Raw genomic sequence first — 113,694 nt, 5'->3', positions numbered from 1 at the left:
TATGTTTAAAATAACACAGACAGCAAAGAATCTTCTTCTAATCTACATTATAGAACTATGAAAAAAATACAGTTACACAAAAGTGTTCCACTGTAAAGATGGTGTAGTTTGTTTTGTTGCAACCTGAAGTGTGAAATAAACTTCAGTGGAATTTGAAAACAAAATATGTGTATAGATTTATTATATCTGGTTGAACGATGTGTGTGCCCAGTTGATTCTTTTTTTTGGGGGGGGGGGGGGGGGGGGGGTCGTGGGGGGGGGGGGGGGGGGGGGGTTTTCCAAAGGGGGGCCCAGAAGAAAATCTTTGGGAACCACTGCATAAATGATTGCCAGAGAAATAAGAGAACATTTAGAATAAGTCTGTGGATGGAAGAAACAAAAATGAGAAAAAATAAAAGAGGAAAAAAGAGCATCTCAGATTTGTGGCTCTCTACCTGTTGCTTTGGTTCTGAAGCAACTCTTAATATTTATGAAGCCTTTAACAGTTTGTTTTTTTTGTATCATAGCATTTATTAGCATCTAGCCATGCTGTGGGGGGGGGGAGCATGACTCAGGTACGGAGTAACTGTTGTTTAATAACATCTGCTTTAAAGTTATTATCATTCATAGGGGTGTGCACAGAACAGACCGTCTGATGCTGATGTTTAACGATCTTCCACAGTCCATGAGTAGCATTGCTACATTGGTTTCAATTAAATAAACAGCAATTTCAAATGCACTAATGAAAACCCCAGGAATCCAGAATATCTCTCATTTCATTGGGTATATATGACAATGTGCAGATGAAGTAAGATTTACATTTACAATATATGAAAAAAACACATCTCTATTATCTTACTTCAAGTGCATATTACGTAATAATTTGAATTCTATTCAGTTTATTTCTATAGTTCACAACACATGTCACCTCAAGGCACTTTAAAGTTCACCATTTTTCATATTCACATTTTCACATTAAAAACTCTCATTCCACTGAGAGACCCTCCTATTTCCTGTTCAGATTAAGAACAAATACAGTTATTTTCAGAAGATTTGATATATTTTCAGGTCATTTTTTTCAGTCCAAGATAAACACAGAAAATGCAGCTTAAAGGAATAGTACACCCAAAACATGATTAGCCTTCATTTTCTACTCACCCCCATGCTGAACAACACTCTGGAGTACTTTTTTGATATCTCAAATGCATCTGGAGATCTGGGAGGCTTCTTGCTGTCTGCTGACATTCAAATAATGGAGGTCTATGGTGCCCGAGACAGAAAGGTCCATAAAAGTCCACAAAAAACGTGTCAATATTCCTCCATACTGCTCGTCCAATGTATTCCAAGTGTCCTGAGTGGGTAGCATCCAGAATTTACTCGAAACAAAGTCATTTAGAATGTTTTTAGAGCATAAACAGTAGTGTATAGGATTTCCTGAAAGCGCGCGCCAGTTATTAATAGTCTCTAGATAATATTAAATTGAATTACTTTTTTCATTTAGTGAAGGAATAATAATGAACACAGTCAGATAACGTTAACGTTAGCCTTGGAGGTCCACTGGTTGCCGTGGTCCTCTCAACTTCTGAATTTTTTTTTTAACTATGCATTAAATCGGAAGATGGGCCATATAGTGAAGCTTAAAGTATAATTGACCCTTGTTGGGCCCCTGTTGGTCCATGTTGGGCCCCTTTTGGCCCCTGTTGATCCATGTTGGGCCCCTGTTGGTCCATGTTGGGCCCCTTTTGGCCCCTGTTGGTCCATGTTGGGCCCCTGTTGTCTCCTGTTGTCCCCTGTTGGTCCATGTTAAGCCCCTGTTGTCACCTGTTGGTCCATGTTCAGCCCCTTTTGTCCCCTGTTGGCCCCTGTTGGTCCATGTTCAGCCCCTGTTGTCCCCTGTTGGTCCCTGTTGGCCCCTGTTGGTCCATGTTCAGCCCCTGTTGTCCCCTGTTGGTCCCTGTTGGCCCCTGTTGGTCCATGTTCAGCCTAACCTGACAACAGCCAGATGCATGTCTCGCTCCGCCTAGCTCCACTCACATACATCTGGGACACCGCCATAGGAATTGCCTTTACTGAAGGCTGGGCCTTATCAAAACTCCTTGCACATGATTGGATAAGCCACTTGTCTGTCATCTTTATTGACGTGCTATTTCAACCACTCACACAGCGCGTTCAGGACGCTACGGAAGCCGGCAGACCAAACCAGATGAAAGTGCGCATTCAGCGTCTGCTCTGCCGATAATGCAAGCGTAGAAGAAGAAATGTGCTGTTTACCTGTGCAAAGAAAGAAACAACGAAAGAAAAATGTCTGAGGACTTCAGTGTTGAGGAAGAGCATGAGTTCTTTGCCGAGCTGAATGCGCACTTTCATCCGGTTTGGTCTGCCGCGGTTTCCGTAGCGTCGTGAACGCGCTTTCAGGAAATCCTATACACTACTGTTTATGCTCTATAAACATTCTAAATGACTTCGTTTCGAGTAAATTCTGGATGCTACCCACTCAGGACACTTGGAATACATTGGACGAGCAGTATGGAGGAATATTGACACGTTTTTTGCGGACTTTTATGGACCTTTCTGCCTCGGGCGCCATAGACCTCCATTATTTGAATGTCAGCAGACAGCAAGAAGCCTCCCAGATCTCCAGATGCATTTGAAATATCAAAAAAAATACTCCAGAGTGTTGTTCAGCATGGGGGTGAGTAGAAAATGAAGGCTAATCATGTTTTGGGTGTACTATTCCTTTAATCTACATGCCCCATTTTAACCGAATAAAACTTTATTAATGTTATTTTTACGAATTGTCATAATTTGGCCTTATGTTTGCTCTAAAATGGAAAATATAACAGAGAAAATATAACCTTTGTGTTGTAGTTGTCATAAGAGTCACGTAGATGTGATCAGAGAGTCCCTGAAAGGAACCATTACAGCAAAAACAATAATTATATCCATGAGATGCTTTAAGTGGAATTTTTTCTAACTTAATCAAAGAGTTTAATTTTAACCGTCGCTTGGCGCCTGGTAGACGCCAGTAAAGACGTTATGCTGTTAACTAACTGGTTGGTGAAGGAGGTGTTTAGTTACCTGGATGGTTAGCTGTTCCTTCACCAGGGCAACGCTCTATGGAGGCGGTTAGACCTTTGAAGTTCTACTCTTTAGACATAGTTTGACCCAAAGAGCAGTCCACCTTTCCTCACTTTTTAAATAAATATAACTAGAACTCAGAAAATACTTCAAATGCATGACCTAGGTTACTTTTATAGCTGAAGATTTTACTCAAAATTCTTGTTTAAAACTTTTTCTAATGGGATTATGATAAATATTTGACATTCAATTCTTTTCTGTTTATTTCTACAGCTCCAATTCACATCATGTCATCACAGAACTCAATGGGAAAGGAAAGGATTCTGATTTCAACCGTTGCGTATATTAGCTGCGACATATGAATCAAGATGCTATGACTGAAAACATTTGATTGACAGATGACCGTTGATATATGATTGGATGAATTTAGGTGTTCAGGCTGATGTAGAACTAACTGGCCTGCAGAAGATAACGAAAAAAACACAGATTTTAACACAGGATTTTTTTTTTTTATAGAAATTTTGTTAATTTTGGAACAATATGGTCTGATAAAGAAAACGTTTATATATATGTTTAAGCCAGAATGATTTGACATTTGAATATGATTTCCCTGTGACTTTAAGGCTGGAGTTTACCTTCCACAGAGACACACAAACATGGAGGATTTTATTCAACTGTGGGTTTTAACAACATTTTATGTTCTGTGTTATCGTGAAAGAAAATTACAATTTAACAAGACTTTTTTTTATCTTAATAGTGATTTTTAACTGACTGTTTTACATCAATAATTGATTCTATTGTTTGAATTGTGTAAATAAAGTGTTGTTAAAAGTCAAAAAAGTATTTTTTTTATGTAACATATTAGCTACTTTCTCTGAACATATGCTAAGGAAAACATTTTAACCCTTTATAGGGCACTCAGTGAAATACTTTGAAAATCAACATTTCCATCCAATAGTGTCATTGGAATCCAGGAAAGACCTTATTACCTTTGGAACATTCAAACTATCTGGATATTTTGGTGGTTAATATTAATGTCAATGTAATAACAAGAAAAGCCAATTTGCCCGAATATATTAAGAAAAATAACGAAAGTGCTTCCATAGAAATTCATGAAAAACACTCTGAGCGAAAGAAACACATTTTGTTTTGGTCCAACATAAACTTAGAGGCATTAATGCAGATAGTGGCACCGACAGTTTTTAGTTTATAAACCTAAATATAATTGTTAACTAGGCTTATTAAATTTTTAACTTTTCAATTAGCTTTTTCCCCCTTTTTTTCTGACTTTTAACCTTTTTTCTTCACCTTTGAACTTTTTAATGAACTGTTTACTTTTTTCTTCACTTTTTAACTTTTTTTCCAACTTAATTTCCACTAGGTAATATATTCAAGGGCTCATCTAATTGGTCAAATGCTAAAATCAGATGTGCAGCCATGTAGCAGGATCTTTGCTGAATGGCTGGATATAGATCTTGTGCTTCTAGACCTCGCTGAGGGATGGGGGGGCTCCATTTGAAAGGCCAGGGATCTGAAACGCTAACTTGGTCTATAAAGGGTGCAGTTTAACGCTATTCGGGTAAACTCGGTCAAATTCGGGGGAAATGGGCGTGGCTAAGCCTCGTGCGTCGCAGTCGATGGTTACAATCGGATGATCCCTCGGTGGGCGGAGCCTCAGATGAGGAAATGGTGCTGTTGGCTGGCCGCCTCCGCGCCCGGTGTCACCCGGTCCTCCTCTAATCCATTCCCTCTGCCTTCAGCCCCGCTTAGAGCAGCGGTTCACAGCAGCAGCCTCCGGTCCTTCTGGAAATCCTCCAGCTGCTCAGCGCCTTCTAACGCAGCTACTCTTCTGCGGTCCGCTTGGTGGAGACATCTGGAGATTAAGGTTGGAGAGAAAGACGCGCAGGATGGAAACGCAGATCCATGTTCCTGCCGGTTCTCCGGTTATCAGGAAGATCCCGCTGTTCGTGGATGAACGCAACGTGATGGAGGGAGCGATGGAGCTGCTCAGAGAGCTGAGGCCGGCATGGCAGCCCCACAGCGTCAGAACCAAGGTAACGGCATAGCTAGCATGCTAACTGATGCTAGGCTAGGCTAAGATTGATAGCTCAGGAGCATCACCGGCGAAATGCAACCATGGGGCGGCTATGGCAGGCCGGTTTGACATTCATTAGCTTGACTGGATATATATTCCACAGTCTCAAATGCATTTCTTCTTATCTGAAATATAAGTTTAGGAGATCTGAAAATCAGAATGTGTATTTAAATAAGACTAATGCCATTCCAGATATCTGAAAGTAACGACCCAAAACATATGAATGGGGAAAGGTGACGTCATTTTTCCTAGTAAGAATTACATTTCAGATAAGAGGAATACTATTAAAGATATCTGAAATACAAACAAATATATCAAAACAGCCACTTAATATTGGTAAATATTTATAGATATGTGAAATGTAGATCTTACTAGTACACATTTGATTCCAGAGTACTTAAAATTGAATTTCTAGTGGTTGAAATGTAATTAGTGATATCTAGAATATAATTCTGACTAAAAGTATTGTAATTGGGACTAGTTAGAATGTTGACTAGGTAGAATGCTTTAGCGCTATCTATAATAGAAATGTGACTAGGTAGAATGCTTTAGTGCTATCTATAATAGAAATGTGACTAGGTAGAATGCTTTAGTGCTATCTATAATAGAAATGTGACTAGGTAGAATGCTTTAGTGCTATCTATAATAGAAATGTGACTAGGTAGAATGCTTTAGTGCTATCTATAATAGAAATGTGACTAGGTAGAATGCTTTAGTGCTATCTATAATAGAAATGTGACTAGGTAGAATGCTTTAGCGCTATCTATAATAGAAATGTGACTAGGTAGAATGCTTTAGTGCTATCTATAATAGAAATGTGACTAGGTAGAATGCTTTAGTGCTATCTATAATAGAAATGTGACTAGGTAGAATGCTTTAGTGCTATCTATAATAGAAATGTGACTAGGTAGAATGCTTTAGTGCTATCTATCTACAATAGAAATGTGACTAGGTAGAATGCTTTAGTGCTATCTATAATAGAAATGTGACTAGGTAGAATGCTTTAGTGCTATCTATAATAGAAATGTGACTAGGTAGAATGCTTTAGTGCTATCTATAATAGAAATGTGACTAGGTAGAATGCTTTAGTGCTATCTATAATAGAAATGTGACTAGGTAGAATGCTTTAGTGCTATCTATAATAGAAATGTGACTAGGTAGAATGCTTTAGTGCTATCTATAATAGAAATGTGACTAGGTAGAATGCTTTAGTGCTATCTATAATAGAAATGTGACTAGGTAGAATGCTTTAGTGCTATCTATAATAGAAATGTGACTAGGTAGAATGCTTTAGTGCTATCTATAATAGAAATGGGACTAGGTAGAATGCTTTAGTGCTATCTATAATAGAAATGGGACTAGGTAGAATGCTTTAGGGCTATCTATAATAGAAATGGGACTAGGTAGAATGCTGTAGTGCTATCTATAATAGAAATGGGACTAGGTAGAATGCTTTAGTGCTATCTATATCAAAAATGGGACTAGGTAGAATGCTTTAGTGCTATCTATAATAGAAATGGGACTAGGTAGAATTCTTTAGTGCTATCTATACTAGAAATGTGACTAGGTAGAATGCTTTAGTGCTATCTATAATAGAAATAGGACTAGGTAGAATGCTTTAGTGCTATCTATAATAGAAATGGGACTAGGTAGAATGCTTTAGTGCTATCTATAATAGAAATAGGACTAGGTAGAATGCTTTAGTGCTATCTATAATAGAAATGGGACTAGGTAGAATGCTTTAGTGCTATCTATACTAGAAATGTGACTAGGTAGAATTCTTTAGTGCTATCTATACTAGAAATGTGACTAGGTAGAATGCTTTAGTGCTATCTATAATAGAAATGGGACTAGGTAGAATTCTTTAGTGCTATCTATACTAGAAATGTGACTAGGTAGAATGCTTTAGTGCTATCTATAATAGAAATGGGACTAGGTAGAATTCTTTAGTGCTATCTATACTAGAAATGTGACTAGGTAGAATGCTTTAGTGCTATCTATAATAGAAATGGGACTAGGTAGAATTCTTTAGTGCTATCTATACTAGAAATGTGACTAGGTAGAATGCTTTAGTGCTATCTATAATAGAAATAGGACTAGGTAGAATGCTTTAGTGCTATCTATAATAGAAATGGGACTAGGTAGAATGCTTTAGTGCTATCTATAATAGAAATGGGACTAGGTAGAATGCTTTAGTGCTATCTATAATAGAAATGGGACTAGGTAGAATGCTGTAGTGCTATCTATAATAGAAATGGGACTAGGTAGAATGCTTTAGTGCTATCTATAATAGAAATGTGGCTGGGTAGAATGCTGTAGTGCTATCTATAATAGAAATGGGACTAGGTAGAATGCTTTAGTGCTATCTATAACAGAAATGGGACTAGGTAGAATGCTTTAGTGCTATCTATAATAGAAATGTGACCAGGTAGAATGCTTTAGTGCTATCTATCTATAATAGAAATGGGACTAGGTAGAATGCTTTAGTGCTATCTATATCAGAAATGGGACTAGGTAGAATGCTTTAGTGCTATCTATAATAGAAATGTGGCTGGGTAGAATGCTGTAGTGCTATCTATAATAGAAATGGGACTAGGTAGAATGCTTTAGTGCTATCTATAACAGAAATGGGACTAGGTAGAATGCTTTAGTGCTATCTATAATAGAAATGTGACCAGGTAGAATGCTTTAGTGCTATCTATCTATAATAGAAATGGGACTAGGTAGAATGCTTTAGTGCTATCTATAATAGAAATGGGACTAGGTAGAATGCTTTAGTGCTATCTATAATAGAAATTGGACTAGGTAGAATGCTGTAGTGCTATCTATACTAGAAATGTGACTAGGTAGAATGCTGTAGTGCTATCTATAATAGAAATAGGACTAGGTAGAATGCTTTAGTGCTATCTATAATAGAAATGGGACTAGGTAGAATTCTTTAGTGCTATCTATAATAGAAATGTGACTAGGTAGAATGCTGTAGTGCTATCTATACTAGAAATGTGACTAGGTAGAATGCTGTAGTGCTATCTATAATAGAAATAGGACTAGGTAGAATGCTTTAGTGCTATCTATAATAGAAATGGGACTAGGTAGAATGCTTTAGTGCTATCTATAATAGAAATGGGACTAGGTAGAATGCTTTAGTGCTATCTATAATAGAAATGGGACTAGGTAGAATGCTTTAGTGCTATCTATAATAGAAATGGGACTAGGTAGAATGCTTTAGTGCTATCTATAATAGAAATGGGACTAGGTAGAATGCTTTAGTGCTATCTATAATAGAAATGGGACTAGGTAGAATGCTTTAGTGCTATCTATAATAGAAATGTGACTAGGTAGAATGCTTTAGTGCTATCTATAATAGAAATAGGACTAGGTAGAATGCTTTAGTGCTATCTATAATAGAAATGGGACTAGGTAGAATGCTTTAGTGCTATCTATAATAGAAATGGGACTAGGTAGAATGCTTTAGGGCTATCTATAATAGAAATAGGACTAGGTAGAATGCTTTAGTGCTATCTATAATAGAAATGGGACTAGGTAGAATGCTTTAGTGGTATCTATAATAGAAATGGGACTAGGTAGAATGCTTTAGTGCTATCTATAATAGAAATGGGACTAGGTAGAATGCTTTAGTGCTATCTATAATAGAAATGGGACTAGGTAGAATGCTTTAGTGCTATCTATAATAGAAATGGGACTAGGTAGAATGCTTTAGTGCTATCTATAATAGAAATGGGACTAGGTAGAATGCTTTAGTGCTATCTATAATAGAAATGGGACTAGGTAGAATGCTTTAGTGCTATCTATAATAGAAATGGGACTAGGTAGAATGCTGTAGTGCTATCTATAATAGAAATGGGACTAGGTAGAATGCTTTAGTGCTATCTATAATAGAAATGGGACTAGGTAGAATGCTGTAGTGCTATCTATAATAGAAATGGGACTAGGTAGAATGCTGTAGTGCTATCTATAATAGAAATGGGACTAGGTAGAATGCTTTAGTGCTATCTATAATAGAAATGGGACTAGGTAGAATGCTTTAGTGCTATCTATAATAGAAATGGGACTAGGTAGAATGCTTTAGTGCTATCTATAATAGAAATGGGACTAGGTAGAATGCTTTAGTGCTATCTATAATAGAAATGGGACTAGGTAGAATGCTTTAGTGCTATCTATAATAGAAATGGGACTAGGTAGAATGCTTTAGTGCTATCTATAATAGAAATGGGACTAGGTAGAATGCTTTAGTGCTATCTATAATAGAAATGGGACTAGGTAGAATGCCTAGATATCTGTAGTTATATTCATTTTTGATATCTGCAATAGTAATTATGACTAGCAGTAACTCTATTATAGAGATCTGAAATTAGAATTCATCCTCGTCAGAGTTCAGTTTTAGATGGGAAGAATTTTATTTTAGATGAACATGAATGGGAAATGTGAAGTCATTTGTACCAGTAAGAATTACATTTTAGATATCTGAAATCTCTATTTCGACTAGGAAGAAATGTATTTGAGACATCTGGAAGATATATTCAGTCAAGCTAATAATTGTCAAAAGAGCCACTTAAACTTCATAAAGATTTCTAGGTATTTGAAAGTTTATTCTTACTATTACAGTTATATTTTTGGCAGTCTGAAATTTAAATTTTTCTCGCAAAAATGTAATTTAGGATATCTATACGTACATTTCTGGTTAGTAGGAATGTAGTTTTGACCAGGAAGAATCTTATTTTGGAGATCAACAAGTGGAACGATAGAGAGGACAGCACTTCTAATAAATGTCAAAACGGCCTGCCATACTGGGTTGGTTAGACGCTCTTCTCATTCATTAATCATAGTGGCTCAGGTGTCTCATTTAGTTTCACATTTCTGGGAGCTGAAAATGAAATAAACAAAATATTCTTATTTAGTCACATGAATTGAGACTAAATCTGTTAATTAGTTTATTAAAGATCTTTTATTAATACCCTTTTAAATCTGAACTCTGCAGCTTTGTTAACCAATACAATTGATGGTGTTAAAAAGTAAAATTAGTTCTGCTAAAATATATCAAAAAGCAGCAAATGTAATTTTTATTTACTCACCTCTACCTTTGGCACATTTATGCCATTCTTCTATGTGAATTGGTCAGAGTGGATGTAAAATATGAACTTTGATCATTTTTAGGACGTTTTACAGATTAATTAGAGCTTAATTAGATCTAACTATGGGTCATAATAACAGTCTATCTTTATTTAAACCCTCTGATCAGTTTCATTTACAGAAGATTTGATTCCTGCTGAAAAGCAGCATCTGACCTCTGATAACCTTTAGTCACCATGACGACGATGTGTTTTCTATTCAGTTTATTTCTATAGCTCCAATTCACATCATGTCATCTCAGCTCACTTTCCAGTTCACCAGATCATCCAGTCAGATTGATTCAAAGTTTTCTATCTAAGGAAAACCAGCTGATTGCATCGACTCATTGACTCTTCAGCAATCCCTCACACTAAGCATGCTTGTAGCGACAGTGGAGAGGAAAAACTCCCTTTGAACAGGAAGAAACCTCCAGCAGAACCAGGCTCAGTGTGAGCGGCCATCTGCCTGCTAACTCCCTTTTTAACTATGGGCCATAATAACAGCCCATCTTTAATTGATCAGTTAGAAGATTTTATTCCTGTTTTGGTTTCTAACCTCTGTAAATGATTGGGTTAGTGAGTATGAGATATAATGGGGTAGTAATTACTGAACTTCTGGTCTAATTTATAAGATGTTTCCTGTTAAACAAAAGAAAATTGATCATATTAAAGCTACAGGTGTTAAATTCTGCTGGTTTATATGTCTCCAGGTTTCAGGGTTTGATTGCTTCACAGTACAGCTACGGCTACGTTTGGGGAAATACTAGATTAGATAGTCGCTTATTTCATTTGTTAACTTTAGTTAGATGTTCAAAAAGTCTTGATTAAATGTAGCATTTTAACGATCATTGTCTCGTCTTCATATGGTGAAAAATGAACCGTGGTTTGGTGAATTAAAGACATTGGTTTTATTATAATTGGTGTCGTCTCTAAGTTGGTCAGCTCAGATTGTAGCTGGGAACAAAATAAATGACGAAAATAAGGTGATTTTACCTAACCTACCTCCAGCTGGAGGAAATCAGTGTTGGTCTGGAGTAGTTGATGTCTGTCGGTTAGCTGTGGTGAAGCCTGGAGTCGCCAAGCGTGACGGTAGAACCGTGCTGGACGCCATGGCAGCAGACTCAAACGGATGCTGTTGAACAGTTTAAACTGACGGCTGATGAAGAAGTGGCAAAGAAAAAACAGACGCTTAAATGCAACTTTAGCTACAAGGTTTTTTTTTTTTTTTTTACAAATTTATGCACCATTAACTCACTATATAACATCGTAAGAACTAGTTACAGTCAAGCACTGATTAAAAACAAGCAAAAATGTGTGCTTTGCTTTTCTATTCATTGGCTGCGTTCAAACTTTCTATTGTTTTTTTCTCTGAGATTTTTTCAGTATTATATGAAAAGGTCGAGTCGCATGGAAACGTTTTCCAATCTGATCTGGGCCCCAATCGGATGTAGTGTTAAAGGAGAAGTCCGGTCAGCCAGGAATAACCAATGGATCATTATTTATACCTAAAACTAACATGTTTGTGTTCAATTAATGAATTTAGCCTTAATCAGTCAAAAAATAATAGTGATAATTTTCATGGCGATCATTGAGTCTGGGAGCGGCCATTTTAGCCCAAATATAGTAGCCCCTCCCTCCTGCCATCTTCCAGCAGTGACGTCACGGTGCGGTAAGCCTAGCGCCATTCTCCCCGCTTTACAAGCAATAGCAATGGGAACTACTAGACACATCTGCAATCAACAACAATTATTGAAGATTTCCAGAGGACTTCACCATTGAAATTCACCAGAGCTATAGTGAAACTGACAATGCCCACGTGCATGGCAGCTGGATGCTGGAATACATCGGGTAAAAGTGAAAAAAAGAGTTATTCCACCTTTCTGATTCCTGATCCTCCACGGACGGGTTGGTCGTTGGATCGCCAACTTGAAGAGGGAGGATTTGCCATCGAACTTCTGGCCAGAGAAAAAACCCGTAATATGTAGCCAACATTTGGAAGAAGAATGTTTTCAAGATGACTTGGATAATAGCGCGTTGTGACAAACACCAGATACAGCACTGGGACTTGATCAACAGCCGATACCGCACCGTGACGTCACTAACCAGTAGGTGGCAGTAGTGTTCTTTGACAAACATGGATGCCTCCAGTAAAGCACATTCACATGGAAATTACTCTGAATTAAAAACACTGATCATTTATTGAACAGGATGGAAGAATTTCACATTTTAAGGACTTTCAGAAGATTGGATTCTGAATATTTAGCAATTTTTCCTTTAAAAAATAGAGTCCTACTTGAAATAAAAAAAAAAAAAAAAAGAAAAGTGCCATCTAGAAATAAAACTCTCAAAAAGGAAGAATTTGTGATTTTCTCTGTTTTTGTTATTTCAAATTATTATTTTTTCCTAAATTACTGTAACTTTCGCTCCATTCCCAGGAAGCTGTTAGCTCCTTCTTCTTTTTGGTTCATCGTAGCTTTTTAATGGTGTGTTGCTGTTTTTCATCCATCATGGCGGATAGAAGCCATTAGGACTCAGGCTGGACGCCATGAGGCCAAGTTGTTCCGTAGGATGAGTCTCGGGTCAAAGTTCGAGTTTCTAACAGATGAACCTCCATCAGTACATCAGGTTGTTTCTGAAAGTTCTTTAAAATGACTCTGAAAATGAAACTGAAACATTCTGATATTAGAACATTTTATTCATACTGCTGAGTACTTCAATACTTTAACTTCAGTACATTATTGAGTGAGTAACTTTTACTTGTACTTGAGTTAGATTTAACTTTAAGTATCAATACTTTAAGTCAAGTTCTACTATTGAGTACTTGTTCACCGCTGGATCCTGGTGTAATGGTGAACCTCCTTGATTTGAGCGTTAAAGAAGAAGTGAGTTGTCCTAGTGAGCTCAGCTCTGCCTGCAGATAACATTTACAGCTCCTTTCAAACACAGCTGGCATGTTTACCTAACGTTAGCTTATCTCTCCCTCCATCTGATGCCACGCCCGCTCACACTGACCTCCACCTGGCTGCTGCTGCTGATGATGTCACACTGTTTACCTGGTGACAGGCAGAGCTCATCATATGCTGGTAAAGATTCGCCGTCATCCACAACATGGTGACATCCTGAGAGTTTAAAATAACGGCGCCTTGTTTTTGTTGTGGTAAAGGATTCATCCTTCATCTCAGAGGTTTCTGAGCTAACAGCAGGTTAGCACAGGGGTGGGCAAACTTTTTGACTTGCGCCCCAGAATGGGTTCTAAAATTTGACAGAAGGGCCGGGCCAGGAGCATTTGGACAAGCAATGTCATTTATTAAACCTGGGGATTGAAATGTATAAAAAAAACAGACAATTGAAGGTGCAAATTTAAAGAAATCAACATTTAGTGGAAAAAAAATCAATGGAATCACTTTCAACATTCAGAACATATTATTACCCAACGAAAGGAAGGGGTCTTTAAAATGAGAGCGATGTGCGGCATGTTAATTAAGCTACTGTACCGCTGCTGTGCATAAATGCGCAAGTTACCATTTTTTTCATAACACAGTAGAAAAACTCACATTTCAGTGGGAACAGTGTTGTTGTTCTCCTTTTTTTGCCAGTGCATTAAAGTCTGGAGTTAGTTTCGTTGTGGCAATTCTGCGCCTCCGACAGAAATAGTATAGGCAGGATGATAATCTGGATGAACTGACTGCAATTATTAAGTTTTCAGGTGGACTTTCTCACTTAAAAACATATTAAAACTACTTTATTCCCACTGATCACAGCAAATATAGCTGCAAGATTTAGATTATTTAGATGAAAAACACCTGCCAGCCGCCGCGGTGAAGAGGAGGAGACCCGCCCAGAGGCTGCTGTTGAATTAAGTTTTCAGGTAGAAAAATAGAGCGAGAGCAAAACTGAGTATGTTTGTGCTTTATTCATGTATTTATTACAAAGTATTAATCAAACCCCTCAAAGTCCTGATCCTCTGTTTCTGAATTAAACAGCTGCGCTAAATCAGACATGCCAATTTCCCCTTCTTCGCTGTCAGAGTCACTTTCCGTGCAGCGCGGCTCCTCAGAAATAATGCCTGCTTTTGCGAAAGCTTGAACAACAGAGCCAGCAGACACGTTAGTCCAAGCATCTACAATCCATCCGCAAACGGTGGCGTAACTTGCCCGGCGCTGCCTTCCACTTATCCTAAAACTGTGGTCTCTGTCTGTCATCCATCGCTCCCACGCCGCTCGCAGCCTTACTTTGAAAGACCTGTCGAGCGGTTGAAGTTCCTTTATCAGACCCCCGGGATAACGGCGAGCACAGCATCCATTTGATTCACCATGTTTTTCTCATCAGCTGTGAGATGAGCACGCATGGAGTCACAGATTAACAGCGATGGTGATGCGTGGAAAAAACCACCTGGTCTCCTCACATACACCTGCCTCAGCCACGCTTTCATCATCTCCTCATCCATCCAGCCTTTTTCATTTGCCTTAATATCATATGTCATCAGAGCGCTGTGTCTGTCTCGCTGTCAGCTCCCAGATCAGCTTCTCTGATTGGTTGATGCGGCGCTTCCAGCAGCAAAACTTCAATTTTTCCATCTCGAGCAGCAGCAGCGCGTTGGCGGCGCATCAAGCGCGTCAGATGCTTAAACGCTCCCGACACGCAGCGCCTGCTGCTCAAAACGCGCTGCGGGACCTTTTGCTGCGCCTATACACGCGTCAACCATTGACTTTGCATGTAAACTCACTGCTTCTGCGGCGCCTGCTGCATCCGGTTCACACCGATGTCGAGCGGTTGAATAACAGCAAGCACAGCATTAATTTGTTTCACCATGTTTTTCACATCAGCTGTGAGATGGGTACGCATGGAGTCACATATTAACAGCGATGGTGATGAGTGGAAAAAAAACACCTGGTCTCCTCACATTCACCTCCCTCAGCCACTCTTTCATCATCTCCTCAATGAGTAGAGGTGAGTATTGGCATGAGTGTTGCGATTCGATACATGTCGCGATACTTGGGTCACGATACGATATTATCACGATATTGCAGTATAACTATATATTGCCATATTTTCCCCAGCTATCAAAATCAAATGATGAGATAAAACAGCAAGTGCTGTATATTTTCATCAGAAAATATTGATTAGGTATTATTATCCATGTTGTTTGGGGTTTTCTTCCACTGTGACTGCCTCAAATACAGATTTGGTGCTGCACGCACAGTTAAAGGGCTCCACAGTGCTTTCTGCCAGAGTGGTGGTGCAGAGGTAGCCCATTTTCCCATCTATGTTTTATGTAACCTTTTTTTTTTTTTTTATCGATACTAAGAAGTGAAAGATCAATATTATATTGGGCAGCCGAATATCACGATATATCGCCAAAACGATTATTTCCCACACCCCTATCAATGAGGTGGTCTCAAAAGTCGCAGTTACAACACACATAGGGCGCACCGCACATTTTGAGGGGAAAAAAAGACGTTTATGTGCGCCTTATAGTCGTGAAAATACTGTAATTTGGACAAGATCGGCGGGCCGGATTAAAAAGCCTAACGGGCCGTAGTTTGCCCATGTCTGATCTAGACCTTAAAGAATTGATTCTTACCTGCTGGATCTGGACACTAGAACTCGGTTTGCGTAGCATTGATGCTAAAGACTGTGAGGTTTGCATATTTTTGCCGACGTTAATTTTAGATTTCCAGAACTTTTAACACAATAATCGATTAATACCTCAAACAACTTTGTTAAATTGATCAATTTAAGTCATTTATTCAGCTTTTATTTGCTTTTTGTTCTTCTAGAAGGTGTGTTCCATGTTTAAAATTGGGAAAACCAAATTTTTTTATAGCTCTGTTTACATTACCCTTAATGAAACCGTGCTGAGATCAGTCAAACCTGTGAAAGTTTGAATATTTGAGTGAAGTTTCCAGGGGAAAACCGGCCGTACCATTTCTGATATTTTTAGCAAAGGGAATCTAACGTAGATCCGCACGCTCTGCCAGCTGAACGCCTGCTGGCAGCCAGACCCTGCTGATGAAGCTTGATCATCCTAGCAGAGTTTTTCCCCACTGAGAGCTGAAACAGGAACCTGCCTGGTGATTAGGAGTTTCAGAACATGCTGCCACTTTGACTGCTTCTTAAAGATCAGAAATGTTGGCAGATTTTAGCTTTGCTGCATTTATTGTTGGAAAAAAAACATTTTTCTGAGCGATAACGTCCCTGATCCAAACTTTCCTTTCTTCCACCTGTAGGCACAGTTTATGCTGTCAGAGATCCCAGACATGGCTTGTTCTAGATGTCCACTAAGCTGATCAACCAGCGTCCATGAATTGATTGGTGACTGTTTGCTGAGTGGAAGGGATCAGCCTGACTGTGGATGCCTGTCCTCCGTCTGTGTGGGCAGGAATGTCAGATATGTGTGAGTGAGTGTCTGAGCTCACAGCGTCCTGGTTGTTATTTATTAGCCAGAGAGCAGCAGGTTAATAATGAGAACGCCAAAGGTTCCTTAGAGTCGTAGGGAAATTATATTTAAATGTCAAATCATTCTGGCTTAAACATGTATATAAATGTTCTCTTTATTACATTTGATAAATTTAAATAAGATTTCTGTTTAAAAAAAAAATCCTGTCTTAAAATCTGTTTTTTTTCCCCGTTATCTTCTGCAGGCCAGTTAGTTCTACGTCAGCCTGAACATCTAGATTCTGCCAATTATAGATCAACGGTCATCTGTCTTTTCTAGATGTTGGAGCTTGGCCTGTTTTCCAGTGTAGCCCTGTTTCTCTGACTGTGTCTAACTGGATGTGCTATCTTCATCCTCTGACATGGGAGCTGGCTCGGAGCTTGTCTGCCTGGCTGTGTGTTTCCTGGACGGGGCCGCCTGTGGAGCTGGTTGTCTTTTGTATCTATGCTTCTTTTTCTATGTCTGCTTCTGTCTCCTTGAACCCCAGTGGGCCTCAGCAGATGGCCGCTCACACTGAGCCTGTTTCTGCTGGAGGTTTCTTCCTGTTCAAAGGGAGTTTTTCCTCTCCACTGTCGCTACAAGCATGCTTAGTGTGAGGGATTGCTGAAGAGTCAATGAGTCGATGCAATCAGCTGGTTTTCCTTAGATAGAAAAACTTCCGTCCTCTCCGTCAGTCATCTAATGGAGGCCTGACTGATGAGAAAAGGAGCCATCTTGTCAGCTCATTGTTTGAATTTAACCAACTAAAGCTCAGCATCATCGTGTCTGGAGCGTCGCAGTGCTCAGTGTTTCTCATTATCATCCACGCGCGTCGGCTACCGTTCCTTCATCCTGTCTGTTGAACTGCTGCTAGTTTTCCTCACATGCCTGGAAAATGTCTAGAGCTGCTACCACAGATGGTGTGGTAGCAGCTCTACCATGTGTGAAACACTGGAGCTGTTAACCTCCTGTACGTCTCTTCCAGTCCTTCACTGACGGTACCACCAACAAGCTGGTGGGCTGCTATGTGGACGACAGTCCAGACGACGTGGTTCTGGTCCGAGTCTACGGGAACAAGACGGAGCTGATCGTGGACAGAGATAACGAGCTGAAAAGCTTTCAGGTAGGGATGACGCGTTGCTTCCTCCGCTGCATCCATCTGGTTTTTCTCTCCAGTCTTCCTCTGACCTTTGACCTTCCAGGTGCTCCACGCTAATGGCTGCGCTCCACTCCTCTACTGCACCTTTCAAAATGGAATCTGCTACGAGTTCATGCAGGGGGACGCTCTGGGGCCGCAGGATGTCAGGGACCCGACCCTGATCCGGTGAGGACCACAACATGGCCGCCATCTGCAACTCTTTTCTAGCTGATAAGTTGGAGATGAAACACGTCAGACGTGGTTTATTTCGACTAAAATCTGCTCTCCTCTCAGGTTAATAGCCAGGGAAATGGCTCGGATCCACGCCATCCACGCTCACAACGGCTGCATCCCCAAACCTAACCTCTGGATCAAGATGCGGCACTACTTCTCCCTGGTGGCCACCGAGTTCACCGACCAAGCCTCCAACCTCAGGTACGGTTCAGCTATCAGCATGCAAATGTTTCCTGAAGCGTCGTCTGATTTCTCTGTAAAATAAGTGATGGAAAAGGAGCAGCAGGTGGTGGAGAGGAGCCGTCTGCAGCTTTAGAGTTTATTTTCAAAAACCACTGATATTTACGCAATACCTTCTGATCATTCATGGTTTTTACTGGGTATTTATTGGCTTACTGGTTTGCTTTGGATGTTCCTTTGCTCTGAGCAGCTGACGGCACAAGTGAACGGATCTACCTGAGGTCGATCAGTCAGTCTAGTTAGCGAAGTGCTCGGTAAACCTCTCCGCTAAGAAACCAGGATGGCTTTGAAACGATCTAGGAAGCTCCAGAATGTTGCTGCTGGAAAAGTTTCCAAACCATCAACGATAAAAATGAGAGGTTTGAGAAAGGCTTTAGGGGCGTGTCCATCTCCTACTGACAGAATCAACGTCACGTCAGAGCAGAATAAACACACCCACACTGGGAATTCAATTCTATTCAGTTTATTTCTATAGCTCCAATTCACTTCATGTCATCTCAGGTCACTTTCCAGTTCACCAGATCATCCAGTCAGATTGATTCAAAGTTTTCTATCTAAGGAAAACCAGCTGATTGCATCGAATCATTGACTCTTCAGCAATCCCTCAGACTAAGCATGCTTGTGGCGACAGTGGAGAGGAAAAACTCCCTTTGAACAGGAAGAAACCTCCAGCAGAACCAGGCTCAGTGTGAGCGGCCATCTGCTGAGGCCGACTGGGGTTCAAGGAGAAAGAAGCAGACATAGAAAAAGAAGCATAGATACAAAAGGCAACTGTCAACCAGCTCCACAGGCGGCACCGTCCAGGAAACACACAGCCAGGCAGACGAGCTCCGAGCCAGCTCCCATATCAGAGGATGAAGAGAGCACATCCAGTTAGTCACAGTCAGAGAAACAGGACTACACTGAACCACCTTTGTTAAACAATATTGTAGAAAATGCAGCAAAGAAGACCTGATCTGAAGGAAAGGAAAGAGAAGGATGAGCGACAGGAGACCGATTAACCCTCCTCCATGTTGGAAGGTTAAGAGGTTAAGAAAAGGTTAAGAAAAGTTAGACGCTCCAGGAACATTTTAGCATAGATGTTTAGATTCAGCTTTTGGCTTTAGACTCAGATGTTTGGAAACTAAGGAACCGGAGGAAGATCATCTGCTGTCAAAGTTCTTCTCACAAACCAGCAGAAGGAAGATCAGCCTGATGTTCTTTCTACTCTCAGTCAGACCTTCATTATAGTTCTAGTAAAAACATTTCCTGATTAGTGTTTTAGCAGCTCCATGTTAGAACCCCGATGCTATGATAGGAAGTTTGTTTTCTTCTATCAATGGCCAGAAAAGCAACAAATAGATTCATAATGTCCTCAAAGAGCTCTGCCTTCCAACTACTGCACTCTGCACTCGTTACATCAGAAAGGGAGGTAGAGATGAGGGTGCTGGCCTGGAGGCCCTCCCACCTCAGAGAGGTTCACTGATCACAGCAGCAGAGTCCAGGAAACACGTTTTCTTTTTCAATCGTCTCCGATGGTTTCTGAAGTCGAAGAAGCTTCTGCAAACGGGGAGTATTTTAGAAAAGCCGACTGTGGGAACTAGAGCCCAAACAATTAATCAGATTAATCAGTTATTGAAACAATAATCAACTAATTTAGTAATGGATTAATCATTAAATGAAGTGTAGAGATACGGTGATGGCCAGGAACGGACTATGGACACAGAAACTGCTTACCCAAAACACACTAACTGGAGAGACATTGGAAGTTAAGTGTCATTGCGGAAAAATCTGCAAGAACTTAAGAGGGCTGAAGATCCATCAGAGCCGAACCGTCTGTGAAAAAGGGGGGGCACAGGTGCAGCGCACAGTGGTAACACTTGGTGAGACGCAGGAGAACTCTAGTCTGGACAAACCCCACAGTACTGGAGATCTCTTAGCACCTGAGTTACCTCAAGACCTCAGGAGGGACGAACCTCATTCCAACCCAGTGAGCCAACCACATCCTGCGAGGGAACGAATACAATGGCCCAAGATGAGTGATAACCAGGAATGGAACCAACTAGATCAAGACCTCGACAAGATTCTAGAAGCCACACTGGCTGGGACAGCCGAGCAGAAAGTTAACACTCTCACAACATTAACCTACAACTTGGCAAGGGAGCGGTTTGGAGTAGAGGAGAAGAAAGTGGGAAGTCAGTCTGTACAGCAGCCTAGCAGAAGGGAAAGAGAAATCAAGCGTATGAGGAGAGAAATCAAGTCACTCTCCAAACAATTCAAAAATGCCCCAACAGAGGAAAGGGAAGGCATCAAGGACCTAACAAGTCAAATCCGGGATCGTTTAAGCAGACTCAGAAGAGCAGAGAGCTTACGAAAGAAAAGGAGGGACAGAGAGAAGAAGCGGGCACAGTTCATTAAAGACCCTTTCCAATTCACTAGAGCACTTCTAGGTGAGGCAAAATCTGGAAAGCTGACCAGCCCGAGAGAGGAAGTGGAGGCATTCCTGGACGAGACCCACAGTGACAGCTTCAGGAATCAGAACCTGGAAGGTAACCCACCCATCAGCAGCGTAGAGGCCCCCAAAAAGGAACTCAATATCAATTAACCAACATGGAAAGAAGTCCAGGAGGTAGTGAAGAAGGCCAGATCAGGTTCTGCCCCCGGCCCAAGCGGCATACCCTATAAAGCATATAAAAAGTGCCCAATGCTTCTTCGGAGGATGTGGAGGTTGTTCCGAAGAATTTGGAGAAAGGGTACCATTCCATCGTGCTGGAAGAGGGCAGAAGGATTTTTCATACCAAAGGAAGAGAACTCCTTAACCATTGAGCAATTTCGAACAATATCACTGTTAAGCGTGGAAGGTAAAATCTTCTTCTCTGTATTGGCCAAGAGGATGACCTCTTATATGATCGAGAACAAGTATATCAACACAGCTATCCAGAAAGGCGGAATTCCAGGCTTTTCTGGTTGTCTGGAGCACACAGGTGTTCTCACTCAGATGATTCGTGAGGCCAAGTCCAGAAACGGCAACCTTACAGTAGTCTGGCTGGATTTGGCCAATGCCTATGGATCTATCCCTCATGCCTTAATCCATACAGCACTAGATCACTACCACATCCCTCAACACATCAAGGGAATGATCACCAGCTACTTCGGTGGAATCCAGGTGCGATTCAAGGCAGCCCATTTTACAACTCGTTGGCAGAGCCTAGAAAAGGGAATTGTGACTGGCTGCACAATCTCCCCAATCCTTTTTGTCATGGGAATGAATTTGCTGATAACAGCTGCAGCAAAGGAGGCAAAGGGCCCAAAGATGGAGTCAGGCATCCAACAACCTTCAATAAGGGGTTATATGGATGACCTTACAGTGACAACCAGAACCCATGTGGAGGCGAGATGGGTGCTAACAGCACTGGACCAAATGGCAACATGGGCTAGACTGAAGTTCAAGCCAAAGAAATCCAGAAGCATGGTGATCAGAAATGGGAAGGTGACCAACAAGTTTAGGCTGTATGTGCAAGAGGAAGTGATCCCGTCGGTGGAGGAAAACCCAATCAAGTGTCTCGGAAAGTGGTTTGACAACTCACTGGCCGACCGAAACAACATGGTCAATACAGAGAAGCAGACAGAGGAATGGTTGAGGAGTATCGAAAAGTCAGGACTTCCAGGGAAATTTAAAGCGTGGCTCTATCAACACGGGCTGCTGCCAAGGCTCACATGGTTACTGACTGTGTATGAAGCCCCAATGACAAGCGTGGAAGGGATGGAGAGGAAAGTCAATAAGTATCTCCGGAAGTGGCTGGGGATTCCTCCAAGCTTCACGTCAGTAGGCCTGTACATAAGATCAGGACAACTTCAACTTCCTCTGACATCCGTGGTGGAGGAGTTTAAAGTTGCCAAGTGCAGAGTCGTCATGACCTACAGAGACTCCCCCGATGACCAAGTCAGACAAGCAGGGATCGTCACGAGATCCGGCCGCAAGTGGGGAGCTGAGGCAACGGTCACACAGACGGAAAGCATGCTGAAGATCCGTGACATCATAGGGGCACCATGCACAGGAAGACAGGGTCTTGGAACATCCCATTTCCAACAGTGGAGCAAGGCAGGAACTAGGGAAAGAAAAGTGATGATTCAGGAGGAGGTTAGAAGTTTGGAGGAGGAAGGGCGAAGGTCAAAGGCTGTGGCACTATCTTCCCAAGGAGCCTGGACCAAGTGGGACCTCCCCAAGCGTAAGATCACTTGGGCAGAGCTTTGGAGGCTGGAGCCGTTTCGTATCTCCTTCTTGCTGCGATCAGTGTATGACACACTCCCGACCCCAGCAAATTTGCACAGGTGGGGGCTATCTGAGAGCCCCCTGTGCAAGCTCTGCGGGGAGAAAGGGACCATGGCGCATATCCTGTCTGGGTGTAAAATTGCACTTGCCCAAGGAAGATACAGGTGGCGCCATGACAAGGTGCTCATGACACTTGCCAACACCCTAGAGCAGGAGAGGAAGAAGAAACGGCAGAAACATCCAAAGGCAACATCAATCCAGTTCGTAAGGGAAGGGGAAAAGCCACCAACTGCAGTTACAGCAAAATCTAGTCTACTGCAAAAGGCCCAATCCTGGGAAATGAAGGTTGACCTGGGCGGAAGGTTGAAGTTCCCACAGTTTGTCCAGACATCCCTGAGGCCAGATGTGGTACTGTGGTCAGAAGAAGCGAAGAAGATCATGCTTATTGAACTGACTGTCCCATGGGAAGAGGGGTGTGAACAGGCCTTTGAAAGGAAAAGTGCAAAGTATCAAGACCTTCTGCATGAGTGCAGAGAGAAGGGATGGCAGTCATGGTTGTTCCCAGTCGAGGTCGGTTGTCGAGGGTTCCCGGCCCAGTCTGTATGGAGAATGTTCACAGCCATTGGATTGGGAGGGAGGGAAAGAAAGGTTGCAGCTCGCAGGATGGGGGAGGCAGCGGAAAAAGCCTCATGCTGGTTATGGAGTAGGAGGGAGGAGGTTAGCTGGAAGCCAGGAGGAGGAGATGGGCAGTGACTTGGCCACCACTGCCGACCCACCACCGGGAGGCTGTAGTGGTTCAGGGTCGAAACAGCCAGTGAACGGTGGATGCCACCTGATGACATTGATTCCTCCTGGCCAAGGCTACATTCACTCAGGGTGAATGAAAGAGAAGCATCTTCGGATGTATATGTATTACTAAAACCTGCCTTTAGCTGACAGAGCGACCCAATTAGAGCAGGAATTACACCAAAACACTGAACGTCTGACACGTACAGTTAGTTAACAGAACGTTGGAGCAGCAGAGGAGTAGAAACGGGACTGAAAGTATTTAACCAGCTATAAAAGCTTCATCCTTTAGTTCAGCTTCCAGATAGACCTCCCTCCCTACCTACCAGGGGGGGTCCATGTAGATCACTCTGAGGTTTGGTCCTGGTTAAACTACCCTGCTTCCTGAAAGCTTTCCAGCAGATGGATCAGGACTCTACAAAGTTTTAGCTATTTATTCTGACCAGAGAAAGTTAAAGTTAGCATGATGTTTGAAAATAAACACGATCAGAAGGAATTAAATTCTCTTTATGTCCCGTTTAAAAGAAATCTGGCTGATAAGGTCTTTATAGTCTGGATCATCAGTCACAACATGTCCTAACGTTTTATTTTATTACCATTTTTATTTGCTCATGGTTTTTCACTTTGAACAAAATGCATAACATTTACATAAGTTCTCTGATAACTTATCTCGGCACTAAGTGTCTGATTGGAAGTTATCTGTTCGTCCACGTTGGCGTCAAACATGTGGAGACGTGTTTTTACAGCTCAGTCACTCTGGTTTTGATCTGTGAAACAATTCTGTGAACAAAAATAACCAAAAAGTGGGTTTGATCTTCCAGAAAATGTCTTCTTTTCTGTTGAATCTGTTTTCAGGGACTGAATCTGTGGATGATTATTTGGTAATGGATGGTGATGAAGCTTTTTTTTTCATTTCATAGATATCAATGAGGATTATCAGAGTAACGTGATGAATATAAATACGTGGCAGTCTTCAGATTTTTAGGTGTAAAATATTTTTAATAATTTCATTTGTCAAAAAGGGACAAATTGCTCAAAGACTCAGGATGTGAAGCTCTTTCTGCGCTGCATGAGCTGATGAGGCGGCCTGCAGGATGTGATGGACGTGAAGCTAACAGGAGTCTTATGTAATGCAGCAGGAACAGCTGAGCGGATCAGATGTTTGCTGAGCTCCTCCCACTGAGCAGCTCCCTTTCTGTTCCCCCTGAGGCGCTGTGTGCAGGACAAGTTTCCCACTGGTGGGAAGCCTTCCTCTATGCTGTGGAAAGATGGCTTTAGAAAACATCACCCTTAGTGTGAGTGGAGGTCTGGTCGATCCAGCGTGTTTGAAGCACAGAGTTTGAAGTCCAGCCTTGCTTCCTGTTTCTTTTATTTCCCCCCCACCTGTAGACCTGACCTGGATTAGGCTCCATAAGCCCATTAGACTCAGCAGAGGGGTCTCTGCTCGGCATCCTGACCAACACAGAGGTTTAACTCTGCTCCACACATGGCCTGAAGCTCCTTTGGTTTGGGTTGGAAAGTGGCAGCTGGCCTGAACGTGAAAGTTTCTACAGGTCATTAAAAATCAGTAAATTATATAGTTTTAAATTAAGGCCTTAATTGGCATTAAAATTCACCGTGGCATTTAAAATGCTTTATTTAAAAAAAAAGTTTCTAAAAACTATTTTGTCAGATATATTATATTGCGATATATTTGAGTGGAACTGCTCCCATTTGATTCTAAAGCTTTGTGTTCGGTAAAGAAGATCAAGGTGAAGAAAAGCTACAGAATATGGAAAACATGGCTGCAGCCTGTCGATGGTAAAGATGAGCCCTGGCTGCTAACGCTAGCCCTGGGTTCTTATTGATGGCATTAAAAACATTTCTAAGAGCATTTATAAGCATTCAATTAGAGTTAGTCCTTCCTGAATCAACCCTGAGATCACCTTGGTAACACAGAAAGGACAGAGGTCAGAATCTGTTAGTTCAATCTCTAACGTTCTGCTCTCTCTGCTTTTTCTCATAGTAGCTTCATCTGGTCTGTTCCTGTTTGGCTGTGACTCCATCCTGGAGAGAAATATCAGCTGTGCTGCTGCCATCAACACCTTTGTTTCTAGATGTTGGAGCTTGGTCTGTTTTCCAGTGTAGTCCTGTTTCTCTGACTGTGACTAACTGGATGTGCTCTCTTCATCCTCTGACATGGGAGCTGGCTCGGAGCTCGTCTGCCTGGCTGTGTGTTTCCTGGACGGGGCCGCCTGTGGAGCTGGTTGACAGTTGCCTTTTCTATCTATGCTTCTTTTTCTATGTCTGCTTCTGTCTCCTTGAACCCCAGTCGGCCTCAGCAGATGGCCGCTCACACTGAGCCTGGTTCTGCTGGAGGTTTCTTCCTGTTCAAAGGGAGTTTTTCCTCTCCACTGTCGCTACAAGCATGCTTAGTGTGAGGGATTGCTGAAGAGTCAATGAGTCGATGCAATCAGCTGGTTTTCCTTACATAGAAAACTTTGAATCAATCTGACTGGATGATCTGGTTGATGTGGATCTATAAAGTGACCTGAGATGACATGATGTGAATTGGAGCTATAGAAATGAAGTGAATAGAATGCATACAGCTGCAAGCGATAGATGAAAGCAATAAGGACTCTTCAAAGCGAGCAGCAGTTAGTAACGGACTCTGCTGCAGCTGGGTTCCACCCACAGGACTGAAGCCCAGCTGAGCTTCAGCCTCTTGTTCCCACCGCTTCTCGGCTCTCAGAGTTTCGCGCCGCACTGCTCTGAAAACAAGATGTTTCTCTCACTGATACGTGCGGTGACCTTTCCTCCGTTTCTCCTCCTTCTCTGCTCAGGATCCAGCAGGAGGTTCCCAGCAAGGCGGTGCTGGAGCAGGAGATGGTGTGGATGAAGGAACATCTCTCCATGCTGGGTTCCCCCGTGGTGCTCTGCCACAACGACCTGCTCTGCAAGAACATTATACATAACAGCAAAGAGGGTAGGTGACCCTCCTTCCCCTCACCTCGCCACGCAGGCTGCTGTATGCTAAACACTCAAAGGGAAATAAAACTACTGAAGTTTTAAAGTATGGTTCGTTGAAAGATGATTATTGGTTGTTTTCTGTTGCTGGTTTCCCGCCCATTTGATGACATCACAGTAGAGCTGCGGCTGCATGATGTCATTTCTGTGTAATCAGGGAGGCTGTACATTATTAACGAGCATTAGGATGAAGTTATTAAAGGAAAAGTCCGTTCATCATATTCCTAGAACTAATACGTTCACAGATTTAATCAATTTAGCGTTAATCGCAAAAAAAATATATATATATATTTTTCATCACGATCACTGAGTCTGGCAGATGTGGGAAAAAAAAGACATTAGGGGGTGAAGAAGCTTTAAAACTTCTAGGCAGGATTTAATGGAATCTTCTATGTAAATGGAATCAACAAAACAACCAAAAAAGTATTTTAAAATTCTTTATTTTCTCTTTAAATATAACTTTTAGGTTTGGCCTAACAAATAAAAACTAATGTTCTATTAAATAAATGGTTGAATAGTTTTACCGTACAGACTGGACCAGAAGGGACCTCCTGGAGGAAACGGTGATAGCCGATCGTTTTCCAGGACGGAGAGGAACTGATGCTCAGAGACCAGAGAATCACTCACATGTCACCAAATTTTCAAATATTTATAAGATACTTTAAAGCTTAAAAGCTTAATTCTGGATGATTTAAGTGTTTTAAAGCATGGGGAGGGGTTAAGATAAAAACTACCGTCATAAAGTGATGTTTTATCTTCAGACTGACTGAATGTCTGAGGGATTAAATTATTGATCTTATCCAGTAATGATTCAGACACCAGGCAGCAATGAAAATGTTTTGGTTTTTTAATGCATTTCATCTTAATTCAGGAGTTCCACGGGTCGTTAAAATCTTTAAGTCATTAAGTTATTATTTTTTAAATGAAGGCCTTGATTGGCATTAAAATTCATTAAATGTGATTATTCCTGGCATTTAAAATGCTTTAATTTTAAAGAATAAGTTTGTAGAAAACTATTTCATCAGATCTATCAGATCTAACTGGCTTGGTGTGTTTGCGTGAAACTGCTTCCGATTGATCGTAAAGCCTTTTATTCCGAAAAGAAGCTCGAGGCGGAGAAACAGCTGGAGAACAGGAAAATGCTAATTTCAAAAAAAGTGGCTGGAAAAACGAGGATTTTTAAAATAATTTCTAAAAACATTTAAAATTCAGGGTTTATTTTTTCTCCTTCTTGTTTAATGACTGAAAAAAGACTGTTGTGGTCTTTCAGGTCACGTTCGCTTCATAGACTACGAATATTCCAGCTACAACTATCAGGCCTTCGACATCGGAAACCACTTCAACGAGTTTGCAGGTGAGTGATTTGTTTGTAATGTGGTTTAAGGCTTTAGGATTATTGCCCAGCTGTTGGCGTCTGTGTGCGATCAGGCATGGCTGAGCTGGACTACGGCCTCTACCCCAGCCAGGAGATGCAGATGGACTGGCTGAAGGAGTACCTGCAGGCGTACAAGCTGTTCACCAAGAAGACGGAGGAGGTCAGCCAGCGGGAGCTGGAGACGCTCTACGTTCAGGTCAACAAGTTTGCTCTGGTGAGAACAAACCGCCTCTTTCCCCCCCAGATTAACGCGCCGTCACCATCTGATGTCTCATGTTTCTCCCTGAAGGCTTCTCACTTCTTCTGGGGCTTCTGGGCTCTGATCCAGGCCAAATACTCCTCCATCCACTTCGACTTCCTTGGGTACGTTCTAATGGTTTTAAATAAACATGTTATGTGGCTGAAAATGACAGAGTGTAGCTTTAAGTTTCCCAGTTTCACCGTATTATGAATCCTACAGAAGAGGATTAGGGCCACTAGGAAATAAATGAAAAAGTTCAATATTTTTTTTTAATATGGGAAAGAGATTTCTCTCTATATTCTATAAATATTGGAATGATTCCCTCCATCCTACTGATGCTGCAGCTGATCAACCTGAACGCTGATTAGTTTATTCAGTAGAAACAGCATGAAGGGAAACCTGGATCTCCATGAACAGCCCAGGTGTGGCGACATGCTGCCACCTAAAGGTCTGAAGTGAGAAAGTCAGTGATAGAAAGAAAGGCCTGTTTTTATAAAGACACTCAGTCATTCACTCACACACTGATGGTGGGGAGCTACGTTATAGCCACGGCTGCCCTGCGGATCACTGACAGGCTGCCGTACGCCGGCGCCACCATCTGACCACCATGAGGGTGAAGATGGCCGCTCACACTGAGCCTGGTTCTGCTGGAGGTTTCTTCCTGTTCAAAGGGAGTTTTTCCTCTCCACTGTCACTACAAGCATGCTTAGTGTGAGGGATTGCTGAAGAGTCAATGAGTCGATGCAATCAGCTGGTTTTCCTTAGATAGAAAACTTTGAATCAATCTGACTGGATGATCTGGTTGATGTGGATCTATAAAGTGACCTGAGATGACATGATGTGAATTGGAGCTGTAGAAATAAACTGAATAGAACTGAAAGCCAGAGCTTGAACTGAATACTCCTCCATGTGACGCCACGTCAGGCCGGTTATGGCGCTGCAGCTGTAACAGTAGGTAGTTTGTTAGAAGGTGTTTTATGATGGACTGACCTTCAGCTCCTCTGATTGGATCGTTTCGCCGCCATAACTGAGCATCTTTGTCTCTTCCAGGTACGCCGTGCTGCGCTTCAACCAGTACTTCAAGATCAAACCTTCAGTGATGGCTCTTCAGATCCCCGAGTGAGAGGAGGTCAGGGCTGTGGCGGCTGAAGGCCCGGAGACGTTCCGCCACCCAGCCGCCGCCGCCGCCGTACCCCCGCTCTGTCCGTCTGCCGGGCCGCCTTCCTTCATAAAAGCGTGATTACTCCTATTCCTGCAAACGTACCTGGACTCGCCCGGCACCTGCAGCTCGCTATGATCCCATTGGTTCAGGCTCAGCAGGGGTCACTGACTCCACCCCTCCATGAAGCGGGGCGGCAGAGACAGACTTTAGCTTTAGGAGCGTTTGGCCAAGAATTCCCTACATGTGAACCATCCCGTCACCGTAGCAACCTGTGAGGAGGAGGAGGAGCTAAATGTTTGGTCTAGTTTTTATGGCGGGCCTCTTCACCCCCTCAGGGTAACGCCTCCTGCTTCTGTTTCACTCTGATCTCCTTTCAGCTTCCTGTATTCAGACAAACATGGCGTCGCTGTCGGCGAGCAGCGTGTTTGAGCCTCTGATTGCTGAAAAACATCCCAGGAAAGTTATTTGCTTCTGATCTCTGACTTTTTTTTTCCTCTTCTTCTAAATCTAAACGCTTATCAGTCAGACTTAAAATCAGACGGTTTCACCTTCTTGTCTTATTGAATGGTTTTGAAGCCGTAAACCTGAAGCTTTAGTTCTTATTTCACTGAATGATCCAGTTCCCTGTGGAGCCACCGGGGGCGCCAGTGAGCAGCTGGCGTCACATTACAGTCAGTTAAATAATGGAGCAGACATGCTAACGGATGCTAATGCCTTTCATCCATGCAGCAGCTGATGTTGCTGCTTCCTCTCCACCATCCAGCTGAAGCGTTTAAACCACAGCGACACGTTTGGGAGCAGAGAAGCACTGGAGGCTAAATGATAAAATAACTGTTTAAATGCACAATCACGGTTCAACTTGAAGGAAAAGGCCCTTTGCACTGTAGAAGCACTAACAGACCCTCACCTGCTGACGCACCTTTATAGAGCAAACATGGCTGCAGAGGCGTTTCCACTGAGAACGGCGCGTCTCCTTAACCTGAATTAGTTTGCTGTATTTGGATCCACGGAGGTTCAGAGGAAGTTTCTTTCCCAGCGTCGGTGTCTGCAGGCGGTTTGCGTAACATTCCCTCCTCTTAGAGCAGCAGCTCTGCTTCTAAAGCTCTTTATTTATTGAGTGACTCTAACCTTTTTCTATTGTTTCTCTAATGACATCTAAATAGTTCAGGCTTCAGCTTCATTGAGTTGCTGTTTATTTAAGGTTGCTTTGTTTCAGCGTGTGAATGTACTAATGTTGTTCTAGTTTGCTGTTCTTTACTTTTTGTAAAGGAGGTTTTCTTTCCTGGGACTTTGTAAATGTGACGGAGGATGTAAATACTGTAAGAAATACTGTGAAAAGTTTCCTGTACAGTCATTCTCCGCAGCCTGCAGAAGTAAAAAGAATAATTTAACAGTTGCCAGTAAAATATTTCAATTAAAGACTAAAGTGATTTTAAAAGGTTTGGGTGTCTGTTTGTGTTTGCCGACCTGCTTCCTGTGCAGCTGATGATGACAGATGGCTCAGAGCCGACCACCAGTTGTTTATCGCAGATGGCTTGTGCAGACATGGGAAGAACCTGGAGAGTGAGATGGGTCATCCCAGCTGCACCATTGCTGGGGAGAATGAAGACCCAGTAACCCCATTCTGCTGCCCGCTGTGCGTCTGGACGCCATGGCCCGCCAAAGGTCATGGATGAAGAAAAGGATGGAAGGTACCAGGATGCAAAGGGACCCTAAAGCCTAAAATGGGATTTCCACCTGTTTCACCAGCAGCTACTCCTCCAGGTTCCATAGAGAATAATACGACGGAGTGTCAGGGCCACACTAGAGATTTTTTATTCCTTCTATTACGAGAATAAAGTTTTATTTTATATCATCTCTTCCAAGAATCTCTTTCTTCCCTAAAGTGAGGAATGTGGAGCATCATGTGAAGTTCTACTTTAGCATCGGTTTGACAAATCAGGAAATCTTTTAGCAGCAGCATCAAACTGGGCAGGATGTCAAAGTGGACTCTGGTTGCTGATTGGTGGAGCTGGTCGGACGTCATCTGCTGGGCGGAGCTTTTAGCTTTCTTTCTGAAACGGATTGTTGAATGATGACTTTATTCTCGAAATAGAAATAAATCTCTATCTAAACACAGGAAGACTTGTTCATAAACACACTGCAGCTGATCTGTAACCCGCTCACTCAGAAATACTTGCAGTAAAACTTCTTCTATTGCATTTATGGCTCGTTTGTTCTTCATTCCACCTCATCAGAAAACCTTGGTAACTGCTCTCAGCATGTTTTTGACCTGAAGCAACAAAACATTGGGGGGGGTGAGGTGAGTGATATGTTATAAGGCCCAAGATCCCAAAAACTAGGGTGAAATATCCCCCCCCCCAATAAAGAAACATGCCATAGAGGGTTAATGAGGCACCGTTAGCTGGACTCTACCACTGATCTCTATTTATTCACTGGATTGCTGATTGAAGTACAGCCACCGGCCGCCATATTGGTACTCCCTAGTCAGACCGGTCAGAATGTAAACAATCGGTGCGCTACAGCATCGAACAACCATGATGTTCTCATTTTCAGGGACTGAAGACTTTTAAAATAAAGATAAATTCATCAGTTTGACACAGACTGGCTGTTTCATAGCATCAGTAGATTAACTTTAACTTAGAATTTAAAAAAATAGGCCCATCACATTGCAGAGTCATTATGAAGTCTATTAATCATGTAATATAACATATTATACAAATCCATCATAAAATGAATGTGTCAATGGAGCAGAATAATACTGATGAGCCAAGAGGGCTAAACGGATGATGTTCCTGTAAAACACATGGATTTGTTATTTTTTAATGTAATTTCAAGATTTTACATCAAGACTGAATTACAAATTCATGTCTGTTAATGCTGAAGTATTTTCCTATCTGCAGATTGTGCATGATGCCATATACTATTATGTTGTGTCTGTGCATTAGCCTTTAAAAATGTTTAAGTTGCTTTTTTTTCCACCATCAATATAACATGCAGCATATTTCAGCTCATGACTTTTAAAAATCAAAAATGCAGAAAACTATACATGAACGACATCATCATCCACTGAATAAAGAATTCCTACATTAACATTTCTCAGTGAATGACTTTCTATTTCCTCTACTTTCTATTTTCTAACGTTAGACCCAATGTCAGCGTCTAACTCAGTCAATGTCTTCCAGTCAGTCTGAGATAGCCAGACTAATGTTAGTCTACAGACTAAACTATAGGATCCATCGGCTATAGTTGGATTTATTGCTTAGTTCATCCACTGACTGGGAAATGACCAGAGGAACGTCTTCCTGCAGACAGAAAACTGCCGGTTTCTGCAGCTAAATGCTGCACAGGTAGGCATTTTACTGAGCATCTCTGTGGGAGTGGGGAGTACCAAGATGGCGGCTTCACTTTTTTGGGCAATCCAGTGAATAAATAGAGATCAGTGGACTCTACTAGCTGGAACAGTCCAACTGTCCCTCTGTAGAGAAGGTAACCTTTAAGGTTTGAGACATTAACCTGCAAACTGAAGACGCTGCTGTCAAACACCGTTACTCTGCTCTGCAAAGACGGATCTATAAAAAGGAAAAACATCTTTTAATGAGTCTTTGTCCCTCATTTGATCAGTTAAATAAAATGCTCTTCCAATGGTAAGACTTTTCCCCCCCTTAAAATAATGACACATTTTATGCACATGAAATAATTTCTTGTCTTGTTTTAAAAGTAAATATTCTTACTTCATTGGCAAACATGGGAAAAACATTTATTTAAAGTAAAAGCAAAAGCTAATATTTTATTTTGTTGCCTGTTTAACGAGCTAAGAGGCTGAAAACAGAAAAGGCAGTTTTAGCTTTATAACTTTAGACGCTGATATTTCCAACCTTTAGATGAAAAATCTATGAAATCCTAAACTTTAGTGTGTCATAAAAATGTGAACTTTACATTTAATTAATGAGTAAACTTCTGTTAGAAATAGTTTCTGCTGAATTGATCAGTGCAGTGAAGATGAATCTGGATCTAAGAGACATTTCAGAAAAGCCCAAATCTGTCTTCCTTTATTACAGCCTTTAAATGACATCATTTACCAACAATATTTCAAATATATTTCATGATATAAAATAAATTTGCTGCCATGAGAAAAACTTTTTTTTTTTTTTTATAGTACTGCTTGTTTGATATGTATGAATAATTTCTGGGTTATTACTTTAATAAAGTCTTTACCGTAATAAGGGGACTAACTGTTCCAAATGTTGCTGTTTATGGAAAGTTAAGTCATTTGTAGATTTTATTGCAAAAAGTTGAGGGATAAGATGAAAGAACAGTCAGTCTATACGATAAAACTATTCAACTGTTTTCTGGACTTTTTTCTGTTTATTTAATAGAACATTAGTTTTTATTTGTTAGGCCAAACCTAAAAGTTATATTTAAAGAGAAAATAAAATAAAGGATTTTAAAGTGCTTTTTTGGTTGTTTTGTTGATTCCATTTACATATAAGATTCTCTTAAATCCTGCCTAGAAGTTTTAAAACTTCTTCACCCCCTCCATGTCTTTTTTACCACATCTGCTACTGAGAAATCTAATGTCCAGATATATCTGCTCTGAATTGAAGGATAAGACATTTGAATTGATTTCTCCATGATTGTTTACTGAGTTAATCTAAGAACATTAAGAGGTTCAGGGGTTAGCCCAAATATAGTAGCCCCTCCCTCCTGCCATCTTCCAGCAGTGACGTCACGGTGCGGTAAGCCTAGCGCCATTCTCCCCGCTTTACAAGCAAAATCAATGGGAACTACTAGACACATCTGCAATCAACGATTATTGAAGATTTCCAGAGGACTTCACCATTGAAATTCACTCTGAATTAAAAACATTGATCATTTATTGAGCAGAATGTAATCATCTCAGATTTAAACTACTTTCAGAAGTACTCTGGATATGAGTGGACTTTTCCTTTAAGAAATAAAGAAACTAATTAAGAGCAACACCAAACATCATTAAAACAACCAGTTTATTTTCTTTCAAAAACTCTGAAAACATATGGAAATGTACAACTTTAAATTACACAAGCTCTTATAAACAAAATAAACTTTAATCTATATTTACATCAGCAGGGTAATGACAGGTGGTTCCAGTATGTCATAAAATAAAGTTTTTTAAACGCTGCACACAGAAGATCCAGCATGTTTGTGTAGAATAAATGTTTAGATGTTAAGAAGCGAACCTCCTCCTCAGTTCATGATGGATGAACAAACTGCAGACAGACCCACGACAACAACCACTCCTGGACTTTATACTAAAACATTTAGAAAGTACCATGTTTCCTTATTTATGGACACCAAACAAGCCCTTTAATGATGGAGATCCGGCTCTGAAAAGTCTGCCTGAAAAAGCTGATGAGGTTCATTCTAGGAAAGATCTATTAAATCTGATGAATATCATTAAAATCATTTCAGTTGAGAAGTATCTTAAAGGAGTGAGAATAACTTTGGGTTCAAGTTTAGCTTAAATATAAAAAAAGAAAACATAGTTTTTTCTAGCTAACATTAGCTTCTGTGACTTTCTGCTTAGTTAACCTGCAGTCGCTGCTTAGGGGGTTAAAGTATCGCTCTGATTTTAATTAAGTACAACCTTTTGGATATCTAACCCACCTCTGGACACAGCAACAGGTGAGGGAGGGGAAGAATATGCTTAATGGTTAAACAGGCAGAGAAAACTCCATTCGCTCATTAAAAGCAGGTAAAATGTGATTTAATATCCCACCAGATGAACCATCAGTAAAGGAGAACTAACCGGAGTCAGTTTCCCATCATAACCAGTGCCGCCATGAAACTGGAAAGTGCTATCGAATAACAGATCCTGTCCACCATGAGACGGATGGAGGTCCAGCTACATCCAATCAGATCCCTGTCCAATCAGATGCTACGGTGGTTTTTAAATCACTCTTTTTATTCTACATCCAGCTCTGTGATCAGATTAACGAGACGCTACCGCTTCATCCTGGATGAATGACATCCGCTTTAATCTGTAGGATTATTGTTCCTCCAGCTGGATCATCTAAACAAGAGCAGGAAAGATGATCAAGCTGCTCAAATTAACTTCAGTATAATTATTACCCAAAATAACAATTAAAAAAAACAATAAAAACATGTATTCAAATGAACAGATTCAACACAACATTCAAGAAAAGACCTTAAAAAAACAAAAACACATGAAAGCAACAGGCTGGACTAAACCCACCCAGCTGTGGAGAAGTAAACAGCGCAGAGGAAAGGAGGCGCGACTGTGGGGGGGGGGGTTCACGACCATGGCTGAATGAGGAGGGTACCAAGGCTGCAGAATATCTGTTCTCTCTGCTTGCAGGACAGCTGATTACCAGCGGATAAAGCTGCGCTCATGGCTCAGCCTGCAGGTCTGCTGCAGAAGGTCTGCAGAGAGGAAAAACTGCAGATGCCTGCAGGTTATCCAGCTCTATTCTGCACTGGCCATCGTACCAAATAGCAGGAGGGTATGAACTTCTTGCCATGCAGCTCAGTTTTCAGCTGATCAGACCAAAGCATCCTGTTCTGGCTAAAGTCGGCGCTTCGCTTCCTGATTGGTCATAAAGGCAGATTCTCAAAGTTCATGGCATGAAAATACTCACTTTGCTTCAGAGCATCAGAGCTTTGACCAGCACTGTCCAAAAATATGGTTTCTCACTGGAAAAAACATGTAGAAATAAATAAAAAATTATTAAATTAAATATATTTACCCTTAATTTGGGTTTATAAATGAGAAGATTTGCCAATGGAATGAGTAGTTTTATTCTTAAAATGAGATAATTACGTAATATGCTCTTGAAATAAGACAATCAAATTATATTTTCTTATTTTAAGTGTAAATTGTCTCGTTCAGTTGGCAAAGTGTCTCTTTTATCTCCTCAATCCAAGAAAAAATTCACTTTTTTTTAAGAAAAAAATGACTTATCTAGGTTTAGATTTTTTCCAGTGTTGGTTTATAGGAGCCATGAATCAGTGGTTTAAAACTTCTAGTAATCTACAGATTAATTTATGTTAAAATAATTATTAACTGAGGAGTTTGTTAAAAACAAATGTTCAATTTTTACTCCAGATCTTAAACTAAGAGTTGGATTTCTGATTTTTAAGATGAATTAATTTAAAGGCTGTTTTCAAACATTTAATCCAGGGTAATAAAAGCATCTGGAGACAGAGAACCAGCAGCAGACACTGAGCTTCCTGATCTGACCTGCTTTCTATCAGCTTTTCTTTGGTCGGTATATTAGATTTCAGCAGCAGTTAAGTTTTTCTTCCCACTCTGACTTGTAATAAACAGTTTTTTACCACCAGGTGGCAGCGCAGACCCAGAGATGACAGACTTTAGCTCAGCTGGTCAGTTTGCTGCTCTAATTCTCATGGCTGTGGATCTATTGTTTGATAAAAGGCATCATGGAAGGAAAACAAGCAGCAGAAGGATTAAATAAAAACTTTTTTAAAGTAGAAGAATCCTGTTTAAACACAAAGCAGGGGATCATTTAGATGCCAGGGGCTGATTTTCCACTGTAATGAGGTAAAGGGGGAACATGTGGGGGTCCAGGACTTAAGATTCTGATGATTAAAACCATCTTTTCTCCCAGTTCCTCCCAGTTCTGCTCATCAGTCTGTGAGGAGCACTAGCTCCCCTTCGCTCCTCTCTCCCGCGTCGCTTTCCTCTCCTTCGCTGTAGGGGGAACGCTCCCTCTCTCGTTTCCTCTCTCTGTCTCTGGGCTGCGGGGTGGGCGTGGCCCGGCCCTCGGGCCTGCGGCCAGGGGGCGGGACCTGCGGCAGGTAGTGCTCCAGCAGCGCGGGGTGAAATGGCAAGCCTGGGACGGAGATGGAGCCGCCGGCTGGATACTGGCCGTCGCTTTGGGAGTAATGGATCTGCTGCGGCTCGGTTTGACTGGAAGACAGGAGGGAACGTCAGCATCACAGCACGCCATCAGACTCATCACCTTCTGTCACAACCGCCAATATCAAGTATGAAAAGCATTATTATTGAGGCGTTTTCTTTGAACTGACCTTACAGGTAAAACCCTACGGCCTAAGGAAAATTAACACCACATCATCCTGAACGCATCATCTCTGACGGTGGAGGTATCATGCTGTGGGAATGCTTCCATTCCAACAGCACAAAGTCATCAAAGTATTTTCTTTCCCTCGTAAATGATGGATGCTCCTCTTTCTTTGATTGATTATAAAAGTTTAATTGTTCTTCATTTAACATAAAAAACAGACAAAGCATTTGTAAAACTTGATAAGTCGTCTTTTTTAAGCCAGATTCAGGCTCTGCTGCTCCTGATAAATGTCATTTTTTAAAAGCCGATTGTGAAAGTTTCTGGAACCTGGTTTAGATTGAAGCATGTTCTTCTCAGAATGGCCTAGTCAAAGCCCAACAATTAACATACAGGAGAAAAGATATGAGCCATTTTCTCTCACAGACTGTTCATAGTGTTTTTATTTGCAGCGTTACACTGTTTCACACTGAACCTGAGGAGGTTTGGCCTTCATGGCCTCCCCTACAACAAAAACCATGAAGAAATAAGTAAAGATGTCATAAATTAAATGTATTTAACTTTAATTTGGGTTTTTAAATGAGAAGATTTGCCAATGGAATGAATATTTTATTCTTAAAACGCGATAATTAGATAATATGCACTTGAAATAAGAAAATACGATTGTTTTTTTTCTTCTTTTAAATGTAAACTGTCTTGTTCTGTTGGCAAAGTGTCTCACTTACCGACTCAGTTCAAGAAAAATGACTTATTTTAAGAAAAAGTGACTTATTTAGATAGAAATGTTTTGCAGTGTACCTGTGTGCGTAGGAGCCTCTCTGCTCCTGTCGGCGGCTCTTCATCATGGCCTTGTACTCGCCCACCCTCAGCCTTCGGCCCTCTACGATGCAGGTCCGTTTGGGCCGCGGTTTGTACTTGTAGTCGGGGTAACGCTCCAGATGCTGCCTGCTCAGCCTGGCCTGCTCCTCATAGTACGGCTGCTTCTCCTGGTTGGACATGGCCTTCCACCTGGTGCCTGCAGACAAACATGCTTTAGCTAACAGTTTCACTGGTGATAAAACTTCAGGTTCACATTATGAAGACTAATTAATGAATGTTTCCAGGTTTATTTTGACTCTAAACTAATTATAGTCATGAAGGACGTTTTGCACTTTTAGAAACTAGAACCTTAATATGCCACAGTTTTAATGAAAACCGAATAAAAATAAGCCAATAATTTGATTCTGTCAGCTTCTTCAGTCAGTTTACTGCTCTAAATAATCCTAATCCCAGTATTTCTATGCCTACTAAATACTGAGTAAATATGTGAGTGAAGTAAAGGAGTTCATCATCTGCATGCGTGAGTATGAGCTATTGTTAGAGTTGCAGCGGTAACCATAGAAACGTGTTTGTATTGGTTAACAGGGGAGCTTGGAGTCACGGCATCCAGCTTCTGATTGGTTAGCAAATGTCCCCCATTCAAGCTAAGGTTTGCTTTACAAGGTCTCCTTAAACCTTAGGATTTCCTGGAAACTGCGCGTTGGTGGCGTCTTGGTTCCTCACACAATGCAGGCCGCAGGCAAGCAGAAACCCATCCCTCCCCACCGCTGGGAGGACTCACCCAGGATCTTGCTGATGGAGGAGTTGTGCATGTCTGGGTAAGCCTGGAGGATCCTCCTGCGCTCGTCCTTGGCCCACACCATGAAGGCGTTCATGGGTCTCTTGATGTGGCCGGTGGAGGAAGTGGGCCGGGTCTCGGCGTAGCTTCCCTGGACCGTGGCGGGGAGGTCGCCTACAGGAAACGGGGTAAAAGGGAGACTTTCAATGTTCATTTCTAACATTTCTTAACAAACGATTCCCAACAGATCTGCAAACATTCTGATCTTTATGGTACAACTTTCATCAATCTGACAAAACATTTTGTCTGAACTCATTTCTGAGCTCATTCAGATTAAAGGTGATTGATTTCTATGCTTTAAACGAAAACGTTCATGAATGTATGAGTTTGGATGCACCAAAGCCTCAGACCCAGATAAAAGTCTTCTGGCCTTCTGTTTGTTGTACTCAAAGGTAAATAGGTGCTTTTCATACTTTCCTACGCCATCCTGGAGAGAAATATCAGCTGTGCTGCTGCCATCAACACCTTTGTTTCTAGATGTTGGAGCTTGGCCTGTTTTGGCTCGGAGCTCGTCTGCCTGGCTGTGTGTTTCCTGGACGGGGCCGCCTGTGGAGCTGGTTGACAGTTGCCTTTTGTATCTATGCTTCTTTTTCTATGTCTGCTTCTGTCTCCTTGAACCCCAGTGGGCCTCAGCAGATGGCCGCTCACACTGAGCCTGGTTCTGCTGGAGGTTTCTTCCTGTTCAAAGGGAGTTTTTCCTCTCCACTGTCGCTACAAGCATGCTTAGTGTGAGGGATTGCTGAAGAGTCAATGAGTCGATGCAATCAGCTGGTTTTCCTTAGATAGAAAACTTTGAATCAATCTGACTGGATGATCTGGTGAACTGGAAAGTGACCTGAGATGACATGATGTGAACTGGAGCTATAGAAATAAACTGAATAGAATTGAATGTCAACGTGTGCTGGTGTGCTTTGGCGTACTTATAACTTCTATAAACGGGTCACTGTCTAATCCATTTAAAAGTGAAGGCAATGCCCTGTTGGACATAAAAACGTCCAATTCTCTTCTGCATGTTGATTTTGTGCAATAGTCTCATCTGGGACCACCTACCCTCTGAGTCGCTGCTGAGGTGGTCCTCCGTGCTCTGCAGGCCGTGTCTTTCTTCTCGCTCACAGTGAGTCATTTTCTCTGTACGAGGAGAACTTTTATATTCCTGCAGATAAAAGAGAACGAGAGGCGGGTGTCATTTAGGCTGTAAACTCACTGATATATCAGTATTTAAAGATGGTGTGTTCAGGATGAGCATTTAAGGTCAGAGGCATGCTGCTCATATCAGAAGGGTTAGAAATGTAGGGCTGGGTTTGCAAAGATAGGAAAATAAGGAGGAGGAGGAGGAGGAGGAGGAGGAGGAGGAGGAGGAGGAGGAGGAGGAGGAGGAGGAGGAGGAGGAGGAGGAGGAGGAGGAGGAGGAGGAGGAGGAGGAGAGTACTAAGTACAGTATTAGTGAGGATAGTGAGGCTGGGTGAATGCCACTCTGAGGCCTTAATTTTATGTTCAGCAGCTGAAGCTTCAGTCACTTTAAAGACTGATGGGCGAAGCAGAAAGCTGATGATTCGACCACTAATAGGTTCCTTAACAACAACATAAAAATACAAAACGATTTATAAGCCAAGAAAAAAAAAAAAAAACAATAATTTGGTCAATCTTCTCGTCAACGAATGAATTTCCCATCGTCATCCTTTTTTTCATGACGATAACGAGAACTGACGAGCTAAACGTGGATCTTTGATCACTAAAACATGAACAGTCAGTCAGACATTTAAACTGCATCATTGTGCTGTAATCTGCTGAGCAGCATCAGCCGTGCTGCTGCATCCTGTTCGGTCACGCCCCCAACTGGCGTGCAGCGGTACACATTCTGCAGGATCACAGAGGGACCAAGGCAGCAGGTCTAAGAAAATAACCCGGAATGATCCGGTACTGCGCGCTGAACTCTGACTAACTCTGATCCTCCAGCTGTGCAGAAATGCTTCTTTGCGCTGCTTAGCTCAGAGTCGGTTCGCTCTCAGCAGTACGGCCCTTCCTGCTCTCACTACTTAATAAACTAGATATGGCTGATCATCCTCTGCCAAGCATAAAAAAAACATTTACTATCAAGATTTTATTCCTTCCAGCTCACAAGAGGTGATGCTAAACATTCTTTAATTTCTACCAAAATTAATCGCTAAATTATATCCAAAGCAAATATTTCATTGAAATATTGTTAATTTTTGGATAAAGATCCAGATGAAAAGGTTCATAGATCTTTGAATATTTCTTTCTTATTGTTCTCGTTTCTGTTTAAATATGATGTAAATGTTTCCTTGAATTGTCAATAAAACATTTTCTCTGTTTCCTTTAAATGTTTCAACATATTTAGCATATTGATTAACTTTAGGTCTGGGTTGCCATGGCATTACATGGCAGTTATGGAGGTTCTCTCTGTATTTGTTTTCTATCAAATCCTAGATCTGCTGTTTTCACAACTTTTTTAAGACACTTTTTTATAAAGTGGGGCATTAATTCTTAAAAAAGTTTAGATGAATTCTATGAATCAAAGTTTCTGTCCAACAGCAATGACGATCTGCACGGCAGCATTCTATACCCAGCTATTGTAGCATCTAGGATAGAGCTGCAGGCTGGGAAAGAATCTGCTTGTTATTCCAAATTATAAAGTTTAACTTTGTTTTGCAACATAAAACTGACTAAAACCAGTGTGTCGCAGTGGTCTGCGCTATGTTATTCCATGCCACAACACCAGAGGGCCAATCAAGAACTAGCTGTGGGTCTGTGGGCCAGGCGGTGAGGAAATGGGGACAAGTTTGTGCGACAACGGAGGGACATGAGGGCCAAAAAGAGCGGGGATCCAGGTGGAAAAAGGGTCCTGCTGACAATGCAGACCACCTGGTTTCTGAGTATAACCAGGCTTCAATCTAAGATGGCTGTCAGAAACAACACTGAAGGTAGTCATTGGCTGTGAGCCTCCAGCTGCAGGATTTGTCCATCGGAGAAACAGGACTGCCTGTAATCTTGAACCAGGCTGACCTCAGGCTGACCCCAGGCTGACCTCAGGCTGACCCCAGGCTGATCTCTAGAACCAGGCTGACCCCAGGCTGACCTCAGGCTGACCCCAGGCTGATCTCTAGAACCAAGCTGACCCCAGGCTGACCTCAGGCTGACCCCAGGCTGACCTCAGGCTGACCCCAGGCTGATCTCTAGAACCAGGCTGACCCCAGGCTGACCTCAAGCTGACCCCAGGCTGATCTCTAGAACCAGGCTGACCCCAGGCTGACCTCATGCTGACCCCAGGCTGATCTCTCTAGAACCAGGCTGACCCCAGGCTGACCTTAGGCTGACCCCAGGCTAATCTCTAGAACCAGGCTGACCCCAGGCTGACCTCAGGCTGACCCCAGGCTGATCTCTAGAACCAGGCTGACCCCAGGCTGATCTCTAGAACCAGGCTGACCCCAGGCTGATCTCTAGAACCAGGCTTACCCCAGGCTGACCTCAGGCTGACCCCAGGCTGACCCCAGGCTCACCTCAGGCTGACCCCAGGCTGAAACAGGACTGCCTGTAATCTAGAACCAGGCTGACCTCAGGCTGACCCCAGGCTGACCTCAGGCTGACCCCAGGCTGATCTCTAGAACCAGGCTGACCCCAGGCTGACCTCAGGCTGACCCCAGGCTGATCTCTAGAACCAGGCTGACCCCAGGCTGATCTCTAGAACCAGGCTGACGCCAGGTTGATCTCTAGAACCAGGCTGACCCCAGGCTGACCTCAGGCTGACCCCAGGCTGACCTCAGGCTGACCCCAGGCTGATCTCTAGAACCAGGCTGACCTCAGGCTGACCCCAGGCTGATCTCTAGAACCAGGCTGACCTCAGGCTGATCTCTAGAACCAGGCTAACCCCAGGCTGACCTCTAGACCGAGGCTGACCTCTAGAAACAGGCTGACCTCTAGATCCAGGCTGACCTCTAGAACCAGGCTGACCCCAGGCTGACTTCTAGAACCAGGCTGACCTCTATACCTGGCTGACCCCAGGCTGACCTCTAGAACCAGGCTGAACCCAGGCTGACCTCAGGCTGACCTCTAGATCCAGGCTGACCTCTAGAACCAGGCTGACCCTAGGCTGACCCCAGGCTGACCTCTAGAACCAGGCTGACCTCTATACCTGGCTGACCCCAGGCTGACCTCTAGAACCAGGCTGAACCCAGGCTGACCTCAGGCTGACCTCTAGAACCAGGCTAACCCCAGGCTGACCTCTAGAACCAGGCTGACCTCTATACCCGGCTGACCCCAGGCTGACCTCTAGAACCAGGCTGACCCCAGGCTGACCTCTATAACCAGGCTGAACCCAGGCTGACCTCAGGCTGACCTCTAGATCCAGGCTGACCTCTAGAACCAGGCTGACCCTAGGCTGACCCCAGGCTGACCTCTAGAACCAGGCTGACCTCTATACCTGGCTGACCCCAGGCTGACCTCTAGAACCAGGCTGAACCCAGGCTGACCTCAGGCTGACCTCTAGAACCAGGCTGACCCCAGGCTGACCTCTAGAACCAGGCTGACCTCTATACCCGGCTGACCCCAGGCTGACCTCTAGAACCAGGCTGACCCCAGGCTGACCTCTATAACCAGGCTGAACCCAGGCTTGCCTCTAGATCCAGGCTGACCTCTAGAACCAGGCTGACCCCAGGCTGACGTCTAGAACCAGGCTGACCTCTAGAAGCAGACCAAATAAAGATGGCCGCCATCCCTCTGCTTTCTGTGCTGCCTGGTTTGTGTCTGAACCCAAAGTCCAAACAGCCTTTTCCTGGATAAGCCTTTAATCACATTGCAGCCGCCTTTTCTTACTCCAACATGTTTTTCTGTTTGTTTCTGTAATATAATAAAATTAAACCAACACTAGCTCAGATCAAGGAGCAGCGGATTAGAGAAGGTTTAAGATCCAGGTGCAGAAGAATCCAGAGGAGAAAGCAATGCCTCCTCTGCTAAGGCCACTAATCCCTCTGCACCAAACTTTCCCCTTCGGCTGAAGGCAAGTCCAGACATGGTTATTTAAAGAACATTTCATTAACAAGACAATTTAAAGTAATTCACAAGAAAAGATGATGAAAGATAAAAAAAAAACACAGAGAGGAGGACTTCAGAGGCAGAGAGAGAAAAGATAAACTATTTCTATTTAGGTTTCAGCTGAATAGAACAATTAAAGGCTGATTTTTGTTTACAATTTTATTTGTTCAAATTTTTCTTTTTCAAATGATGAATTCGTCTTTTAAACTGTTTCACATCGATTTCACTTCAATGTTGTTGCTAAGTAACGTCCAGCAGACCAATAGAACAAGTCTTTGTGAAATGCAATTAGAAGAAAAATGAAAAAATTAAACAAAACATGAAATAAATAAATAAATAATATGTTTTTTTTTATTTTAACCTGAGAGAACAGCAGCCATGGTCTTTAAAACGGAGGATTCTTAAACAGGACTTCAACCTTTAGAAGCTGAATCCATGTCAGACTGAACAGTTCTGGGATCAGTCGTCAGAAAGCGTCGCCGGGCGTCAAACAAGCTAAGAAAACCATTTCCTGTTGGTCCTTCAGCAGAGCGAAGCGCCCCACCATGTGGCGTTTATCTAACAGGAACATTTAACCTCCAGACCTGCAGCCCCTCCAGCTCAGATTAAACTTTCCTTTATCATCTACATCTTTTCTATAAAGGCTTTTAAATCAGTTTGCTTCATTTCTTCAATTATCTTCCTCTAATTTACTAACTTAAACAGTGAAGATTGTTTAGTTCTTAGTGTTTAGTTCTTTCCTGACAGAAAGGGACGAATGCTTCAACAGTTGGACCCAAGATAAGAAAATAAAGAATTATAAACATCTATGATATTAAAGTTATTTTTGAGTTTCAAAAGTCTTTTCAGGGATGATTAATCGTGAGCATGCAGAGAAAACTCACCATTTTCACGGCCCCGTCCCGCACCTTCTCCCCCCTGCTGTGACTCCTCAGCAGCTGCTGGGCATCGTGGATGGCCTGAGTGACCACGTCGCCTTCTCCCAGGAAACCTGAAGGGATGGACAGTTAAAGTGAGGAACTACGGGAAGTAACCATGGAAACAGACTGACACCATGTTGGCGTTTTTTCTGCACAATGAAAGGATCTGATCACATCTGGAAACAGATCAGACCAACACGCCTCCAAAGATTAAACATTAAATTACATTAATCCCTAATCAGGGACAGTTCTAGACAGGGGCCAGCAGGGGCCAACAGGAGCCAATAGGGGCCAACAGGAGCCAACAGGAGCCAGCAGGGGCCAACAAGAGCCAACAGGAGCCAACAGGGGCCAATAGGTGCAGCCCTATTGATTATTATTATTATTATTATTATTATTATACAGATTCTCTGAAATCGTTCAGAAAACCTTAGACATCATTAGATTAACCAGAAAATGTGCTGATTTATAAGACGTTTTCTGTCTTTGTGAAATATTTATCTACATATCGACATTTTATCACATTTTAAATGTCGATGAGTAGAAGCTTAGATCGATGAGCAGCAAACAAGATGGGAAGCATGAAACAATATAGTACAGCAAAAAAAATTGAAATAAAACACAATTATTATTATATTATTTACACTAAAATCTTTCTCTGCATATAGATATTCACAAATAAGATTAAAAGACCTAAACTGTGCAAACTTCGCTTTGCTTTGTTCAAAAAAACAATAATCTAAACACTTTTACGTCATGATCGTCTCTGACTCAATCTGGAGCGACTTTGGCGCCATCGTGTGGCCGCATGTGGGTACTGCACTAAGGCCGGATGTGAATCTTTAAACTTCCTAATTTTCCACATCCAATTAGTGGAAAGGAGTTAAATATGCAACAAAACTCCAGATTGCAAAGAAGAGGGTTTTTAAGGTTAGCTAATGAAGCTAACAGAGCTAACTGGACTTTTCAAGTTTGAAACCAAGTCCAGTGGATTGTTTTAAATTTTTTTGGGAGGATCTAATTATCTTATTTTAAGAGTAGAAAATACTAATTCCATTGGCAAACCACTTATTTACCTGCTTAGATTAAGGGTAAATACACTTAATTTAAGACATTTTTACTCATATTTAGACTGTTTTTGCTGCGTGAAGGATCTTCAGGAATCGCCCGTCTTATTTTAAGGCTGGATTTTATTATTGCAGCTTCCTTAGTCATAAATCTTGGTTTGACACTTTGTTCAGATGTTACTATGTCCTATTACAGGTTGAAAACTTTTGTTTTTCGCATGACAGAAAGCTGTGCAGGGTTACTCACTGAGGGTGGGCCGTGGGGGGCTGTGGGACGCCTCTCTGTGGAGATCTCTGAATCTGTAGCCCCCCTGCAGCGCCAGTGATCCCAGCTCCAGGCTCTGTGGGCTGGATGTCTTCCCCACTTCCATCCCCTTAGGCTTGGAGGTCAGGTTCAAAGGCTGGCTGGCCTCCTTCACAAAACAAAAATCAGGCAGAACAGGAGAAGGTGAGGGCATGCGTGGATCCCAGGCATGAACGCAGCGGTTAACATGTTGGAGCAAATCCGTCACACCTTAGCAGGATTTCTGTGTGTTATTCTCATCCCCTCATTCTCTTTGTTTATTCAGGCTGTGTTGTTCTATCTCTGCTTGAGAACCTTCCGTGCAAACGGTTTGCTCCACACGCACGCACACCTACGCTGCACGCATTAAAGCTTTGAACGGAGGGTGTGGTGTATTCCTAAAGCTTTTCAGCCTCCCTAAATACTAGAAAAACCCATTGTTTGTTCAATCCAGCGGGAATCACTTTCTTTAACAGGCTTCAAACCACAATGCTGATTCTCTGCATGGAAAACTTTCCCCATCTCCTCTTTGGATGAAGGTATAAAGAAGTTCTCCTACCTGCCGGAAGGAGGTGGTGCTCCTCTTGATGGAGGCGGGGTGACTGCTCTGCAGCAGCTGGATGGGATAGTCCACCGCTGTGAGAGACGAAGCAGCGGGAATAAATACAAGCAGACATAAAGCAGCCATCGATCATTTTAGGAACCCATTCATCTATAAATATAGTTATAATAAATAAACATTTTTTGAATTAAAAATTATAATGTAGGAAAAATATTATAATGCATTTAAAATAAATAGCAAATTGTAAAAACTAAGAATAAATACATATAGATAATATAGTTATAGATGTTATAGTTATAGATCATGTGATATATTCAATTAAACAATTACGCTTTTAATAGAAAAATAGTAGATATTTTAAGTTAAAAAAAACAATGATTGTTTTTATTTGTGGAGTTTTGTCTTCATCATTGCAGTGTTTTTATTTCAGCTTGTTGTAGAGTCTGTGTGCCGTTGCTATGGGTAACGGTTTGATTCAAATATCCATGAATCTGATTGATCATTTCAGCCCAATTATTAATGAATTAATAAATGAATATGCTTTCTAAAATAAAAGCTCAACTTCAGCAGCCTTCATTACAGAGCAGATAGATTCTGACTGGACTAGATCTATGTCGCTCACCACTGATGGTACATTTTGCCAAACTCCTCAGATTTCTGTGATTTATATTAGTGCGTTTATAGCCGTTAAGCTTTTGATTACATGTTTAGATTTTGATTTGATCAGGTGGGAGAACTCATTGTTTAGTGAATTTAGAGCATTTTGATTTAGGGCTCATTTTCATTTTTTTATTTTCGCTCCTTCAACAGTGATGATAAATAAATGATGAAAGACAGACTGGATTAAGCATGAATAAAAATTTAAAGCATTTTGCAGAACATTTTAGAATGAGTTTTTTGTTTGCATTCATATAAATATACTGGTTTAATATCTTAGTATATATTTGATCTCCAGAAGGGCTAACGTTTAGCTCCAGGCTAACATCCCACCAAGGAGGAATAACTTTCCTTTTGGCTGCGTTTGTAAGGAGGTTGATCTAGTTAAAGATCAAAGTATTTAGTCGTTCAAACCAAAAACATCTAGAATATTCTTTAAAACCCAGTTTAGACTTTAGGTTGGAAGCTGTTTTAGCTTTGTTTTTATAAGGTATGAAAGAAACGTATGCCGAAGTTTAAAACGTTGAAGGAAACCATTCCCATAGTTTGTTTTTGATATTGCCATTAGTTTCGAATGTGTGGGAAGTTTTCCTCCTAAAATAGGGTTAGGGTTTCACTCTGACTCATCAGAAAAGGTAAATAGACTGAAACTCACCGGGCTTGCAGGGGATCGGCTGCACCGGATATGTCATCTGAGATTCAGAGGTGACAGGGAGCGGCTGGGAGTTTGGGTGGAAAGCTGGGATCATCAGGAAGGGCATGTTCACCTGCTGGGACAGAGCAGGACAGGACAATTCTTAAAGACAATGTTTAGTCCAGTCCGATTAATCAATCTGACTGGATGATCTGGTGAACTGGAAAGTGACCTGAGATGACATGATGTGAATTGGAGCTATAGAAATAAACTGAATAAAAAAATTTCCCCCAACAGTCCCCCCATGCTTTCTGCACTGGCTCAGATCTATGAGGCCATGTGAGAGCTGTAGAGAGGAGCTGACCTGGATCTGCTGCTGAAGCTGGTTGATGGTTCGCTGCTGCTTGATGAGCAGCTCCTGCTGCTTGGCGATCTGAGAGATAAGGCGCATTATTAGCAACCACAGTGGCACAAGCAAGAACAAGCTAAGCGGGCTGGGCTGCCTGTTTGGAAAATGACATAAAGCACAGATTATTTTCACATTTTCTCACTGGTGGTATTCACAAACAGTGACCACAGAGGGATTCTGCTTGGCCGCAGCTCTTCCATTATCCCATCATCAAGATGTTATGAAATGTTGCTGCTGAGGAAAAGCGTACCTCTTCCTGCTGCCGCCGGGCCACCTCCATCTGCTGCTGCTGCTTCTCCAGCAGCAGGGCAGCCATGTTCCTCTGTTCTGAATGGGCGTTGAGCAGCTGCTCTCTCAGGCCGCTCAGCTGGTTTATCATCATCAACAGCTGGAGCTCCTTCTCCGCCAGAGACTCAGGGGTTCCTGGAAGGAATCAGTGTGTCAATCTATCGGAAAACTCATCTTTTTCATCATAGTGATCCTCTTCTAGGACGCTAACTACAGCTTCAAATATCAACTCCTCAGATCAGCAATCTCTTTTTATAAGTAGACTCTTCTAGAAGCTAAAACTTAACCTCAGAACAGAAACTGTAAAGAAAACTGATCTGTTTGTTTCAAATTAATCAGCAATGAGCAGGGAGAGCTCTGATTGGCTGAGAGCAGTGATGAGGAGAAGCCAGCGTGCTTCATCTTTTAGGGCCTTTATGATCCTGCTTGGATCCTCATACAGTCATCTTCATGAGAGCAATGAGGGAAAGTCTTTTATGGATTCTCTACAGAGCTACGTAGCTTCAAAGCCCCCCCATTGCAAAACTACAGACCCCATGGTTCGCCTCCTTAAAGTGTGCTTCTCGTTGCAGGTTCTAGCTCTTAAAAGTCTGATGTCAGATTTCTGCACCTAAAAACACTCTGTCTACTTTTAAGGCTAGGCTTAAAACTTTCCTTTTTCATAAAGCTTCTAGTTAGAGTGGCTCAGGTTATCCTGAGCTATCTCTATAGTTATGCTGCTATAGGCTTAGACTGCTGGAGGACATAGGGACCCCTTTTTCATCATTCTGCTTCATTCTATCTCTATTCTCCCACTCTGCAGAATCTGTTAGTTCAATCTCTAACGTTCTGCTCTCTCTGCTTTTTCTCATAGTAGCTTCATCTGGTCTGTTCCTGTTTGGCTGTGACTCCATCCTGGAGAGAAATATCAGCTGTGCTGCTGCCATCAACACCTCTAAATATCAGTGTTTAGTCCTGTTTCTCTCCTAGACATAGCTACTGGGCCAGCCTTTACTGTGACTAACTCTATATGCGCTCTGTCATCATTTTTTTTTTTTTACATGAAAACCAACTCAGAGCTGTTTCTTTCTTAGACAGAGCTAGCCAGACCAGCCAGGCTGAATTACAGGGCCAGATCTGGACCAATCACAGTGCAGAAGTGAAACTTTACGATGCGTGACTCTCAGCTTCAGAATTATCTGTTGTGCAGCAGCACATTTCTGCTGGCAAGACAACAAAACAGCGGAGCAATGTTTCTAATGAAACCTAAGAACGTAAAGTCTAATATCCACAGCTTTTTTAGGCAAAACTGGCAGAAATCTTTCATTGGAAAGTTTCTTCCATGGCGTAACATGTTTCACAGACCAAAAAATGACAAAAGCAGCATCACTTAGAGTTTTTGTCTCACATCCATAATTATCCGATTGGTTCTAACCTGATGAGTCTGACCCACTTAGTGCCGCCTTTGAAATCCAGCCCCTTACCAGAGCAATACGCTGCGTATATGTTTTATCAGCCAGGCTAACAGAGGAGCTAGCTTGCATTCACCTTTCTTTTTGCGTTTTTACGGCACTAGTGGCTGATGGAGGCAGAAGATGTCTTTCAGTCATCAATGCTCACATTCAGCGACACACAGGAGCTCTTTCAAGCTGGGAACCGTTTTATTCACAACACCTGTCCCATCAACCAGGAATCAGAAATACTTTAATAATCCCAGGGAGGGATTACTTTAGTTACATTACTCCATCTGTAATAGAGTGACTATAGGACCAGTTTGATAGAACACTATTTCATACAATCTATATAATCAGAGGGTCCCCGCTCCTTTGCCATCAGTTTGGCGTCCTTGGCCTGGAAAATGTTGAGGACCCCAGATCTAAATCATTGGTCCTGCTAACTGTCAATCATTCTGGTGATCTGTTTCCGTAAGGCCTACCTACATGCCTGTTTTCTGACATAGTGGGAAAATTGCAAATCTTTTGGAAAGTAATCTTATATGAGTGATGAAAACAGAAACTTTTACAGAGCGTGCATGAGGAGAAAAGGGCTTGTGCATGCTCTCGCACTCGTTTAACAGGCGCTCCTTCTCTGGAACAGGTACAGGGTTGGGCATGTGCATTTTTTTCAAACATTCGTGAAAATCTTTCTTTTTACCTTTAAATACTATAAATAATTCATTTTTCTTTTATTTTAACTGTTGGGCCAATTAATACTAATTTATTTATGTGTAGCCCAGGTAGTGCTGGGTTGGTTTCACAGCAGCTAATTGCTGATCTTCAATGTTTTCTTCAATGTGTTCTTTTGATTGGAGCATAAAGAGGCTCTCTGTGGTTTAGCCCAGACCACCATCTGACCAGTAAGACTGAACTGGTTTCTGTCACCTTTGGAAAAATGGGAAAAATGGAAAATGGAGACGGCCCTGAATGTGGAGGCGACGCCCTGGACCATAAACAGCTTGTTTTCAATTCAATTCAAAAACACTGAAAGGAAATGAAATAAATTTAATTCTATGCTTCAATCATTCATCAGACTATGAGGCCTTCATTTCAAAGGATGTACAGATTTTATTTCCATCTGAATAGATCTGTTTGGAGCACAGCTCATCTGTTAATGACTGTCTCCATGACGACCATCGAGTCACCAGCCTAACCATGACCATTCTGGCCATCACATTTCTATAACTCATTGTTTCTGTATGAAACACGGAATATTTTTTATCTTCTTTACATCAAATTCAGATTTTCTGAGGTTATGGTTTTTATTAGCTGTCAGTCGATGAAATCACCTCAAATAAATGCCTCAGTGTGCAATGACCGTAATACATGAAATAAATGAGCTTCACCTTTTGAAATAAATGTGATGACAGCGACTTTATTTCTCTTCTGACTCCAACTTCTCTTAAAGATTTGATATATTTACCCACAAACCCAAGCAGTAAAACCCAGAGACCGCACCAAGCTTATAGAAGTAAACAATCCAACATGGCACCGCAGTTAAAATAAGATGATGGACATGGACATTTTATTCCCATTTTAGGCATTTTAACAAATTACCAGCTTATATTTAGAGGCTGGGAAGCCACCAGACAGCTGAACTGTTGAAAAAACTCAAAATCATGTCCCATGCATCACACTGATAACACAAAACCAAAACTCTGCAGATTTGCACCACAGATATTAATGCTCTGAACTTCCAGATCAATCAATAGGTTTTTTTGCACCATGTTTTTTCTCCAACACTGTTTACATTTGATCACTGCTGCACTTTAAGGATGGACATCTTTGATAAGCTGTACTAAATGAAATTTCATTTTGTATACACTGTGTTTACAAAATGTCAAAGTCTTTCATCTTCTAAGTCTTTTCATATTCTGCTTTCATCTGCGAAGCACTAAAACGGTCATATTTGAGCTCTTAAAAGTGTTTCTTGTTTCAATATTATTGGAAACAAAGAACACATTTTATGAACTGAAATTTGAAAAAAAAAACGAAATTAAACTGTGAGAAATGTTATTTAACAACAAAAAAAGGTTTTTGAGCATAATTTTGCTGCTTTCTCGTATTTTCAGTCCTCTGCAGCGACGGGTGAAGACACATTTCTATTGCGCTGCATTTTTATTGCAAATTTGAAAACTAGCAATTCTTAAAACTGAACCTGAAAAACAGAATTAAAAAAAAAAATTCTATAAAAAAAAAGATATATATTATTTGAAAAGCACAAGAAAGTCTACTTCCTGATGGAGATTTTTTCCCCTCATTAACCCTGTCTGGGAACTGGGACTGTATTAAAAACATTTCCCTCCAACACTGGTGCATCTTCCTGGGTGTGAAACATTCCCACCAATAAAAGGTGATTTTCAAACATGGCTACAGACCTTCCTTGATTTTTGATTGGGCCTCTGATTGCTCATGAATCCCAGCTTCCTTCCCTCCCAAGGGGCTCTGCTTGTGGGGTAACTCCTTTCCTGGGGAGCCCTCCTATAGGAACATAGAGCAGGGAAAACATCCCGTTAGGCTAATATTAGAACAGAACCATGCAGGAACCACGGCCCCAGCATTGCTCCCCAACAGTAAAATCATCTGAATCTTCAAAGACTGCATATCCAACCCCTGAATGGGATCCTTACTGAAGGGGAGCGTGACAGCGGTGGGGTCAGTTGACGCGCCTCTAGAGACTGGTTGGCTGACCACTCCTGCAAAGTCCCCGGGCGCTCTGAACTGGTTTTGGCTCCGCCTCCTCCGTTGCATTCCTCCTGTTCGACTTTAACACCGATTTCTGCCATGTGTGCATCCCCACTGGAGAGGAGGTGCAGAGCTGAAGGGCTGGGCTCAACCATTCTGTAGGAGGAGAAGCAATCACATCATTGTCCTGTGGGTGTGGTGAGCTGCTGCCAGCCTAATTGGATGCTCATTCAATAGGTGGTTGTTACTAACTATGACTCAAAATAAAAGTCAAATAAGACAATGGAAAGTTTTAGAAAGGCCTCATTTCATGTGCTGACAAATTCAAGCACAGTCATAATTAGAGGTTAGGTCACAAACATGAAAGGATGAGCAGGTTTTTCTGTACCTCCCTTTTAGCCATGATCAACGTGAGGAAGTAGATCCCTGAGGAAAGTGTTCAGGTTCAATTCTATTCAGTTTATTTCTATAGCTCCAATTCACATCATGTCATCTCAGGTCACTTTACAGGCAACCAGCTGATTGCATCGACTCATTGACTCTTCAGCAATCCCTCACACTAAGCATGCTTGTAGCGACAGTGGAGAGGAAAAACTCCCTTTGAACAGGAAGAAACCTCCAGCAGAACCAGGCTCAGGTTGACATGAACAGCATCGTCATACTCAGGTTACTGCTTTTGCCAAAGCATTTAAAATATATATTTTTTATGGAATTATCAGCTTTTGAATACTTGGATTGTAAAAAAGCCTGCAAAGATGAATCAGTGAAATCTATATAAAAACACTAATGTTGTACGATTGTTGTCTGTAAAATCACTAATATTGTTAAACTTCATGATGTTCTTTTGATGCTTTCAGGTTAAATTTCATGGCACTAATCTGACAAGAACAAAAAAAAACCTCTTTACTTATTTGTTCACATAAACAGTTTTCTTCCATCTTCCTCTGTCTGCACTTAGACCACGCCCACCACAGGAGTGACAAACAAAATGTCATTTTCAAATCTCAGACGCTCAAATTTTAGACAGAACCAGAACAAATTAAAATTAAATTATAAAATTAAAATGTTTTAAATTTATTGATATATATTTTTAGATGTGCAAGATAAATATTTAATCTTTAATGAAAAGTAAAGATGTTTTTGATAGTTTGAGCTGTAGCTGCATGCAACGATTGAAAGTTTTATACAGTGTATGACCGCCTTTAGTTTGAAATAATTGTAATTTAGATTTTTAGCCAAATCATTTAGCCCTAAGCAGCTTAGCAAAAAAAAATGGATGGTTTAATTACCTCTTCCTTTACAACTTCAAAACATAACCTCAAACACACGGGTGAAGGTCCTCAGTCATCCAGGTCATAGTCGCTCCAAAGAAATAATTAAAATCAATCCGCTCGAGTTTGTTTCCAAGTTTGAAGACGTTTCTCTTCTCATCCAGGAAGATTTTTCAATTCAAAATGTCAGAAATTACCTTGAGTGGATAAAACCTGGAACTCAACGCTAGTTCTGACATTTTAAATTGAAAAATATTCCTGGATGAGAAGAGAAACGTCTTCAAACTTGGAAACAAAGTCCAGCGGATTGATTTTTAATTTTCTTTTTTTGGAATAACCTCAAACATGTCATTTATATTCTTATTAAAGTGTTTTAAACCTTCCTGACCTGCATCTGCTTTAGTTCTCATTCTAATAAACCAAACTAGCTCATAGGGACTCTGCTGATAGATCGTTTTATCATTTTCCTTATAATAGATAAAGAAATATAATCTTAGAAATTAAGATTCACCAAAAGTGTCATGGCATTTGGTGTTTAGTCAGTCATAAAAGATTCCAGGGTCTTTTATTGGATAAAATAAAAAAAACTAAACAGGAAGCCTAACCTCGATGAATCAAGTCAAAGCAAGACATGTAGTCTGACTGCATGAGTTTCTGAATAGGAAGGGAGGTGGGGGGGGGTTGATTGAGAGACGTCCGAATCGCCCCAAACTTGAACAAAAAACAACTCAGGATTGTGAGTGTGTTTTATTTCCAGGCTCTACAACCGGAGGAAAGAAAAACACAGCAGACAGCAGAACAAAACAAACAGAACACACAAGGGCAAAAAGTGCACATATATATAAAGAGGCAGAAAAAGCTATTGTTGGAGCTGGGGAACAAAGGAAGCCAGGACAATGGGGGAGAGGCTGACAAAAGCCGTCGGCCGCAGGAAACAGGCCGCATAACAATGCCAGCGGAATGTGCCGACCAACTCGGGAACACGGTAAAAAAAAATAAAAAATACGCGGAGCGCCACCATTCTGTGGAAAGCATAATAATGACTCAGAGCCCCCTCCCTCTACTTCACTGAGCTCTCCCAGCCTGCACACCCGGTTCCTGAACAAAGGCACCTGTCTGCCAGGGTCCAAGGCTCACCAATGGGTTTCAGTGGGGAGGTGTCGCTGTTAAAGCTGCATAATCATAAATGGCTAGAGGAGCAAAGGAACGGTGAACTAAGAACTAAAATATGGATTTAAAGAAAGGAAATATCATTTTCTAGTTGCATATTGGGTAAATCTGTCCTCTGCATTCATCCAAATCATCATTCTGACGCTGTGCTCTCTAACCCCAGGAGGCCTGCTGTTTTCTTAGCTGATATCAAACAATATCACCCTTTAGGAAACTAGCAGTAGGTGAGAGCAAGCATGGCTTCCTGTGATTGGAGCTACGCTGAAAATGTTCGTTTTTTCTCTTCTAGCCATCGCAGAACCTATTTCCTGATGTAAAACTTACACCATAAATCTGTTCATTTAAGGAAAAGTCAGAGAATTTGAAGGTATCCTCCAGTTATCAATGGATCAGCATCACTCTACCATCATTGCTTCCCTAAAATTCTTCTTTCTTTCACAAATTTAACGCTCTATCATGATATGGGAGGCAGATCTTTTAGTTATCAGGCTCCTCTCCTGTGGAACCAACTACCAGTTTTAGTCCATGAGGCAGACACCCTGTCTACTTTTAAGGCTAGGCTTAAAACTTTCCTTTTTGATAAAGCTTCTAGTTAGAGTGGCTCAGGTTATCCTGAGCTATCTCTATAGTTCTGCTGCTATAGGCTTAGACTGCTGGAGGACATAGGGACCCCTATTTCATCATTCTGCTTCATTTTATATCTATTCTCCCACTCTGCAGAATCTATTCGTTCAATCTCTAACCTTCTGCTCTCTCTGCTTTTTCTCATAGTAGCTTCATCTGGTCTGTTCCTGTTTGGCTGTGACTCCATCCTGGAGAGAAATATCAGCTGTGCTGCTGCCATCAACATCTTTGTTTCTAGATGTTGGAGCTTGGCCTGTTTTCCAGTGTAGTCCTGTTTCTCTGACTGTGACTAACTGGATGTGCTCTCTTCATCCTCTGACATGGGAGCTGGCTCGGAGCTCGTCTGCCTGGCTGTGTGTTTCCTGGACGGGGCCGCCTGTGGAGCTGGTTGACAGTTGCCTTTTGTATCTATGCTTCTTTTTCTATGTCTGCTTCTGTCTCCTTGAACCCCAGTGGGCCTCAGCAGATGGCCGCTCACACTGAGCCTGATTCTGCTGGAGGTTTCTTCCTGTTCAAAGGGGTTTTTTTTCTCTCCACTGTCGCTACAAGAATGCTTAGTGTGAGGGATTGTATTTGTATAATTTTTTTCAATTTTTTTTTTTGCTGTTGTTGTTTAATCCTTTAATAGTGGAACAAAGATCCCTTTAGACATTATTAAAAGGAAAATATTAATCTTACACTCATAAACCTCTGACTGAGACAAAAACCTGTCATCAAATGCAAAATTATTTCTTTTGTCAAACTTTCAGCATCATCCTTGTTTGCTTTTATTTTTTTGCTTTCATGTGTTAAATGCAATAAAGGTGCAACTAAAGCCTTCAATATGGCCGAATCTGCTGCTAAAACCAGCAGCAGTAGGGCTAAAACAATTAATCAAACTGTTAATCTATTATTAAAATAATTGGCCACTATTTTGGTACATTTCAAAAGTTGATTTAAAGAAATATATTTAGTAAAAGGATCTCTGTAAAGGTACTTTTCCATTTATCCATAGCTTAGTGGACACATGAATCGATTACTAACATTTTCAGCATATTGAGACTGAAAGAAGCACTTTTTCTGGTCATGTTCTTACAGAGAATGTCTTTTATACTTTAAATACTCAAGCTCAAATTTACTGCTGAGACAATTGGAGTATGATGAAGAGCCGAGTTTTAGCTCCAACATGGCTGCTGCATGCAGTTAGCCTAGCCTTGTAGCTAAATAATTCTATAAACCTGTCAATCAGCCACACTTTCTAATAGATAACTGTGACGTCAGCTCGGTGGAGGGAGGTGGTGAGGAAATAAAGCTGCTTTCAGCTCCGGGTGCAGGAGAGCTGCTCCCCAGGATGCTCCTATCTTTAGCACTAGAGTCTACAGGTGCTGGTCATAAAATTAGAATATCATGAAAAAGTAGATTGATTTCAGTAATTCCATTTACAAAGTGAAACTTGTATATTATATTCATACATTACATACAAACTCATATATTTCAGATGTTTATTTTGTTTAATTTTGATGATTACAAATGACAACAAATGAAAATCTCAAATTCATCATATCAGAAAATTAGAATATTGTGAAAAGGTTCAAAATTGATGGCCCCTGGTGCCACACTCTAATCAGCTAATTAACTCAAACCACCTGCAAAAGCCTTTAAATGGTCTTTCAGTCTAGTTCTATAGGCTACACAATCATGGGGAAGACTGCTGACTTGACAGTTGTCCAAAAGACGACCATCGACACCTTGCACAAGGAGGGCAAGACACAAAAGGTCATCGCTAAAGAGGCTGGCTGTTCACAGAGCTCAGTGTCCAAGCACATTAATAGAGAGGCGAAGGGAAGGAAAAGATGTGGTCGAAAAAAGTGTACAAGCAAGAGAGATAACCGCACCCTGGAGAGGATTGTGAAACAAAACCCATTCAAAAATGTGGGGGAGATTCACAAAGAGTGGACTGCAGCTGGAGTGAGTGCTTCAAGAACCACCACACACAGACGTATGAAAGACATGGGTTTCTGCTGTCGCATTCCTTGTGTCAAGCCACTCTTGAACCACAGACAGCGTCAGAAGCGTCTAAAGAGAAACAGGACTGGACTGCTGGTGAGTGGTCCAAAGTCATGTTCTCTGATGAAAGTAAATTTTGCATTTCCTTTGGAAATCAAGGTCCCAGAGTCTGGAGGAAAAGAAGAGAGGCACTTCATCCACGTTGCTTGAAGTCCAGTGTAAAGTTTCCACAGTCAGTGATGGTTTGGGGTGCCATGTCATCTGCTGATGTTGGTCCATTGTGTTTTCTGAGGTCCAGGGTCAACGCAGCCACATACCAGGAAGTTTTAGAGCACTTCATGCTTCCTGCAGCTGACCAACTTTTTGGAGATGCAGATTTCATTTTCCAACAGGACTTGGCACCTGCACACAGTGCCAAAGCTACCAGTACCTGGTTGAAGGACCATGGTATCCCTGTTCTTAATTGGCCAGCAAACTCTCCTGACCTTAACCCCATAGAAAATCTATGGGGTATTGTGAAGAAGAAGATGCAATACACCAGACCCAACAATTCAGAAGAGCTAAAAGCCACTATTAGAGCAACCTGGGCTATCATAACACCTGAGCAGTGCCACAGACTGATCGACTCCATGCCACGCCGCATTGCTGCAGTAATACAGGCCAAAGGAGGCCCAACTAAATACTGAGTGCTGTACATGCTCATACTTTTCATGTTCATACTTTTCAGTTGGCCAACATTTCTATAAATCCTTTGTTTTTATTGGTCTTCAGTAATATTCTAATTTTCTGATATGATGAATTTGAGAGTTTCATTTGTTGTCATTTGTTATCATCAAAATTAAACAAAATAAACATCTGAAATATATGAGTTTGTATGTAATGTATGAATATAATATACAAGTTTCACTTTTTAAATGGAATTACTGAAATCAATCTACTTTTTCATGATATTCTAATTTTATGACCAGCACCTGTATTTCACTGATCTCTATTTATTTACTGGATATCCAATTGGACGAAAACCTGAAGTCACTTGCCGCCATATTGGTACTCCCTACTGTAACAGAGTCACTCCATAAACATGCTGATATGTGCAGCATTTGGCAGCAACAACAAGCAGTTTTCTGGCTGTGGGAAAACGTTCATATATATATATATATATATATATATATATATATATATATATATATATATATATATATATATATATATATATATATATATATATATATATACTAGTGGTGGGTATAGACTAATTTCTTAATCTCACTGTAATCTTGGAATTAATCTAGATTAAAATCGTTCATTTGAATTCAGCCTAGGGCCTTCCTGATGCGTGTGCTACCTCTAGAATTTAAAATAACAGGTTTACTTTTTATGTGTTTGCAAACTCCTATGTAATTTTATCTTCTTACTTAAGATTTTAACAAAGTTATAAATACTTTGGTCGTGAGAGGCCGATCGCCCCTCGTTACCCCCTGTACACTACATGACGCATGACGCACCATGATGCTGAAACTTGGCCAAAAAATTCTCTCTCAACTGGAGAATCGGCCTGAAAAGGGCAGAAATCGGTACAGTGCATGCCCGGCTTTAAACAGTATTTATTTGCAGTATAATCTTACATTAACATGCGGATACATACGTATCTTTCCATGGGAATTCTATTAATAGAAATACCTTATGAGTGCTTGAACACATGAAATAAAGAGAAATATTTAGTGTAACCAATAGTAAACCGCATCAAAAAGAAACAGCGCATCAATCCGTTTCCTGACTTTCACATTAAACTCAGGTCTTTTCACTGATTTCTAGACAAACCAAACAGAATCTCACTGATTCTGTTTTCTGTATTTTATATATGTATATTATAGTATAGTTTTTTCCCACATTCGAAACTAATATAAACATCTAAAACACCCAAATAATGATGGGTAAAATGTCCCATAGAACATGAAACCCAGCTGCAGTCCAACTGGAGGCTGATCTCTGGTAAAACAGAACAAACACTCAGCAGTAATTCAGATCCCATTTAAGGCCAACAGTCGTCAACAAGGCGCTTCAAACGCGCCGATTCCCGCTCCGCTCATAACCGGAATAAATCAGCAGCTTTCAAAGTTCTGTTTGTGCCTCATCTAGTTTGACGGCTATTTTCAGGTTTGTGGATATTTTCTGAAGAACCAAGAATGTAGGGGAGGTAGAGGAGGGAAAGTGTTCAGCAAACGTTGCACCGACTTCAGCGAGGGGTTGATTGTGCGACGGCAGGAGGGGAGGGGGGGGCAGACAGCAGTGAGCTGGGTCCCACGCTGTAAGTTATTCCTGGGTCTCCTCTCTGCGTTCCACGGGGACTGTGGTGTAGCGCTGCCACAGGTGGTGTTCACACGCCTCTGAGCACGCTCAGATTGTCTGTGTGTCACAGAGTGCAAAGGTATGCACAGAATCTCCACGACCCACGGCACTGTTGACAGCAAGGAATGCACGGCAAGGTGTGTGTGAGCTTTTCACAAGAGGCAAGTTTATTATCTAAGACAATGCTTCTTTATGAGAACAATGCAGACCAGTCACAGTCGCTGCTTTGCTGCACAGCAGTCTCTTCTAGTTAAACACAGTCTTACGTCTATCTGCAGCGGTTTGCACCCATGTGGAACGCGACCTTGTGTGTGCTTTGCATGGTTTGAATAGCATTGCCATCCTATGAGGTTTAGCGATTGGGGCCTGTTTTCAGCCACCTACAAAGCTGTTTGGCTTTTATTTACTCTTGACGCATTCTTCAGAGGAATCACCATTAAGTCGACCTCACACAGATGTGGAGCGAAACAAAGTGAGCAATCCTTCTAAAATTAACTCAGGTAATGATTTTACTGTAGAGCCTACTTCAAACTGGAGAACAACAAAATTCCACCATGGCGGGTGTTTTTTTTCTTCGATGACCTAAGCTGCAGTATCAAAGGTTGAATCTATAGAGGAGGAGGAAGCTGAAGCCTTCTTTTATGTTTCTACCCAGTGCTGTTCAAAGAACACTACTGCCACCTACTGGTTTGTGACGTCATGGTGCAGTATCGGCTGTTGATCAAGTCCCAGTGCTGTATCTGGTGTTTGTCACAACGCGCTATTATCCAAGTCATCTTGAAAACATTCTTCTTCCAGATGTTGGCTACATATTACGGGTTTTTTCTCTGGCCAGAAGTTCGATGGCAAATCCTCCCTCTTCAAGTTGGCGATCCAACGACCAACCCGTCCGTGGAGGATCAGGAATCAGAAAGGTGGAATAACTCATTTTTGTTCACTTTTACCCGATGTATTCCAGCATCCAGCTGCCATGCACGTGGGCATTGTCAGTTTCACTATAGCTCTGGTGAATTTCAATGGTGAAGTCCTCTGGAAATCTTCAATAATTGTTGTTGATTGCAGATGTGTCTAGTAGTTCCCATTGATTTAGCTTGTAAAGCGGGGAGAATGGCGCTAGGCTTACCGCACCGTGACGTCACTGCTGGAGGATGGCAGGAGGGAGGGGCTACTATATTTGGGCAAACCCCTGAACCTCTTAATGTTCTTAGAGTGACTCAGTAAACAATCATGGAGAAATCAATTCAAATGTCTTATCCTTTAATTCAGAGCAGATATATCTGGACATTAGATTTCTCAGTGGCAGATGTGGTAAAAAAAGACATTGGGGGGGTGAAGAAGTTTTAAAACTTACTACAATATTTGGGCAAAAATGGCCGCTCCCAGATTCAGTGATCGTGAAGAAATTATTATTTCAAATTCTTCACTGATTAACGCTAAATTAATTAAATCGTTGCGAACGTATTAGTTCTAGATATAAATAATGATCCTTGCTGACTGGACTTTTCCTTTAAGCCCCGCCCCTTTAGTTACTCCAGTCTGATGGTCTGGAGGCAGCCTGACCATCATTTCAACGTGAAAAACAAGGGAAAACAGTGAAAAGTAAAAGTTAAAAAGCTGTTTAGGTTCATTTAAATCATGTTATTTTATTTTATTTTAAGGTCACAGCTACAAATTTTCATTAAGAAGATCAATAATAATATCCACAGAATGTTTAGAGTGGTGTAGAAAAACAGCAAAAATAGTGTTAATTTTGGTGGGTCCAAAATAAAGAAAAATTTACTTCTAGTTACTATTCCAACACCAACATGAAAGGATTTTGGACCAATAGAAACCACCGGTTAGACGGAGCTCAGGTGTTGCCAGCTCTTCTTAGCACTCTAACAGAGCTAGGAAGTGTTTGTTCTTGGAAGGGCATTCCTCAAACTCCACCACAAAATCAAACAAACAGAATAAACATGGAAGGCCAACAGATGCTGCTTCTTTTTCTATTTCATATTTGCCAAAAGTCATGACTTCCTCTAGCAATAGCCCTAAAACATAACAGACACCTTTTAGCTGCTGGTGTTACAATGAGCTGGTGGAACCATGATCATTTGGTTAAACACAGAAACACTGTTCAGAGGATCAGAGCTAAATGAAACCACATGCTACATGCTAACACCAAAGATGTTCCGAGCATCTTAAAGATGTCATTTCAAGGGGTCATAGAATGCTAAACTGAGTTTACACTGACATAGATAAATAAAGATAGTTCAGCACACCGTCACCGGGTCGGGTTCGGTCGCTCCGCCCCCCGCTGGGTCCCCGATTTTGAAATTCATGTCTGGGAAAAAGAGGATGTCTGGTCCCCCTACCATATCAACAATCTGATGTTTCAGTGAGTGAGTGCTTGTTGCTATGATGCGTCTTTGCTCAGCAGCTTGGCTCGTTGTAAACTAACCAATCAGAGCACAGCTCATCTAAATATTCCTCATCATATCATAAAAGGAAGAAAACTTGTGGTTTCATTCTAGGGCTTTTAACCAGGCTGCATTAGGGCTCATAGAACAGCTAATATGCCATTTTCAGCCCAACCAATGTCACACACCCTATTCAGAGACCTGAAGGACCAGATACCCTATAGAATCATTCTATGATCCCTTTAAGCTCTGATATCTGCAGTGCTGCAGTTCAAGCTAATGCTTGAACAGCGTCCACTCTCTAACACGCTGCTGTTTCTGTGGTAAATGGCTCTATGCTGCTTTTCTGACAGTCTAAGCTCATTTTTTGAGTTGCACAGTTCAGACTCTCTGATTTTCATCCCAGACAGTGATTGAAGGACAACCATCCAACAAACCATTTCCGCTTCAGTATCTTTACAGAGTTTAACTGTTGGTTTTTATGCATGTTGTGTAACTTTAAAAACTCTGAAATGTTTCCAGCACTGGCTGTACATTTTTTTTATTATTATCAACATGTGCCTAATGCTACGGTCAGACCGCATGCTGTAGAGTCTGCAGAAGCAGCTTGTTTACCATGCAAACTCAATGGTTGACGCGCATCAAGGCGCAGCAGAAGGTCCTGTAGCGTCTAGAGTGCAGGAGCAGCGCCATATAAGCTTCTGAGCATCTGACGTATTTGACGCGCTTCACAAGCAGCAGCTGCTGTAGTTGGAAAAATTTTACTTTAGCTGCTGGAAGCGCCACATCGAAATGCTAACATCTACTTTCAGCCGCCACCAACAGTAGGGGAAAACCCCCAAGAGGCTCCCGGGCCTGAGGCAGCTGCTGCTGGGGATTCCCAGTGACAGCGCAGCGCCGGTATGTGGGGGTCTGAGCGGCTCCCACAGAGAAATAATCTTTGAAGGCAGGATGGTAATCTGGATGAACTGACTGCACAGACCATGTTTTCAGGAGGACTTTATCACTTCAACATAGATTCTAACTACTTTTTACCCACTGATCACAGCTAATATAGCTGCCATTGTTCCAGGCAGAGAAAGGATAGAGTAGCTCCGCCCACCGCGCATCAGACCCACTTTACCACCGCGCAGCTAGAGCAGCAAAGATGCTTCAGCTACACGTCAGAACTAAACTTGGACAAGAGGCAGCACGTGCATATTTGCTGCTCCTGCTGAGTTCGGTCTGGGCGTAGCATTAGAAATCCTTCCTGTTCAAAAAGGCGATGACATCTGTTGCTACTGAGCGTGTCGCTCTCTGCAATCGAAAAACAAAGACCTGGATGTTTGTTGTGTTTTCTGTGTTTTCCTCTACGACCCATTTCTCAAACCTTTCAGACTGTTTGTCTGCTTAGATGAGAAGAAAAAGGGGGAAAAAAAACAAACTAATGTGTTTGAAGAAAATCCGAGCAGAATTTTTGCCTTGTTGCTTCCTTAAAAAAAATATATCAATATAAAAAAAAAGCAAGTCTCTTAACCGTATGTCCTTCAAACAGGTGTCTCTGTGTTCATACCTTAATATGTGAGCTACTCTTGAAACCCTCGAATGTGACAGATTCCCTCCTACCACTGTTAGAGTTGTTAGTATTCATCAAGATCTCTGAAATTACAATTTGCTGTATAATTTGAGAAAAAAAGTGGTAACGGAAAAATCTAACATTTTGAAGTACATCCAAAATGTCTTAAAACAATCACACCATGTTTTGGACCCGTTGCCATGTATCTGTTGAGCAGCTTTGTTTGCTGCCATCAGGTGGTCAAATCAACAATTCAAGAATGTTTTAAGGTCTAAAACTGAAATATAATTTCAGGAGGAATTTTGTTTATCCAGAGTTTAGAGAAGAATATTTTAACCAGTGAGTCATTTGCATGTAAAGGTTTCCTCGGTTACCTTTAGACACGATCGTGTTAACGTGTTTGCAGAACTATCTTCTGTTTGTTTTTTTCTGCATCTTTTGTTGTATTTTTATTTCCTACAGATGACGTTTTGCTTTTAGATAATAAAGGTTGTTTAGCGAGAAAGCCAAAATGGTTACCTGACCTCCTACAGCAGGTCCATGGCTCGGTATCCAGGCAGAGGCTCAGGGCACCTTAACCACGCTGAGCTGTCCTACCGCATGAACGACAGAAGACAAAGGACACTTCTGCTCGCAGATAAAAATCAACTCCGCTCCTTTGAACGCTGAAAACACTGAAACGTTACACTTCCCACGACACAAGAATCACTTTACACAAAAACTTCAGTTACCCAACAAGTTGTAACACGCAAAACCTAACATTTAGTCCCCAGGGGGTTGGCAATGCAAATCCCTTCTCTTGTTCTCCCTTTCTTTTCTTTTTCTTTTCTTTTGTTTCCTCATTGTTTTTTTTCTATCTTTGCTTTCCCACTCCTGAGAAGAGCAGCTTTTAGGGTTTATATCATTCCTGTTGTCTTTCAACGAGTGCCTGGGGCCAAATTGCTGAGAGTACACAAAAGCCAAGGCTTGAATGCCAGAGGGCTTTCTCAACAGATGAAAGAAGTCTGAGACACTGGAAGGTTTATTTGGCAATATATAAATGAAGACAATTGCATTGTCAGTAAATGTGAGTGACAGCTTCAACAGCTAAGCAAGATTTATTGCATTGAACCATCCCGACAATCAAAGCAAGGGGAAATTAAAAAGACCACAAATAAAAATGCGGCGAATATCCACAGCACACGATATCCCTGATTAGCACGCCATTTCTCACACATTGTTCAATTGTCAGCAGCTTTTCATGACAGGGCACCCACAGTGAGTTTCCTACCTGCTTCGCTGTCATGTCAAGACAAGTGTGAAGCAATGCATAAACAAATGTTTGGGGAAATGTTTCACAGTTAGCAGTATTTGCTTAGGGATGATAAAACAATCCAACGCGCTTGCACCAGCTAGAGCGCGTCTGCCCACAGGGCCTGGCTCGGCCTTATCACCCAAAGAGCTTCCAGCAAAGTGTATCATAATTTAAACAAACCGCATCTCATCTATAAAGGTTTAAAATAACCCATCAATGAATAATCTGATTTGGCGTTTTACAGACGCTGCTCTTTGAGAGCCGATAAGTTGAATTTAAAAGAGCTTTGAAACAATAAAAAGATAAAAAAGAAGAGTAGCTGCTGCTCCTCCACCTTCCTCCTGCTCTCTGTACTGACCTGGTCGGGCCGGCTGGAAGTGCAGGAATCCAAAATCGCTCACTGCCTGGAACAGTTCTGCTGACACAAGTCATAGTGACTGGCTCTCCCTCTTCTCTAACGCCTGTCTTTTCTACTCTTTCAGTTACCTCTGACCCAGCCACCCCTCCACCAATCCGCCCCTACACCCCCTCCACCCGTCTCTCCCTCTCAGGAGGGAAAGTACAAAGAGCCTCTTCAAATCCCACCGCACAGGCTCCGTATTTGCATAATTAGCAGGCTGTTGCAGGTAAGCCTTCCTGTAGCACCGCCACGCGCGATACTGATCAGCCAACCAACAGGTGTGATTTTCATGCAATAAACGCCTTCATCAGGAGGTGCACACTTTCTAACAAAGTCGGCTTTATCTGTAGATATGATTTCCTGGACACATGACCACAGACCTGGAGAGCCAAGTCAGAATAATGTCTGAAAGCTGTTTCCACGTTCAGGGACAGAAAAAAAACAAATATATGATGCTGAAGATGAAGGGAGAAAAGAAATGCTTCAGGGTTTATGTTTATAAGAGAGTCATGACAAAATTACACAAACAGCTACATTTGTTAGAAAATCTTCATTTTTGCTACAGTAATAATAGAGCAGAGGCGCTAAACTCACTCACATTTCAATCACATTTATTCCTTTTTCTTTTATTAAATAATTGAAGGACTATGTTAGTTCTTATTGTTAAACCCTGACCAAAGACAAACTCTCTTCCTGTTCAAAGGGAGTTTTTACTCTCCACTGTCGCTACAAGCATGCTTAGTGTGAGGGATTGCTGAAGAGTCAATGAGTCGATGCAATCAGCTGGTTTTCCTTAGATAGAAAACTTTGAATCAATCTGACTGGATGATCTGGTGAACTGGAAAGTGACCTGAGATGACATGATGTGAAATGGAGCTATAGAAATAAAGTGAATAGAATTGAATTGCATAGAATGAGCCGCATTCTAATGCAGCAAGAGTACATTGGAGACAATATCCAAAATATTTGATCATAAACTTATTAATTATTCATCAAAGATTCATTAGATTTTTAATTCAGGTGTGGATTATGCTTCAAATTCTATTTGTGCAGCAATAATGAAATCAGGAGCACTGAAAGTATTCAGCCACTTATTAACAGACAGATGTTCAGTTCAATCATCACAACTAAAATTTCTGCATAAAGCCATGTCTTTACTAATAGAGTCAAAGCTAGTTTGACTTCTATACTTTAGTGTAAAACTGCTACTTCAATAAAGCATTTCAATCTGTACTTTAAGTCCATTTTAAGCATGGGAGTATTTTAGGCACCTCTGATTAAAATGCGTTTGGAATGTTACTCAATGAGGCCTAAAATATATCCTGGATTTCGTAGCAGAAACAGTAACATAGGAAACTGTTAGAGGTTAAAAAACTGCAAGATGGCAAAAAGGCAAAAAGCACAAAAACTGAAGCCTCTTTATAGAGATTTCCAACTAGACTTTCCAAATAGATCCAGGCGAATATTCAGTTATTTATATTCATTAGTTTGATAACTATGAAGCCGATTTAAATCGACTGACATCTGCTATTAGTGTATGTCTGATTATGATACTAAAGCTATATTAAGTATATTAACTTACATATTATATAATGACAGTAATGTGTGTTAGAATGAAAAGTGCTGAAAATATAAACTTATAACATATCAGCAGAGGAAGTGGTTTCAAGATTAATGACAGAGGTGATAAAGCCGAATGTTCAGTTCCCGTCTTAAAGGGCTGCTGTCATGTGGGGGGGGGGGGCTCATGGCCCTTTAATTCAGCAGTTTTCAGGAAGCGTGTGGAGGGAAAGTGAGTGACGCAGTGCAAAGGTCAAGATTTGAACGAGAGACGACAGCGACTGAGTCCTCCAGAATGCGGCAATGATCATGATAACATCCAAAATATGTTGGACATTAAAAACCTGACTTTAGATAACTGTTGTATAAACTATGTCCACGAGTGATCTGTTTCCACTACCTTTGCTTTATATGAAAGTTGAACACCTTTAATTTCTGCAGCATCTGAAAGACTTTGGAGTTAAATGTTAACACCAACGATGCGTCCAAGTGTTTTACGAAGTTTTCAGCAAATAATAATGCGCATTAAAACTGAAATAAGGTTTTTTTTTGCTTTTTACATCTAAGGATGTATTTGTTATATTTTTTTTCCATTGACAGCGTTTAGCAATCTTTGATTTTATGTTTCTTTTTTGTTAGTTTTTCCTGCCCACTGTTGCTGCGTGCAAGCTCAGTGTGAAGGATTGCTGTAGAATCAAAGACACGATGCAAGCAACTGTCTGCTGTCACCACATACTGATCCAGGATGAAATGCTGAAAAATCCATGAATAAATCCAATTAGATAGATAATGGATGGATGGATGAAGATGATGGATGGATGGATGGATGGATGGATGGATGATGGATGGATGAAGATAATGGATGGATGATGGATGGATGGATGGATGGATGGATGAAGATGATGGATGGATGAAGACGATGGATGGATGATGGATGGATGGATGAAGATGATGGATGGATGATGGATGGATGATGGATGAAGATGATGGATGGATGATGGATGGATGGATGATGGATGGATGGATGAAGATGATGGATGGATGATGGATAGATGGATGGATGGATGATGGATGGATGGATGAAGATGATGGATGGATGGATGGATGAAGATGATGGATGGATGGATGGATGAAGATGATGGATGGATGGATGAAGATGATGGATGATGGATAGATGGATGGATGAAGATGATGGATGGATGATGCATGGATGGATGATGGATGGATGGATGAAGATGATGGATGGATGGATGGATGGATAGATGGATGGATGAAGATGATGGATAGATGGATGGATGAAGATGATGGATGGATGGATGAAGATGATGGATGGATGGATGGATGAAGATGATGGATGGATGGATGAAGATGATGGATGATGGATAGATGGATGGATGAAGATGATGGATGGATGATGCATGGATGGATGATGGATGGATGGATGAAGATGATGGATGGATGGATGGATGGATGAAGATGACGGATAGATGGATGGATGAAGATGATGGATGGATGATGGATGGATGGATGGATGGATGGATTTATTGTAGGGCTGCAACAACGAATCGATAAAATCGATAAAAATCGACTTTTAAAAGCGTTAGCAACAAATTTCATCATCGATTAGTTGTGTCGCACGATTATTGCGTCATCCGCCGCGCCGTCATCACTGCCTCTTGACTGAAAGAGGAAGAAAAAAAGATATGGCAGAGCGAGTCAGCGCCGCAGGTGCAGTGTTGCCAACTCAGCGACTTTTCAGACCCCTCCAGCGACTATTTTTCAAAAAAGCGACTAGCGACAAATCGGGCGACTTTTTTCGGTGTCACTGGCGGCTTTTAGAGACTCTTACGTGAAAGCATGTATCGTTCCTACTCTGCCGTAGGGCGCCTCCCCCACCCCAAACTGCGTTTTCCCGCAGGAGTCCCTCTCAGTGCTGCAGTCAGACCCTCAGCGTCCAGACTGCAAATGAAGCGCGCATGCGCCGGGATTGACGGCGCAAATTGATCGCAATAATTAAAATAGCCTGCGCTTTGTAAAGCGAAAAAAGTGATAACATGCAACTTTTTTCAAAAGAAATTAACATGGCACGGAACCACCATGTTTGTTTGGTTTTAAAGTGGGGAAACGTTACGTTAGTTTCTCAGGTAGCTCATCTGATGCTTTCCTTACCTTGTTAGTAGGTTACAGACAGTGATAAGGTTGGCTACTTATTTTACTTTTAATTTCATTTGAATTAGCTTAAGCAGCGTTTATATTTACTTTATAAATAAATTAACTTGCAAATTATGAGGGCAAGGCTTTTAAAGTTTAAATCTTCTGGCGAAGATAAAGTAAAGAAGATCCTGCAATTTATGGAAGTAAAGCAGAATAAAATCCAGCAAGATCAGTAATATGTAAATTAATTATCTGCCACATTCCCATGTAAATATCTGTCTTTGGAGGATGTGTTTTTTAGCACCCCTAGTTCTCTCATTTTTATTCCAAATACAATTTATAATTTGAATCACAGGCTATTTTTATCTCTATGGTTCAGTATTTTCTCAAGTAGCAACTTTAACTGCTGTACTTTCCTGTCTTAAAAGGCAGAACTCTTCTAGTCTAAAAAAACTCATTTGTTGAAATGGGGGGGCCTATTGTTTGAACCCCTTAGGGGCTTTTAAAAACAAAAATGTATTTTTTTGCGCTTTATGAAACAAAGTACCCCATATTTTGTGGATGTACAGCTACATTTCTCATGTAAGTTTGCGTAGTTTTAACACAAACATTTATTTTTCATATTGCACCAGTACAGTTAAGGAGCAACCTGTACTTGTGTGCTTGTTTGTTCTGTCTAAAATGTTTATTTTGGAATAAAGAGGTTAATATAAAAAATATTTTTTGTCTGATTCATCGATTAATCGAAAAAATAATCGTCCGATTCATCGATTTTTAAAATAATCGTTAGTTGCAGCCCTAATATATTGTCTTAATCTCATAAACTCAAACTGAGCATAGAAGGTCCTCAGTAATATAGAAGTTTTTCTGTGAAGTTTTTTCTACCAGTAGAAACATTTGATATTTAACTATCAATTAAAATCATTGATGAAGGGATGATGATAGTGAGGATAGATCTATGGGAGCAGGAAGCGATGAAGGGGTGAACTGATAAAGGGTTGATGATAGTGAGGATAGATCTATGGGAGCAGGAAGGGGTGAACTGATGAAGGGATGATGATAGGGAGGATAGATCTATGGGAGCAGGAAGCGATGAAGGGGTGAACTGATAAAGGGTTGATGATAGTGAGGATAGATCTATGGGAGCAGGAAGCGATGAAGGGGTGAACTGATAAAGGGTTGATGATAGTGAGGATAGATCTATGGGAGCAGGAAGGGGTGAACTGATGAAGGGATGATGATAGGGAGGATAGATCTATGGGAGCAGGAAGCGATGAAGGGGTGAACTGATAAAGGGATGATGATAGTGAGGATAGATCAATGGGAGCAGGAAGCGATGAAGGGGTGAACTGATAAAGGGATGATGATAGTGAGGATAGATCTATGGGAGCAGGAAGCGATGAAGGGGTGAACTGATAAAGGGTTGATGATAGTGAGGATAGATCTATGGGAGCAGGAAGCGATGAAGGGGTGAACTGATGAAGGGATGATGATAGGGAGGATAGATCTATGGGAGCAGGAAGCGATGAAGGGGTGAACTGATGAAGGGATGATGATAGGGAGGATAGATCTATGGGAGCAGGAAGCGATGAAGGGGTGAACTGATGAAGGGATGATGATAGGGAGGATAGATCTATGGGAGGAGGAAGCGATGAAGGGGTGAACTGATGAAGGGATGATGATAGGGAGGATAGATCTATGGGAGCAGGAAGCGATGAAGGGGTGAACTGATAAAGGGTTGATGATAGTGAGGATCGATCTATGGGAGCAGGAAGCGATGAAGGGGTGAACTGATGAAGGGATGATGATAGGGAGGATAGATCTATGGGAGCAGGAAGCGATGAAGGGGTGAACTGATGAAGGGATGATGATAGGGAGGATAGATCTATGGGAGCAGGAAGCGATGAAGGGGTGAACTGATGAAGGGATGATGATAGGGAGGATAGATCTATGGGAGCAGGAAGCGATGAAGGGGTGAACTGATAAAGGGATGATGATAGTGAGGATAGATCTATGGGAGCAGGAAGCGATGAAGGGGTGAACTGATAAAGGGTTGATGATAGTGAGGATAGATCTATGGGAGCAGGAAGCGATGAAGGGGTGAACTGATGAAGGGATGATGATAGGGAGGATAGATCTATGGGAGCAGGAAGCGATGAAGGGGTGAACTGATGAAGGGATGATGATAGGGAGGATAGATCTATGGGAGCAGGAAGCGATGAAGGGGTGAACTGATGAAGGGATGATGATAGGGAGGATAGATCTATGGGAGCAGGAAGTGATGAAGGGGTGAACTGATGAAGGGATGATGATAGTGAGGGGAGATCTATGGGAAAAGGAAGCGATGAAGGGGTGAACTGATGAAGGGATGATGATAGTGAGGATAGATCTATGGGAGCGGGAAGCGATGAAGGGGTGAACTGATGAAGGGATGATGATAGTGAGGATAGATCTATGGGAGCAAGAAGCGATGAAGGGGTGAACTGATGAAGGGATGATGATAGTGAGGATAGATCTATGGGAGCGGGAAGCGATGAAGGGGTGAACTGATGAAGGGATGATGATAGGGAGGATAGATCTATGGGAGCGGGAAGCGATGAAGGGGTGAACTGATGAAGGGATGATGATAGTGAGGATAGATCTATGGGAGCAGGAAGCGATGAAGGGGTGAACTGATGAAGGGATGATGATAGTGAGGATAGATCTATGGGAGCGGGAAGCGATGAAGGGGTGAACTGATGAAGGGATGATGATAGGGAGGATAGATCTATGGGAGCAGGAAGCGATGAAGGGGTGAACTGATAAAGGGTTGATGATAGTGAGGATCGATCTATGGGAGCAGGAAGCGATGAAGGGGTGAACTGATGAAGGGATGATGATAGGGAGGATAGATCTATGGGAGCAGGAAGCGATGAAGGGGTGAACTGATGAAGGGATGATGATAGGGAGGATAGATCTATGGGAGCAGGAAGCGATGAAGGGGTGAACTGATGAAGGGATGATGATAGGGAGGATAGATCTATGGGAGCAGGAAGCGATGAAGGGGTGAACTGATAAAGGGATGATGATAGTGAGGATAGATCTATGGGAGCAGGAAGCGATGAAGGGGTGAACTGATAAAGGGTTGATGATAGTGAGGATAGATCTATGGGAGCAGGAAGCGATGAAGGGGTGAACTGATGAAGGGATGATGATAGGGAGGATAGATCTATGGGAGCAGGAAGCGATGAAGGGGTGAACTGATGAAGGGATGATGATAGGGAGGATAGATCTATGGGAGCAGGAAGCGATGAAGGGGTGAACTGATGAAGGGATGATGATAGGGAGGATAGATCTATGGGAGCAGGAAGTGATGAAGGGGTGAACTGATGAAGGGATGATGATAGTGAGGGGAGATCTATGGGAAAAGGAAGCGATGAAGGGGTGAACTGATGAAGGGATGATGATAGTGAGGATAGATCTATGGGAGCGGGAAGCGATGAAGGGGTGAACTGATGAAGGGATGATGATAGTGAGGATAGATCTATGGGAGCAAGAAGCGATGAAGGGGTGAACTGATGAAGGGATGATGATAGTGAGGATAGATCTATGGGAGCGGGAAGCGATGAAGGGGTGAACTGATGAAGGGATGATGATAGGGAGGATAGATCTATGGGAGCGGGAAGCGATGAAGGGGTGAACTGATGAAGGGATGATGATAGTGAGGATAGATCTATGGGAGCAGGAAGCGATGAAGGGGTGAACTGATGAAGGGATGATGATAGTGAGGATAGATCTATGGGAGCAGGAAGCGATGAAGGGGTGAACTGATGAAGGGATGATGATAGTGAGGATAGATCTATGGGAGCAGGAAGCGATGAAGGGGTGAACTCATGAAGGGATGATGATAGTGAGGATAGATCTATGGGAGCAGGAAGCGATGAAGGGGTGAACTGATGAAGGGATGATGATAGTGAGGATAGATCTATGGGAGCAGGAAGCGATGAAGGGGTGAACTGATGAAGGGATGATGATAGTGAGGATAGATCTATGGGAGCAGGAAGCGATGAAGGGGTGAACAGATGAAGGGATGATGATACTGAGGATAGATCTATGGGAGCAGGAAGCGATGAAGGGGTGAACTGATGAAGGGATGATGATAGGGAGGATAGATCTATGGGAGCAGGAAGCGATGAAGGGGTGAACTGATGAAGGGATGATGATAGGGAGGATAGATCTATGGGAGCAGGAAGCGATGAAGGGGTGAACTGATGAAGGGATGATGATAGGGAGGATAGATCTATGGGAGCAGGAAGCGATGAAGGGGTGAACTGATGAAGGGATGATGATAGGGAGGATAGATCTATGGGAGCAGGAAGCGATGAAGGGGTGAACTGATAAAGGGTTGATGATAGTGAGGATCGATCTATGGGAGCAGGAAGCGATGAAGGGGTGAACTGATGAAGGGATGATGATAGGGAGGATAGATCTATGGGAGCAGGAAGCGATGAAGGGGTGAACTGATGAAGGGATGATGATAGGGAGGATAGATCTATGGGAGCAGGAAGCGATGAAGGGGTGAACTGATGAAGGGATGATGATAGGGAGGATAGATCTATGGGAGCAGGAAGCGATGAAGGGGTGAACTGATAAAGGGATGATGATAGTGAGGATAGATCTATGGGAGCAGGAAGCGATGAAGGGGTGAACTGATAAAGGGTTGATGATAGTGAGGATAGATCTATGGGAGCAGGAAGCGATGAAGGGGTGAACTGATGAAGGGATGATGATAGGGAGGATAGATCTATGGGAGCAGGAAGCGATGAAGGGGTGAACTGATGAAGGGATGATGATAGGGAGGATAGATCTATGGGAGCAGGAAGCGATGAAGGGGTGAACTGATGAAGGGATGATGATAGGGAGGATAGATCTATGGGAGCAGGAAGTGATGAAGGGGTGAACTGATGAAGGGATGATGATAGTGAGGGGAGATCTATGGGAGCAGGAAGCGATGAAGGGGTGAACTGATGAAGGGATGATGATAGTGAGGGGAGATCTATGGGAAAAGGAAGCGATGAAGGGGTGAACTGATGAAGGGATGATGATAGGGAGGATAGATCTATGGGAGCAGGAAGTGATGAAGGGGTGAACTGATGAAGGGATGATGATAGTGAGGGGAGATCTATGGGAAAAGGAAGCGATGAAGGGGTGAACTGATGAAGGGATGATGATAGTGAGGATAGATCTATGGGAGCGGGAAGCGATGAAGGGGTGAACTGATGAAGGGATGATGATAGTGAGGATAGATCTATGGGAGCGGGAAGCGATGAAGGGGTGAACTGATGAAGGGATGATGATAGGGAGGATAGATCTATGGGAGCGGGAAGCGATGAAGGGGTGAACTGATGAAGGGATGATGATAGTGAGGATAGATCTATGGGAGCAGGAAGCGATGAAGGGGTGAACTGATGAAGGGATGATGATAGTGAGGATAGATCTATGGGAGCGGGAAGCGATGAAGGGGTGAACTGATGAAGGGATGATGATAGGGAGGATAGATCTATGGGAGCAGGAAGCGATGAAGGGGTGAACTGATAAAGGGTTGATGATAGTGAGGATCGATCTATGGGAGCAGGAAGCGATGAAGGGGTGAACTGATGAAGGGATGATGATAGGGAGGATAGATCTATGGGAGCAGGAAGCGATGAAGGGGTGAACTGATGAAGGGATGATGATAGGGAGGATAGATCTATGGGAGCAGGAAGCGATGAAGGGGTGAACTGATGAAGGGATGATGATAGGGAGGATAGATCTATGGGAGCAGGAAGCGATGAAGGGGTGAACTGATGAAGGGATGATGATAGGGAGGATAGATCTGCTGACCTCAACAATAAAAAATATTTCACTCTGATTGAGTTTAGCAGAAATATAAAAGTAAAATGCATTTTTTAACAGCATCATTAGTAAAACATAGAAATATATTATATAGAGCCATTTCCTGGGGCCACTCAGTAAACTGATGATGAAATGGATTCACATGTTTGGTCTTTTTCAGGGACACTGAGCAAACCAAAGTTAAATTCTACACAGGTTTGTTCGTCCTTTTTACTTTTTCTGGAATAAATTGCACATGAATTGTGTTTCTGAAGCACCTGGTTTGAACTGAACCATAAGAATTTGTTGGATTTACAGGTTTTTTCCTAAACATGGACTCTAACCCAACAAATAAAAAACACAAAAACATTTTAAATAAAATGTCAAAACCCTTGAAATCTTTTTAAATCCTCCTGAAGAAGAAATCTCCCAGAAACGTGACGACATGCTTTGTGTGTGGGATCATTCAAACCCCCCCCCACACACACTCAGCTCTTGAACAAAGCTTGGTCGCCGTGCCGACCGAGTCTCATTAGAGAATGAGCTCTGAGGACCGGAGACACAATAGCCTCGCTCTCTTCTCCTTTCTTCCCCCTCTCTTCCTCTGTTCTCCGGCCTTTTGATGTCAAGGGTTACTGAACCGTAGAGCGCAGTCCGGAGACTAAGCTCATCAACAGCGCACATGATGCCTTCCTGCACTTTCTGGGGGAATTTCATGAGGTTTGAGCGAACGCAGCCCTGATGAGATGCGGCTCAGGTTATGAATAGCAGTGCTGTGAACTGCAGCATCATTGACTGATGGAGACATCACAAAGACCCTTTTCCTCTTAGAGTTCAATGGTGCCCCTCAGAGGCCCCGCCCCCAGCTGATCATCCCAGCACATCTCTGTCTCCCCAAACCAGACAACCTCCTCAACACTGAGGCAGCAGGGAAAGAGTCTAGTTTACACAATCTGGGAGAAAAGACTTCCTTCTGTTGGTTATTTTCCAAATACTTTAGGAACCAGAGTTTATACATGAGAATTTATCATGTATGTGAATTTAAGGATTTACTAAAAAACATACAGTCATCTACAAAGAAATAATAGATACTCTACCTTCATCTAGAGATATGGTATCTATTTGTACGTTAATAAGCTTAGATGTAGAGCATCTATAAAATCAGTCTTCAGGTCAACAGATTCTCTACTAGGTCTAGATCTGAACTTCCACTGACTACCATTAAGACATGAGAACAGTTTGATGTAAACCCAGGCTGAACCCCAGATTTAACGCCAACAGCTACCTGATCTCTGCTGTAGAAAAGCATACCCACAGCATGATGCTGCCAACGCCATGGATCACCAGAAAGTTAAAGGAAAAGTCCGGTCAGCAGGAATAACCAATGGATCATTATTTATACCTAAAACTAATACGTTCACAGCGATTTAATGAATTTAGCGTTAATCAGTAAAAAATAAAAAAAAAACAATCATTTCGTGCCGATCACTGAGTCTGGGAGCGGCCATTTTTGCCCAAATATAGTAGCCCCTCCCTCCTGCCATCTTCCAGCAGTGACGTCACGGTGCGGTAAGCCTAGCGCCATTCTCCCCGCTTTACAAGCTAAATCAATGGGAACTACTAGACACATCTGCAATCAACAACAATTATTGAAGATTTCCAGAGGGCTTCACCATTGAAATTCACCAGAGCTATAGTGAAACTGACAATGCCCACGTGCATGGCAGCTGGATGCTGGAATACATCGGGTAAAAGTGAAAAAAAAGAGTTATTCCACCTTTCTGATTCCTGATCCTCCACGGACGGGTTGGTCGTTGGATCGCCAACTTGAAGAGGGAGGATTTGCCATCGAACTTCTGGCCAGAGAAAAAACCCGTAATATGTAGCCAACGTTTGGAAGAAGAATGTTTTCAAGATGACTTGGATAATAGCGCGTTGTGACAAACACCAGATACAGCAGTGGGACTTGATCAACAGCCGATACCGCACCGTGACGTCACTAACCAGTAGGTGGCAGTAGTGTTCTTTGACAAACATGGATGCCTCCAGTAAAGCACATTCACATGAAAATTACTCTTAATTAAAAACACTGATCGGAAGTTTGAATTCTGAATATTGAGCAGACTTTTCCTTTAAAAATAGAATCCTACTTGAAATTTGAAAAAAAGAAAAAGGCCATCTAGAAATAAAACATTTTTTTTCTAAGATTTTCAGATTTTCTCTGATTTTGATATTTCAAATTCTTTTTTTCAGAAATTAATTGTCACATTTTTGAAACTTTATTTTAAAATAAGAAATACAATTAAAATTGCACATTTAAGGCTGTTTGTTGCACTGAAATAAAGTATGTTATAATAAAACTAAATAAAACAAGAATAACGTTTTCTTTCTACTTCATATTTTCTAAATTAGAAACTAAATTAAAATAATCATAAATTGCAGTTTATGAACTTCAGGTGATGAAATGTGGAAAGCTGAGTGAAAAATGCAGCAAAGCTCATTTTGTCTGATCTGAGCTGCATATTATTCAACCTTCCTTCTGTTTCCAACAAAGAAAACAAAAATGCATCAAAGGATTCGTTTGTCAGTCCAATGCTTTTCAGGCGGTTATTGTTAATACAAAATTTCCATAGAATTTGGATACCAGAACAGATGAACGCTGACTTGGAACAGAAGCAAGCATAGATATATCGCTCCTCTCATGTCAAACGTTACGGAAACCCGATTCCCTCCAGACGGCAGTTATAATATAATAATATAATATCAGAGCCGCCCCTTTTTTAATGCCGGTTTACTTTTTAACATCACAGAATGAGGCAAATGTTTCTGGGGAATTTATTTCTTCTTAAATATTTCAAAACCTAAAATTCTGAGTTTTTGCCCATTTAAAAGATATTTTATCTATAGGAGGAAAAAATTTTTTTAAAAGTGGATTTTAGGTAACGACTGTCAAAGACCAGGAGAGTCACTGAAAAAGAAATATTACTTATTTATGTTTAAATCATACAATTTGAGAAGAAAATTTTTTGATTGGACATTTTAAATTGAATTATTGATATAGAATTGTAAATTATGTTCATTAATTAATTTTCCATTTCCAACAACAGCATATATAAATAATAATAATAATAATACATTTAATTTAAAAGACGCCTTTCTGGACACTCAAGGCCACCGTACAAAAGATAAAAGCACAGAATAAAAACCATTTAAAAACACAAAGGCTGGGAAATTAATATTAAAGAGAATCTTAAACAGAAGAGTTTGAGTTGTGATTTGAAAAAGTCCAAGTTTCTAAGTAAATATAAAGTTTAATTAGAGTTCAGTAACTGGTTCTCAGTAGTTCCCCTCTTCTGTTTAGCTTATTGTTGATAATCTGTAAGTAATAAACTATTAATAATCTGTTACCAAACTGCTCTTTAGTTGTTACTAAACCATAAAATGCAAGGTGAAAAATAAATACATGGGAAAAAAATGTTTTAAAAGGAAAGGTTTTTATAATCAGATTCATAAATTGCGGATTTTAAATTTCTATTTAGAAACAAATAATGGATTGAAAAGTACAATTTAAAAAATCTTCTTTATATATTTGGTTTCAAAAGTGTGATTACAAAAAGCCTTTTAAACAGAATTTCTAAATGTTAAATTTGATAAGATTATTTATTTCTCTCCTGGTCCATTATGGTTTAAACAGTTTGAAAACTCACCTGGATTTCCATGAACTTTCTTTTTCCTGTTTTACCTTCAGGCTGACGGACAGCAGAGGTTCTGCTTCCTGCCGTCTGCTTTTTATGGGTCAGCTGAGTTTCTATAGTAATAATCAGGCCAGCTGACAGCTTAGCTGGGGCCCCGGGACAACACAGTCTTTCTGCCCCCCATCCCCCCCCCCCCCCCCCCCCTTACAGTAGCTAGTGGATGCTATACTTTAAAATCCCATTGATAAACTCATTGCTTCCTCCTTGGCTCTGAATGGACAGCATTCTTCTGCAGTTCCGTTCCTGGAGCTGTTTAATTTTAATATTTACTCCTGAAATCCCTCCAGCCTTTGGTCTCATCTATATATATATATATATATATATATATATATATATATATATATATATATATATATATATATGGGATGGAACGGTTTATGAAAACCGTCAGAACCGTTCGGTTCAACTGTCTTGGTTCGGTTCGCGTGTGTCGTTCGGTTCATGCGCAGCTCCTTTTTCTCATAGGCGAAGCGCTTACACTGCAGAGCAGAAGGTGGCGGTACTGCGACCAAAGCCAACCACCAGTAGTAAACAAGAAGAAGAAGAAGCGAAGCAGTGTAGCCGGGTGTAGCAGAAAAAAATCAGTTGTTGTGGAGAATTGTGTGGGTATGGCGAGTGGGAAAGAACAGGAGTTGGAAGACGCGCCAGCAGCACTTTATAGGTCTGCTGTATGGGAGCACTTTGCATTTAGAGTGACCTACGATGACGGCGGAAAGAAAGTTGTGGATAAAAGTGCAACAGTGTACAAGCATTGTGCAACACGTTTTGTTTATGCTAACAGCAACACGACCAACATGTCATGCTAACAATCAACATATACTGAACCGAACCGAAAACCATGACCACGAAACCGTAAACCGAACTGAACCGTGGATTTTGTGAACCGTTCCGTCCCTAATATATATATATATATATATATATATATATATATATATATATATTTATATATATATATATATGTATGTATATATATATATAGCTAAAGTTCATCAGAGTGTCATTCCTCCTGGACTCTTACTGCGTTCCTCTCATCTAAACTGGTCCGGCAAAAGATCGCCATGTTGAGCCTGGTTCTGCCAGAGGTTTCTTCCCAATAGGAGTTTTTCTTCTCCACTGTCGCTCCATGCTTGCTCATCATGGGCAGGTTCTCTCAACCTGTGTTATCCAAGCTGGACTTCCATCTTCCAGGTCCCTGAGTGAAGCTCTAGTATCAGCTCATGCAGTCCTCTGGATCTCCCCATAAAGCTCAGCAGACCGTCTCTCCAACCAGCAGTCTACAGACTGACCAACTCCATCTATCTCCACTCCACCACCAGTTTCAGGCCTGGGGGGGAAACCGCCCTGTTTTTTACTCCTGTTCATGCATATCTATCAAAATTCAGCGCTACGTTTCCTGCTGAGGTCTGAGCGCCAAAGACTAAAGTAATTGTATCAATAAAATTCTTCTAATTGTCTTTTTCTCTCCATGTGAGTTTTTCAGATTGAAATGACTTCTGCTGGTATTTTTAATGGTCAGAGAGTCAATTTTGGCCCCCCCTCTGTCCTGGGACTAAGCATCGTTGCTAATAAGCATTGTTGTTTTTAACAGAACACCAAACCTCATCCCAAAGCGGCTTCATTTATCCATCACAGCAGAGCTGCGTCTTCGTCAGCACGCTGCAGAATGTCATACAAAGGATGTAGATTCTAGGTTTTTATGATTCAGGTTCAACTTTTGAAAAGCACAACTCAGGCTTCTAGTATTCCTAAAGGTGAAGAAGTTCAAACATGCATGGTTACCAATCCCAGGAGTTATTTTTATAAAATGTTTCCTCCAGACACCCGGGTCAAACTTCAGTAAATTGCTGTCGCTTTAAAAACATTTTCTCTAATGTTTGGTCTCTCTCGTTTTAAATTTGACATTTTTTCTGAACTATTTTCTAAATTTTTTTGATGACTGCTCTGAGATTGGCAGAACATTCAGACAAGTATTTATTAATAAAGTAGAAAAAAATAGTTGTCGTACAATCTATTCTGGAAAAACTATTACAACAAAAGGAGCGAGGCCTGGATAAAAGTTATCTGACATTTTAAATCCTCCGGCTTGAAACTTTTCAATGGTGACTGGAATTTACTGCATAAAACACAGAAGGAAAACATCTTTGTAAAAATGTTGAGAGGAATGTTTAACATTTAGCCTTCGGTGTTCAACTCATTCCACCAATGTTTTGATTTTGCATTAAAAGAAAAGGGGAGATTTTACATGAAGTTTCTTTATAGCAAAATAAACTAAAGCAAACATTAAATAGTAATTCTACAAGATTAAGCATGGTTTCCCATCGGTTGGAGGGGAAGAAGATGACCGCCTATATTCCCAGGTTTCATAGGTGAGTGCATGCGTAAAAGTTCACAGCTCTCCTTGCTAGCCCGGACAATGTTTTTCTTTTTTAACTCTTAATGACAAAAAAGAACCACTACTAGACAGAAACAGCACTGCAAAGCTGCAAAGCTGCAAAGCTGCAGTCCTCTCTTATCTAGGCTCATGAGCTGCCATATCTACTAAACATGTTTTACATAGATGCACTGAGCCCAGCCATGGATGGAGAACAAGGACTGAACTAAACACAGAGAACAAAAAATTCAAACTTATCTTAATCCTAAAACAAACACAATTTTAATGTAGGAGATTTACAGCTGGAATCTCAGTGACGTCAAGGAGTTATAAAACTTTGGGGCGTGGCTTCTGTCCAGCAGCCCTCTGCTTAGGGCTGCCAAACAAAGCCAAAACTATTGGCTTTGTTCAAAATGTGAATAGTCCCACGCATTCTCATCTTCATACTTTGGATCTTGTGCTGACATACGGCATAGAATGTGAAGAAATAACAGTATTTCCTCACAACCCTGTCCTCTCTGACCACTTTCTAATAACCTTCAGGATTACTTTAACAGAGTTCTCCTCCCCCAAAAGAAGGTTCAATTTTAGTAGATCTTTATCAGATAGTGCAGTTATAAATTTTAAAGAATCTGCTTCACTTTCTCTCTGCTCTGTGTCACTGAGCAGTGCTGCAGAGTGCAAAAGCTTAGCTTATTCCCCTTCACAGGTTGATGATTTTGTTGATGGGGTTGCTAGTTCTCTGCGTATTGCCTTAGACAACGCAGCTCCTTTGAAAATGAAAACCGTTAAAAATAGAAAGCTTGCTCCTTGGTTTAATGCAGAGCTGCGTACTTTGAAGCAAAATGCTAGGAAACTGGAGAGAAAATATCGCTCCACAGGCCTGCGAGAGTCCTTCCTAGTCTGGAAAAATGGTTTACTGCTATATAAGAGGACCCTTTGTAAAGCAAGAGCAGCATACTTCTCCTCATTAATAGAGGAGAATAAGAATAATCCTAGATTTCTTTTTAATACAGTTGCCAAACTCACCCAGAGCCATAGCTCTGTTGAACCGTCCATTCCACCTGCTCTTAGCAGCAATGATTTTATGGGATTCTTTATAAATAAGATTGATCTTATTAAAAATAAGATCATAAGCACTCCTCTATCCGCGATTGTACCTGAGGTAGTCATGGAATCTGAACCGGGTTTAGACTGCTTTGATCCAGTTGAACTCTCTGAATTAGCAAAATTATTGTCTTCATCTAAGCCTTCAACTTGTATGTTAGATCCAGTTCCAACCAGGTTATTTAAGGAGGTATTTCCTTTGATCTCCTCCTCCATTTTAGATGTGATTAATCTATCTCTGTTACAGGGATATGTACCTAAAGCTTTTAAGATTGCTGTAATTAAACCTCTGCTTAAGAAACCGTCTCTTGACCCAGATGACTTGGTCAATTATAGACCTATATCCAATCTTCCTTTCTTATCCAAAATTCTTGAGAAAGTAGTTGCCAAACAAGTCTGCGATCACTTCCACCATAATGAACTTTTTGAAGAGTTTCAGTCTGGCTTTAGAGCTCATCATAGCACTGAAACAGCTCTGGTGAAAGTCACTAATGATATTCTCATGGCCTCAGATAATGGACTTGTATCTGTGCTCGTCCTGTTGGATCTTAGTGCTGCATTTGATACAGTTGACCATAATATTCTTTTAGAAAGACTTGAATATTTTGTTGGAATTAAAGGAACAGCACTAGACTGGTTTAAATCTTATCTATCTGATCGAATTCAGTTTGTTCATGTTAATGATAGATCTTCAACACGCTCAAAGGTTACCTGTGGAGTACCACAGGGATCAGTGCTAGGACCAATTCTCTTTACTTTATACATGCTCCCAATTGGTAGAATTATTAGACAGCATGGGATTAATTTCCACTGTTATGCTGATGATACCCAGCTATATCTGTCTATAAATCCAGATGAAGCTAACCCATTACATAGATTACAGGCATGTCTTGAAGACATAAAAACCTGGATGACTCTTAATTTTCTGCTTCTGAATGCAGACAAAACAGAAGTTATAGTCTTTGGACCAGAGTCTCTGAAAAAGAAACAGATTAGCCAGTCACTTCATTTGGATGGGATTAAACTGATTTCAGATAATAAAGTAAAAAATCTTGGTGTTATTTTTGATCAGGACCTGTCATTTAAATCCCATATCAAAGAGGTTTCTAGAATTTCCTTCTTTCATCTGAGGAACATTGCAAAAATTAGAAATCTCCTGTCCAGGGGTGATGCTGAGAAACTAGTCCATGCATTTGTTACTTCAAGGCTGGACTATTGTAATTCTTTACTATCAGGAAGTCCACAAACTGTAGTTAAAAGCCTTCAGCTGATCCAAAATGCTGCAGCCAGAGTTCTGATGAAAATTAAAAAGAGAGATCATATCTCGCCTATCCTGGCTTCTCTTCATTGGCTTCCTGTTAAATCAAGAATAGAATTTAAAATCCTCCTTCTCACATATAAAGCCTTAAATGGCCAAGCTCCATCTTATATCAGATATCTGATTGTTCCTTATGTTCCTAACAGAGCACTTCGCTCTCAATCTGCAGGTTTACTAGTGGTTCCTAGAATTTCTAAAAGTAGAATGGGAGGCAGATCTTTTAGTTATCAGGCTCCTCTCCTGTGGAACCAACTACCAGTTTTAGTCCGTGAGGCAGACACCCTGTCTACTTTTAAGGCTAGGCTTAAAACTTTCATTTTTGATAAAGCTTATAGTTAGGGTGGCTCAGGTTATCCTGAGCTATCTCTATAGTTATGCTGCTATAGGCTTAGACTTTTGGAGGACATAGGGACCCCCATTTCATCATTCTGCTTCATTCTCTCTCTGTTCTCCTATTCTGCAGAATCTGTTAGTTCAATCTCTAACGTTCTGCTCTCTCTGCTTTTCCTCAGAGTAGCTTTGCCTCGTCTGTTCCTGTTTGGCTGTGACGTCATCCTGGAAAAAAACATCAGCTGTGCTGCTTCTATCAACACCCTTGTTAATAGATGTTGGAGATCGGCCTGTTTTCCAGTGTGGTCCTGTTTCTCTGACCGTGACTGAGTGGATGTGCTCTCTTCGTCCTCTGGCATGGGAGCTGCCTTGGAGCTCGTCTGCCTGGCTGTGTGTTTCCTGGACGGGGCCGCCTTTTACAGCTGCTTTTTGTATCTCTGCTTCTGTCTCCTTGAACCCCAGTCGGCCTCGGCAGATGGCCGCTCACACTGAGCCTGGTTCTGCTGGAGGTTTCTTCCTGTTAAAAGGGAGTTTTTCCTCTCCACTGTCGCTACAAGCATGCTTAGTGTGGGGGATTGTATTTGAGTCAATGAGTCAATGCAATCAACTGGTTTTCCTTAGATAGAAAACTTTGTATCAATTTGACTGTATGATCTGGTTGAACTGTAAAGTGCCTTGAGATGACATGTGTTGTGAATTTGGCGCTATATAAATAAACTGAATTGAAAACTGAATTGAATTAGGGCTGGGAATCGATAAGATTTTCACGATTCCGATTCTCTTATCGATTCTGTTAATAATAAACTTGGTAAGTGCACGGTGACATTCCTCTACCTTCTCCTGGGACATTCTATCTCTGCCTGCCTCGGTGAAAACAGAAGGCAGTGAACGGGAGCTGCAGCCTCTGATCCAGCCAGGCTACCCGTCTCCTCACAGTCATCTAATTCTAATGGAGAAGGCATCCGTTTAATGAAAAAGCATTACTGTACAATACCGGAAAATAATCTCATCTCAACCTGATTTTAATAAACGAGCGTCACCTTTCTCTCGCTCCCTGAACTGCGGAGCAACTTGGTAGTATGTTTAATAATCCCAAAGAGAGGTAGGAAACTGGTTTATTTCCAGAAATGGCATCTGATTTACTAAGAACCAGTGATATAAAACTAGTTACCACCAGAGTTCCCTTCCATGCTGGTCGTAACTTTAGATTCTCTCCGGAAGCATCAAAAACACGACATTCGATAAAATGTCTGCCATGTTGTGTGCGCAGGTGTTTCTGCATGTTGGAAGTATTTCCTCCTGCGGATGTTATTGCCACTTTGCAACGATTGCAAAGCGCCTTGTTGTCATCTTTCTCTTCCTTAAAATGAAGCCAATCTTTCAATCGCTTTGGGCGCTTTGGTTTTGCTTTTCTAGACTTACGCCTGGTCACGTTGTACTTGCTTTCTGAATGTCGTGTGCATAACTTAGATAAAAAACGTGACGTAAGTCGTGCGGCCCAGCGCTAGGCTCTGGCGCTGCCTGGAATCGTTAAGAGAATCGTTAAGCTAGCTGCCAAACGGTGCCATGGAGTTGGAACACACGGAACCGGTTCTAAACAGGAACTGGTTTTCCATTCCCATTCCCACCTCTGCTGGTCACATTAGGCTGGAAATGAGCATAAACCTCTTAAAATTGCTTCTTCAAGGAATCCTTGGATGCTAAGTTCACACCTAATAGCAGCAAAGCAGCATCTATTGCTTCACCTTTGATCCACTTTCTGCTGCTCCTGTTTTCAATGGCAGAGAAGCTTTGCTATACTTGCTGTGATCAGTGGGTGAAAAGGGGTTTTAATCTGTTTTGAAGTGAGAAAGTCCATCTGAAAACATTGTCTGTGCCGTCAGCTCATCCAGATTACCATGCTGCCTTCAAATAACCAGCTACCAGTTTTAGTCCGTGAGGCAGACACCCTGTCTACTTTTAAGGCTAGGCTTAAAACTTTCCTTTTTGATAAAGCTTCTAGTTAGAGTGGCTCAGGTTATCCTGATCTATCTCTATAGTTCTGCTGCTATAGGCTTAGACTGCTGGAGGACATAGGGACCCCTTTTTCCTCATTCTGCTTGATTCTATCTCTATTCTCCCACTCTGCAGAATCTGTTAGTTCAATCTCTAACGTTCTGCTCTCTCTGTTTTTTCTCATAGTAGCTTCATCTGGTCTGTTCCTGTTTGTCTGTGACTCCATCCTGGAGAGAAATATCAGCTGTGCTGCTGCCATCAACACCTTTGTTCATAGATGTGCCTCTGCATGTGGTCTACAATAAGATGTGTATGCCTGTGTTCATGCTAAATACTACATAGGGTCTTATTTTTCATGTTAAGCACAATAAACCTGTTGTTGGCACAACAAAATAGCCACATACAAATATATATATATATTAGTGCTGTCAATTGATTAAATTTTTTTAATCGCGATTAATTGCATCAATGCCTGAGTTAACTCGCGATTAATCGCATTTTAATCGCAAATTTTTTTTCTGATTGAAAATCATTTAAATACTCTCGATGACATACAAAAAATCCATACAGGCTAGGTTTGTGCCAATGTTCTTTTTTTTAATGAAAACAGGTCACAGACACTGATTTATGCCATAGAAACATATGGCAAGAAGATGGGGAGGCATGTAGCAAAAAATAACAAATATGTAGCCAAAAAAAAAGGCCCTGAAAACAGGCTGATGTAAAAGACAGTCTTTACAGTTAATACAGTCTTTTGAACAAAGACAAGCATTTTACCCTACTGCTATAAAATGTAGTACAGTTAACATTAGATGTTAATTAACCAAGATAATAATGAACAATTTTCAATCAATACATCAAAATCAATAGACCGACATCACTAGATGGAGGTAGTCTATGCTCTAGAAAGTTACTTTTCAGCCTCTTAACAAAAATGAGAACACACACACACCCACCCACCCACCCACACACAGACACACCCACCCACCCACACACAAACACACACGATACTGACCTGTGGCGTACACAGACAGCAACAGTGCCGTAGCAGATTCCATTTCACCTCAGTAATCTGTTTTCTCAGCGTATTTCAGGTTGCTACTAGTTACCAGACACTCAACTTGTTTGTTGGTGGTGGGGCTTAAAGAAAAGGCACTAGCGCTACCCAGTGTATGAGTGTCTTTTTTCCTTGAGGAGCTCCGCTCTCGAAGCCTATGGAAAATGCATAGACTGGGGGAAAATAGCCCCGCCTTCCCGCAGGCTGCAGCGGGATGTACTTGGAAAATTGTACCATAAAACCACATAGCGTTAATCTCACGTTAAAAAAATTATCGCCGTTAAAATGGCCTCGCGTTAACGCGATAATAACGCGATAATTTTGACAGCACTAATATATATATAAATATATATTTAAGAACCTTGGGGTTCCTAAAAAAAAGCAAAGGTTTATAGTTCCAAGTTCAGGCAGCAACATTTTCCCTTCTGGCAGTTAAGTTGGTAGTTATTGTCGTAGTATGTTGCATTAATATATAGCCTATAAACAATTATTGCAAGAGTTGCTCAATCAGAGTCACGCCTGCAGTGCTCAGGTCTCGAACACAAGACTGAAGTATACTAAGTGCTTTTGGAGATTGTCAGTCATCCAGGTCAGAGTCATTTAAAAAAATTAAAGTTAAAAAAGCAATCGACTGGACTTTGTTTCCATGTTTCCAGGAAGCTTTTTCAATTCAAAATGTCAGAAATAGCGAAATAGAGTTCCAGGTTTTATCCAGCAGCCCAACAAAGCCTTGTAATGGCTTAGATAACATGCACATAGAAGCTGGAAAACCAGCTCCACCCCATTAATGATGGGAGCCGTTGATGTCGTTATTGGCCTGAAATACCCGATACTGGCCCATTCCTCTGAAAAGTTTTGTCCAGAGGAGGGCGCTCTTCTGTGTTGGTCCATGCGTCTGTGGAGAGGTTGTTTGGTTTCTCCAATATAACGATCAGAGCATTCCTCACTGCATTGACCTGCTGACACCACTCTGCTCAGATTTGGTCTTTAGGATGAACTGGTCTCTGTTTCAGGGTCTGTTTGGTTTGAAATGTTCTGGGATTTTATGTTTAGAGAAAATCCTCATTAGTTTTTCAGAGCCTCCAGCAAAATTTGGATTGTGATGTTTTTGCATAACTTTAACTTTTTGCAATAAAGTAAACTAAAGTATAAGATAACTAACAGGGAGCAAGCATGAAAAAGAAGAGGCAATTAAAGGTTGATAAAGTGAGAAACAAAGCAGGATGCTTCATGGTTTAGATCTGTTGTCTGTGGGAGGATACGTGTTTCTGATATGTGCACAATAATCAGCTTTACATGTCAAACTAAAGCGACATGCCTCCTGCGTTTAAACCCCGGCCACAGCACTTTGCCTCCCGTTCACCGTCTTTCTGTAAAGCTTTCTAAATAAGATGTATAAATAGGCAGACGACACAACTGCCCCCCCTTCACAAAGGAGGAAATAAAGAGAGGAAAGCAGACTCTGGCTTTAGTCACAGTCTCTTTTATTCCGCTGCTTTTCAGAAGCGCAGGTTAAAAAGCAGTCATTTCTTTCTTTTCATGCCTTCCTCTCTCTCATCCCTCTTTCTGTGGCTCTCTCCCTCTTTGCCTTCTCTGAAACAGGTCGTCTATTGTGGCAGCTAGCGAAAGGCTACTGTGGCATTTATCAGAGAGGGGGGGGGGGGATAAAACACAGTCCCAATAAAGAGATAGAACAAGAGAAAGAGAAGAAAGGATGTGGATGAAGGCCACTTTTTTCTCCTCTTCCTTCACAAAGCTCCCCCCCCCACCAACACTCACCCACTCCTTTCCACCCCCTGCTCCTTCAGGCTACCTCAGACAAAGGAGGCCCCACTCTCACAATGCGCCCCCCCCCCGTTAGCCCGGCACACTTTATATCCGCACTCTATTTACTGCGGCTTCTAGAGAGCAGCCTGAGCCGCGTCACGGCCGTGTGTGTCGCTGCGTCTCTTCAGGAGTTTGTTAGCCTTGGGTTGGAGGTGGGGGGGGGGGGGGGGGGGCAGAATATGTTTGCTGAGGGTCTCTACAGACCAAGGGGCCAAGGCTCTGAGACGTTACTATGGAAACCCCTTTGAGCAGCAGCACAACAGGTGATTCTGATGAGGGCCTGTTGGTCTCAACATTGACAGGGGGGGTACGCTACCGACGAGCTAGCGCCGCGGATCTTAACCAGCTCCAACACCCTGGACACCATGTTCAAAATGGCTGGCTGCCCACGCTAATCATGACATAGTTTATCTCACGCACAACCTTGCTAAGTTGACACGCTCCGCTGCCATGACAGCACAGAAGCTCCGCTTCAAAAACATCGAAAAAGAAAAACCCAGAAAGGAACAAGGAATAAAATATACAGAAAAAGAGCAAAAAGTAAAGCAGCAATATTCAGTTTTAATCAAACTGCATCACAGCTGCTTTAACTTAGCGGGTTAATCTGCCCGGATACTAATCACCACGGTTCCAACCAACACATTCAATTCATCAATTTACTTTAATCTGTAGATAATAACAGAAAATAACCTAAAACTAAACAATCTTATTCATTTCAAACCACAAAACCGACATTAAAAAACAAATCATTGCAACACGCTTTATCCATCCAGGAAGCATTAATCATATAAACATAAGAAATTAATGCCACTGATTAAAAAATTGTAAAAAAAAAAATTTTCTTTCAATAAACTTAAACAGTCTTCAGCCAAACCTGTTTAAATTTGATCAGGTTCTATAAGAAACCAACACTAAACCTCTCTGGTGCATCAATAACGTTAACAACGTTATATTTTTGTTGCTTCAGCCTCATTTTGTTAAAACTAACCACTGACTTCTAGTTGTCTAAAGATTCCCGCTCTAATTTAATTTATACATTTATTAAAATTATTTAATGATACTAAACCGCTCTGTAATAAAAAGTAATCATTAAAGACAAAACCAACTTTTTTTTTATATTTAACCATCAGTGGGTAAAACTCTAAAAACTGAAATTGAGCTTAATATTTTCTGTCTATATTTTAAATATAGAATATAAATATATTCAATCTTTTAGTTCTATTACTGGAGAATATTATTTTATTTTAATAAAAAAGAAAGTGGTTACACTCTTAGGTTTCTCACTGATGGTGAAAATTACTTTACTTCTTTAATCTTCCACTTTTCAGGTGTTTTATTTTCCCCTAAACGATAAAAAACTGTTGATTTCTATATTCTACAAAAACAAATTTATACAGCTTTTTTTTTTCAGTAAAATATATGACTGCGCTTTAAATCTTCACTGAAAATTAAAATTAAATGTATTTGCTGAAATTTAAAACCGAACATTTAAAACAACCTAAACTACCATTGCCTATATATTATTTTACATTTAAATATTGTTACATAGCAAAAGCATTTTTCTATTCTTTGCTCTTTATGCTCATTTATTTACATCATGCCTGTGATGCATGGATCTAACATAAAAATGGCAAGAAAAAAAAACATCAAATGTAACAGGATGTTTTTCTGTTTTCTGATTTGGATTTTAGTGGAATAAAAATGTTGGCTGTTTTTTTTTTGGCCTAGTTTCTCCCGTTAAACAGACGTAAAGCAGCTGCAGTTTAAAAACTTTATTGCACCTATTGGTTGGTTGGGTTTCTTTAACGCTTCCATACCATGACTCTCCGTGCTTGTTGTACTTTTGTTGCGCTTTTCTGGCTACATTTAATGATGTTTAAACTTAAAGAGAGGAAAACAGCAGAATTATGAGCGCATTGAAGGCTAGATTATGCTTTTCCTTTACAAAACCTGTTTCTGTTATAAATTACTTTTTTGGGGGGGGGACTTCAACTATGCAAAGGGAAATAAATACATTTTTTATTAATCTGAAACTTAGTTTTAAAGCTTGGTAAACCTTAAAACAGCCAAGTGCAGGATTGAGTTTCAGAAAAGTGAGAGCATCATTTTCTGAAAAGTCAGCATTTCCAATTCTGGGTATGAGAGACGATATATAAAGAAGTAAAAAAAAAAGGAAGAAGAATCATATTCTATGCATCACAATTAAACATTATTAGAATTTGTATAAGACAGTGTCCCTGTTTCCTCATGTTAAACAAAAACCTAATACAAATAGGCTCATAATGGCTGCGTTTTGCTTTATATTTCAGAGATTTAAAAAAAAAAATGCAAATCCTACTAGTAGGCCAGTGTACAGCAAACAAACGGTCTTTGGACACTTGCAAATAACAGTATGCAAACACGCACAACAAACAGGTACGGAGTGTTATATCAAAAAGAAAAAAAAATCCAATAACGGGTTGGCGGCAACAGAACAGCGCTCTGTGAGCTGAAGGGAAAGTCATGTAAATGACCCAGGAAACTGGTTTGTTTTTATTTGTACGTCCCGAGCTCGGGCATCAATAGAGTGTTTGTGAATTCTCTTACTGTGCACAGAAATAAACAAATCGGCTGGAAAAAAGGATGGCAACAGGCCGATTATACCTTTATCATCCGACGATGCAGACAAAAAAACATCTGTTCATGTGCAGGACACTGATGGTGATGCAAATCTGTTGGTTAACCCCGAAAGTAGTAAAAGCTGTTGAAACATGTCAAAAGAGGTTTTTGTTAAAGCGGCTAGATGCCGCCCCCCCCAGCGGTGGCATCATCTGAAGCCCTTAAAGCCAGAGGTCCACTCATGACAAACCTGGATACGCTTTACGTCTTTGCAGTAAAGCTTATTTCACCAAGGCATCCCAAAAAAAACAAGATAAAAATGCTAAAACCAGCGACATGCAAGTATAGAGACCTGCTCAATCATGCCCCGTCAACCAAACAATGCGGGGCCATTATGTGATGTGCATTATGGGAACAATGAGACAAAACAAACTTGCCGTCATGGTGCTTGAAACTCACCGCGTACTTCCCATTAAAAGCTTCTCTCTCAGCCGTCTGTGCATTTAGTGGAACACACCTTGGTCCTGTAGGAGCTTGTAGGCGCACTGGATGGGCACACACACAGACAATACAAGCGTGCAAATTCAACAAGTTCAGGAAAGTTCAGAAAAGTTTAGAATCTTCCTTAAAAAAAAAATAATAAAAAGGGATTAGCAGGTGATGAAAGTAGCATGAGAAATGCAGCGCTGCATTCAGGAATGCTTCCGCTCTTTATTCTTTACAACTGATTTACAGCTGTGGATAAATCGCCCGCAGTGGCTGGCCGTGCAGGCTTCACTCCTGCATTATTTGCGCACTTATTGTGTGCTTAACACGGACGACTTGCTGCGAATTCAGAGCACAGCTGGAAGAATGTAAATGAACTGCATGTGTGACACACAATGAGCCTGTTTATTTAAACGGCCTGTCTAATCTTCTGCCATTTACTCAGGAGGCACTAAAATAAGGTCATTATTGTGAAGCTATACAGTGTTTAAGATGGTCTAACTGCACATCTACAGCAGACAGTAATGCATGAAAAGTCAGGAGGGAAACAAACACGCTTAAAAAAAAACAGCTTGTTCAGTGTAACGCCTGAAAGCTCTTACCTTGAAAGGTTGTGGACGCTTATGGGGTTGAGAGTGAGTGCACGGCTGCGTTTTGTCTGAAAGTGGACCATTACAAGCAGAAGACTTACACCTCATCATCCAACCAGCACAACCCACCGTGTGGCCTTTCACTGTGGGTGTGTGTGTGTTTCCACCCCTCTTCTTTCACAACAGGTTGAAAAGTATCATCAAAAAGTGGTTTGACAAAGAAGAGAGGAGTTAAGATGTGAAAACAAACATTTTTTAGCTCCATGTGTTTTAAAGCAACAACGCAAGTTATTAGACCCTGTTAACCTCAAACTGGGGCGCTGTGTGTGTTTGTGTGTGTGTGTGTGGGGGGGGGTGTTAGGAAGATTGTAAGGGCCCTTGAGGCGGGCCCCAAAAGTAGAGAAAAGATTTGTCCCGCTATACTTTTCAAATGTATAAAAATAAAATCCCTTAATGAAGGGTTAACCCTAACCCTTAGTCAATTATTTTCGTGTTCTCCCTCATTTTTAAAGAGTAAACAGCGAAACAAACATGAATAAATTGTCCAAATTCCCCGCCCTGCATCACATCACTTCTCCCCGTCTGTCACCGGCGCTTCGCTCGGGCCTAAGAACCACGCGTGCCTCATTTTAAATAGTGATAATGAATAAAACAAACCAATGCATCTTTATAGCAGGTTAAAAAACATACTTTTTTCTGGGTGGGGCCCAATATCAATGTCTTTCACGGGGCCCCAAATTCCTGGCAGCGCCCCTGACCTCAAAGGTCCAATCTTAAGAGTTTCCAAAGAGACAAGAAACTCTTCTAAATGGCTCAAAAATACAGTAAACCATCTTCTTCACATTGCGTGAATGTTTTGGAATTGTTTCTAGATGTTGGAGCTTGGCCTGTTTTCCAGTGTAGTCCTGTTTCTCTGACTGTGACTAACTGGATGTGCTCTCTTCATCCTCTGACATGGGAGCTGGCTCGGAGCTCGTCTGCCTGGCTGTGTGTTTCCTGGACGGGGCCGCCTGTGGAGCTGGTTGACAGTTGCCTTTTGTATCTATGCTTCTTTTTCTATGTCTTCTCCTGTCTCCTTGAACCCCAGTGGGCCTCAGCAGATGGCCACTCACACTGAGCCTGGTTCTGCTGGAGGTTTCTTCCTGTTCAAAGGGAGTTTTTCCTCTCCACTGTCACTACAAGCATGCTTAGTGTGAGGGATTGCTGAAGAGTCAATGAGTCGATGCAATCAGCTGGTTCTCCTTAGATAGAAAACTTTGAATCAATCTGACTGGATGATCTGGTGAACTGGAAAGTGACCTGAGATGACATGATGTGAGTTGGAGCTATAGAAATAAACTGAATAGAATTGAATTGACGTTTGTGTAAAAGAAGAAGTAGAGCTTTTAGGGTCACAATGGTTCAACATGAGGAGAATCGACGGTTAGATGATGCAAAAAAGAGTGAAGAATTAAAAACTTGCATCTCTTATCAAGAACGTAGTAAAGAATTAGTGAACTAGTTTAATCACACTTCCTCAACTTTACAGAATTAACTGAAGAGAAAGACTTTGTCCACCTGTGAAGGCTGAGAGGAATCTTACAATAACTTCATCAAACTGCTAGGAAGCTCTTGAGCAGAGCATCATTAGCTAAACTTTGGGTGGAGTTATGTGCCAGAGTGCCAGAGATAGATATTCTGTCTGCAATATTCAAAGATTTTGCTAGAGCAGTTCCTGCCCGGCAATAATAAATATAAACAACAACAACAGATTATAGCTGAGAGTTAAGGCTTTTAAAATGTCTAAAACATGTCAGCAATGCTATAGAAAGTTGCCTTATATGGAGAGAATAAGTTGCAGCCATTAACCCACAAAGGAAGAGTTTAACACCTGCCTCAATGTTAAAGTTTGTGGAGACAATTCGAAAAGCCCAACTTCCACCAGAGAGCAAAACCATCTGAAAACACACAGAAAGACAAAACAGTCGATACTCTGCGTTTAACGAAAGGAAAACCCACAATGGTTGCAGCAATAACTAGAATCTGACTCAAGTAATGGGTAAAGATTCTATAAAATGACCAAAAGTCAGACGTTGCTTTTCAGCCACACTTCAACAGAATGAGTTTAACAAATAAATGAATAAAAGAGGCCTGGATGAAAATGATGGTACCCCTAAAAAAACTGAAAACAATGTGACCAAAGGGACATGTTCAATTAAGGTGTGTCCACTAATTAGCATCACAGGTGTCTGCAATATGCCATTAAGCTACGTTCACACTGCAGGCTTTCATGCTCAATTCCCTTTTTTTTAAAATCCCATTTTTTTTGCATCGCTGTTCTTATTTCCAAACTAATGTACGTGTATGTGATGATCTCCCGTGTGAACTGCATTCATAGAGATTAAGTGTCGCACATGCGCAGTAGAGGACGCAATGACATCACAAGCCAGCGTGCTTCAAGTTTACGGAAGATGATTGGTAGTGTTGGTGCACTTCTTTCCCAACCATAAAAACTCAATCTTTCAGAGATGGTTAAAAAAAGAAAGACTGTTCTCCGCACCATCGTCCACCATGTTTGATGTTTTTCTTTTTGCTTCTGCATAGCAAGACCGAGAATTGTGGAGTATTGATGGGGCTCAGGTCGGATGAATGCGATATATTTTTTATATTTTTTTATATAAAAAAAAGATCAGATTCGTATCGTATTCAGGACGACAGAGCCAAGCGGGCTGGGTCGCATTGGAAAGAATCAGATCTGTGTTGTTCAGAGAGTCATGAAAAGATCAGATCCAGGTCACATATGGGGGAAAATAATGAGATTTGGAAAACTTCAGGCTGCTGGGTGAACGTAGCCTAAGAAGGACGCGACAAAATCATAAAAAAGCCAGCATGGAATTCGCCAAACTCTATGTTGGCAAAACATAAAGCAATATATATATATATATATATATATATATAGATATATATATATATATAAATATATATATATATATATATATATATATATATATATATATATATATATATATATATATATATATATATATATATATATATATATATAAATATATATATATAAATATATATATATATATATATATATATATAAATATAAATATATATATATATATTTATATATATATATTTATATATATATATATATATATATATATATATATATATATATATAAATATATATATATATATATATATATTTATATATATATATTTATATATATATATATATATATAGATATATATATATATATATATATATATATATATATATATATATATATATATATATAAATATATATATATATATATATATATATATATATATATATATATATATATATATTGACTTGAGAAAATAATACTGCACTGCAAAAAAATGTAAATCTCAATAAGTCAATTTTTCTCAAATTAAATAAAAATTTAATTGAGCAGGTAAATGAGACACTACTTTAAGGCTTAACTACGAATTCCATTAGCAGATCAACTTATTTACCCACTCAAATTCAGGGGCAATACACAATTTTAAGAATGTTTTATTAATTTTAAGATTGTTTTTGCAGTTTGTCTCTACTGTTAAGCATGGAGGAGAAATTGTTATTTTCTGTTAGACAGTTCCAAGGATGTGGAAGACCTCCTGCCTTGTTCCAGGACCAAAGAAGACTCAGCCAACAGTCCTCAATGACGATAGACCTGTTGCCCTGACAACCACATCATGAAGCTCCTAGAGAGACTTCTAATGGTTGACCTCAGCAAGCAAACCAGAAGCTATCAGGACCACTGATGTTCCTAATAAAGTGGCCAGTGAGTGCATGTTATTAGTGTAAAGCTACATGAAAAAAAACAAAAAGCTTCACCTGAGAAGAAGCTCCACCTCCTTTCTAAATACCAATGGACACTCGAAAAATGAAATTAAGTCAATCTTTTTGAAATGAATGCATTTTCCATTGATTTAAGCAGATAAATAAGAACATTTCCATTGGAATATGTCTATTTACTTTGCAAATAAGAAAATAAATGTATGTCTTATGTCTTATTTTAAAGGAAAAGTCCGGTCAGCGAGGAATAATCAATGGATCATTATTTATACCTAAAACTAATATGTTCACAGTGATTTAATGAATTTAGCGTTAATCAGTAAAAAAAAAAAAAAAACTATAATTTTCTTCACAATCACTGAGTCTGGGAGCGGCCATTTTTTGGCAAAATATAGTAGCCCCTCCCTCCTGCCATCTTCCAGCAGTGACGTCACGGTGCGGTAAGCCTAGCGCCATTCTCCCCGCTTTACAAGCTAAATAAATGGGAACTACTAGACACATCTGCAATCAACAACAATTATTGAAGATTTCCAGAGGACTTCACCACTGAAATTCTCCAGAGCTATAGTGAAACTGACAATGCCCACGTGCATGGCAGCTGGATGCTGGAATACATCGGGTAAAAGTGGAAAAAAAAGAGTTATTCCACCTTTCTGATTCCTGATCCTCCACGGACGGGTTGGTCGTTGAATCGCCAACTTGAAGAGGGAGGATTTGCCATCAAACTTCTGGCCAGAGAAAAAACCCGTAATATGTAGCCAACATTTGGAAGAAGAATGTTTTCAAGATGACTTGGATAATAGCGCGTTGTGACAAACACCAGATACAGCACTGGGACTTGATCAACAGCCGATACCGCACCGTGACGTCACTAACCAGTAGGTGGCAGTAGTGTTCTTGGACAAACATTGATGCCTCCAGTAAAGCACATTCACATGAAAATTACTCTGAATTAAAAACACTGATCATTTATTGAACAGGATGGAATAATTTCAGATTTAAAGAACTTTCAGAAGTTTCTATTCTGAATGTGAGCGGACTTTTCCTTTAAGGCCTTCCTATTAAAATTAAGTAGAAATACAATTATTTTAGGAATTTGTTTTCAGTTTTTGTCGATCAGTTTTTGCAGTGTTGATTTTATAAGATTTATTCTGAGTTTTTTTAGGTGAAACTTATGGCCTTTTTCTGTCTATTTCTGCCTGTTATTCATTCCTTGATTATTTAAGTTTCTGATTACAGGTTATGATTGTTACCAAAAACGTCCAACTGCTTTGTTTTAAAAAAAAATTCATCTGAATACTGAATGATGAACACATAAATGTCTGTTCACACTCAGCGAGGCTTCAAGACTGTGACAAACCCATCAGAGAGATAAGACGCCTGGATCAAGCAGCCAGGCAGCGTTGGGTCCAGTCGGCCAGCCGAGTGTTTCGACATGGGCAGTTCCAGCGATGCTTCCGACAGAGACAATGCAGCGAGAGGTGCTTCTTTTAAAAGATCACAAGGCCTCCCTGAACCCTTCATTGTTCTGCCTGATTGGCTCGGCCTCACACAGCGCTAAAGGACACACACACACACACACACACACACATCCATAGACACACTATTATTCTCTATTGTGCTGAGTCTCTGTAGACTCTTGGTTCAATAGGATTCAGAGAACAATGTGAAGAGGATACAGGAGGTCAGAAGGAGAAAGGAAAAAACCTTTTGTCTGCTCTGCTGCCCTTATGGAGATGGACTATATGGAACGCTGCACACACAGAAACTAATACTCCCATGTACACTTATTTAAGCTTAATGCATCAAATCCAAAAGATCTAGTTTAGACACAAAAAGCTGAGCTATAAATAGTGAACAACTATAAGCTTGGTGCTAAAGTTTCATTTAGTTATCAGGCTCCTCTCCTGTGGAACCAACTACCAGTTTTAGTCCGTGAGGCAGACACCCTGTCTACTTTTAAGGCTAGGCTTAAAACTTTCCTTTTTGATAAAGCTTCTAGTTAGAGTGGCTCAGGTTATCCTGAGCTATCTCTATAGTTCTGCTGCTATAGGCTTAGACTGCTGGAGGACATAGGGACCCCTTTTCATCATTCTGCTTCATTCTATCTCTATTCTCCTATTCTGCAGAATCTGTTAGTTCAATCTCTAACGTTCTGCTCTCTCTGCTTTTTCTCATAGTAGCTTCATCTGGTCTGTTCCTGTTTGGCTGTTAGGGTGCAGCTACCTGATATTCATTCAGTTTGCAAAGTTTTATTCTTTCAGGTTTATTCTGTTGGATTAACTTTCTAATCCGATTGTGATTTTAATGTCTTTCAGCAAATGTGAAAAAAATACTCAAGATGAGTTGAAACATATGAAGCTTTAGTAACTGATCTATTGCCAATGTTTGAAATGCCAACTACAGCATTACACCTGCATTCTCAAAGTGCATCCTTAGCTAAATTAACCGTAGAAAAATAGGTAGCCATTAGTGGTTTTGTTAAAAAGGTGTTCCTTGTACTATTATTTCTGTTGGAAGACATCCCAAGCATGCTCAAATAGGCAGATATGCGGACTGAAAAGACAACATCTCTATTCGACAATACTCCTATCATGGAATTTTATTTACACATCCAAAAGTGTCATGTTGTCCTTGTGACTCGCGTTAAAATCGCCTTGACCCACTAAATTACGTGACACCACTGAATGAATTGTACCGACGTCAACACACCACGCCAGTCACTTCTGAATTAACAAGCAGAAACAACTCTGTAAACAATGGAGAGGAATTTCCATGTTGCTCACCATTGTTTACTTTCCTGATTTCTGTCACAGTGGTGACATCATCAATGCTAACCCAGACTGGAATTTTAACATTTCCATCAGGCTTTGCTAATGTGATACTTCAAAATGTGCATAAAAATCAATGAAGCCAATCTTTCAGGGTAAATCTTGGATAGGTAGAGCAACGTTAACACATATTTATAGCACATGTTACTCTGATCATTTTACCATCAACCTGAAAGTTTTTGGACAGAACTCCCACATGCATGGAGGGATGAGCTCTTTTCAAAAGCCCAGCCACCTTCTCACTGATAACCACTGTGCCTCTGTTGTCATAATCAATGAAAACTAATGAAGTTATTTCTAACTGATGAAGGCGCTCTAATCACCCTGACATGGAACTGATGTATTCCCTCATGCACCAATATAGCAGTTTTTCTCCCAGAAAAGAGGTGTTGGAGCTGCAGCACAGCTGCTGTACTTTACCAGCTAAATGTTCTAAGATTCTAACTCTGCTAAAACCGCAGTAATTACAATGAGGTTCATCAGCTTTAGGTAAACACACCTGAGGAACAGCAGGCAGATCCAGCCGCTAAGAGCTAAGAGGCAAATCACTGACATTGGCTGAGAGGGAATCACCTTTCCCTCCTCCATGAACCCGTTCACCTGGGAAAGCAAACCTCCATTAAGGGGGTGGGGGGGGGCATGCCTAACCACTCCTTGAGATTAGCTTTTGTGTGGATGCCGGCTGTATAATAGTCAGTCTGTGCCAGTGTTTACAGAAGGATGCTTCCTGTCTTTGCTGCTTTTTATCCCATTATTCATGTCAAGATCCAGAATCCATCTTTTCTAGATCTCACAGAGAAATGGATGGATGGATGGATGGATGGATGGATGGATGGATGGATGGATGGATGGATGATAGAAGAATGGATGATGGATGGATGGATGGATGGATGGATGGATGGATGATAGAAGAATGGATGATGGATGGATGGATGGATGGATGGATGGATGGATGGATGGATGGATGGATGGATGGATGGATGGATGGATGGATGGATGGATGATAGAAGGATCGATGATTGATGGATGGATGGATGGATGGATGGATGGATGGATGGTTGATGGTTGGATGGATGATGGATGGATGGATGGATGGATGGATGGATGATGGATGGATGGATGGATGATGGATGGATGGATGATGGATGGATGATGGATGGATGGATGATGGATGGATGGATGATGGATGATGGATGGATGGATGGATGGATGGATGATGGATGGATGGATGATGGATGGATGATGGATGATGGATGGATGGATGGATGATGGATGGATGGATGATGGATGGATGGATGGATGATGGATGGATGGATGATGGATGGATGGATGGATGAATGATGGATGGATGGATGATGGATGGATGGATGGATGATGGATGGATGGATGATGGATGGATGGATGGATGAATGATGGATGGATGGATGGATGGATGGATGGATGATGGATGGATGATGAATGGATGATGGATGATGGATGATGGATGGATGGATGGATGGATGGATGATGGATGGATGGATGGATGGATGGATGGATGGATGGATGATGGATGGATGGATGGATGGATGAATGATGGATGGATGGATGGATGGATGGATGATGATGGATGGATGGATGGATGGATGGATGGATGATGGATGGATGGATGGATGGATGGATGATGGATGGATGGATGGATGGATGAATGATGGATGGATGGATGGATGGATGGATGGATGATGGATGGATGGATGGATGGATGGATGGATGGATGGATGGATGATGGATGGATGGATGGATGGATGATGGATGGATGGATGATGGATGGATGGATGATGGATGGATGGATGGGTGTACAGTATTTTATTTTCAGTCTAAAGCTTCTGCAGAGCAAACAGGAAGTAGAATTTTCAATTTTCTTCTTTCTTTCATGATACAGAGAAAAACAAACAGGAAGAATAAAGGAGCAGAAAGATTGAAAGAGAGTGACAGGAAGAAAGGTCAGGGACTCCCAGCTGATGGACTGCTTTGTGTGCAGCAACATCCCCCCACCACCCACCAGGTGAAGCTTTTTACACATCTTTAACACCTGGATGAAGTGACGTCACTTCCTTAGCAAACTTAAACTCAGTCTTTGCTGGATGATGAACACAGTCAGCCTAAACTACTAATCATTAAGATTAGGATTACAGCCAATCAGAATAGAGATCACTTTGCGGCTTATTTGCATTGATTAACAGCACTGACATCATCATCATCATCATCCTCAGTCACAACGATGGTCATTATTTCCTCTGAGCTGATAACCGCTCAGCGTCTAGGAGGGGATGGTCTAAGTTTTTAGGCTTCAGCTGGAAGGGGTGTAAAAAAACACCTTTCTAGATTAAAACACTCAAAACCCGCAGGTACTGACTTTCAGTAGTTTTTAAAAGTTCCCAGGTGCGCGTGCAGCAGTGAGATCTGAGGGGTCCACTCACCGGTCCGCTGCGCTCTCCGCCAAATCCGAGGAAGAAAATGAAACCAAAAAAAAAAAACTTCCGTCCCGCTCCTCCTCAGCCGCTGCTCCTCAGCCGCTCCTCCTCAGCCGCTCCTCGGTGCAGTCTCGTGGGCCGCTGGAGGCGCGCAGAGAGGCGCTGTGCCTGCAGCCGGTGCGTAAATGTTTTGGAGCAGCTTTCCATCCGCTGCTGTGAGGTTTTCCAAACAGCTCACCTCCCACTTAAAGGGAGAGGGGCAGATTTCCAGGTGGCGCAGAGTGGACCCGAAACAAAACGCTGCTGTAACGGAGGAGAGGCGCTCAATAATCCGCCTTTCTTCTCATAATTACTCCAAGATCGAGCAGCGCGATCGATTCCATGAACATAACCAGAGCCGCTGGCTTTTTAGGACACACTTCAGTTTGCTTTCCAACCAGACTGAAGATCACCAACATAATATCTGCATTAATCCTAATCCTTCATCAGCAGCAGGAACCTTCAACTCCAGTAAAGTCCTAAAACCTGACCGTGACCCTCTACCAGCACCCACCCCCAGAACCCTGACAGCTTCTTATTAGGGCTCTTTGGGAAGGGTGGCAACAAACAAGGGGCAGCAGACCAGACAAAAAAAAGGGATTCTTACGGTTTTCTGTTATTATTTAATATCAGTTTATTTCTATAGCACCAATTCACATCAAGTCATCTCAGGTCACTTTATAGAAACAGATAAACCAGATCATCCAGTCAGATTGGTTAAAAGTTTTCTATCAAAGGAAAACCAGCTGATTGCATCTTTGACTCTATGGCTGAATCCAAAACACTGATCTCTGTTTATTCCCTGGATTGCTGATCGCCCGTTGGTAGTAGGGGGGTGAAGTGAAGCCACCGGCTGCCATATTGGTACTCCCTGATGTTCTCATTTTCAGGGGGACTTAGGACTTTTAAAATAAAGATAAATTCATCACTTTGACACAGACTGGCTGTTTCAAAGCATCAGTACATTAACTTTAACTTATGATAAATAAATCAGCCCATCACATTGCAGAGTCATTATTAACCTGACTCCGCCAGATGGATTTGCTCCGTTCCAGTAATTTTGGGAAGGGGCGTAAATACTGGTTAGCTGATTGGCCTATGTTGGTGATAGACGGGCCAAATAAACCAATCAGATCAACGAAGCATATGACGTACTAACAGAACGACGACGAAGAGGAGCCAATTGATAGATCAAACTCTTGCTGAAACCAGTCGGGAGAACAGCAAAAACATCTTTTCCTCTGAGAAAAGCCTCCAGAGCAGTGTTTTGCTCTTCTTTCAGTGAAGAAATCCTCTGTAATTCCGATAAAACTTGCTCGATAGCCACGCTAACGCTAGTTTCATCAGTTGAAGCCGCCATGTTCTTTAGACTGAACTGTCGCGCTTCTCGTTGCGTCACACCTCAACCCGCCTCAAAGCCAACGCTGATTGGACGTTCGTTTGGTGAACGGCTCCAAATTTTCTTCAACAGAGTCTCCAGACTGATCTGCGAGTGAAACTTTAAATGCACGCGAGATCAGGATGGTCTCAAGAGGCTAAGTCTTTATGAAGTCAATGAAGTCTATAAATCATGTAATATAACATATTATACAATCCATCACAATAAAATTAATATGTTAATGGAGCAGAATAATACAGATGAGCCAAAAGTGCTAAATTGATGATGTTCATGTAATATACATGCATTTATTACATTGTTATGCTAATTACATCTTACATATAATTTCAAGATTTTACATAAAGACTGAATTACATGTTCATGTCTGTTAATGCTGTAGTATTTTTCTATTTGCGGGTTGTGCATCATTTCATATACTTTCTACTGTGTCTGTGCATCAGGCTTCAAAACGACATTATCTGTCCTTCAAAACGGGCAGAAAGAAGTCGGCCGCATAACACAGGGTCTTCCAGTCCAAACAGACCACGATGCCGCGATGCCGCGCTACGACGTAATTAATCTGGCTTTCGGTGGACGCAGCCGCTGGCTCCGAACTTAGCTAATGACTAATTCATTTTGATAAAATGTCCTCTTCTACCACACATTATACCATGTTTCTTAGATATATTCAAATAAAGGGCCTTTAAGAAGTTTTTTAAAGTTTAATTTCTGAATTGCATTTTTTATTTTTTATTGTCTGTTTTCAGTGGTTTGTTTGCATCAATAGATTAACACTCTCTCAGCATCCTGTTCATATTGTAGTAAAGCCTCGGACAGATGTTCAGCAAGATTAAGTATTCAAAAAATATTTAAATGAAAGATTATTTATTTTTTCAATCAATTAATGTTTTTACTAAGGATCTGGTTTATATATTGTATTGTCAATGGTTTGGTTCCATATGAGCTGATTATTCTCTCCCACTTCTAGTCACTTCCACATTGCAGAGCTAGTATCAGGTAGATTTGCCCTTTGCTGCTCTGTTTACCTGGATTGCAGCATTTCTCCTTTGCAGCGTTCATCATTTATATTTGTCTTATGTGTCTGTGTTAGTCAAGCCTCATTTTTGTCATAACAAATGTTTTTATCTGCCGCCCATTTACCTACTGCACCCGTCAGTCACTATTGGGCACACAGATAATAAGACAACATGATGAGAAACCTCCACATGAGGCGGCTAGATTGTTTTTAAAGTTCTTTGGTGTAGATCTGCAGCCATTTATGGCCACATTTAAAGGAATCAATGCTGGAGAAGGGCTTGAAAATTGAAATTCCTCAGATAAAAAAAAAAAGCTTTGTTAGGTTCAAATTACCAGAAATGATGCTAGTTTGAAAACTGCAGATGACAAAATGTTAAAGATGCAATTCTTTCCAAATGTCTGCATCTCAAAAGTTAAAAAAAGTAAAGAAATCAAGCCAAAAAAGCAAGAACTCATTAGAAGAGGTGAGGTTGTGTGAGGAAGAAGAGAAGGAGAAGGAATGGAGAGAGAGAGAGAGAGAGAGAGAGAGAGAGAGAGAGAGAGAGGTGGACCCTGGACGAGGGGAGCTGATGTGCCATTTCTAATCCCTCCCGTTCATGGCTTTGTGCCGTGGCCCAGCAGGAAGTGGGAGCTGGGTAGACAACAATTAACAAAAGAGCTGTGAAGAATACAATTAGCCATCAATGGCCAACCGCAGGCCTTTGTCATGTCTCCATGGAGACGGCACAACACCACTATACCAAGATTACAAAACCCCTTTTCTTCATTTCTCTGTTATTTTTTTCCCCTCTTGGTCTTCCTTTCTCCTTTATTCCTTTTCTTTTGACCACTCTTCTTTTCTTCCTCTTTCAAAGTGATGTTCTGATTTTCCCACTTAGTCTTTCTTCTCTGTTGTTCTCTGACATACTTGTACGCACAACTACACATGTTAACATCTGTGTTCTTTTAGACAGGTTAGATGCTGTCAGTCCTTGTTAGCTGTTTGACTAAAACTCTTGACAAGGAAAAACTCATTGGTGACTTTTTGTGTTTTCCTCTCCCAGTTTATGAGGATTCATGTTGAGTGAACTTATTCTATAGCCTCTTTCCCTCTGAAATTAGTGCTTTACCTCTTAAACATGGTTTGACCCGTTAACAAGTAGCCGGTCTAACCCCTCGCTGGCAGCTTTGTGGCATCTGCCCACCCCTTGCATGTTTTCTAAGCCAAAACAAGGCTTTGTTTTAATCTACTCTATAAAGAGTAAACTCAACATTGTTTCTGACATTTTGCATTGAAAAAGTTTCCTGGATGGGAAGAGAAACGTCTTCAAACTTTGAAGCAAAGTCAAGTGAATTGTTTTTGTTTTTTTTTACTTTTATGGAATAGATAGGCGGAGGCCTTACTGCATGGAGGTTCCGGCTCGGCCAGCAAGACTGACACGAGGTCTGAGTCAGTCTGGAAACGCTAAGACTCTCTGGTCTAAAATAGAACAGACCAATCACAGCACAGGAGGCGAGAGCTCCTGCCTGCTCCAGAAATACTCATAATACAGAAGCACTTTCAATCCGATCATTCCAGCTCTGCTTCAGGAGAAGCTCTCCCATCTGAGTGTGCCTGACTCCAACCGCCGGTGGATTATAGACTTCCTGTCTGACAGGAAGCAGCAGGTGAAGCTGGGAAAACATGTCTCTGACTTCCATCTCATCAGCACTGGTTCCCCCCCAGGGCTGTGTTCTTTCTCCTCCGCTCCTCTCCCTGTACACCAACAGCTGCACCTCCAGTCATCAGTCTGTCAAGATTCACTCTTTACTCCATCCAGACAGTGTCTTATCCACAACCAAAATCTAATAAATTAGCAAAGATTCCCAAAGGAGTAAATCATGATAATCTAATAAAAATAAAAATAACTCCAATTGGGGGAAAAGTGTGGTCTGTTTAACATAAGATCTCTTTCCTCTAAAAGTCTGCTAGTTAATGACTTGATTTGTGATAATCACATTGACTTGTTTTGCCTTACAGAAACCTGGCTGCAGCAAGAGGATTATGTGAGCATAAATGAGGCAACTCCTTCAAGCTATTTAAATTTTCACATCCCCAGAAGTTCTGGGCGAGGAGGAGGAGTAGCAACAATCTTCCAGTCTGACTTACTGATTACTCCCAAAACAGTTAATACCTACAACTCTTTTGAACATTTAACTCTTAATTTCTCTGATCCAAATTTCAAACAAGAAAACCTCTTCTTTTTGTAACTTTGTATCGTCCACCAGGTCCTTTCTCTGAATTTTTAGATGAGTTTCCAGAGTTTTCCTTTTTTCTTATTTGGTATTAAATACTGACAGGGTCATCATAGTGGGAGATTTTAACATCCATGCTGACATTAAAGACGATAGCTTTAGGCCCCGTCCACACGAAGACGAACCCTGGCCTAAACGCACAAATTTTTCACCAAACCAGCCTCTCATCCACACGAAGCCGGCGTTTCGGGGGTCTGTAAACGATATTTTTTTTATTCAGCCTTCAGAGTGGGAAGATTCTGAAACGCCGTTTTCGCGTTTCCATCTTTACGCTCTAACCGCATTTTTTTTTTTACACGCATGCGTCATAGCGTCGCCTCTAAACACGCATGAGAGCAGCCTATCTGGTGCCTATCTCCAGCTGAGAGGCACCAGCAACCCTCACCCCCCAGCTGGGATAAAGCGTGACGAAAAATGGATGGATGTAAAATAAGCATGAGGTAAAAACTTCTTAAGTCTTCACCAGTGGATGCAGGTTGTGTGTTCATTTTTATTGTAAGATAAAGTTTTACAGATCTGGTGGGACTTGGATGCAAGGGCGTAGGTTTGATTTGAACTTTGGTAGGGACACTATTGTTCTGGTGTCATTGGTGCTATGCAATATGCATGCCCTTTTTTATGCTCGATGTGAGCATCCGTACTGATAAGAGGAATTCATTGTTAAAAGAGAAAAGTAACATTTTGCTCCATTAATAAAAATGTTATAAGCTCTACACTCATTAGATGCTGTTTATCAATGTTTGAAGTATCACCGGCTCTGATGAATGTGGAATTAGGACTGTTTTCCACTTTGAAAACGGTTTGATTTGAACGACTAAGAGAGAAGGTAAATACAGTATTTTCTTTTGAAGATATAGAATTGTGCAGAGTTAAACCCCACTCTTATATTTTTACCTACTATTCTCTCTCTGTATCAAGCAAAATAATACATTCATTAAAATATTAACTTCACTATAAAAGTGGAACATCTGGGCTGTAGTTACTCTGTGTCGTCCATTTCATGTATTTCATCTGGGGCTGAAAAAAATGAATCATATTAATTGATTATTTTAATAATCGTCAACTAATTTAGTACGTGATTCATCATTACCTGGAGTATAGAGACTTTAAAACATACAGTAATATAAATGTAAAATGTGCCTTTCCCCACAGAGCAACCCACTTAGATCAGTTATTATATCAAAATTGTAAAAATAAAAACAAAAAAATGAAAACAGTAATATCAACTTAATATCGGTAAAAAGGAAATCCTCACATTTTCTTTTTTAGTTGGCTGTGGCTAAGAATCAGAAATGTTCATAGCTTACAGCCTTTATTTGCCCATTTTTCCAGCAGTCTTCAGAACTCCTGGCTGACTCAGAATATTTCGTTTTATAAAAGAAAAAAAAAGGTTTTTGTTTTTTAGTGAACATGATATTCATTTTTTTTTTTATTGGGACTAGTTTTGTAGCCTAATATTAATTGTAGTAACCGCTGCATTCTATTGTGAATACATTTTCAATGTTGTGCTCCAAGCACACGCGGACTAGAAAACAGCCAATCAGAGAGAGAGAAGGCGGAACCTAAGGCATAACAACCAATGAGAGTTGAGTTAAACAGCGCAGCACATTTCCATGCGCTGCTACATGAAAGGGACAGGAGAGACCAGGCAGAGGAGCTGCGAGAGGAAAAGAAGCCACTGCTGCAACAACTACTGCTGTAAATTATAAACATGTTGCTCACATCCAATTATTGGTAGGGACAATTAGGTCGGTTCAAAATTTTGGTAGGGACATGTCCCTATGGTCCCTATGCAAACCTACGCCCATGCTTGGATGCTTTTTTTTGTATAGGTGTGAAATTCTTTATTGAAGCCTTTTTTTTCAGACGTCAACATGCAGTTTTGTTAATAATTCAAGAACACAATAAAAATTCACAAATAAATTACTGCTTTGCAAACTGAAACAGTTGTGCCACCTTTTTTAAAAAGCATATGTGATTGTTTCTACCAGAAGGTGAACAATGGAGAGAAACTGCATTTTACCGAATGACTACTTTCAGCCTGCCATCATCAACAAAATACTTCGAAGCTTTGTTCAAATCATGTTGCGTTCCCCCTCTATGGGCAGCAGCAGCGCGGCTCATGTTTCTGAAACAACAGCTGTGCCATTAGTGATCCATTGTTTGGAGATAGCAGCTGAGCTACAGTCAGGCTTATCCCAGGCAATCATTTTTTATAGATACTCAGCAGTGCTGACAGCAACAACACAATACTTCAAACCTGGCATATTAAACTGGTAACAGCACTGATGTTACAAATCTATTATTTGAGATATATTTGGAGATCATTAATAATCAAAGGAAGGTTAGTTTTACACATTTGGTAATCAAGTTAAAGCTAGAAAGAATTCAATATATGGCACAGGTCTAGAATTATGCTAAATCTAATACTTTTTTCTATACACATTTTAAATTGTAATTAATAATAATGGTAGGTTCAACTTTATCTGTCAAAGTTTAGGAGTACGGCCTTAAAGAATGGACCATAGTATAGATGCGTCGATACTTCAGGAAGCAGTATGGCCACTTGATGCTACGCATTAGCAAGGCCGCCATATTTAATGCCTACAAAATACAGTAGCTCTGGCCATTAAAACATAACTAAACAGACTCAACTTTATAAAACACAAATGAAGTCTTTTTCCCCTTTTTCATCATTCCGCTTCATTCTCTCTCTATTCTCCCACTCTGCAGAATCTGTTAGTTCAATCTCTAACGTTCTGCTCTCTCTGCTTTTTCTGGATTACTTCTTGTTTTAAAGCTGTATTCCCGATGGTTTTGCCAAAGCAAACTTAGTGATTTAATCACTTCTTTAAAAGTTTTGGGTCAATCTCTGGATCAGATATTCATTATTTTATTTCCAGACTGTTTATCATATTGACCATATGATTATTAAAAAGAAAACACGGCTTTAGCTTTTCTTTAATATAAAAATCACTAGTTATTCCCAACTTTTCCTGGTATGTATCATGTGTAAAAAGGAGAGAATAAAATACTGGGATATAGGTTGTTGATCTGCTAGCAAACCTGCTATAATTAATGTGAGAATTTGGATGTATTGAAGTGAATTTTAATCTGGAAAAACTCACATGGAAAGAAAAATACAATTAGAAGAAATTTATTGATACAATAACTTTAGTCTTTGGCGCTCAGACCTCAGAAGGAAACATAGCTCTGAATTTTGATAGATATGCATGAACAGGAGTAAAGAACAGGGCTGTTTCCCCCCCAGGCCTGAACCTGGTGGTGGAGTGGAGATGGATGGAGTTGGTCAGTCTGTAGACTGCTGGTTGGAGAGACGGTCTGCTGAGCTTTATGGGGAGATCCAGTGGACTGCATGAGCTGATACTAGGGCTTCACTCAGGGACCTGGAAGATGGAAGTCCAGCTTGGATAAAACAGGTTGAGAGAACCTGTCCATGATGAGCAAGCATGAAGCGACAGTGGAGAGGAAAAACTCCCCGTTGGGAAGAAACCTCTGGCAGAACCAGGCTCAAAATGGCGATCTTTTGCCTGACCGGTTTAGATGAGAGGAACGCAGTAAGAGTCCAGGAGGAATGACGCCCTGATGAAGCTTTAGCTACGAGGGTGGAGGGGGGGTTGCGGAGGGGGAGGGGGGTGTTGGTTGATTTGGGGTCATCTGAATGTAGTCGGACATAGAGCGACCACCACCTGCACTTTGGGTAGCAGACTGAGATGTGGATTGCAGACCTTTTGAGATGAACTCTGGATGCTGATTGGCCCGTGATGTTATTTGGGGGAGTGGCCCAGTGGTTAGAGCAGTGCACTTTGCTCTGAGAAGGTTGGAAGTACCTAATTCCATCCCCACAGTCTGCCACTCTGGGTCCCTGAGCAAGACCCTTAACCCCACCCTGCTCCCCGGGCGCCGTACAATGGCAGCCCACTGCTCCCCAAGGGGAGGGGTTAAATGCAGGGAGGGAATTTCTCCATTATGGGACAATAAAGGAATTTACATTATTTTGACATGTTAGATTATATTGATTTTCTAGTGAAATCAATGCAATCACTCTTAGAGGTGGAAAGCTAACAACTAGAGTCTGACTAACTCTAGCTTATGCTATAAGCTAGCTATGCTATAAACTCTCATATTTGTTAAAGACAGGATGCCATTAATACATTTTACTCATTGCTCATAAAAACATCTGCTTACTAGCTGTTGGCTGCCCATTGTCTCCATGTGGTCAATTAAACGGCTCTAAAGATGGTTTCCCAGGTGGCCTTTATGTAATGTAAATCCCTTTATTGGCCCACAATGGAAAAATTCACTCTCCATTTAACCCATCCCCTTGGGGAGCAGTGGGCTGCCACTGTGTGGCACCCAGGGAGCAGTGTGGGGTTAAGGGTCTTGCTCAGGGACCCGGAGTGGCAGTCTTTGGGAGTGGGGCTCAAACTCAGAACCTCTGGATTCTAAGCTCTATGCCCAAACCACTCGCCCGCCGCTATTGATGTAACACCTCAGTTCAGCAGAGAAAACAGCTGCAGTTTTTAACAATGTCTTCTTGTAAGTATATTTGAATTTCATATTAAATAAGAAGTTATAATTTGGGCCATGTTTATTTAAATCATGCATTTTTAAAACCTACAAGCTGCAGTCCGGCATCGGTGTTTTCATTTCCTCATTCTGAACTAGAACCAAACCTGTTTCTCAATATTATGAGTGCTTTTAGGATTTTACATCCAGAGGAGCAATGATGTTCGTCAGTCTGGATTATTCAATCAAAAGACTTGATGCAGCATTTAGATGATGCTTCAGTATCTGCACATGCACAGGCTTTCAGTGTTGGTGCACTCTGTCATCCTGGCATTAATTGAATTAGGTAACGGTTAAATATTTAAGGCCGGACACGGCTAGTTGGAGTGGTTTACCGTCTGTGTGTTTGCATGTATGAGTGCGTGGCGTGTCGATAGGTGGGCAGAGCAGTCAGCAGCTGGCAGAGGGGGAGATAGCCGCCTGAATGACCTGATTCCAATCTTCACCATCAGAGTTTTACAACCTCTGAGGTGAGGAGCCAAAAAATGGGACACAGGAAGACCATGTGGGCAGTTGGCTTCAGTTGAGGTCGGGTTGTTATGACATGATTATGTTTGGGCAACTGTCACTGCAAAGGAGGGGGGGCATTTTTGATCATCTTTCTAAACTTTATGACATTTTAAATAGGCCATTAATCAGATTTCCTGTCCTATTTTATCTCAGTCATCATGAAAAGTTGTTCCTCTTTACTGCTTTGAGGGTTGAATAAAGGGGAATGTTTCATTGTAAAGATGAGGTTAGTATTATTTTTCTAATATTAAGGGATTTTATTATTTTGTTTCCCTTTATGTTATACTATTTGGTTCATGTTATAAAATCTGCATGAGGAAAATGTTCAAATGTGAGTTGAAAGTAAATTAGATGCATGTATTTTAAATGAGACTGTCTCTATCAGGACTTTTTAGGCGTGTGCACGTTCTGCAGATTTCAGACGCTGTGTTCTTACATGTGTTTCTTATTTTATTTAAAGGAAGGTAACAGCATGATTTGGTATCAGTCTGTATCAGGGTAACCAATTAAAAATCATCGGGGTCCGAATAAAGAAAATCATCAACCATCAAGGTCCTGAGACATTATTAATTATAATCTGTTACTTTAAACAGAATTTAATACTGAAATATGCATTTAATTTTTTAATAAATAAATATAAAAAAATATATATAACATTTTTTTTTTTATTTAATTTTGAAATCTGAAGAGTATTTTGAAGTAGAGAACCACAATCATTCAATTTGGTTTATAGACAATTTCCTGATTCCCATATTTTCTCAAACCCCTGAACTGATCGTTTGTTATTTTCTTTCTTTTTTCTGTCTTAATGTTGGCAGTGGGCTTTAGGCTGCCCTGCAAGGCTTTAAACCTGGGTTTGAATGGAGACTAAGCCATTCTAAAGCATATATCAAGGAGCTCATTCTGAGCCTGGATCCAGATTTATTGTTGATTCTGTTCATGGTGGAGAATCCTGCTTCACAGCAGCAGGTTGAGCCAAACATCCTCTAAATGTTCAGGGTCATCTTTGAGCACGCCATTTCACTTTTCTTTCACCAGTTCACCACAGTTCTTCCAGCAGTCCACACTTTCTCTGCTCTCTTTTTCTCATGGTCTTCTCCTTCTTTCCCATCGCCCGGCTTGCCACAGGTTTGCCTGCTGTGTCTAAAAGTAGCAGCAGCAGCAACTCAGACTGACAGCTCATTGGCTCATTTGGATCACGTGCAGCCTGGAGCCGGTCTATGTGCTTTATTTCTAAATAACACTGTTCTTATACAGTTATATCAAATCAAAATTCAATTCTATTCAGTTTATTTCTATAGCTCCAATTCACATCATGTCATCTCAGGTCACTTTCCAGTCAAATTGATTCAAAGTTTTCTATCTAAGGAAAACCAGCTGATTGCATCGACTCATTGACTCTTCAGCAATCCCTCACACTAAGCATGCTTGTAGCGACAGTGGAGAGGAAAAACTCCCTTTGAACAGGAAGAAACCTCCAGCAGAACCAGGCTCAGTGTGAGCGGCCATCTGCTGAGGCCCACTGGGGTTCAAGGAGACAGAAGCAGACATAGAAAAAGAAGCATAGATACAAAAGGCAACCAGCTCCACAGGCGGCCCCGTCCAGGAAACACACAGCCAGGCAGACGAGCTCCGAGCCAGCTCCCATGTCAGAGGATAAAGAGAGCACATCCAGTTAGTCACAGTCAGAGAAACAGGACTACACTGGAAAACAGGCCGATCTCCAACATCTAGAAACAAAGGTGTTGATGGCAGCAGCACAGCTGATATTTCTCTCCAGGATGGAGTCACAGCCAAACAGGAACAGACCAGATGAAGCTACTAAGTTAAAGTTACAGTAAGATTGTTATTCACGCTGGTGG

At 41.2% G+C, this 113,694-nt stretch overlaps 2 protein-coding genes across 8 annotated transcripts; one reads left to right on the top strand and one right to left on the bottom strand.

The window, feature by feature from the left end:
- Positions 1-4,730: 4,730 nt before the first annotated feature.
- Positions 4,731-29,937, top strand: etnk2 (ethanolamine kinase 2). Its single transcript, XM_038279723.1, has 9 exons — positions 4,731-5,111; positions 17,685-17,822; positions 17,902-18,023; positions 18,132-18,272; positions 26,172-26,314; positions 27,626-27,709; positions 27,784-27,944; positions 28,020-28,093; positions 29,022-29,937. Exons 1-9 carry the CDS (start codon positions 4,965-4,967, stop codon positions 29,092-29,094), a joined length of 1,083 nt encoding a protein of 360 aa, XP_038135651.1. The 5' UTR covers positions 4,731-4,964; the 3' UTR covers positions 29,095-29,937.
- A 6,325-nt stretch (positions 29,938-36,262) lies between these two features.
- Positions 36,263-102,517, bottom strand: LOC119779874 (transcription factor SOX-13-like). Of its 7 annotated transcripts, none has more exons than XM_038279719.1 (14): positions 102,010-102,517; positions 92,294-92,379; positions 52,807-53,017; positions 52,555-52,657; positions 48,664-48,836; positions 48,369-48,437; positions 48,026-48,140; positions 46,711-46,787; positions 46,116-46,281; positions 44,766-44,872; positions 39,883-39,985; positions 38,776-38,946; positions 37,974-38,190; positions 36,781-37,063 (listed from the first exon to the last, which is right to left on the bottom strand). In XM_038279719.1, the coding sequence occupies exons 2-14, from the start codon at positions 92,335-92,337 to the stop codon at positions 36,781-36,783; spliced, it is 1,839 nt and encodes a 612-aa protein (XP_038135647.1). In that variant the 5' UTR covers positions 92,338-92,379; positions 102,010-102,517. The 7 variants fall into 7 exon arrangements, with proteins under 7 accessions (XP_038135643.1, XP_038135644.1, XP_038135647.1 ...); XM_038279718.1 differs by lacking the exon at positions 102,010-102,517 and adding an exon at positions 92,923-93,034; XM_038279715.1 differs by lacking the exons at positions 92,294-92,379; positions 102,010-102,517 and adding an exon at positions 65,868-66,026 and having other exon boundaries at positions 36,263-37,063.
- Positions 102,518-113,694: the final 11,177 nt, after the last annotated feature.

The sequence above is a fragment of the Cyprinodon tularosa genome, unplaced genomic scaffold (genome assembly GCF_016077235.1).
Source record: "Cyprinodon tularosa strain WSP-4 unplaced genomic scaffold, ASM1607723v1 ctg152, whole genome shotgun sequence".
Taxonomy (NCBI): domain Eukaryota; kingdom Metazoa; phylum Chordata; class Actinopteri; order Cyprinodontiformes; family Cyprinodontidae; genus Cyprinodon; species Cyprinodon tularosa.
Note: the sequence above shows the minus strand (reverse complement) of the source record. Positions and strands in the feature narration are given on the sequence as shown.

Excerpts from the sequence above, each read along its gene's own strand:
- LOC119779874 (XM_038279715.1), bottom strand. The coding sequence starts at position 65,941 with ATGACTTGTGTCAGCAGAACTGTTCCAGGCAGTGAGCGATTTTGGATT. Across the intron at positions 53,018-65,867 it reads CTTCCAGCCGGCCCGACCAG|AATGGTTGAGCCCAGCCCTT; the intron begins GTCAGTACAGAG and ends CTCCTCCTACAG. Across the intron at positions 38,191-38,775 it reads CTCCATCAGCAAGATCCTGG|GCACCAGGTGGAAGGCCATG; the intron begins GTGAGTCCTCCC and ends GTTTGTCTGCAG.
- etnk2 (XM_038279723.1), top strand. The coding sequence starts at position 4,965 with ATGGAAACGCAGATCCATGTTCCTGCCGGTTCTCCGGTTATCAGGAAG. Across the intron at positions 18,024-18,131 it reads AGGGACCCGACCCTGATCCG|GTTAATAGCCAGGGAAATGG; the intron begins GTGAGGACCACA and ends CTCTCCTCTCAG. Across the intron at positions 27,945-28,019 it reads AGGTCAACAAGTTTGCTCTG|GCTTCTCACTTCTTCTGGGG; the intron begins GTGAGAACAAAC and ends TTCTCCCTGAAG.